The 144,179-nt window shown below is 33.4% G+C and overlaps 2 protein-coding genes across 2 annotated transcripts; one reads left to right on the forward strand and one right to left on the reverse strand.

Annotated features, from left to right (window-relative positions):
• Positions 1-410: 410 nt before the first annotated feature.
• LOC126890043 (ribonuclease P protein subunit p30) lies at positions 411-109,249 on the forward strand. Its single transcript, XM_050658874.1, has 6 exons — positions 411-594; positions 656-879; positions 29,782-29,850; positions 73,727-74,001; positions 103,431-103,510; positions 108,972-109,249. The coding sequence occupies exons 1-6, from the start codon at positions 501-503 to the stop codon at positions 109,127-109,129; spliced, it is 900 nt and encodes a 299-aa protein (XP_050514831.1). The 5' UTR covers positions 411-500; the 3' UTR covers positions 109,130-109,249.
• On the reverse strand, positions 22,924-24,467 carry LOC126890044 (uncharacterized). The gene is made up of 2 exons (XM_050658875.1): positions 24,175-24,467; positions 22,924-24,083 (listed from the first exon to the last, which is right to left on the reverse strand). The coding sequence occupies exons 1-2, from the start codon at positions 24,389-24,391 to the stop codon at positions 23,491-23,493; spliced, it is 810 nt and encodes a 269-aa protein (XP_050514832.1). The 5' UTR covers positions 24,392-24,467; the 3' UTR covers positions 22,924-23,490.
• Positions 109,250-144,179: the final 34,930 nt, after the last annotated feature.

A 144,179-nucleotide genomic window follows, 5' to 3' on the forward strand; every position in this document is an offset into this window, starting at 1 on the left:
TTCTAGTTTTATAATTTTTTCGAAAGTGATTTTTGCACTAGGGGATGATGCGGTAGTTTTTCGAGATTGGTAAACGTACCAATCAAGAGCAATTAATTTGCAATAAAATATGTCGCCAAGATGGGCCATGCACCCCTTTTCCTTGCCGAGATTCCGAGATATACCTTGGGTGCTGCTAACTTTACAGACATTCATTTTTCTTTTGGTTGTATGTATATGTATTTAGCTTTTTGTGTGTTTTTAGTCGAGTAGCTATAAATAACCACTCCACTTCTTATAACTTATGGTGTGATTATTGTATACGATTTAAATTATTTCTTAAAACACCGTCATGTGGACATATAACTACTATCATAATGCTACTTTACGTGACATGCGCATGCGCGCCGAAGAAGCACGTTTACAAAAGTTGACAACTTGAATTGAGGTTAGGTACATATGTTTACTTGTGAATTCAAATATTATACATTTTAATTTAAGGTGTAAATTTAAATTTAATTATGATAAAAACTTCAGGATTTTATGATTTATGTATAGAAGAATCCTTTTTCTCCAAAGGTGATGTAGAAAAATCGATCAAATCACTATATGACTGTAAGTATGTTTTAATATAACAATATTGCTTCTGTAGATATTAATTAGGGTCCTTTTGCAGATGGTTATAGAACTATAGCAATAAATCAAACAATTGAAGATGGAAATCTTGAACCTAAAAAGAAAAAGAAAAAAGGGGAAGCGAGGGAAGTGCAAGAACCAGTACCTATGCCTTATGATTTGTTACCAATTAAAACTGTAATTAAGAATCTGAATCTGGTTAATTTTCAAATATTTAACCGCTTGACAATAGTGTTTGTCAATCAAGATGGGTTACATAAAGTCGTAAGTATGGTATCTTATTTAATATAAGTCATTTCTTCTTCTTCATGCAACTAGGATTATTACTGTTTCTCTGCCTCTTATTCTGTTTCAGTTGTTGTTGATTGTACATTGTCTTTCCACCTTTTCGGCGGCCTTCCAACGGGTCTTCTGCTATTGGGACCGTGCAAGTTCAGAAAAGCGACACCTATTTCTACGCTCTGAACTTTTATTCGAACTTTTTATTATATTGGCCAATCATATGGTCCTGGTTACTGGATAATTGTCAAGGCCATAGTCCAAAAAAAAAAATAATAAGAAAAAATAAGTTCAAACGTAAACAATTATATGTAGTAAATAAAATTAGTTATTAAAATTATTAAAATGCAGTATTGCAAGCAAAATACAATTAATTAAATTTACCTTTATACATATAATAATTGCATATCATATCAATATTGTGAAGCAATATATAATTTTTCTTCTTAAATGACAATAGGTATGAAATGTATGTCAATTTGACAATTTCAGTTGACAATATGAATTATTTAAGAAAGTTGCAATATTTCTCCGCTATTCGCGCACGATCGTTTCACGTATCCCTTCCAAGTACTTGCACACCACGAATACGGCTTGTTGTTTTTACAGATGTTCGCTAATCTATCTGGTCATCCCATTTGGTTTACATGTTTGTTCCAGTTTTATTTTGTTTTTATCCACCTGTTAATATTTTGAATTTTGCATTGTTCGTGTAAGTCATTTAAGTCATTAGTTTGCATAATATAAGTCATTTAAAATAAAAAAAGGTGAATAAGGCACAATGTGCATTATGGGAGTGAAGGCAACAAATATAGAATGGTTATAGAAAGATTCATTCCTGTAATTTTTTAGCATCGCATTTGTGTCTGACATGATATTGCTCTGTCGAACTCAAGTGCCTAACAACCTCACCATCTCAAGCACAACATTCCTCGTCACTGTTTCTAAAATATGGAAGAATGGAGCAACTTTAGATATTTTCTTATTTAAATGCCACGTGGTTGTGTGCATAGAATACTTAGCCTTAATTTTTTGCATTCTATAAAATTAGAGATCAAATCTTACTTATGCACCTAATTTTTTGTAGAAAATAATTTTTCGTCATTACCCAGGTTTCACTCACAATCATAGGTTACTACGGGTCTAATCAAAGTTCTGTAGATAGTCATTTTGGTTCTCTTGTCTAATAATTTCGATGTCATCAATCTTTTGTTAGCATAGTATGTATGATTTCCACTGGAAGTACATGCATTAATTTCACTGTTTACGGAATACTTCTGATTGATTTCTGTGCAAAGATATGTGAAGGCATCCGCACATTCAATAGTATAGTTGTCTATTGTTATATTATTTTCATTCTCAGGTGTTATTTTGATGGTCATGTACTTAGTTTTTGTTTCATTTATTTTAAGCCCTATTTAGTTGAATATACTCTGTAGTAAATAAATAGTGTAATTAAGTTAACATTTATTCATATATCAAAAATCAGTTAGAAGGTAATATTCTAGTAAATGTCATAAATTTATACATGAAATTTATTTTAATTTTAATTAAGTAATGTCAGCAGTTTATATTCAATTAAGTATATGTAGTTGAATTAAAGAATGGTAATAATTATTGTTATTACTGGTACCTATTTCTTATTTGTTATTTTAAAAGAACATACTACCCATACACGCCATACAGTGTGAAAACATTCACACAAATTATTCATGATAAGTCACTGTTAAACATTTCAAAAATAATTCAGAAATGGAAATGATTTTAATTGTTATTAAAAAATTATAGATGAAGAGTTTAGGTGAAATAGAATACTTACTTATCTCAAAATTTAGTAAAAAGTTTCATTGAATACTTTTTTGCACAGGACAATTATTCTTTCAAATAATTTCGAAAATATTCTAAAAAGTTTAACTTATATTTATACTTATATGTATTTATATACAATAAAAAAATAAATACTTTTAATATTGAAGATTTCATACCTTTTTAAGTTTTAAAATTATAAATTTAACAATTTAGTATATTTAAAATACAGATTTTATTGTGAAAAAACAGTTTGCAAATCAATGGCATCGAATTTTTATTTGATCTGGATGCAAAAGTTAAATTTCTCTGTTCGTATTCCTTTCCCACTTTCCCCCAAGCCTAATAATAGTTTATGCTGTCGCGCCGATGACCAGGGTTTGAGTTTATGCAGTCGAGTATTTTGAAGTGACTAATAAACGTGACCATTCCTCTCATTTAAACTCTTCTTCTATAACCATTTGGTGAAGGATTCCTGCACCCAAATTTAGAGATATTTAAAAGTTGAATTGTTTAAGTAGAACATATTGTAGAGTTAAATTTGCTAAAAATGATCATGTGCTTAAAACTCGTTTAGATAATTAATCTGTAACGATTGTTAATCTCTAAGTAAAATCACAAATTATAAAAACAATATTTAGTGAAATCCAGGATGCATTGCGACATCTCTGTCATCATCAGCTTTATAAACCAGGAAACGTAAATGGAGTTGCCAACGCTATAGGGAATATTATAAACCACTCAATAACTAATTTAAAACAATTTAGTAGTGGTTTATTAAACTTCTCAAAAACGTTCCATATTTATCCATTGGTATCGTTTTGAAGAACCCTTCAGGATGAGGATGAGAAGAAGATTAGACTCTAATAATGGAAATTCCATAGTGACCTGTCAATCTCTTTCTTCAGTCCTGACCACCGGAGGGAGTGTATTGGTCATGTTGTGTATTGTCCATCTCTAAACATCTCTGTCTCTGGTCATTTCTTTTAACTCATGCATAATATGTCTTTTGCATATTCCTGTAATTTGGTCAATCCAGCTTTTTAAGGATCTTCCTCGTGATCTTTGGCCTTCTACCTTTCCTTGGATAACAAGTCTTTCTATGTTTTCTGTGTTTGCTCTTATCACACGTAAAAAGTGTTTTAATTGTTGGAGATGGACTTTGTTGGAGAGACGTTTACTGACCTTTAACTCATTTGATAATTGAATTATTTGTCCGGTGGTCAGTTTACGGAATTTGTACAGAACATTTCAGTAGCATCTATCTTTCTGCTTGTCTTGGGGTCCAAGATTCATATTTGTATGTCAGTATTAGGAATATTAAGCAGTTGATCAATCTCGTTTTTAGAGTTTGTGAAATGTGAAATATTTTGGCCATCTTTCCTACAGCATTGGTTGCTAGATTCACATCTACTTTTTATTTCTTCCTGTAGTGGCACTGTGTTTGTGATCAATAACCCCAAATATAAATATGAGCTCACAACCTCAAATAGGTCAATCGTGGTTATTTGTGGATGGTTGTTATGTATCTTCTCTCATGATCTTTGTCTTGTGATATGTTTAATTGCAGACCAAATATATTTGACTTTCAAGTCAAATACAAGGGCTGTATCATCTGCAAAACGTAGGTTGCTTATTTTTCAGCCATTTATTGAGACACCCTTTTCCCACCCTTTAAGTGTTCTTCTCATAATATGCTCTCCATATAATATCTGTTAAATAATTGAGAAACATTATACAAAAAATAGACGTTTTTATCTTTACCTTTTCATCTACGATAAAAAACCTACATTTTTTTTACATAGATTTATAGTTAAATATACATTTAACTATAAATCAAATCTGTTTTGAGATGGACGTTGAGAGGCGACTCTAATTTTTTTGCAGAAATTGCTTGGAATTAACCCATATATAATAATAATTGAGTTATCCTCCCACTCAAAAAGGTCCGGAACATTGTTGAAATAATCAAAATGTCAAAAAATGAAGGAAAAAGTCGATTTTTTTCTTCGTTTTTTGATTATAACTTTAAAAGCATTCACTTCCGAGAAAAGTTGCACTTAAATAAAAGTTGCGTAATTAAATTTCCTACAATATAGGATTGGTTAAAATTTTTTTAAATTGTTACCCTTGTTGCAAAATAGCAATAATTGCGAAAAAAACAAGTATTCGCATTTTACATTTTTCAACCATTTATTCCTTCATATTTCACCCAGAAAAACTTTATGATATGATAAAACAATCAAGTATATTCAAATGGGAAATAAGCCACAATTTTACCTAAAAATGATTTTATTAACGTTTCGACGCCCAAGTCGGGTGTCGTTGTCAAAATACAAAATAATACTAAATAAATAAAAATGTTGTTGCTTAGTAAAAAATTCTTCTAATAATTTATTTAATCTGACTCATTTATATCGGCAATTCAGACACGTATTATACATTTTAAAGTAGACCACTTTAAAATGATATTGCCAATATTGATGAGTTGCGTTCCTGGGACGACTTTACTAAAAGATAGTTCATTCGATTACATGAAATCAATCCCAACTCAAGAATATCCGCCACAAAAAATCATAGCATGTGATCTGTCTTTAAAAAGACAACCAAATGCAACGGTGGCACTGAAATTCTCGCGTTAGAGATTCCATAGTAAATCACGAGGGAAAACCAGGAAAAACCTCGTGATACTATCCCGACATCGTAAGTATTTGGGTTTACATTTAGTTTACTCTCAAAACTAATACCAAATTCTGACTTGATATTTTAAATTTTAAATATGTACTAACTCGATATGTTACTGATTTACTAATTGTGGTATTTTCTTTCTATTGACTTCCTCCTTTAATATGGGTAACCACATCCTACTGCATTCTACCGAGGAATTTGCGACACAATTGGTTTCATTTAGCATAATTAGAGCCTCTTCTTTGATTTTTCTCTTTTTACTATCTGCTTCTTTTAGGACTATACTTGAATCTCTCCACTGAACTCTATGTTCATTATCCCATGCGTGTTGACATATTTGAGATCTATCAAATTCTCTATTTTTTATATAAGACTGATGTTCATTTACTCTAACGTCTAATGGTCTTGACGTTTCACCTATATAAAATTGTTCGCATTCACAAGGTATTTTATAAATACAATTCTTTGTTCTTTCTTGTTCACTGTTAGGTTTAGTTTTAGATAGAATAGATCTCAATGTGTTTGTTGTTTTGAATGATGTTGATATGTTGAATTTATTTCCTATTGTTTTAAGTTTCTCGGATAGTCAAGAAATATATTTATCAAGAAAATTTATATAGGTGAAACGTCAAGACCATTAGACGTTAAAGTAAATGAACATCAGTCTTATATAAAAAATAGAGAATTTGATAGATCTCAAATATGTCAACACGCATGGGATAATGAACATAGAGTTCAGTGGAGATATTCAAGTATAGTCCTAAAAGAAGCAGATAGTAAAAAGAGAAAAATCAAAGAAGCGGCTCTAATTATGCTAAATGAAACCAATTGTGTCGCAAATTCCTCGGTAGAATGCAGTAGGATGTGGTTACCCATATTAAAGGAGGAAGTCAATAGAAAGAAAATACCACAATTAGTAAATCAGTAACATATCGAGTTAGTACATATTTAAAATTTAAAATATCAAGTCAGAATTTGGTATTAGTTTTGAGAGTAAACTAAATGTAAACCCAAATACTTACGATGTCGGGATAGTATCACGAGGTTTTTCCTGGTTTTCCCTCGTGATTTACTATGGAATCTCTAACGCGAGAATTTCAGTGCCACCGTTGCATTTGGTTGTCTTTTTAAAGACAGATCACATGCTATGATTTTTTGTGGCGGATATTCTTGAGTTGGGATTGATTTCATGTAATCGAATGAACTATCTTTTAGTAAAGTCGTCCCAGGAACGCAACTCATCAATATTGGCAATATTATTTTAAAGTGGTCTACTTTAAAATGTATAATACGTGTCTGAATTGCCGATATAAATGAGTCAGATTAAATAAATTATTAGAATAATTTTTTACTAAGCAACAACATTTTTATTTATTTAGTATTATTTTGTATTTTGACAACGACACCCGACTTGGGCATCGAAACGTTAATAAAATCATTTTTAGGTAAAATTGTGGCTTATTTCCCATTTGAATATACTTGATTATAAAAATGCCACAAGAAAATAGCTTCAGAACATGATAAAACAATACTGTAAATTTAGTAAAGATCGGTTCAATAGATTTTGCAAAATAAATTTTGCAATCCAGCTTTCGCAAAAAAAATTCATTTTTTCAAAATGTTGCAGGACTGAAAATACAGCAGATAGCAAGTTAAATTTTTTTTACAAATAGAATAATACTATACCTTTCATTTACAATTTGCAAAATTAAAATCGGTTAACTACCACGGCGTCAGGAATTTTTTTAAATAAACATTAATTTTTGGTGCTACGCGCAGGACAGCGGTGTTCCATTCACACAAGTTGATTTCGACTAAAATTTCTTCCAATCATTATCTAATATATTATTTTCTTACTCTATATTTTGTTGTATGTTCATATTTTAATTCCACAAAAATCAAACTAATTTGATTATTGTTTGTGAAAAATTGTTTAAACAATTACATATGTTTAAAAATAATAAACTTTTATTTTCCAAGTTAAAATATATGAACAAAGAAAGTTTTTGCTAAAAAAAGTGTTATTTCAAAGGACGGAGTAAGTGATTTTATTTTGCAATAAACAAATTTATTTATTTATTTATCAATCATTATCAAAGGTCATTGGAATGCCCAATCAGAGCAAACTATCCGCTATCCTGCGCTTAGCACCAAAAATGAATGTTTATTTAAAAAAATTCCTGGCACCGTGATAGTTAACCGATTTTAATTTTGCAAATTACAAATGAAAGGTCCAATATTCTTCTATATGTTAAAAAAAATTTAACTTGCTGTCTGCTTTATTTTCAGTCCTGCAACATTTTGAAAAAATGAACTTTTTTTGCGCAAGCTGGATTGCAAAATTTATTTTGCAAATTCTATTAAAACGATCTTAATGAAATTCACAGTATTGTTTTACTATATCATATAGTTTTTCTGGGTGAAATATGAAGGTCCTAAGTGTAGTATAAATGGTTGAAAAACGTAAAATGCGAATACTTGTTTTTTATGTTTTTTTTTTCGCAATTATTGCTATTTTGCAACAAGGGTGACAATTTTTAAAATTTTTAACTAATGCTATATTGTAGGAAATTTAGTTACGCAACTTTTATGCCAGTGCAACTTTTCTCGGAAATGAATACTTTTAAAGTTATAATCAAAAAAAGAAGAAAAAATCTAATTTTTCCTTAGTTTTTTGACATTTTGATTATTTAAACAATGTTCCGGACCTTTTTGAGTGGGAGGATAACTCAATTATTATTATATGAGTAATTTCCAAGCAATTTCTGCAAAAAAATATGAGTCACCTCTCAACGTCCAAATGTACTAATATTTTTACAGATGCGCCCTGGTCTATAACACCTAAGAGATATTTTAAAATCTATATTGTTATACTCATCGCCTCATTATTTGTAATTAATATTTATTTTTATATGCACTGATAGTTTTTAAATCTTCTCTCGTCTATAATCTTATGCACCTACATCTATTACTTTTCAATCAACCCACTTTCACTTCATAAAAGCCGTGTTTAAGATGAAATTTAGTTTTAAAATTGCGTGCTTAATAACTGCGTGAAATATAAATATTGTGTTTTGTTTTATAAGTATCAAGGTATTTTTATTTTTCCTGGTCATTAGGTATCTCCCATTATACAATATTTTAGTTTGTTTTTTGCAAATATAAACACAGCATGAAAAAACTTGGACCCACGTATAAGACCAGATCTAGAACATTTATCAAAGTGATTATTTTACAAAAATAATCTGGACATTGAAACATACAAGTCATTAAAAACAACAAGCTTAAAATATCTAAGACCAACACTAAGTGTTCAAAAAAACATCAAAATTAAAGACACCAATAATAAGGAAGAAAAAAAGATAGTCAAACTCGAAGACTTCTATAAAACCTTGTACAGCTCGCAAAGCCAGCCGAATGAATCGACAAAGGAGAACGTTAAAAGAAAAAGAATAAACGTGGGATTAGAAGTACTACCAAATATAAAGCGATTCGAAATAGAAAGAGCTTTAAAGGAGCTAAAAAATAATAAAGCTTCAGGACACGACGCGACGGTATAATTGCCGAGCTCTTGAAAACAAGCAAGACCGTAACAATAAATATACTAACAGAGTTATTTAATATATGTCTCCATAATAGCAAGATCCCTAAAGACTGGAATGAGAGCGTAGTAATACTCTTACACAAAAAAGGGCCTACAGAATTACATATATTCGCGGTGTGCAAGTACTTGGAAGGGAATTGAGAAACGATCGTGTGCGAATAGCGGAGAAATATTGCAACTTTCTTAAATAATTCATATTGTCAATTGAAATTGTCAAATTGACGTACATTTCATATCTACTGTCATTGAAAAAGAAAAATTATATGTTGCTCCACAATATTGATATGATATGCAATTATTATATAAAGGTAAATTTAATTAATTGTATTTTGCTTGCAGTACTGCATTTTAATAACTAATTCTATTTACTACATACAATTGTTTACATTTTAATAACATAACCTGAATCTTATTTTTTCTTCTTATTATTTTTTTGGACTATGGCCTTGAGAATTATCCAGTAACCAGGACTAATATAATTGGCCAATATAATTAAAAGTGCGAATAAAGTTGCAGAGCGTAGAAATAGGTGTCGCTTTGCCGAACTTGCACGGTCCCAATAGACCTATATCGTTGCTCGGTCAAATATACAAACTATTTATGAGAATTATTAGCAACCGGTCGACTTACAAAACGGATCATTACCAACCGGTCGAATAGACTGTCTTCCGCAAAGGATCTAGTACATCAGACCATCTGCTGATAATGAGAACATTGATAGAGAAGGCAAATGAATACCAACTACCCGTATTTATTGCATTCGTAAACTATGTCAAGGTATTTGATAGTATCTAGATGTGGACCACAGAACAAGATATTAATTATTGTAAAATAGATTCGAGATATAGGCAACTAATACATAGTATATAATATGAAAATGCAACTATGATAGTTCAACTAAATGAAAATACAAATCCCATCCCCATTAAGAGAGGAGTTAGACACAGAGACGTAATATCGCCAAAGCTTTTCAACCTAGCCCTAGAAGACGCCTTCAAAACTACAAATTGATCATCATATGGCATTGACGTTAATGGCAACAAGTTAAACCCCCTCAGATTCGCTGACGATATTGTGATTATAATATAGGGAGCACATCCGAGGAACTGCAAATTATGATGTAGGAACTCGCAGACAGCTCCCAATACGCCAGCCTAAGAATGAATATGAGAAAAACAAAAACAATGCCAAACACAGATGACCCAAGTCAAGGAATTTATTTAGGCCAAATTTTGAAACTTGACAAAGAGAACCAAAGAGCGGAAATCACTAGAAGAGTAAGACTAGCATGGGCAGGATTTGTAAAACTTAGTCGGATACTTAAGAACCGCAAAACATCCCAATAACGTATGTCCCTAAAGTTTTCGGAAAAAATAAATATGGATTTTTTAGTTGTAAGTTAAGTTTATTTTATTAATAGCCCAATAAATGACCGTTTTGGAGTGTAATTTTCAGGGACAACTCCGAATTGCATGAACATTTGGATTTAGGTTCTACTTACCATCCAGTTCAAAGTTGAATTTGTCCCATTGGTTGCTTTTACTTGACAGGTTGGGAGTCACCCCCTCTCAGGGGGTGAAAAACGCGTGTTTAAAATAAGCCCCGAAATGGATAAATTGTCCGATTATAAGCAACTTAAGTTCTATAAGGTTTTTTACGTAAGTCAATACTTTTCGCGTTATTCGCAATTGAAAATGTTGATTTTTCTACAAAAAAAACTACGTTTTCAGACCGTTTTTCGCAAATAACTCAAAAAGTAAATATTTTATCGAAAAAAATATTCTAAGCAAAAGCATAGCTTATAAAAAAAACAAAAAAAAAATGGTGTATCGGTAAAGTATATCTATAAATTGAGAAAAAGCAAAATTGTAGCTCATGAAATATACGTTCTTATTCGTCTAATTCCAAATCGAATAAGTCAACGCGAAATCACCGAAAATTTAAGCACTTTTCGGAAAAAGCTTTTTAACTTTTTTAAAGTACCTAAAAAAAGATTTATATTTGTTTTTTACAAAAGTTTCTAGCACCAAAAATAAACGAGTTACACTGAAAAAAAAAGTTGGCCCCTTTTTTTGGTAAACAAAATTGTGAAAACCTCCCTCTATTTAGCACCCTAAACAAAATTAATCGTTACCGCTTTACCATTTATTTTAATTGTATGTATATTATTTACAAGAATAAAAAACCGCTAAATGCCGTAAAAATGAGTGGCGCATACAATATTCCAGCTACAAAAGATCTGATATGAATATTACGTGGCGCGAAAATGTATTTTCATTTTGATGCAAAACAAAATTCTAGTTTTATTTTAAAATATTTTTCCATAATATTTGCTCAATTTGAAGTAAACGCGCCACAAAAGAGTAACTTTGATACAGTTTGAATTTTGAAACTCTTTTGTGGCGCGTTTACTTCAAATTTAGCAAATATTATGGAAAAATCTTTTAAAATAAAACTAGAATTTTGTTTTGCATCAAAATGAAAATACATTTTCGCGCCACGTAATATTCATATCAGATCTTTTGTAGCTGGAATATTGTATGCGCCACTAATTTTTACGGCATTTAGCGGTTTTTTATTCTTGTATCGGGAGTTTTTCAAAGTTATTTATAAATTAAATGTATGAAGTTGAATGCAATGTTCCTCTATTACACGTTAAGCTTGTAAATGGTCACCTTTGTTGCATTATCTCCCAAATGATCTAGTGTCCATCGAATGTACACTAGATTTTTTTCTTTTCGAAATAGATTGAAAAAAAATATTGAGATGGCGGGTAAATTAAGTCGGACTGCCCGTTGCCAGATCAAATTTAGCGTCGTAACCACTACAACTACATAAACCATTTCGGGAATAATCGTTACCTAATTGGATTATACTTTTGTAGCTTAATAACTTCTAAACGGCTTAACCGATTTTGATCAGTAAATATGAGTTTGAAACGTATTGATCAGTAGTATCTGATGGATCTAAGGTCAAGTATGATAACTGAAGCTATTACAGGAATTATTGAGCTTGAGAAACCGTTTTTCCCATAGGAAATAGATTTGATCATACTTATGAAGCCTATAACTTAAAAATTCGAATTTTCCCGGATATGAGGTATACACCGTTATATTCGTCTAGAGTCCTTCTACAAACGCTCAGTTATTGGCGCAATTCGTAGGTTGAAATTTTGAGTAATTGTCGAAAAACCAAAATTTTTAAAGTTTAGTTTTTCAGTTTTTCGGCTATACTGAGTCGTGTGTATGTCTGATCCTGACGGATTACACACCATTTAAAAGCTTAACTCAACACCATTGATTTGATGTATTTGCGGTTCTCCTGTCTCTTCTTGATCCGAAGATATATACCCTCCAAAAATATGCCGTTTTGTACCTACCAAGTCCTATAGCTGGCTTATGGGTGGTCAAAAGACACAAACTACACCGGTTCTGAATCGGCCCTGACCCCCTCTTCAAACACAGAAAAACAAATTCAAATCGGTTTAACTTTTCCACACACATACATACATATCCACAAACATTTTCCCTTTTTTAAATAAAAATTGAGTCATACTTCTGAGCTCGGTAACTTTTGAATGGTGTAACCGATTTTCAAAATTAGCCATGCGTTGGAAAGGTAATGATCAGTACTATTAGAAGCCGCAAAGGTCGGGCTTAAATTTTTGAAGTTTTTGGGAGTTTTGGGGACGAGAACGAAAAACAGACCCTAAATAGGAAGGGCCTTAAAATCCACACCCTTGGACCAAAATGGATGGTTGACATATGAATGGGTGAGTCTTTTCCTGAATTTTAAGATGGGAGTTGGCCCAATTTTCAATTCAGTCAGATTTAGAAAATCGAAAATTTCGTGTATTATATAGTGTCGCATGTAGGGGGGTATGGGTGTGCGCCACTGTCGAGAACTGCCGTTCTCTGGTAATATGATCTGTAAGTTTGATTGGCTTGAAGTGCTTATTGTTGAAAAAATTTGGTTTTATAGTAAAGCAAAATTTTCTAAAATTTTTTGAAAAATTTTCTTTTTTCAAAATAACTTAAAAAGTATTAGTGATAAGAAAAATCTTAAAGAGTAAAAAAATATAGGTTTCGTTATTATAAATATGCTAGTTTCATTTTGTTTTTCCGCAAGACAAAAATTGATTAAGATATGGCTGTTCAAAATTTGCATACACTCGTGATTAGTGACCCGTTCAAGCTTTTTTAACTATAACCCTTTCAAAAATAAGCACTTTAAACCGGTGAGACTGACAGATCATATAATAGATAGGTAAGCAAGCAAATTGTTTGTAAAGCGGTAGCGATTAATTTCATTTGAGGAGCTAAACACGGGGAGATTTGCATGATTTTTTTACAAAAAAAAGAGGGCTAACTTTATTTTGAGCGTAACCCGCTTATTTTTATTGCTAGAAAATTTTATGAACAATTCTAATAAAGCTTTTTATAAACACTTTAAAAAAGTTTAAATAGGTTTTTCCCGAAAAGTGCTTAATTTTTCGGTGATTTCACCTTGAAATATTCGATTTGGAATTAGACGCACAAGAACGTATTTTTCATGAGCAACAACTTTGTTTTTACTCGATTGATAGACTTTACTGATACACATTTTTTTCAGTTTTTTATAAGCTACACTTTTGCTAAGGATATTTTTTTCGATCAAGTATTTACTTTTTGAGTTATTTGCGAAAAACCGTCCGAAAACGTAGTTTTTTTGTAGAAAAATAAACATTTTCAATCGAAAATAACTCGAAAAGTATTGACTTACATAAAAAACTCTATAGAACAAAAGTTGCTTAAAATCAGTCAATTTATTCGTTTCCGGTCTTATCTTGAATTTACGTTTGAGGGTAAGTAGAACCTATATCCAAATTTTCATGCAATTTGGAGTTGCCCCTGAAAATTACACGGTATCGCCGTATTTCCCGTTCATTTACTGGGCCTAAATACAGGAAACTAAGTCTACATATTTAAGGTTTAGAATGTATTTTTATAGAACAGAAAGAGGTCCGTGATCTTTTGTGGCACGTAAATTTAGTTTTGCATGTACAATAAGCCTTTGGACTGTTTCTAAATCGATCTCAGGAAATTTTTTCAAATTTTTTCGGCTTAGCTGATCTTTATTTTGGACTCCCAGCCATTATTATACACCATTCGACTCAAAACAGCCCAAAACTCTTCTATAGGCCTCGTCTGAGGCACATTTGGAGAGTTGTCGCCCTTGGGAACAAAATTTATATTTTGAGCAGTTAACCAATCTGTCGTTCTCCTGGCGTAATGGCATGACTCTAGGTCGGGCCAAAATATGATTTCATCATTGTGGTGATGAGTATTTATAAATTTAACAAGCTGTGTTCAACGTAAATGTCAGAATTGAGAGCTTCACCGCGAACACGCCCCACAAACGGCTGTGAAACACCAGCTTTTGAGATGGCACACCATACCAAAATTTTATCGGCGAATTTCACTTTTCCCTTAAACCTAACTTCGTCCGGTGCACCTTGTACATTGCGTGTATAAAATCCGTCATTACCCTTCATTTCGGAATTGGATAAAGTAAAATACTTTGCATCATCCATAATGAGAACTTTACCAGGAAAATGAATACGTCTCAATGCACGGCAACATCTAGGATTTTTTCTAACTGGGCTGGTGTGTACTAAGGAGATTTTTTTCTTTTATACCGTTTTAAATTATTTCTATAAATTGTTCTACTTAACAGTCATTCGTGAAACATTATATTTTCGGCCAACATTTCGCAGACTTTCCTAATTGGTTCTCCATACTCTGAATTAATCTCTGTTCCCGAGCAGGATTTAAGACTCTTGGTTTTCCACTTTTGGGCAAATTAAGGCATGTTACCTATACCATTTTCGCACTCTTTAATTGTCTGGTAAATCGTTGACACGGAAATATTTTGAGCACTAAAAATTCTTACAATATCGCGTTTTGGTACAGTTACGATCACTGAATAGTTTACAGGCTTATGTATCTAGGAGTCAATTTTTTTAAATTTCACCTCGTTTAAACGTACCTTTTACGTCAAAGTGACGTTACCAGTGGTGTATCTAGAATAGGTTGATTAAAATTAAAAAATCAAAATAATATAAAAATATATTTTACAAAATTTAACAAAAATGCCAAGGGCCATTAGTTGTCGAGGCATTAAGCTAAATAAAAAAAAATTAACAAAATGGAAAGTATACAAAGAAGTTTTTTTTGGAGGAGTTTTTGACAAGTATTGACTTTTTGAAATTTTTTTGACTTTAACATTTATCAGATTCGTACGACACTGCAACTTCACAGTATTACAATATAAAAATTAAGGTGTAAACTATTCAGTGATCGTAACTGTACATGTCCAACTAAATGATATATACTTTGACGAATATTAAGTTTGTACGACAGCAAAAAAGATAACTGTCAATTAGTACAGACGTTTGAAAGTAGCTCAGTGTTATATTTCAATTTTAGTTTTGTATAAACTGCCTTTTGAACTTAAAGTGTGATATTAGTGTAAATTATAGTATAAAGTGAAAATAAGAATCAAAAATCACAAGCGGAAGAGGCTGTAAGTAAAAAATTTTGAAAATTAAATTATTTTAAAAACTGACAACATATAATATTTAACAACTGTCAAATAAAAATATTTGGCTAGAGATAGGAGTAAACATTTTGGAACTGTAGAGGTGGGCGTTACTCCTTACGGTATAATAATAAAATAATAGCTGATAAAACTAAAATGGAAGTCAATATTCCGCCAGAACCACCTGACAGGGGAAAAATTCTAAGATGTCAACAAATGAAAATGATAAGGTCATAAAAAATCTGTACACAAATAATGATAACGGACCTTTTTACGTATATATCGAAAATAAAAACGGTAATTTTGGAAAATTGCACCGAATCGGGACAGCCAGAATAATATTAAAGACAGTGCCGGAGGTACAAAATAATATTACATTAATAACAGTAATTGGTAGGAATAAAGTAAAAGTCGAACTTAATTCTTTTGAAAGTGCAAATAAATTAATAATTTCCGAAAAGTTAGCAGCAAAGGAGTATAATGTTTACTTACCAACATTCCTTATACAAAAAAGGGGAGTAATTAAGTTAGTTGATAAAGACCTGGATGAGAAAGAATTAATTAATATAATTCAACCTAGATATGGATGTAAATTTGAGGTAGTTAATGTAAAAAGAATTAACAGAAGAGTTAAGAATTCAGATGGAAATATAGAGTATATCCCTACATCTACCATAATAGTATCTTTTAAGGGTCAAACGATACCTCAGCAGGTAATTATAGAAAAAATGATATATGAAGTCGAAGCATATATCCCCAGCTTAGTTCAGTGTTTGAAATGTTTGAGATTTGGACACGTAAGTTCCCAGTGTAGAGGAAAAGATAGATGCAAATATTGTAGTGAAGAACATGAAAGTAATAATTGTACCGACAAAAAAGATATAAAATGTGCACTTTGTAGCGGTAATCATATGGCAACAGATATGACGGCACGTTGTCCAGAAAGGGAAAAGCAAAAAGATATTAAAAATATAATGAACTCAGAAAAACTATCTTATTATGAAGCCAACGTCAAATACAAAAAAAAAAAACTTTTCTACAGTGGTTAAAAGCAATCCAGCAACTACCTCGAGTTATTATACAATAGCAAAACGGAAGAGGACTGGAAGTATTAGTTCAAATACGAAAGATACGGCAACAATGGAGCAACATAAACAAATATTACGTAATCCCAATGTACAGTCACAACCGGTTTTTTCAAACTACCATAATATACCTGATTATCACAATAATAGTGATAATTTACAAATGGACAGTAAAAATTTTTGTGAAAATATATTAGATTTTATAAAAACTAAATTATATCAATTAAGTTATACTATGGACATAGAAACATTAGCAGCTTTAAAAAATAATATAGAGAAAGTAATAAATAACACTAATGGCTAATATTAATATGTTGCAATGGAACGGTAGGTCTGTTTTAGCAAACAAAGGTACTTTAGAAAGGTATCTTTTTGATCAAAATATTTCTATTTGTTTTTTATCGGAAACTTGGTTTAAAAGAAATATGAATATTCATTTTTCAGGATATAATATATATAGAGAAGACAGACATGATGGATATGGAGGAGTGGTCTTGCTGCTTAAAAGCGGTTTGGCTGTTTCTCCAACTCCATTATATCATAAAATAAATAATGTAATGACTATTAGCATAGCTGTCCGATTACCTTCAGGAAAAACAATAAACTTATACTCAATATATGTTAAACCTGGATTAAGTATTTCACAGAATGATTGGAAAAATTTTTTTGGTAGTTTGAAAAAACCATTTTTGGTAGGTGGTGATTTTAATTGTCATAACGTTGCTTGGGGTTGTAGTACTACGGATCGTTTGGGGAAAAATTTATTAGAGGCCATTGATGAATGCAATTTAATATATTTAAATAATGGTAAACAAACTATTTTGTCTAGACCGGGAAGTATTAATAAGTTGGCAATAGATATTACTATTTCTACAGCCGATGTTGCTCATTTATTTGACTGGGACGTGGATGATACGACATTAGGTTCAAATCATTATGTAATTTTAATGAAGATAAATTTGAATTATAACGTTAATAATATTAATTATACTAGAAAAAAATGGAATATAGAGAATGCAGATTGGACGCTTTTTTCTTCTCTTATGGAACAATATGCTGAAATTAATAAAAATAATAATGACTACCATACCTTTATTGAAGAATTTAAAAAATGTATTAAAATTACTGTTCCAGAGAAGAAAAAATCGTTTCACGCAAAATTTAATAAGAATTGGTGGAATCCAGAGTGCAGTAGAGCAATAAAGCAACAACAATTAGCACTTAAACAGTATAAAAAACAAGGAACAATTGAAAATTACATTAACTACAACAAATGCACAGCTATTACTAAAAAAATAATAAAACAAAGTAAAAGAAAAGCGTGGAGAGAATTTTGTGTCTCTTTAAATAGAAACACAAATATTAAAACCATTTGGAGTCAAATACGAATGTTAAATAATGCCTATAAACCACCCATAAGTTCAGTTATGGAAGGAGATTGGATAATAAATTTTTTTAATAAAATTTGTCAACCGGGTCCTGCTCAAAATATCATATACTCGACTAATGTAGAAGAACATTATTTAGTAAAATCATTTACTATGAATGAATTAGAAGCGAGTATAAAAATAAACAAAAACACAGCTCCAGGACTTGATGATGTTCAATATATCATGATAAGTAAATTGGGAGAAGGGGCTAAGAATATGCTACTGGCAATTTAGAATAAAATATGGAATACCGAATGTTATCCATCAAGTTGGAGAGAGTTTATAGTTTTACCCTTTCTAAAACCATACAAAAATCCAGAATTACAAGAATCATATCGAGGAATCTCGTTAGGATCTTGTATTAGTAAAACATTTGAAAGAATGGTAAAGTGGAGATTGGAGAAATGGTTAGAATCTAATGAAAAGATACCGGCTTCACAATTCGGATTTAGAAGAGGATATTCTACCACAGAAAACATAGGTCATCTAGTAACAGATATTAATCTTAGTTTTACTGAAAATAAGTCTGTTACAGCTTTATTTATGGACATAGAAGGAGCATACGATAATGTCAATCTTAGTATTCTATATAACAAAATGTCACTAATTGGTCTTCCGGAAAGTTTTAATAAAAAAATAATTAAGATGTATTCCAACAGAAAAATATTCCTAAACATCAACAATAACCTGTTAGGACCTCAAATTGCTAGATATGGATTACCACAAGGAGGCATATTAAGTCCAGTATTGTACCTTATGTATTGTACCTACACATGATTTAGAAAAAACAGCAAAATTTTCAAAAATTATACAATTTGCAGACGATGTGGTAATTTATCAAGATCAAACTGAAATTAATCAAGGAATCAAAAATATCAATGATAACTACATAACAATTAGTAACTGGGCATTTAAAAATGGACTTACATTATCTAAAGATAAAACTCAAGCCTGTCTATTTACTAGACAAAGGAAAAATGTCCCAGTAGAAATAAAATTAAATAATATAAATTTTCCGGTACAAAAATCTGTAAAACACCTCGGTGTCATTTTGGATCAAAAACTTCTATGGAAAGAACAAATAGAAAATATAATTAGGAAAACAGAAAAAGGAGTAAATATCTTACGAGCAGTTTCACATTCCACATGGGGAGCAGATCCCAATCTCTCTCTTTTGGTCTATAGAGCTTATATAAGAGCAATAATAGATTATGGATCAGTATTTTATGCGGACGCAGCCAACTGTTATCTACAAAAAATTGAAGTCGTTGTGAACAAATGTTTAAGACTGTGTTTAGGCGCTCTAAAGTCTACTCCAATAAATAATTTATTTATAGAGTGTTCTGAAATGCCTATGACAATAAGAAGATGCAAACTAGGCAGTCAATTTTTAATTAAATTACTTCATAAAGAATCCAATATAATTGAAAAAATTCATCGATTGTCAATACAAGATTTAATGAATAAATACTGGCAAAAAAAGAAATCACCTTGTATTGCAGAATGCTATAGACAATTGGCTAAGTACAAGGAAAATATTCACACTACATCAATAAACCTAAGCTATACCTATAAATTCGAAGAAACGATGAAAATAGATATAAATTTCCTTCGAGATTATTCGAAATATCCAAATCAAATAAGAAATCTAATGTTTGAAACAGATGTAAAAGAATTAGTACCCAATTCATATCAAATTTATACAGACGCATCCAAAAACAAGGAAGGAACAGCCTGTGCAATATATGATCCACAAGTTAAGTATAAAAAAATGGTAAAATTAAATATAAACACAAACATATATTCGGCGGAGTTAATAGGTATACTAGAAGCCTTGAAGTATTGTCAACATATTGTCACAAATTCAGAAATTGTTATAATAAGTGACAGTAAAAGCGCTTTGTCAAAAATAAAGCACCTGAAGATAACTTCCAAAGTAAATTATATTATTTTGGAAATAATCAAAAATATTAACAAATTAAATACAGATTTAAAAAAAATACGGTTAATGTGGGTCAAAGGACACAGCGGAATTATGGGTAATGAACTGGTGGATTCCTTAGCTAAGCAGGCTCTAAAAGAAGGGATATATATTGACTACAAATGTACACCTGAAGAAATTAAAAATATTAGCACTAATATATATATAAAACAATCTGGAGCAAAGAATTTGGGGAAATTAAAAAAGGTATGTACTATAAAGAAATCCAATGTACAATACCATCAAGACCATGGTTTGCAATGACAACTCTTCCAAAATACGCAGTGAGACAAATATGCCGGTTAAGATTTAACCATGCATTGATTCCAACATATCTACATAAAATTCATTTAAGAGACAATCCATATTGTCAATGTGGAGAAATAGGTGATGCTGAACATATGATTTTAAATTGCCCTCTAATACAAATAAAAATAAATATGCTTATAAGTAAATTATACAGTTGTAAAAATATAACACACCTAATAAATTTAACATATATATTATCACAAATTAATAATACAGAATTAATGCAATTATTTATAGAACATATTAAAAATATAAAAATCAAATTATAAACTAACTAACGTAAAGACCGAAATTAAAATCTATTACAATATATAAGTAAAACTGTGTTTTTGCCTGATGTGGTATTTCCACTGATCAGTGGTCATTCCTTATAAAGTATGTAGAATAAGTAGGATAGAAAATGTTGAGTAGATAAGTATAGGAAAATATTATTGTAAAATAAATGAGCAAAATTGGTGAATCGGCGAATGAGCTTTGAAGGGCCCGTAGTCATACAACTCCAAAGAAAAAAAAAAAAAAATAAGTTTGTACGACATCTTTACGAACCGTATTTGTCAAAACTGACATTGTTTACACAGTTTAAGTTGTTTACTAACTTTGGCTTCCAATGGTAACTTAATCAAATACTTCCTACCAATAATACTATTGAATATAAAATTTTCCGAAAATGTTAGGGACATATGTTACTTGAGGAGCAAAGTATTCAATCAGTGCATCCTTCCTATCATGATATATGGATGTCAAATCTGGACCCTAACAAGGCAAATATGAATAAACTAGCCACAATAGAAAGAGAAATGGAAAGAGCAATGTTAGGTATACGTCTGTCAGATTAAAAGGGAAACGACTGGTTAAGATCAAAAACAAAAGTTGAGGATATAACAACAAAAATAGCCAAACTCAAATGGAGCTTCGCAGGCCACACTGCTAGACAAAAATACCAACGTTGGAATACCACAGTACAACATTAGACACCTGATGAAAGTAAACGACCAAGAGGAAGACCACAGATGAGATGGGTTGATAGTTGATATAAAAAGAATAGCCGTAACAAATTGGAGCTATGTTGCTCAGGATATACCTATGGAAGGAGAACTACAGTTTGATCAAATTTTCATTCATAAATGTTTAAATTAATGGATTTTGTCCTTTATTGAATTTTTTTCTTTGTCTTACTTAGCGCTTTATTCAAATCTACTATTCAATTTTTGTTATTTTTATTTCTTTCCAATTTAACCTTAACTTTTGTCTATTATAGTAGGCAGTGCCGGTTTAACACAGTCTGCCGCCCGGTGCTGATACGGATGCCGCGCCCAGGGTCAAAAATATGTCTTAACTTTATTTCAATTCAACAAAACATATTTTGAATACAAGTTTATTAAAATAAAAAAAAATTACAACTTTTTTTGGTTTCAAACTTAAATGAAAACTAACAATATACAAGGAAAAAATTAAGGGCGAATTTCACAAAGTAAAATAAAAATTTACTTAATAACATTCAAACAGGTAACATCAGGAGGTAAGCAAATACCTTTACTATTGAAAAGCTTGTTTTCTTGATTTTACTGAAGCGAAGTTTTCGATGATCAGTTATATTTAATTCATTTAGCAGGTCCTCGTTAATGGATAAGACTGCTAAGGAGTTCAAATTTTCTTGGGAAATTGCATTTCTTAAGTAGGTCTTTACCCTTTTTAGTGTCGAAAGAGAGCGTTCGCCACTTGCATTTGCGACCATTATGGAGAAAAAAATACGCAGGCACATATTAACGTTTGGAAATGAAGATATTAATTTATTTTCGTATAAAGCCTGTACCAATTCTAAAGGAGTGTCTATTTTTAATTGGGGAAGAGACGTTAACAAATTATTTAAATGAACACATTCTTGGGGAAAATACTCGTCCAAATCCTCCTTGTAGTTTTGTTGTAATTCAGTTGCCGATCTGAAAATATCTTCATCTTCCGTAGCTTTTAGTTTAAACAAAAATTCAAATGCTCTTGAACAAGATTTATAACTATCAGATCGGCGAATAATCTCCGACTTAAGATTGTCTATTATACAAACATAACATTGTGTTCGCATTTTTTCTTTTTGGCTTAAGCTTGCCTCCGAGTTCATTTCTCCTAATTGCAATTTTTTTTGATAATCCTCTTCTCAGCATAATTTTCGTTCCCTGTTAACAACATTCCTAAGGCCTCGTAGTGATCAAAACGATCACGTAAGAAATCAAAGTAATCTGCTAAAGATGATAACACATGAGCGGTTGTGCTTAAATCCATATTTTCCTTTTGTACTGATTTATTCACTTCATTAACCCTTTGCAAAACGTCAAGCCAAAATGATAAAATTATTCCGTTTTCCAACAAATCAAGTTTTTCCGATAGAGAAGCTCCTTCAACTCTTACTATGTTTTTCTCATTTATATCCGTTAATATTCCAATCAAACATGTTTTAATCAAACCGTAATTGCTTTTTAACGTTTTTACGGCATTAAAACGAGAAGACCAACGGGTTGTATTCACTCTCTTAGGAAACAGTGTCTTCCCCGACTCAGCCGAATCCTTTATTGTACGAGACAATAACTCCCACCTATGTGTAGACACGGAGAAAAAATTGTAGATAGCTTGTACCAACATAAAAAAAGATGTTGCTTCCAAACAACAATCTGCTGCATTTTGGACAACCAAATTTAAAGAGTGAGCAGCACACGGCACAAAGAGAGCTAAATAATTGTAAGCTTTAATACGCGCTTGCAAACCAGAATACTTTCCACTCATATTACTGGCATTGTCGTAAGACTGGCCTCTACAGTTCTTAATATCTAATTTCAAAGACTCTAACATCCCAATAACTGTTACCTCAAGTTGTTGTGAGCTATCCCCAGTGTTTTTATAAAATCCCACGAATCTTTCCACGGGATTCCCTTTATTGTCACAATATCTCAAAATCACTGTAAGTTGGTCATGGTGTGTTATGTCAGGTGTTGAATCTACACTTATAGAATAGTATTTGTTTGCCTTAATTTGTCTAACAATTTCATCAATGACTCGATTGGATAAAATATTCAGTAATTCGTTACATATATCTTTTGATAGATATGACGTTTTGCCCTTACCTCAATTTGCTCGTTTATTAATATGATCTTTCAAAAATGGATCGTATTCTGACAATAGTTCCAGTAAACCTAAGTAGTTTCCATTCCGTTTTTCGCCAATTCTTTCATGAGTACCTCTAAATGCCAATTCCCTGGTAGCCAGAAACTTTATTACACTTATGATTCTTTCTAGTACTTTCACCCAATATTCTTTCGCAGTGCTAATTTCCTTTTCAAGTTCTACATTAACTCTTCCTTGCTTTAATAAGCGAGTCATATACATTTTCAGATTATCTATATGATCATTGGATCTTTCATGTTCGTCTAATCTTTCCTTACTTTTATTCCATAATGAAAATCCTGTTTTAAATTGGTTCTTTTTATTTCCAAATAATACACAATAAAGACAACATATATTGCCAGTGCTCTCGGAGTAAATTGCCCAATCTTGCTTACCGGCATACCTGTGTTGTTCCCCGAAATTTCTTTTTGACATTAAAAAGTCCATATCTGTAAGATTCTGTTTGACCCATTTTTCTAGAATCATTTCTGCATAATTATGGGAATCTTGCCAAAGTGCCGGATCTTTAAAATTAAGTAAATCCTGTTTTGGATCTGAAAAGAAATAAAAAAAAATTATTTGTCATTGTCCTGTTTTATTTACCATTTGTAAAGGCACCGTTATCTTTTTGCATTTTAGCCTTACCCGAGTTACTGGTGGTTGCTTTTTCATATTCTAATACTTTTGAAACAGGTGATACTAAATGCTCTGGCTCTGGCACTAATTCTGAAGTCTCCAAAATAAGTTCATGTGGTTGAATATGAATATATTTATCACTAGTAGCACTAGAACTACTACCGGGTTGGGAAATATTTGTAGTGTCGTCTTCTTGATTTCCATCAGGTGTAAAAAATTCTGTCATTTTGGGTATACCTTTCAAAATTTTATTTTATCTTTCTTGCTTTTCTTGTTTCCTTTTACGCCAGAAAGATCCAGGTTTTTTCCGCCCTTCCATATTTTCCTATTGAATATTGATTATATTAATGTTTAATTTACAAATTATAATTACCTATACAGTTTCAAATGTAAGTCAAACATCTTACCTTAGTTTAGTTGTACGTTTGTAGGTATTTCTATTTCTACTCGTATTTATACAACTGCCTGGTCTGTATTAATAGAATAGAACAAATTTTACTATATAATCAATTCTACCGACCTACGCCTTATTATTTTCTGGTTCAAGTGTTCAAGTAGTAAGCAGTTTCTGTTTTATTATTTCGGCGCGGCGCGCCGGCCGGCGCCCGTCAGGCCGTGTGCCAACCCAAACGTGTATTTTGCGGTGTTCGCACATTATTCTTAAACGCTGTAGAATGATATAATTTTAGGGCGCGCGGCATGTTTGTACGTTATCTTACATTTAGATAACATAAACTGAACACAGTGCATAAACCATATAGGTACGTCGACGTTAATAATTGTTAAGTTTTCAAGTTAATGATAAAACAGAAAAATTTTTATTATTATATCATGTTGATTTGTATGCAAATTTTATTTTACCATAATCATATAATTTCGGAACAGCACGCGCTTCGCGCGTACCGCCCTAGAACCTTCAACCGCCCGGTGCTACAGCACCCAAAAGACCCCTGGTTAAACCGGCGCTGATAGTAGGGGAGATTCGGATGCTAAATTTGCAGTTAATAAATAGTCATAAGGACCTATTGGGTTGTGAAGCTTAGGTCCTAAAACTAAAAAAAGTTAAGTTTTTCATTTTGGTGAGGATTTTCCATTTTTCATTTAATTTTCCATTTCCAAAAATAGTTTTTTCCGATTATAGCGCCATCTACCCATAATCCGAAAAAATATCTCGAATATAGGTTTCTTCTTTTACGTAATCTTAAATCTGTAATAAGAAATAGGGGTTCCTGCAGATTCCCCTAATTGCATTGCACTAATTGCATAGGGGAGTGCAATTAGAACGAAAACATGCATTGTTTCGGAAAAATTCAAACAAGCTTATATTTTTCTAAAACTTTTTTGTTAGTTTATATACATGTTAAAGTAAAAAGTTCTACTAGCAGATTTGGCCGCTAATTGTTTATTAATTGTTTAAACAATAACAATTGCTTTGTATAAATAGTTTTAAAAATATCGTTTAATTCATCATTTTACTTTGATCAAATATGTTTCTATTTTGTTTTTGATTATGCTGAATCCGAATATGGCATTGCAATTTGAAAATTCTTATACAGAAGCTCTTATACAGTCTGTCCGCGTAGCTAGGAACCACATGGAAAACTTTTTTATTATCAATTTTACGAAAAAAAGTTATTCTTAATAAAATGCTCTGGATAGTCAAAAATCTAAAACTCAACTGTCAGATATCAAATTTCATAAATTTTATATGAGTTATGTCAAAAATATGAATTTCGTTAAAGAGTAAAGTACCTTTATATTCCAGAATATCAAAAAATGCTATTATGAGAAGCTGTTTGAAATTAGAAACTATGTCTAAATATACAATTACATCATTCTAATCGAAAAAAAAATTTCAATTTTTTCTCAAATTACGGATACTCATCATCATTTTATTACAATTATGATAACTATTTTATTATCACTTTTACGAAAAAAAGTTATTCTTCATAAAATGCTCTCCCTGGTCTAAAATCTAAGATACAACCATCAGATATCAAACTTTTTTAATTTTATACGAGGTATGTAAAAAATATGAATTGTTCGTAAGAGTTAAGTGTCTTTATTATTCACAATATTTTAATTAGAAGGATGTAATTGAACACTAAAACATAAAATTTTTTAATTCCAAACAACTTTTCTTAATAACAATTTTCGATATTGTAAAATGTAAAGGTACTTTACTCTTGATTGAAATTCATATTTTTTGACATACCTCGTTAGTCCAGAAAGCCACTGCGCATCCGCTAGGAAAAATATTCTTATTCGGATTTTTTGCACAATCTTACTCAAAAAGGATTCCTTTTATCAAATTCGCATGTTGCCAGGACCAAAAGGTGGTCAAAAATTTTTTAAATGTATTTTTTTTTCCTAAAATTATTTTTTTTGCATGGAAAAAAGTTTTTTTAGGTTTCTTGGATCATTCCAAACAGAAAAGGTCTTTAGTGACTTTTCTCTAAAAATGATAGTTTTTGACATATAAACGATTAAAAAAATTGAAAAATTGCGAAATCGGTCATTTTTAACCCTCAAAAACTATGTGAAAAACTGAAAATTTCAATGTTGCCAAGGTAGGTAGATATTCTTTAAACATGATTGATGAAATCCTGAAGAGTTTTTTGCAATACAATATTCAAAACTCCTTTGTTTTTTAATTGCTAATCAAGCGTGCGCGACACTATTTTCCACCGACAGTATGGTGCAAATGAAAGGAATAAATTCGTTATTTCATAAACCGGCGACTTTAAGGAAAAATCCCGAAACAGGTCGATTTTTATTTTTAATTTATGATATTGTGACATATATGGTATACTAGTGACGTCATCCATCTGGGCGTGATGACGTAATCGATGATTTTTTTAAATGAGAATAGGGGTCGTGTGCTAGCTCATTTGAAAAGTTCTTCAAATCTCTATTCAGTAATATAAACATTTACATAATTATTTATACAGGGTGTCCAAAAAATTTTTATTAAATTAAATTATTTGACAAAAAAAGAAGTAGAAGGACACCCTGTAAAAATAATTATGTAAATGTTTACATTACTGAATAAAGAATTGAAGAACCTTTCAAATGAGCTACCACACGACCCCTATTCTCATTTAAAAAAATCATCGATTACGTCATCACGCCCAGACGGATGACGTCACTAGTATACCATATATGCCACAATATCATAACTTAAAAATAAAAATCGACCTGTTTCGGGATTTTTCCTTAAAGTCGCCCGTTTACGAAATAACGAATTTATTCCTTTCATTTGCACCATACTGTCGGTGGAAAATAGTGTCGCGCACGCTTGATTAGCAATTAAAAAACAAAGAAGTTTTGAATATTGTATTGCAAAAAACTCTTCGGGATTTCATCAATCGATGTTTAAAGAATATCTACCTACCTTGGCAACATAAAATTTTAAGTTTTTCACATAGTTTTTGAGGGTTAAAAATGGCCGATTTCGCAATTTTTCAATATTTAATCGCTGATATGTCAAAAACTATCATTTTTAGAGAAAAGTCACTAAAGACCTTTTCTGTTTGGAATGATCCAAAAAACCTAAAAAAACTTTTTTTCATGCAAAAAAAATAATTTTAGGAAAAAAACAAAAAAAAAACGTTTAAAAAATTTTTGACCTTTTGGTCCTGGCAACATGCAAATTTGTTAAAAGGAGTCCTTTTTGAGTAAGATTGTGCAAAAAATCCGAATTAGAATATTTTTCCTAGCGGATGCGCAGTGGCTTTCTGGACTACGTATAACAATAATTAAATTTGATATTTGATGATTGCATTTTAGATTATATACGATGCAGAGTATTTTATAAGGAATAACTTTTTTTCGTAGAACTGATAATACAAAAGTTATCAATATGTTCCAAGTTACGTAGACATACTGTATAACAGCTAAAAAAATTTTTTTTCCTGAACATTTATTATTGTTGAAGCTTATTATTAAATGTATTTTAGGTAAGTTTTACAGAAAAAAGTTTTGATCACTTTGTATAAACATTTTTTTAGCTGGTAATTTTCGGTTTTTGTATTACATTTTTGTTATCTTTCTTAATTTTCTTAAAACGAAATAGTTTATTTCATTTCTAAAGTAAAATAATTTAGTGCATTTTAAAGATTACATTCTAAGCTTTAAAAAAGCACTTATAAAACTGTAAGAGATCTGTTCAAACTTGAGTCATACCGTCTTAAAGTGGTGGTAATTCTATAAAACTACGAAGATTTCAAAAATTACATTTTTTGAGACTTCATATCATTTGAATTAAATTTTTGAGATTTTTTTTGAATAAAACATCATTTAGTAAGGAGCTTGAAAGGTAAGTTGTGCAAAATTGAAAGTTTGATAAGAAAAATTGTATTAGTTACACATTTTTAAATCATTTTTAAACAAAATTCATGTAAGGCTCACTTTCCGCCCACACCGTACTTATGCCCATACATTTTATTTCTTTCTATTATAACCATAAGATAGCTTAATTATTCTTCTTTCATGGTCAATTTGTAAAATTTCAATTATTCCATTACTTAAAGAACTACATTAAAATAATTCAACGGTGCACTTCGCCGTACGTTAGTTTACAGTGCGCCAATGTTTGTGAGAAGGGTGACTTTAGCGTTATTATAAATAAAAAATTATAGAAGATACAGATTTAATTTTAGAAAATTCTTTATATAAGGTTTTTTTTGTAAAATTTTCTGAATTTATCAATGGTCAAGTCAGTTTTTTCTAAAATTTGTATTTTCGGAGTTATTTAAAAAAAACATCTAATTTCGTAGTTCATTTGTTTAATAAAAAATGAAGCACCCACTTTGCGCAAAAAGTAGAACTTTTTGATATGTTGTTTATTAAACATTTCGTAATGAAATTACAAAAAGTTCTATCTTGTTTGATTTTTTTGGAAGTGAAAATCTATATGCGCTCCCCTAATATTTCTATTCAATTCTATCTATAGCGCGCGAAATCCCCTCTTGGGCTCCCCTACCATGAGTCTTAACGAACAAAATAATTTCATCATTTAAAAAAATATTTATTATATATTTTAAATATCATAATATTTTTAAAGAGGAAATAACAAAAAATATTTACAAATGTATAAACATTTTCAATTGCTTTGCAACCTGAAAATGCAGCAGCATTATACTCTAGTTAAATCGGAGAGTAAGGAAGAGTCTATACCGGTTTTTTGCCCCATCGTCAGTAGTCCCATATCCTCTTCTCTCCGATTCAACCAGGTACCTCATCTGTGCCTTCCCAGATTGCAAAGAAAGAAATGTCAGGGATATCGTAGCGACATCTGTATAAACGTATACACATTTTTAATTCATTTACTCTTTTGTGGAGTACTTAGGAAACCTTCTCGTTGGAACTTTACCACGCTGAGCAGATGGGACGTGAATTATTTAAAATTCCCTCATCTTAATGTTCGTCTCGGCACCCGTATGGCTTATAATTTTTGAAAGTCGCGGAGGTAGTAACCAGAGAGTTTCCATCTGTTGTCAATCTAGTGGTATGAGAACGATATTTATTGTCGTTTTCTGTACTACTGGATTAAGAACTTAGTTTGAAAAGATTTACATTTAATGTAAAATTTTCAAATATTTTCTCACTTTACAGACTAAATCACCTAACTTCAGGAAGTACCAGATTGTTGCAGCGGCCCCAACAACAAATCAAGCTCTCTCGGTAAGTATCAAAAAGCCTTAAATGTCTTAAATAGTTTGCTTTAAGTTCGTGAATTCAGAATTATTTTTCAACTGTTGTAACTACATACTGCAAATTCATACGTGAATGCAAGTAGTGTATGAAAACACTTGTTTTGCGCTGTCCCGGCGCTGAAGATAAGGTTCCCGCCTGAAGAACTAGTGTAGGCGCCCTTCGGTTTTGTTTTTATTTAGTATTTTGTATAACACCAGCAGAAAAAGCTCATTTTGGCGCCCCCCAGCCAAAACAAGGGCACCCGCCTGAAGTGCATCCATTGCAGGCCCGTTATCGCCGGTCTTGGTTTTACGTATCCAACGTCTCGAAGAATGGTCTCCAAATGGTTTTGAGGCCATTCCAAGGAATGGTCTCGAAAATTTATGAGTGGAAGACAGACGAAGAATGACAAGCCGCGACCAGAGACATTGAGTAATGTATCAACAAAGAATGAGTTGATCAGAGAAAAACGTCGACATTTTATCAGGGCAATTTCAGAATACATACAGGGTGTCCCCGAAAATAGTGCGTTCCTTTAAGGCATGGATATAATACACAATTTTCTAAGTTAACCGTTTCCAAGAAAAAAATTACATTGTTCTCCATATAAGTAAATTTTTATTTTTATAAATTTGAATGACATGGCAACGTAGCCTAGAAGAACTTGCTGTGACTGTGGAAATTTAACCTAATAACCCCTTGTTTATTTACTTTGAGGTGTGATTTTTGGGGTTGTTGATATCGTAGGTACCTACCTGCAAAATAATGGATGTGGGTTTGGTTGATATTTACATTATTTTTCCTACCGGATGCAACTGACCTACAAACCTACTTTTTTAATCTTTAGATTTTTTAGTTTCGCGTTGTTGCCAGACTTCAATTTGCATATCAAAATGTATTTTCGTTTTTTGGCCAAACGGATCAATTTAGAAAAAAATGTTATAAGACTTTTTTGCTCTACATTGTGCCTTCTACCTATACCTTTAAGGAACGCACTATTTTCGGGGACACCCTGTATATTGTGAGTTTAGAATCCGACCATAGTATCGTATATAAACTGGGTTACATACAAACTGAGGTATCGCAAAGATTCTGCGCAATAGGTTCCTCGCCTTTGGTCGGATGACCAACAAAGTTTTCGTATGGGTTTATCTTTGCAACATCTCATGAAATGCAGACAAAATGATAATAACTTTCTTTGGTCAATAATTGCTGATGACTAATCTTGGTATCATTATTATCTTATATTATCTTGCCATCAAGCAATAAGACGAAAATGTCCAGATAAGCACTCACATGTTGTCATTCTTCTTCACGACAATGCTCGGCCTTATGTTGCCAAAATAGTGAATGAAAATTTACAACGAAAGAGGTAGAGAAATTAGAGCATCAACCCTATGTTTCCGATTTATCGCTTCGTGATTTTCACATCTTAGAACCACCGACAATGGGACTAAAAGGTAGAATTCTTTAAGCAGAGTATACATCGGTTGGTGAAAAACAATGGGATATGTGTCTTCATTTCATTTTAGTGGTATTATTTATAGATATATTTACCAATTTTTTTTTTGAGCCAAATATTCAATTGAACAACAGACAGCAGCATCTCTGCTCCTAATATATTGTCATTTGCTACCTCATAACATTTTGAGGTCAACGAAGATTATTTGTTATTTAATGTATAAATAATTTGTACGTACATTGTGTATTTTCTACAAATCATCATCATCATCATCAATCCACCCTTTGCATCCACTGCTGGATTAGACCTCCCCTATTTTCGTCCACTGTCTTCTGTCCTCATCATGAGCCTCTCTCAATCCACTGCTGGACATAGGCCTCCCCTGTTTGTCTCCAAAGTGTTCTAATCTTGTGCTTGCTGTACCCAGTTTTTGTTGTCCTTCGTAAGTCATCTTGCCATCATGTTGGTGGTCTTCCTCTGCTACGTTTATCGGCTCTTGGTCTCCATTCAACTAGTTCTCCATCTTCCGTCCTTCATTCTGGCAGCGTGTCCAGCCCATTTCCATTTTAAGTTACAGCTTCTTTCAATGACGTATATGACTTTGGTCTTAGCTCGTAGATCTTCGTTTCTAATCTTGTCTCGCAGATCCTATCATTGATCGCTCCATTCTTCTCTGCGCTACTCTTAGCTTTTGTGCGTTTTTCTTTGTGAGCGATAATGTTTCTGCACCATAGGTCATCACCGGTAGCACGCAATGGTCGAAAACTTTTTTCTTCATATTAGTTGGAATATCACTCTTAAAAACGTTCCTAAGAGCTCTGTATACTGCCCATCCTTGTATTATTCTTCTGGATACTTCAGTTGTTTGATTGTCCTTACCTATCTTAATTTCGTGACCTAGATATATATTTGTCTACCAGTTCTATTTGTTCATTTTGTATTTCAAGGTGTTTACTTGGTACTAAGTTCGTCATATGTTTTGTTTTTGTTATATTCATTTTTAAGCCTATTTTATGACAGGCTGTACTAAGTTTTTCCAACATTTTCTTTGTTTGTCCCAAATCGTCTGCAATCAGGACTATATCGTCTGCGTAGCTTAGTTGGTGTAGCATCTCTCCGTCCACATTTATTCCTTTGTCACCCCATTCGAGGGTTTTGATCGCTTTTTCTAGAGCCGATATGAAAAGTTTAGGTGATAAAGTATCACCTTGTCGGATACCTCTTTGGATTTTTATTTGGTTGCTGTTAGCGTGTAGTTGTATCAAGCTTGTCGCATTTTATATATATTACATATTAGCCTCGAATATCGGCTATCAATGCGGCTCTCGTTTAGTGCTTCTATAACACTGTCGAGTTCTACTGAGTCGAATGCTTTGTGGAAATCTACAAATGATAAAACTAAGAGCGTGTTATATTCTATGGATTTTTCGATGAGTTGTTTTATTGTTTGGAGATGATCGTTGGTTCCAAAGTTTGCTCTGAATCCAGCTTGTTCTCTACTTTGATATAGGTCTAATTTATTGTCTAATCTTGTGGTAATTACTCTCGTGAAAAGTTTATAAAGATGGTTTAACAGATTGATTGGTCGGTAATTTTCCAGATAAGTTTTTTCTCCTTTTTTGTGCAGAAGAATTGTTTTGGCTCTATTCCATTCAGATGGTATGGATTTCTTTGTCAAACATAGATTAAAGAGATCTTTTATTTTTCTCATTAGAGGTTCACCGCCATTCTTCACAGCCTCGATCACTATTCCATCGTCACCTGGTGATTTATTGGATTTCATTTTATTCATCGCTTGTCTAATTTCACTGAGAGATATTTCTGGCATGAGTTCAGAGCCTCGATTTGATATTGTTTTGTTTATTGCATCATTTAGCTGTGTTTGGTTCATCCGTCTGCTTTTATAAAGTTCTCCATAGAAGTCTTCTACTATTGTTAAAAGCTCCTCTCTATTTGATGTTATGTCGCCCTTTTTGGTTTTTAATTTAATGATCTGGCTTTTCCATTATTTAGTTTTCTTCGCAGACTTTTTAGGCCTTTATTATTTTCTATGGTTTGTTCGATTTTTAGTGTATTGTACTTTCTTAAGTCTTTTCTTATTGCTTTCTTGACTTCTCTGTTTATCTTTCTCTTTTGCTCTCCATTTGGATCATTCTTTCTGTAATAAGATTTCTTTGTTTCATTAAATTCCTGGTGTCAGTACTAAGTTTTTCTTCGTTCTTATTTCTTGGACAGTGTTTTCTCATGCTTTCTCCAATGGCTTGCGTAATATGTTGGTTTAGTGCATCTATGTTTTCGTTGAGAGTTATGTCTGTGTTGTTTCTCAGTTTGGTTTCGATGTCGTTTTGATATTCTTTAATATCCCTAGGTTGGGTCCATATTGGTATTGGTTTCGTATTTACTAATTTGAGTCTCTTGTTTTGTGCTTATTTTACCTTCTGCTCTTACCATTCTATGGTCACTACCAGTGTTGAATGCATTTAGGACCGTTACGTCTTGGATGATTTCTTTTTTGTTTGTAATTATAAGTCAATTTCGTTTTTTGTTTTATTATCTCGGCTTGCCCAGGTCCATCTTCTATGTGGTTTCTTATAGAAAAAGCTATTCATTTGGACTAGATTATTCTGAAGGAGAAAACCAACTAAGGTCTCTCCTCTTTCACTCCTTCCATTCAGTCCAAATTTTCCAAGTGATGTTTCTTCTGGACATGCTTTGATTCCTATTTTCGCATTGAAATCACCACATATTATCACGTATTGTGTGGGTACGTCGTTTAGGGCCATTGAGATATCGTCGTAGAATTCTTTGACTTCTTCATCTGAATGGGTGGTTGTTGGCGCATAGACTTGAATTATTTTAATGCTGTATCTTTTATTGAGTTGTAATGTTAAGTAGGCAACTCTGTTCGATATTCCCTTAATAGATGTAATTTTATCGCTATGCTTTCTATGTATAAAAAACCCAATGCCTCTCTCTGATGTTTCTTCATTACCCATACTGTAGAAAAGATGCCCTGTACTTCGGGTCTTCAGACTTTCTCCTTTCCTTCTCACTTCCACTTCGCTGACTCCTATTATGTCCCATTTGATATTTGACATTTCACTCTTCATCTCTGTAAGTCTTTCTTCTGACAACAGACTTCTCGCATTGTAGGTAGCAATATGCATCAATATGTGTTTTTTGGATTTTGTCGTTTCCGAATTTTTGCCTCCCCCTGAATCCTTAAGGCAGACCTTATGAGGTGTGGGACTTACCATTACTGATCTACCCACCTGGGGTTCACTATTCACGATTCGTTTGAAAGTCGCCATGACGGGGGTAACTTTGGCAGTTAAAACACCACGCTTGCCTTGCGGGTTGGTGAGTTTCTAAATCAGCCGCCCACTCTGGGTCAGACGCTGTTTGCAGCCGCCCATTCTGGATCAGACGCTGCAGGTTTGGTTTGGTTCTATAGTAACCCTAAAATCGAGGGTTGCCACTTCCGCCATCCGTACCGTACCGAAGCTCCGTTTTTCCGCCGTGGCTGCCGTTGTGGACTTCATCCGTAACCCTGGACAAGGGACCCTAAACAGGTACTAGTTTCCCGGGTCAGGAAACCCCTGGAATCTGCGGAGGGCAGGGATTGATTCAATTTCCCTGATAGGACTATCTTCAAGAGTTTAAAGAGTTCCTACCCGCTACCGCACTGTCCTAGGCGTTTTGAATTTAATTTGTGATCATTCAATTTATATCGTCCGTCCATTGCCTGGGTGGTCTTCCTCTACTTCTTTTATCGGCTCTTGGTCTCCACTCGAGCAACCTTTTTGTCATCTCCCATACATTATTATTCAATTATGATTTAACATACAGGTCCAGCGATTTTTAAAGGGATCATAGCCAATACATGTATTTCGGCTCTAGGCGGCTGGCCAACAAAATATTTTCAAATAATTATTATATTATACAAGTCCAATACTTCAGTCGACTGCTGGATTCTGAAGTAAGCTACGCAAATGCAAAAGCCCGCCTACATTTACCATTTCAGTCTGTTTTAAATCAGCCGAACGAGTCTAGAGGTGGGCTAAATTACAATACAGTGATATTTTATTCATTGTGATTTTTTCTGTAACTGAATCGGTCGTTGTAAAAACAATACATGTTATAATGTGTAAACTTTTAAGGAAACGTAAAAATATTTTCATTAATAGTTGGATATTTTATATAAGTATTATGGGTTATAAATGAATCTTTCTGAAAGGCAAAAAAAGTATAAATGTTTATGTATATATTTATATGTAAATTTAATGGCGTTGAAAAGCGTCGTCATTTTACCCAAAATATGGTATTAGATTGTTTTCGCAATGACCGATTCAATTGTGATTTAACAGAGCAACGAAATATGCGTATGTTAAACTCCTAATAAAAAGTGTTACCACTATGGACCAACGTAAAATTCTACACGTGTTATTATTTTGTTAAGGTCACTATTACAAAATTGTGTTTGCTATTAGAACGCATACCATGCCATTAGTGCCAAACAAAAATAGAAAAATTTAGTAGTTTATGGAACGTTTTTATATAAGTGGATGATAATTATGCATCATGCAATATTTGTAAGATAAAGCTGTCTTATAAAACTTAGAGAACTTAGAAAACAAAATTTTAATGCATTATTGTTTCCTATAATGCACAAAATGTTAAAGGTGGTACACAAAATGATGTGGAAATGAAACATTTTGGATGCTTTGCACACACAATAAATAAACTTTATTGTTAACGATGGCTTACAGGATGAGGAAATCAGCCACAATTTAACTTAAAAAAATGATTTTATTGACGTTTCGACTTCTACCTCAGATGTTGTTATCAAAAGTGATACAAGAAAATCATTAAAAATTTACCCAAAATAAAAATACCATTAGCCACTTTAAAAAGAGTTCTACAAGCAACAGCAAAACTTTTAGATTTTCAAAAAATCCAAGAAACGGGAATCCTCTCAAATTACTGCAAGATGTTTCCACATGTTGTAATTCGACATTTTATGTGTTGGAAAGATCTATTCAGCTAGAAGAAATTGTTAAGGCTATTATAAGCATAACAAATATGTACGTAAACACTAGTTCAACAATGTATGAGTGGAATTTTATTAAACTGTTGATAAACTGTCGATTTCAACTTTTCTTGACAAAATAAGGTTTCGACTAATTCCTTTTAAGGATCCAACAAATGCGGAAATAGCACAGACAATAGAATCGCTCTTATTGCAGAAAAACTTGGAATGGAACAAAAAGATAAAGGATTTACGACTCAAATTTTATTAGAACATGAAAAAACATCTGCAGATCCGGATGATATTATGGGATCGCAGGATCAGCCACGAGGCACTACGACAAGCAGGGCAATAATAGAAATACAAAGATTTAGGGAATGCGATCGGTTGCCGCGAAATGAAGATTCGTTAAAATGGCGGAGAGAAAATAAATATATTTTTCCTTATTATGCACAAGTAGCTCAAGAACGCCTTAGTGTCATTGGAACATCAGTGCCTTGCGGACGGTTATTTCCAAAACTAGTCTAATTATTTCTGATTGAAGAACTCGAGTTAATTATAAAAAGCTGAAATCTTAATTTAAAAATAACAAATAGTAACTAATCAGTATTTGTAGCAAATATTGGTATTTAAAGTTTACTTTTTATTTCCATTTTAAGAGGGTAGGCGCAAAATTTCGCGACAATGCTTTTTAAATGCATTTATTTCTTTCGAATTATAAGAAAACTAGTAAGTATTTTTGAAAAATTTAAACGCAGAATAAAAAATTACATAATTACCGAGTGCTGAAAGTCCCTGAAAACTTCTATAATGTGTATTTTAATAAATTACAGCGGTAAAAGAAGAGGACATTGAGTGTGATTTTTAATTTCAAATATCTCATTCAAATGACACTTTGTTTATTCTAATGGACTTTCGGCCCTCGATAATAATGTAATCTTTCATTCCGCATTTATATTTTTCAAAAATACTTATTATTTTCTTAAAATTCGAAAAAAATGAATGCATTGAGAAAGTATTGGCCCGAAATTTGGCGCCTATGCTCTTGTTAGATTTTCTAATAACAATTAAGACGATGAAAAAAACATGAAATTATTTATTAATGCAATATTATTTTCATTACAAAAACTACTTTTTGAATACAATTGTTTCTCATTCTAACAGACCTAATTTTATAATCATGACCTAGACAAAATAATAACACCTGTTGAATGTTTTTGAACATTTTTAATTAGGAGTTTTAAATACAACTATCTTGTTGCTCTGTTAAATCACAATCACAGATAAAAATTACGATCGGTTACATGATTGCAAATACTTCTAGCCCACCTCTAGGTCAGAATCAGGTATTAGGACCGGTTCCTATTTAAGGGTCCAGATCGCGATCGCGCCAAGGAATAGAACCGAACGGACGTGACTACATGCAGAAGGCGATTGCAGATCCTTCTAGCTTTTTGTGCATACGCGGTACGAATAGATTATTTTATTTTTATAAGTTTATGGATACGTACCTATTTAAAACATATTTTTTCACCTAAAATATTGTCTGAAGCTATTTCTTTGTAGCGTTTATGTAATTTATTATTATTATAAATACGAAATAAGCCACAATTTAACTTAAAAAAATATTTTATTAACTTTTATTTTGAACGTCGTTGTCAAAATACAAAATATTAATAAATTAAACAAAAATGTTGTTGCTTAGTAAAAAAAATCTTCTAATAATTGCCGATATGAATGAGTTAGAATAAATTATATTATTAGAAGAAATTTTTTTACTAAGCAACAACATTTTTGTTTAATTTATTAATATTGTGTATTTTGACAACGACGTCCGAAGTGGAGATCGAAACGTTAACAAAATCAGTTTTTAAGTTAAATTGTGCCTTATTTCCCATTTAGAATAATAAATTACACAAACGCCACAAAAAATAGCTTTAGAACAATATACATAATATTATGTATAATGCCAATCATCATTATCCATAAATAGATACACACGAAATATTTAGCACTATAAATAGTAAAATAAATATTTTAGGTTAAATTATATGTTTTAAATACATATCCAAAAACTTATAAAAATAATAACCCATTCGTACCTCGTATCTGCAATCGCCTTGTCTGTGCATGTAGGTAGTGGGTTCGGTTCGGTTATATTCCTTGGCGCGGTGCGGACCCTTAAGTCCGATTATCTACTTTCGGCTCATTCGGCTGGGCTCGCTATTTTAGTAAACTCCTAAAAAGAGAGATAGAAGTAGGAGGTTCTAGTTCAAAGATATTTTCTACATGCCAATGTTAATGTTGCTATGATTTCTGGTTTTAATGTCTGGAACTTTTATATTGGTCCACTATCTCAAATGCAGTTCAAACACTGTGTCTTAATATCTATGTCTATGTTCCATATTTCTTTAATTTATACTGTATATAGGCTGTTCCATTAAAAAACAACATCATTTGTATACTCAATAATTTAGCCGTAAACAAACAAAACCAGAGCTTTGGTGCACCACGTATATATTGAGTCATTTTATTCCCACATTTTTCTTTAGAAAGCTCATACATATTATTATGAATAGTATGCCCAGAATTTACTTCACTATGAAAGTAACTTGTAGTTCCAATTCATTGAGTAAGTAATATAGGATTAAGTATAATGTAACTGAGTGAGTTCATTTTAGTGCAGTCAATGAGTGTATTTGACTCCGAATTCTGTCCTAATGCATCAATGTATTTGATATTTTCACAATAAGTAGGGAAGCTCAAGAAACAAAGCCTACCCTATGTAAAAATACGCTTTTATCTTGTGGGTGGTTCTCACCACTACACGGGGGTGAAAAAATTTCTGACTAAATGTCAAAATAACCACGGGAGTAGTTAGAGAACCTAATTCTAAGCAGAAACGGTTCCATGTATTTTTTTTTGAAAACTCAATACTTTTTGAGTTATTCTTGGTTGAAAATTTGCCATTTTCATTGAAAAATGACACCTTTTCGGACGGTTTTGTGCGAATAGCTTAAAAATTATGCATCTAACGAAACTGTAACAAACATTTTTGTAGCTTACACAAAAACAAAAAGATTTGTTTTTTCATAAATCTTTTAGTTACAATACAAAGAGAGATATCGTAGGTGAAAGGAGATTTTTATTTTCCACATGCTTGAATCGGTGTATTCAACTTAAATTGTCAGAAAATTGGTCGATTTTACGGATATAATCCGACAATACTTTTTGTAGTGCTGGAAAAGACTTTTAAAATTAGCACTGTTAAATGTCGATTACATTCAAACTAAGTGAGATATGGTGCAAAATAGACTAATGACATATATTTTAAGAAAAAATGAGCAGTATATTTATCCTCGCATCCATCAGAATTTTAATACATCGTTTCCCTTCTACAATACCTTTTATTTTATAGTCCACGTGGTGATACCGCTCCCGTCTGGAAAAATTTCTGATCCGGTTTCTTTGTTTATTCCTATTAAAAAATGTCCCCTTAAACAAATCTGAAGGATGCCGGGCGGAATTTTTGGGCAGAAATTGTCTAAACAATTTTTTAAACAAATACAAAAGATCACGTTTTTTTGCTTGTTCTAAACAAGAAAGGTATCTTGTAAATTTTCTCAAAAATTGACAGTTTTCGAGTTATAGGCGATTTAAAATCTGAAAAATGCGAAAATACGCATTTTCGAGGCTTAAAAAGTCATATTTAAATTAGTATTTTTGAGATTTCCAGATACTTAAATGGAAGTTTAAACATTCAGCTTCAATATTCTGAAGAGTGATCGCGTCTAACATTAATTTAAATCGTTGTTTTTTAATTGTTGAATATGCATGTCCATCCGATTTTTTTGCCGGTGCGGCGCGCTGTATTTCGAAAATCTCCTATTTTCCTCCGAAAGATTTTTTATATATTCTTTGGGACATTCTGAATAAAATAAGCTTCTTGACATTTTTCTCAAAAGTTAATGGTTTTAAAGTTATAAGTGATTTAAAATCCGAAAATGCGTTTTTTTGTCATTTTTCGGAGTTTAAATCGCTTATAACTTTAAAACTATTAACTTTTGAGAAAAATGTCAAGAAACTTATTTTATTTAGAATATCCCAAAGAATCTAGAAAAACTATTTTTCGGAGGAAAATATGAGATTTTTTAAATAGAGCGCGCCGCACAGCTAAAAAAATTGGATAAACATGCATATTTATATATAGTCTTTTGACTCCCTTTTACTTTTCAGTGTCGGGACTGACACGTCCTTTCACGTGTGCACAAATGTTGACCATTGTTTCTTGTTGTATGCTAATGTGCTTGCTTCTGCTATAGTTTTCCCCTTCCTTTGGATGATTTTAGCGACTACTGTATCTTCTCTAGGTCTTCCTCTACTTCTTTTCTTTTGTATCCTGGCTTCCCATATTTTCTTCACCGGTATGTTGTCTTTCATTCTTTTCATGTGTCCCCACCAACTTAGTTGTTTTTCTTCAATATACTCAAGTACAGATTTCGTCTTAAGGTGTGTGCGTATATCTGTGTTTCTTATTCTGTCTCTCATTGTCACTCCTCTAACTCTTCGTAAATACTTCATTTCTAGGGCCTGTATCTTGCTTTTTAGTTTTCTAGTTATTATCCATGATTCACAGCCGTATGTAAGCACTGGTCTATATATGGTGTTGAATACAGTTAGTTTGGTTTTTCTTGTGATTCCTTTTTTTTGTTTAAGAAGCTATTTTTTATTGCATGAAATAGTTTTGAGGTTTTACTTATCCTGTCTTCAACATCCTCTCATGCATATTTAGCAATTAAAAAACAACGGTATAAATTAAAGTTAGAGGCGATCACTCTTCAGAATCTTGAAGCTGAATATTTAAGCTTCAAATTAAGTATCTGGCAACCTCAAAAATACTAATTTAAATGTGAGTTTTTAAACCTCGAAAATGCGTATTTTCGCATTTTTCAGATTTTAAATCGCTTATAACTCGAAAACTATCAATTTTTGAGAAAAACTACAAGATACCTTTCTTGTTTAGAATGACCCAAAAACCCTAAAAATATATATTCCCGAGCAAGAACGCATGATCTTTTGTATTTGTTTAAAAAAAATTGTTTAAACAATTTCTGCCCAAAAATTCCGCTCGGCACCCTTCAGATTTGTTTAAAGGGGACATTTTTGAATAGGAAACCACAAAGAAACCGAATCAGAAATTTTTTGAGACGGGAGCGGTCTCACCACATGGACTATTAATGTTATTTATATGCTCAAAAAATTGGAATGGATTAAAATGCATGGTTTTTGAAAATAGAGCTCATTTTGAAATTTTCTTAAAATCTGCCTTTTTCTCTGTGTAACTGGAAAATGATAAGAGATACGAAAACATTATTCAGCACAAAAATAATATAGCGTTCTTTGGCAAACATTTTAATTGTTTTTTCATTACTGTAGCATACAAACTGTCAGAGATATCACTGCACTACTTTAAGTTATGTTGTTAGCGCGTGTATCACCTTTCTTGTACCCCTTAACCTTTTACCTTTTAAAAACTAAAGATTTTGTATTAATGTGATTAGTGTGGTTTTATACTTTACAGTCCTTCAAATTTCCTTTAAAAAATTATTATTGAATGGATACGTTACCTTTAAAATGAACAGAGTTAGTGTAAAAAAACCAAATACACTTTTTTTTCAATTTTGGAGTATGTATATACGAATTTTATACCGAGTACTCACTTCATCTGTTTCTGTTGCTGGAAACGTTCCGGGGAGAAGATCAAGAGGACGATCACCAACTACATGGTCCGACCAAATAAAGAATTCAGCTGGAAACTCATTCTGCGAAGCTCTTAGAGCAGCTGAAGATAGAGACCAATGGATAAACATTGTTAGGAATAAGACTAAGTTTTCACTCTAATGGCATATAAAACAACATAATGCTATTCTACATCCCACCAGAATGAAAACAATGGGAACCTTCTCTGGTTACACCTCCGAGGCTTCTACAATTTGCAAGCCATACGGATGCTGAGACTAAGGAAGATGAGGGAATTCTACAATTTACAATTCACGTCCCATCTGCTCAGCGCGGTAAAGTTCCAACGAGATGGGACGTGAATTGTAAATTGTAGAATTCCCTCATCTTCCTTAGTCTCAGCATCCGTATGGCTTGCAAATTGTAGAAGCCTCGGAGGTGTAACCAGAGAAGGTTCCCATTGTTTTCATTCTGGTGGGATGTAGAATAGCATTATGTTGTTTTATATGCCATTAGAGTGAAAACTTAGTCTTTTTTGCTAGCAATTGCCGCTAGGGCATCTATGCCATTTCGTTCGTTGCAATCCGGGACTGCACGCTGGGGTTTGTTTTGGTTGGATCGGGAAGAGCAGCATATGTGCCTCCTGATGAGAGACTAATAAGTTTCGAAACCGGTAGAGGTGCTTGCAGCACTCTCTGATTGGACTAGAATATGGTTCGGCTGTATTTTCATTTTGCAACGAAATTGAAAATGGTTATTCATTTTTGATTGTTAGGAATATTGGAAGAAATCACGATCCTCAGTAATGGCGAAACGACAAGAGACAGAGAGACTCATTTCATAGCAATGACTAGTCACTTTACTAATACTTTTATCGTTAAGAATGAAGAGTATATAATTCATTCTGAACGATAAAATCATTGGTTTTCGAGACATTTGTAATTAAAAATTAAGCGGCACAATACATTAACCAAAATAACTGTGCCGTTACATGTTTAACTTCAAATATCTCCAAAACTAATGACTTTATCGTTACGAGTGAAGAGTATATTATTTACTTCGAGAGTATTGGAGAATCTAAAATTTGCGCTAAAATGGCAATTCCGCCAGTGGTGTAGAATTTGGGAAGTGTCAACCTTTCGCTGTCCCCTGTCGTACGTCTCTGGTAGTGGTATTTATCATAACTTAGGAGGGTGTATCTACAGTACATAATACAACATGTATACAATGCATGTGAAAGGTACGGACTGCAAATGAATCTCAAGAAAACGAAATCAATGATATTCTCAAAAAAACCACAAAATGTAGATAACCTGATCATCAATAATACAACGATCGAAAGAGTAACAACATATAAATATTTAGGAACGTGGCTAACCGAAGATGGAGATCAAATAAAAGAAATCAGATCTAGAATAGAAATGGCAAGAAACACGTTCATAAAATTGAAGAACTTACTTTGCAACCGTAACCTTAATCTAGAGATCCGCACAAGAATGCTACGTTGTTACGTTTTTTCTACTTTATTATACGGCATGGAAGCGTGGACAATAAAGCAGTCTGAAATCAAAAAATTAAACTCCTTTGAGATGTGGTGTTACAGGAGAATCCACAGAATATCGTGGACTGAAAAAGTAACTAATATAGAGGTGTTACAAAGAATGAAGAAAGAATGTGAAGTCATACAAACTATTAAAATTAGAAAGATTCAATATCTGGGTCATATAATGAGGGGCGAGAAGTACGTATTATTTAGATTAATTATGCAAGGGAAGATACAAGGGAAGAGAAACCCAGGACGACGCAAAATATCCTGGCTAAGAAATTTGAGAGAGTGGTTCGGTTGCAGCTCATTAGAATTGTTCAGAAGTGCGGCTAATAAAGTTAAAATAGCGATGATGATTTCCAACCTCCGATAGGGGAAGGAACCTGAAGAAGAAGTAGGGTGTATATAAAGAAGAAATAATACACGCATTAAAAACAATGAAGAACGGAAAAAGCCCTGGACCTGACATGCTTCCTATCGAATTAAAAAAATTATAGATGAGCAGCACATTGATATTCTAGTGATACTCTTGAACCAAATTTATAGCTCAGCCGTATTATCCAAAGAATGGTTAACGTCGATCTTTGTTTGTCTCCCCAAAAAGAAAAATGCAAGTGAATGCGCCGATTACCTCACCATTAGCTTGATGTCCCATGTGCTAAAATTGCTACTGAAAGTCGTCCATAACCAATTATATCATAAACTGGACATAGACATTAAATGATACACACTTTGGGTATGGCAAAGGCCTAAGAACGCGTGAAGCTCTTTTCTCTCCTAATATCGTAACACAAAGGTGCCTAGACGTCAATCAAGATGTATATGTTTGTTTTATTGACTACAATAAAGCTTTCGACAAAGTACGACATGACCAATTAATGAATGTCCTGAAATTAAAGAAGGTAGACTTCAATGATCTCTGGAGATCATCTAATGTATACTATAAGCAGCGAGCAAAAGTACGTGTTAACGAACAGCTGTCAAATGAGATTGAAATTAGACGTGGGTTGAGGCAGGGATGCGTATTGTCGCCAGTTCTTTTTATTGCCTAGTCGGAAGAGATCGTAAAATGCTCTTGAGGGTGAAACGGCTGGAATAAAGATGAACGGAGTTCCCATTAACAACATTAGATAAGCGGATGACACTGTCATCTTAGCCGAAAATATTGAAGATCTTCAGAGGCTGGTGAACAGAATAGCGTTATATAGTTAATAATACGATCTAACAATGAACATCAAGAAGACAAAATTTATGAGAATATCTAAAACGCAAAGAAATAACGAGAATCTCCTCATAAACGGAACCAATGTCGAACGAGTAGACCAATATGCATATCTTGGAACAATGATCAACTCCACAAATGATTACTTCCAGGAGATTAAAATTAGAATAGAAAAGGGTAGAGCGAATTTTAACAAAATGAGAAAAGTGCTCTGCACAAGTGATCTGAAGTTAGAGCTAAGAGTAAGGTTGGCTAGGTTCTACGTTTTCTGGAATTTGTTTTACGGAATGGAAGCTTGGATCTTGAATGCGGCATCAATGAAAAAACTGAAATCATTCTAGTTGTGGGTGTAACGAAGAATTATGAAAAATCATGGACAGAACACGTAACAAACAAAGAGGTTCTGAAAAAGATGAATAAAGAAATGGAAGTCTTAAATACAATCAAAACCAGAAATTGGAATATCTCGGACATATTACACGTGGAGAGATTTACAACTTGCTCCAACTCATTATGCAGGGAAAGATTCAAGGAAAAATAAGCATAGGGAGACGCAGAATATCGTGGCTGCGCAACCTGAGAGAGTGGTACGTACATCAAATAAACATTTCAGAGCAGCCGTCTCACAAAGTCCGAATAGCTATGATAATTGCCAACCTCCGTCGCGGAGATGGCACTTGCAGAAGAAGAAGTAGGGTGTACAATACCTACACTTTCTGCCAAGTATGATAACGATATTATGTCAAATAGTTTTAAAGTACTGGGTACAAATAGTTTTTAAATGTTTAAATAAAAACCCTCTAACTCAGTAAGGAGTCACATTTTATATATGGGCCATTCCACGAACATACGCCTGTTTTGGACTACTTCGACAACGAATATTTTACTGTGCAACATAAGAAGTACGAAAGTAAATGGCGCTAATAGGGGAGTGCAATTAGAACGAAAACATGCATTGTTTCGGAAAAATTTAAACAAGCTTGTATTTTTCTAAAACTTTTTTTGTTAGTTTATATACCTGTTTAAGTAAAAAGTTTTACTCGCAGATTTGGCCGCTAATTGTTTATTAATTGTTTAAACAATAACAATTGTTTTGTATAAATAATTTTAAAAATATCGCTAAATTCATTATTTTACTTTGATCAAATATGTTTCTATTTTGTTTTTGATTATGCTGAATCCGAATATGGCATTGCAATTTGAAAATTCTTATACAGTGTGTCTGCGAGCTAGGAACTAGACGGAAAACTTTTCTATTATCAATTTTACGAAAAAAAGTTATTCTTCATAAAATGCTCTGGATAGTCAAAAATCTAAAACTTAACCATCAGATATCAAATTTTATCAATTTTATACGAGTTATGTCAAAAATATGAATTACGTTAAAGAGTAAAGAACCTTTATATTCCAGAATATCAAAAAATGATATTATGAAAAGTTTTTTGAAATTAAAAACTATGTTTAAATATACAATCATTCTAATTCTAAATACTCATCATCATTTTCTTACAATTATGATAACTAATTTTTTATCACTTTTACGAAAAAAAGTTATTCTTCATAAAATGCTCTCCCTGGTCTAAAATCTAAGATACAACCATGAGATATTAAACTTTTTTAATTTTATACGAGGTATGTAAAAAATATGAATTTTTCTTAAGAGTTAAGTGTCTTTATTATTCACAATATTTTAATTAGAAGGATGTAATTGAACACTAAAACAAATTTTTTAATTCCAAACAACTTTTCTTAATACCACTTTTCGATATTGTGAAATGTAAAGGTACTTTACTCTTGAGTGAAATTCATATTTTTTGACATACCTCGTATAAAATTAAATAAATTTGATATTTGATGATTGCATCTTAGATAATATACGATGCAGAGTATTTTATAAAGAATAACTTTTTTTCGTAAAACTGATAATAAAAAAGTTATCAATAGGTTCCAAGTTACGCAGACATGTATACGAGCTAAAAAAAATTTTTTTTACTGAACATTTATTATTGTTGAAGCTTATTATTAAATGTATTTTAGGTAAGTTTTACAGAAAACAGTTTTGATCACTCTGTATAAACATTTTTTAGCTGGTAATTTTCGGTTTTTGCATTACATTTATGTTATCTTTCTTAATTTTCTCAAAAAGAAATAGTTTATTTCTTTTCTAAAGTAAAATAATTCAGTGCATTTCAAAGATTACATCCTAAGCTTTAAAAAAGTACTTATAAAACTGTAATAGATCTGTTCAAACTTGAGTAATACCGTCTTAAAGTGGTGGTAATTCTATAAAACTACGAAGATTTCAGAAATTACATTTTTTGAGACGTGATATCATTTGAATTAAATTTTTGAGATTTTTTTTGAATAAAACATCATTTAGTAAGATGCCTGAAAAGTAAGTTGTGCAAAATTGAAAGTTTTATAAGAAAAATTGTATTAGTTACACATTTTTAAATCATTTTTAAACAAAATTCATGTAAGGCTCACTTTCCGCCCACAACGTACTTATGACCATACATTTTATTTCTTTCTATTATAACCATAAAATAGCTTAATTATTCTTCTTTCATGTTCAATTTGTAAAATTTTATTTGATCGATTAGTTAAAGAATTACATTAAAATAACTCAACCATGCACTTCGCCGTACGCTAGTTTACAGTGCGCCAATGTTTGTGAGAAGGGCGACTTTAGCGTTATAAATAAAAAATTATAGAAGATATAGATTTAATTTTAGAAAATTCTTTATATAAGGTTTTTTGTAAAATTTTCTGAATTTTTCAATGGTCGTCAGTTTTTTTCTAAAATTTATATTTTAGAGTTATTTAAAAAAAACATCTAATTTTGTAGTTAATTTGTTTAATACAAAATGAAGCACCCACTTCTCGAGTAGAACTTTTTGATATGTTGTTTATTAAACATTTCTTAATGAGATTACAAAAAGTTCTATCTTGTTTTATTTTTTCCGAAGTGAAAATATACATGCACTCCCCTATAATAATTATTCCAATAAACAACAATGTAATTTGCAATTTACTTTCGTTCTTCTTATTTTGCACAGTAAAATATTCGTTGTCGAAGTAATCCAAAACATGCGTATGTTCGTGGAATAGGGTATAAGTGATTTAGGTTAAATCTTAATATTTTGAATAGAACCTGCAACTTAGAAATTGGACATTCTTAATCAACCACCCTGTATATTTTCAAGATATAACGTTAACCAGCTTTTATAATAAATGCCACATACGAGTATCGGCCTTAGAAGAAGATCTAGGGTAATTGATTGTCAACAATTAATAGAAAGAAATAAAGCTTAAAGAATAAAAAAATAAGAACTGCTTAATGTTAATGAGAAATGATTAATTGCAAAATGAACCATTACGAAATATTACTAAAGTAAATGTGTTAATTATAATTTGTTGTTACTAAATCGAATTATGTACACTAGAGATTCAATTGTTCCCGTTAATTGTCGATAATTGTTTCTACAGTGTGATTCATAAACAGTAGTACAGATTTTATATCTAAATATATATTGTTATTCTTCTTCAAGTGCCTCACCATTTAAGGATATTGGCGATCATCATGTTGTATTTTACTCTGTCTGCAGCGGTTCTGAAGAGTTCTATTGTTGTTTTTCCACTCCACTGCTTTAAAATTTTCAACAAGGACGTGCTTTATCTCCCCGGTCCTCTTTTTCCTTCCACTTTCCCTTGTATAACCAATCGCATCAACTAATATTTTTCAATTGTAAAGACTGATATGGTTTTGTACACACTTATGAATGACCACACTTAGGCCCGGCGCAAATTGAACCTAAGCGAGACACAACCTACGCCGGCGAACTGCGCAGACGGTTTTGCGCATCCCACTATCAGTGCATTCGTTCGCAGGTCTCGCTTGGGAACGTTTGTCATCGGCGTACAGTTTTCTTGGGCCGTGGGACGCGTGACTCACCGCCAGATGTTTATTTTTACTTGTTTTTGATTGCGAGGTGGACGTATCTGAAATGAATACGGATGGTACCAAAGTACAATTTATTATGATAAATAAAAATATTAGCATAGTCAACACCCCGAGTGAAAACTGCGTTGTCTTTGTCATTAAATTCTGATAACTTTTGGTAGACTAAATAAGCGGCGATACGAAATTAATAATCAAAGTTATGCCTTTACAAAAACACATTATTATAAAATATTCATGTTACTTAAAAACCGTGATCGATAAAAATATCGTATTATCCTCAAATTCAACTTGTCGGCATATTTCATTTTTGTTTATTACATATTACATTTTTGTTTATGATTATGATTATGATTATGAATTATGACCTGCAGTAATTGTAAATGATTGTGATCCGAGCAGTAAATTGAGGAATATGAGCTAAGGCCGAGCAGTAGGGGAAAGATTATTTGAAATATGTAGGTATTATGTGCAGAAATAAAATACTCAGTGTAAGATATCTTTTATGTACCCGCTTATGATCAAATTCGATGTTTTCGAAAGTCATACCGCTACGACTACTAGGGACGTGTAAGATATTTTTAAAACGTTACTAGTTATAAGTACGGAAATACCGATTTTAAGTTGCCTACTCAATTCAGTACAAGGATACGATACATCAGTATTTTTTAATCAGTATTTGTACTCAGTACCACTGAGAACCGGCATCAAAATTAACCGTTACATTCCCGCACAGATTTTGCCCGTCTCTATTCGCCACGTCGATGGCCAACGGTTGGGGGGAGAGATTAAATATCCAGCAAACGACGGCACTGTTGCCAGATTTACTTTTTTTCTTTTAGCGGGAATTTTAAAATTTGTCTAATGCGACTTTGGTTTCAAAACAGAGTTCTGTATTCTCGAATCTTAATATAACCTTACTTTTACAAGTGATTAGGATTATTTACAGTCCCTGCTCAATTTATTAGATTAGACTCACTAGTCCTGTCGCCAGGGGGGGTACAACGGCCTTCTTAATTCAGATGGACTTACCCAAGTTTTTTTTATGTATTTTGACCCGTAGAACACGAATTTTTTGGGTAACAGTTGATCCGGATGTCGATAAGATTGTTATAAACAAAGAAGTTGAGGAATTACATAACAGCGATTTCTCGCAAAACAAAACATTTTTTGTATTTTTTGGGTCATTCTAACCAAAAAATGTTCCTACAAGTTTTTTCGTAGGATGCATAGTTTTCGAGATAAACGCGGTTGAACTTTCAAAAAATGGAAAAATTGCAATTTTTGAACCCGAATAACGTTTGAATCAAAAATAAAATAGCAATTCTGCTTACCGCTTTTAAAAGTTTAAGTCAAATTATATCTGTTTTGAATATTTGCATTGCTAAAAATTTATTTTTTGATTGTTAAAAAAAGCTATAAACACATACTGTTTCCCGTGCCTAATACATGCGTTTTAATGCATGCTACTTAGAAATAGCCCCGCTTGCACTTTTACCTCCTCTACGTACTCGTTCGATTTTAAATGAGAAATCATTGAAACGTCACTCAAGCACTAGGTGTTTATAGCTTTGTTTTAACAATAAAATAATACATTTTTGGCAATACAAATAATTAAAACCGATATAATTTGACTTGAACTTTCAAATGCGGTAAGCAGAATTGCTATTTTATTTTTCAATCAAAAGTTTTTCGGGTTCAAAAATTCCAATTTTTCGATTTTTTGAAAGTTCAACCGCGTATATCTCGAAAACTATGCATCCTACGAAAAAATTTGTAGGAACATTTTTCGGTTAAAATGGACCAAAAAATACAAAAAAATGTTTTGTTTTGCGAGAAATCGCTGTTATGTGATTCCTCAACTTCTTGGTTTATAACAATCTTATCGACATCCGGATCAACTGTTACCCAAAAAATTCGTGTTCTACAGGTCAAAATACATAAAAAAAACTTGGGTAAGTCCATCTGAGTACAGGAGGCCGTTGTACCCCCCCTGGCAACAGGACTACACCCCAGAAATATCAGTTTTTTTAATTTGAAACACCTTAAAAGTATGTTCAAAGTCATAGAGAACTGGTGAATGGGTTAAATAACAATTACTTAATAATTGTGCTACATAATTAAGTTAAAAATAGTGAAACTTTTGATTGAATTATGAAAAATTGACAAATGGCAATAGAATGGGGTAAAGGTGTGCAATGACTCGACTTTTTTCAACTTTAGTTTTTTAGCTAAATTAGTGATTGGTGATCAATTTTCGTAAAATTTGCAGTGGTGAGTGTTAATATTGCTCTATTTTAATGTTAGTTTTTAAGTTGTTTAATTTATTTTAAAATTTTAATAGAAATATGTTAATTTCTAAAAGATCAATATCTTGGATTGGAATTTTTTCATATGGGTGATTGTAAAGATCTTTCTGTTAAGCAAATCTCTTCTGTAACTGCTCTATTAGACAATATCACATGTTGTCAAAGAGAAATAGCAAAAAATGTGGTGTATCTTAATCATCAATTAGAAGGTTGAGTCAAAAACCTAAAGAGAAACATCCTGTTACATCGATTTGGAGGGGTTGGTATGGCAGAAAGATTTCAGTCACTCCCATAGGGCAACGAATTTTAAAGAATTCAGTTGTAAAATACAGAAGAGTCACCCATAGCGATATAAGGAATAAATTGGAAGAAGCTGAGTGTTCAGTATCGGAGTCCACTGTACGCCGAAATCTGTACAGTATGGGATTCAAACATCAGAGGCCAGTTAAGGAACCAACTAAACAGTCGACTATCACCATAAATGCTCAAAAAACGATTAGTTTTGCCAATTTGCAAAAAACTCTCTAAGTCATATAATATTTATGCAAACTGGCCTAAACTAAGCGTTTCTTGAACATCTGTGGTGATGGTTTTGGTTCCTTAACTAGCCTATGCCATTTTAATCCGATACTGTACTAATTTCGGCGTACAGTGGACTCCGATACTGAACACTCAGCTTCTTCCAATTTATTCCTTACATCGCTATGGATGACTCTTCTGTATTTTACAATTGAATTCTTTAAAATTCATTGCCCTCTGGAGGTGACTGAAATCTTTCTGGCATATCGACCATTTCAAATTGATGTAAGAGGTTGTTTTTCTTTAGGTTTTTGACCCAACCTTTGAACTGACGAGTAAGATCCATCACATTTTTTTGCTATTTCTCTTTGACAACATGGGATATTTTCTAATAGAGCAGTAACAGAAGAGATTTGCTCAAAAGAAAAATCTTTACAATCACCCATATGAAAAAATTTCAATCGAAGATATTCATCTTTTAGAAATTAACATATTTCTATTAATATCTTAAAATAAATTAAACGAATTAAAACTAACATTAAAATAGAGCAATATTAATACTCACCACTGCGAATTTTACAAAAAATTGATCACCAGTCACTAATTTAACTAAAAAACTAAAGTTGAAAAAAGTCGAGTCATTGCACACTTTTACCCCATTCTATTGCCATCTGTCAATTTTTCACAATTCAATCAAAAGTTTCACAATTTTTAACTTAATTATGTAGCACAATTATTAAGTAATTGTTATTTAACCCATTCAGCAATTCTGTATGACTTTGAACATACTTTTAAGGTGCTTCAAATTAAAAAACTGATATTTCTAGGGTGAGTCTAATAAATTGAGCAGGGACTGTATATGTAAATATTGAAACAAGTATTGTACTGTGTCATTTAAAACTCATGTTGCAGTCTTTTGAAAAAAAAATGAAGCTCAAAGGAAATATACTTGTTTACAGTACAAATGATTTTTTTAATGGCAATAGAGATTTAGGATTTCAAAAGTGGATAATATATTGGATAGTATAGATGGGCACTTTTTATTGTATGTAGTATTAAGTGGTTACATAATTATTTAGACTATTAATAAAATCATCATCTTTTTTTTTGTATGTACTATTAAAAAAATAGTAACTAGTAATTTATATTAGTTTTAATATGTATTAAAATAGTATTAATTCTCATCATGTGCCTGGCTAAATAGCTAAGCGCTAAAGCCACAAAATAAAAAAAAATTGAAAAAAACATTCTTAGTGGCGTAGCACCTTTACTTTACCTGGGGGCGAGGCGAGTTATTAAATTCTATTTTCTTATTGCAGTCATTTTGTGACGTCGTAAGAAGTTATATAAATGACGTCTTTCGGCTGTGAAATTTTAACCATAGAAGGACATCTTTATGAGGTGTATTTACGTCATATTCAATTGGCGACAGGATATTGCTGGGTGTACACAACTAAACAACACATTTTTGATTAAACGGTTTATTTAATTAAATCAAAACTTAAATGGATACAAATTAAATAAGATAATAACAAATATGATTTGCTACCTACAAATGTGTTAGTGCTAAAAAATACATAAAACATGACATTACATACGTAACACATTAACCGCCCAATTGAAAATTTTTGTTTTGATCTTCAGTCTCTATAATATATATTATGGATACATAAGGTAATATACGAGATATTTTAGTATAACTCCCCTTCAGTAACAAGCTTTAACACGTTCGGTGGCCATGACGCATGAGTAGTGTATCGAAGGGTTTACCAAAGGTACTGATGATGCATAAGTTGTGTCAGTAGTACTGTGTAACTAAATATATGATTTAAGTATGTGGTACCAGCCAAGTGGTGCTTGTTCGAGATGGGTACCGAACGTGTTAATCTGGTCATGCATAGAGAGCTATACTATAATATATTGTTATATCTCATATCACTCGCTATAGTAATGAGTGAGCCTGCATATACGGAACTATACTATATATTATGGTTCTGTGTATACAGACTCACTCACTACTATTATAGTGAACGATATGAGATGTAATATATGTATATAACATATATATATATATATATATATATATATATATATATATATATATATATATATATATATATATATATATATATATATATATATATATTATGTACAGCTCTCCATGCGTGCCAAGTTTTAAGCTTAACTGATAACAACTGATGGATACTCTTATCCAAAATTTGATGAAAATTTTCAATGGACATATTGGTATTAATTCCACAACCCTTCCCATAACAATAGACTCATTGTTGGATGTTATTGCAGTAGTTCTACTGGAAATACTTATTAAAATTGTATGTATCTGCAGAATTTAGAATTCTACCCAAAAAGCTATTTATACTCTCTAAAACATCATTAATACATCTTGTATCTGAAATGAAAACACTCGACTGTACCGGGTGTCCCAATAAGAATGGCGCTCGGCCATATCTCAGGAACCGTTTGTAGTACAGCTTTGGGAAAAAAAAATTATAACAAAAGTTGTCTCTAGAAAAGCCTGGAAATTATTTTCATAATTGTAAGTCCACCGCTAGAGGGCGTAATTGAATATCAAAAATTAAAAAATCAAAATTTTACAAAATTTGCCTAATGAAAGGGCACTGGAAATACGATTATCGTATTCTTCATAAAATTCTGCGCATATTTTATTTCACAAGTTTAAGTCTACCTGTGCAAATAAGAGGTGGGGGTGAGTGGGAACCTTGTTATGAAAAAATCGCTGTAAGTCCGGTTCTGCTTAATCGATTTTTGCAAACTTGGTCTTGTTGAAAACAGCTCTTTTTCGTCAATATAATAGTTATAATTTGGAAACAGCCTATTACGTAATATGCCGGCTAGGAGGCGCTATTTATTTTCTTTTTAGAAATCTAGTTTTCTTTAGAGAATATTAAATACAAGTATGTATTTTTTTCCTGTATTACAAAATTAGACCAAATTAGCAACAGAATACTGAAAACCGCATGTCTATACCTTTTTTCTATCTCGAGATATCTTAAGAAACGTGTAAATTTTAAACATAACTGTTGCTGTCATATAAGTGGAAATATATAGAAGCAAGTAGTGTGCTATGGAAAAAACAAAGAAACATTTTCCAGATGTCACCGTATATAATAAATCAAAACAAATTATGAAAAACTGTACTACTGGGGTGACGTCTTTGGGGATATTTCATTGCATATATTCTAGCCGCAACAGTTGCATTTATTGTGCATTAAAAGAATGTGGCTATCATGTCAAATGCTTCTTAGTTTGTAAAAATCATCTTGAGTTTCACTCTGTATAAATTTTATATAAAATTTAATAGAAACAAGCCGCAACAAACCATCAATGAACAAATTTTTATGTTTTACTGATTTGACACATAATTTGACACATGATGACTTTTTGAAGTTAATACTTCTAATAGTTCTATTTTTTTCCATAGCACACTACTTGTTTCCACTTTGACTTCCTTAACTTAGTTTACCGGTGACAATAACAGTTATGTATTTATCTTAGTTGGGAATAGGATAATTGATATTAAAATATAATGAAATAAAAATTAAAAATTTCTGTAGAAAATCTGACGTTTTTACATTTTCTACGATTCATCGAGAGAAAAGCAAATGCGCGGAGGCAACAATTCATAAAAATTTACATATTAACGCTATTTTTTTGGTATTATTTTAAGTATTAAAATTAGTGTAATATTTATTTCGTTAAAATCATAATAATAGAAGTATAACTTCTTACTCGCGTACAAAGTACACACACTCTTTTTTGTTATATTTTATAGTGTTATTTGTCTTATTGTTGTTTTGATTCATTATATACGGTGACATCTGGACAATGTTCCTTTGTTTTTTCCATAGCACACTACGTGCTTCTATATATTTCCACTTATATGACAGCAACAGTTATGTTTAAAATTTACACGTTTCTTAAGATATCTCGAGATAGAAAAAAGGTATCGACATGCGGTTTTCAGTATTCTGTTGCTAATTTGGTCTAATTTTGTAATACAGGAAAAAAATACATACTTGTATTTAATATTTTCCAAAGAAAACTAGATTTCTAAAAAAAATAAATAGCGCCTTCTAGCCGGCATATTACGTAATATGCTGTTTCCAAATTATAACTATTACATTGACGAAAAAGAGCTGTTTTCACAAGACCAAGTTTGTAAAAATCGATTAAGCAGAACCGGACGTACAGCGCTTTGTTCATAACAAGGTTCCCACTCACCCCCACCTCTTATTGGCATAGGTAGACTTAAACTTGTGAAATAAAATATGCACAGAATTGTATGAAGAATACGATGATTGGATTTCCAGTGCCCTTTGCATTAGGCAAATTTTGTAAAATTTCGATTTTTTAATTTTTGATATTCAATTACGCCCTCTAGCGGTGGACTTAAAAGTATGAAAATAATTTCCAGGCTTTTCTCGGGGCAACTTTTGTTATAAAATTTTTTTCCCAAAGCTGTAGTATAAACGGTTCCTGAGATATGGCCGAGAGCCATTCTTATTGGGACACCCGGTACATATAATACCAACACACACATGTATGTTTTAAAAAAAAGTTGGTAAATAAAAGTAGGTATCTTTTCCATTTGAAAATAAGAAAGCAGTACCAAATCCATTACCAAATTCATCTTTTACTAATACTGTCGTAAGTTCAAAGTTATAGGAATTGAGCCCATGAGTTCCATAGATTGCGATAAAGGATTTACCAAACTTAATTAACATTTCCTTTTGGCACAGCATTCATGAAAATAAGACAAAAATCATAAATGTTAAATTCAGGATGAATATCCATTAGTATGCCCTGTTGTTTGTAAAATAATATTGGACCTGACGTCATCTGTAAGCATTCAACCCAAAAATGAACACTGGTTGTGTCATCTTTGTACCTATATCCATCTTTCAAGTCAATGCCATAAGAGTGTTTAATGTTTGTGATATGTTTTCTTGTAAGTAAATCAATTCTTTTTAATTCACCAGTCACCTCCTATGCTATCCTGAACAGTCTGAAGTGCACTAAAAAAGTAAAATATAGGTATATTAGGAGAATCAAACACACTATGTTAAATTTAAAATCAAGATTCAGTAGAAATAAACAAACCAAGACACGTTAAATGTTACTAGGATCACTCATAATTTACCATGTATATACATTGTAAATCCCAAATCATGATTTTCAAAGTTTATACATCGTAAATTATGATTCGGGAGTGCTCCTAGTAGCATTTAACGTGTCTTGGTTTGTTTATTTCTACTACTTCTTGACTGAAAATGTAGTAGGTATAGTTTAATATTGTAAACTGTAGTAAATATTCATGATTAATATTTCAAAAGTGGTTTAGTGGTAACATTTTTGTTTTAAATTATATTATGTATATGCAAATATTTTACTTACATTTTTGAAGAAACTCTCAAAATAAATTTTGAAGAGATATTTATCTGACTTTGGTATATGTAAGTGCTCTATATATCATCCTCATGCCCATAATGTGTTTTAAAATATGTTACTGCACAACAATCAGTTTCAATATTTTTAGATACTATTATTTGACTAGTACACCAAATAAACATTTTGCAGGATTCTTGGGATTTTAAAGCTTTTTCTCTATCTTGTTTTGTAGAATAATTTTTTGAGGATCGCATACATTCATAATAAGATGTTTGCTGTGCCATCCACACACTCCAGTAAAATCTACAAAAACAACATAACAGGCGATTACATGGGCAGTTATACCAAAGAATACAGCACCCGACTATTGGGTGCTGTATTCTTTGGTTATACTACTTATAGCTTACTTTGTATCTACTCTATTATCTAATATTACTCTATTAGTATCTAAATAAATTAATAATAATGTGGAAGTTACACCTACCTACCTAAAAGTTTTTGAATTGCAATTTTATCCACGAATTTTATCAACTGGAAAAGACTGCAACATAATGAGTTTTAAATTATCACACAGTACAATATTATTTGTTTCAATATTTACATATAAATAAAATAATAATCCTAATCACTTGTAAAAGTAAGGTTAAGATTTTTGAGTTGAGAAAACAGAAGTGTCAAATTTAAAACCAAACTGGCATTAGACTATAAAATTTTAAAATTCCCGCTACAAGGAATCTGGCAACAGTGCCGTCGTTTGCTGGATATTTAAGGCGCGTTCCAAGTGACATGAAAACCGTCCTTCGTACTGCCCTCGTCATGCGCATTATAAAAAATGCGTTCGAAGCGAACATGAACGATGATTCGTATCGTACATTGTGTTGTTCCAAGCGATCCATGTACCGTTTCGAAATCGGTAACTGAACGGTCCTTTTGATACATGCCTTCAAGCAGAAACTATTTGTACTGACTTGCGCAGTTAGGATTGTTTTTATTTTTACTGGTCACTGCTATGAGATCAGCTGATGATTCAATAATAGAATAATCCACAATCCACGCTATTAGTACCTGTGAATCTTGATTTTCGTTTAAATAATTATTAATTCTTTTTTTTTTTCAAATTAATCTTAAAAATATGGATAATTTTTTATTTTTTTTTCATAGAAGACAGCGATTTTATGTCAGATATCGATTCTGAGGAAGATTTTGAAGTCAAAGTGATGTTTAATGAACATGTTAAAAATGATAATTTCTAACCATCTAGCAAACTATTAGTGGTACTGTGGTACTCGTACTGAAAATGGCTCAGGTGCAACTCGAACTTTAAATGGTACACAAATACGTTCCAAGAGGGTTACGTACCGGTAATCGGTTCGGGATCGAAAGAAAACCGTTCAAGGGCGATTCTGCGCATTAAAACAGTCCAATCGATTTCCTGACTGTTCAAGGGATCGTACAAATGTGTCGTCTTGGAACGAACCTAATATGCGGCACGCTAGAAAAATAAATGCACGGGTCACCCGTCTCGCCGGCGCAGGTTGTGTCTCGCTTAGGTTCAATTTGCGCCGAGCCTTATGAAATACCACTGAATGACAGGGAGAGAAGGGTACTTTTGAAGTGTGGAAAATATTTAATTCCTAGCTGAGCGCTTTCGGCTTATAATTCAGAGCTATGGTCAATAATTTCAAAATACCCCTATGACATAGGCGTAACCAGGATGATCCTAAGGGGGGGTTACAACTACTGGAAAGGGGGGTTACAACTACTGGAAAGGGGGGTTACAACTACTGGAAGGTCTCTGAGGGGTATGGTGTAAAGCGTATAGAGCTCAAAGTCCATCCCAATGGGGGGTTATAACCCCCAAAACCCCCCTGGTTACGCCTATGCCCTATGAAGAGAAAGGGATCCCATGTAAGACTTAAAAACTTTTTCTTATGCAGTTTTTTATTGATTGAAAAAACTTTGTTCGACGTTTGGAAAAAAATATTGTTGTAGGTTGTGAAATTGTGGTTGATACATTGAAAACATCTAATACAGGCACAAAGGACTCTCACAAAAAACACGTTACAAAAATTTGATCACGGTAAGGTCAAAAAAACCTTACCATCTGGTGAATGTGGTGGCGGAGTATCTGACCGAAAGAAGAATTATTGTGGAGAAGGGTATGATGGTCGACATGACGACCGGGGTTCCCCAGGGATCTGCCTTGGGCCCGACGCTATGAAACCTGCTATATACGTTCTGAACCTCCCCGTTATGAACCTGCAGTTCATAACGGGGTTATGAACTGTGAATATGGAGAGGAGCTTAATATCGAGTTCTGAACACGAGGGGGGAGGGTCGTGAAGAAATAAATGACACTTCAACATTCAATTAAACAGTTGCTAACCTGACCTGAGTTTAAGTTGCCATGAAGTGAACCTGCTTAAATTTTAACATCCTATAAAATTAGTAGCAATAATGTAATCTAATGTCAATTTAATAACATTTAGTGACTTTAAATATGTATACCTTTGTAGCAGCACTGAAGATGCAATATTTATTTCGAAAACGTTCTGTGACTTAGCCCGAAAAGGTTTTTTTTAAATAAATATATCTTTTACAAAGCATTTTTTACAAGATCTTCACTATTTTCTTTAATGTATGACTATGTATAGTAATTTTTTAATCTGTGTAGATAGTATGATCAATTTATCCAAAAAAAAAACGCATAACCCGGATATTCAAAGTGAAAGTTTTCCTTCAACACCAAATTGCTCTATATGGTCCACATATTGTTCAGTAAAAAGTTACACCATTTTGATCGTCGGATTTGAGAGGGGTGGGGAGAAGCCGGTAATTTAGTAGTTTTTTACGTCTTTCAAAACAATGTTTTATATAAAAACGTTCTACATTTAATTATAAACAAAAAAGCATCCGGAGTTACGGAGGGTGAAAAGTGGAGGTTTTCCATATTTTTTATATGCTTTGGGCAAATTATAATATTATTACTGAGGAAACTAATTTTTTTAACAGGATTGTGTTTTCTAAATATAATTGGCCATTTCAGTGGCCGGTGGTATGTAACTGGCAAGTTGGGTATTTAACATAATTTTAAATACCCAATGTAATGTATCAGCCCTAACTATTCTGCTAACACACACATGTGCTCAAGACGTTACAACTTTAAATAAAAGCCGGACTTTTAACGGGCTAGTTTTATTGTTGAATCGAAGTAACATACAAGAGAGCGATACAGGTTACAATTTCCTTGTATACTACTACAGTGAAGTGTGATCGTCACTGATGTCAAAATGGGCAGTGACACCGCGCGAAATACAAATAACTGAAACCTAATATATCACACCCAAAATATTTCTTGCATAATAATGATGGTTATAATGCAATGAGTTTTAAGTAAACTTATTCATCAGTTTCAGTCCTCTTAAAATACAACCGTCAATACAACCGTCTTCTACATCTTCGTCTATGATGGTTGTGTCCCTATTATTAAATCCTAGGACAGTAATTTCTACATATACTTGAACAGTTTAGACCACTCTCTTGATACTCATAGTTATGTACGGATGCATTTGTCTTTGCAAATACACTATGAGGGAAAGTAATTCTTTGGGAGCTGCAGCACGTAATGTTGTAAGTGGTGTCAGGTATTCGTTATTCTTCTTCGACCCCCCTCGAGCGGATTCTTCTTCTCATTCAGCCACTGCTGTACCTGGTGGTAGTTTCTGAACTAATGCTGGCTGGAAGCTCCTGAAGTGGGGGGTAGTGCAGCTAACTTGAGCAAAGAATTTATAGGCTGCTTTGCAATAGCCGTCAAGTATGACTGGTAGCGAAAACAATCTAGATCTTCCATGTTCCTGGCATCAAACATCGCAAAAAGGAAATGCTTTCCGGCGTTAGCTACTGCATTGGAGTCACCTTTTGGCCGTTGAAGACTAGAAGTTTTCTATGATGAGCGTCGTTAGCTTGCGCCTTCGTATACGGTGTAATTTTCTTCTTCTTGTAGATAGCTGATACCGTGTCACATCCTGTAAAGGCGTATATTGCAAGGAGTACATCCTTGCAATAGTGTAGACTTTTCCGGCTGAATTCACAAGAGCAACACAGTCTTTCTTAGCTTCATTAATAACTATTAAAACTATTAATAAGTCAGCGTCACCCGATGATTGATGAACTGTGCAATCACATCTTTCCAAGTGCACCAGAGGTGTAACCAGGATGATCCTAAGGGGGGGGGGGGTTACAACTACTTGATGGTCCCTTGGGGGTATGGAGTAGTAATGGTGTTAAGCGTATAGAGCTCAAAGTATATCCAAATGGGGGGGTTATAACCCCCAAAACCCCCCTAGTTACGCCTATGAAGTGCACTGTAACAAATGAAATAAAAATAAAGTCCAATTTGTTGTTAGCGTTAGCTAAAAATTCACTTTGGTTTATATTTCAATGGATTGAGTATTCAACTTTTATCTTTTCTTTTGTATTTTCTTGCTGGTATCCATCAAATACAATAGTCGCTGTTCCGTAATGAGTAATTACATTGTCTCAATCAAGGAGGTGACCTCAATCAATGATGTGTGACATTTTCGCGGAATCTAGAGTACATGATGACTCTTTGACATGAAGATTTGCTTCCTTTTCTCATCCAGCCAGCCATTTATATTAAAATATTTCTTTAAGTCTCTCATCATTCCCTACTGTACACACCATCAGATGTAATAGAGTGTTTGGGTTTAAACATACCGTGGTGTTATTGTCATTGACCTAGTTATAGAGGCTAGCTGTGGACGGCGACCACAGCTTGTTTGACAGCAGCGCTGTTCTTCTTATCTTATCTTATCTTATCTTATCTTATCCTCTATTGGACAACAATATTATTGTACAATATGGATATTTAATAAAATCCATTAGTTATTTCTGTTCAGTTTTATTTTACAGAACAATCTAAAAATTACAATAATGTCTACTTGTATGCAAAATTACTAACTATTTAGTGATTATTAACTATTTAGTAATTATTTTTTGTCAATTTTACTAAAATTGGCAAAATTGCCGACTAAAATATCTAGGAAGTTGCGTCTGAGTTTAGCGAACAGACTATACACTGTACACTCTTCTTAGCTTTGGAACCGTTCGTTTTAGAAGGATTACGCATAGGACCTTTTTCGTTTCAAATATAATGTAGAATATTTTTGTATAGACCATTGTTCACGCTAAACCGCTTAGGTTTAGAAATATTGACGAACGTAAAAACTACTGATTTACCGACTTCTACCCCCCCACAAACCCGACGCTCAAAATGGTATAACTTTTTACTGAACAATATTTAGACCATATAATATACAACAATTTGGTGTTGGAGGATAACTTTCACTTTGGATGTCTGGGTTTGGGTCAGGCGCGGATCCAAGGGGGGGTCAATGGGGTCAATTGCCCCCTCCTTGAGACTTCGCCTGGTGTCGCCTTTTTTTAAGAAAGAGATAATTACTATTGAAAATAAATAGTGAGTTTTGTGTCCTGTTGACAACTGAATAACGGAATGAAACATTAAACAGAATTCCTTCTCCAAAGTACGTGTTCTCGGTCTTACTGTATGGTGTCGAGTCTTGGACTGTAAATAAAATCGATCTGCTTAGCTAAATCGCCTTGAGGCTTTCGAAATGTGGTCTATAGAAGATTTTAAAAGTATCTTGGGTGAAGAAGATTCGAAACTGCACAATAATAGAACGTCTCAGCAAGACTACTAAGATTATAAAAAGCATCAAGAAGAGAAAAGTGAAGTATTTTGGACATACAGTGTGTCCACGGATGGGGTGCCCAAGAGGAAAAACTTTTTTATTTTCAGTTTTAGCGAAAAATGTCATTCTTGATAAAAAGTTTTGCTTGTTCTAAAACCCCCTAGAATGAAATAAAATTCAAGTTTTTCAAATCCTGCCTAATTTTATAGCTAATTTTATGTAAATCTCTATAAATTTTTGCACCAAGTTCGAAATTGTAACAATAATAACTTGGGAGAATAACCCTTTAGAAGCTTCTTTTAATTATGAAGCCAGACTTTGTCGTTCTCCTTGAAACATCCAATTATTTAATAATTAAATAATTATTAATCTAATAATTTTATTAATGAAATTTATCACAAGATAAATTCTTTATTGAACGCTTAACATTGTCGAAAAAAATGACAATTCGCAAATTATTTATCGGAGTTGACAGAGTTACTAAGCTACATTGTGCCTCGGCAACACTAGATTATTGTTACGATTTCGAACTTAATTTTACTGCAAAAATTTATAGGGATTTACATAAAATTGACTACAAAATTAAGCAGGATTTGATAAACTTGAATTTTATTTCGTTTTATGGGGTTTTAGAACAAGCAAAACTTTTTATCAAGATTGACATTTTTCGCTAAAATTGAAAATAAAAAAGTTTTTCCTCTTGGGCACCCCAGGCGTGGATACACTGTATAATGAGAAGTTTTAAATATAGGTTGCTACAAAATATTATGCACGTAAAAATAAAACGCAAACGCAGTCCAGGACGAAAAAGCACTTCGTGGTTGATTTAGGGTGGCAGTGAATAAAATTAAGATAGCTGTGATAGTAACCAACGTTCTGAAAGGATATGGTACATGAAGAAAAATAAACTAACAGCCCATACCGAAAAAGAATCCTGCGTCCGCGAGTGATGAGAAAATTTTTATTTCATTGCCCCCTCCTTGCAAGGTTGCTGGATCCGCCGTTGGTTTGGGTCTAGTTATACCATACTAAGAGTAGAAATTGTAAACTAGAGTAATGCGTAGCATTTATTTTCATAAATGCTCAATAATATTTTATCATCAGTTATTCAACCATTCAATTTGCTGTAAAACCATACCAATAATCCTCTTAAGAATTACCCTGCATATAATAGGTAAATACTGTCGCTGAAATACTGTCAGTAAGCATTAAAAGCGCATTATACCGTTGATGTAACGCAGCAAAAATTAGTTATATAACATTTAAAATAACAATGGTTATCTAATATTTTTATAAAGATCGTAAGAAAAGAAATTTAATTTGAGGTTGAGAGTGTGTCAGTGAAATATCCTAGTTATTATACAGGGTGATTCATTAAGAATGTCCAATATCTGAGTTGTAGATTCTAGAGCTCAAAATATTAAGATTTAACCCAAATCACTTAGGTAAATAAAATGTGCCTCGTTACTGAGTTACAGGGTGTTTTATTTAAAAAGTTAATAAATATTTTTACCCAGTACTTTAAAACTATTTGACATATCCTTGTCATACTTTACAGAAAGTGTAGTTACCGTACACCCTACTAAATTGTGGTAAACAAACGTTTCTGGCTACTACCAGAGGCGTACGACAGGGGACAGTGAATGGTTTACCCTTCCCAAATTCTACGCCACTGGCCAAATTGCCATTTTAGCACAATTTTTAAATTCTCCAATACTTTCTATACTCTATGTCAATAATATACTCTTCATTCGTAACGATAAAGTCATTAGTTTTCGAGATATTTGAAGTTAAACATGTAACGACACAGATATTTTGATTAATGTATTGTGCCACTTAATTTTAAACTTCAAAACTCATCATGATGTTGCGAGTAACATCAAAATGATACAAAGTTTTCAGAACAAAGTACTAAGAGACATTGTAAATGCTCCCTGGTACATAAGAAGTAACGACCTACACAGAGACCTAGGTGTGGAAATCGAAATGGTGGCAGATGTTATAAAATATTCGCAAAGACGCGTGAAAACAGACTTCATAAAGAGAAGACTCAAGAGAACTAAACCCTTCGAGTTAGTATAAATAGTAAATGTTAGTGTAGAGTCATGTGCGTGTTAAGTGATATTAAACCTATCTGGCTAAAAAAAATTGAGGAATACCATTGGGGAGAACTCAACAAACATTAGTTTTAAGATTGCAAAATAAAGAAAATTTGCTCGTTAGTCTAATACAGTGGACTTTCTCTATAACGAACACGGATATTACGAGGTTTCGCTTATAACGAGGTACATTAGATGGTCCATGAAATTCCTATTAAACTATAACCCTCTATAACAAGGTATATTTGGTTATAACGAGGAAAAATAAATCAAAGAATGCATGTCTTTAAATGTTTTTAGCGCAGTAATGGCTATAAATAAATTCAACTGCCTGTACATATAAATGCCCAACATCTGTGTTATTATCAAAGCCAGTGCTGTATTAAACTCGGCCGCCTATAATAAACTTCTGCCTGTTTATCGACTATATTGTAGGAAATCTATAATTTATGATGGCGAAGTCTCATTGTTCACTGTTCAGGTTGACCATCGATACCTAATAAACTACGTACGAGGCATCAAAACATTTCAATATTATTGTTGTCTGATATAAACGAGATCCGCTTATAACGAGGTAATTAGTCCGCCATTTCAGTTCTCGTTATAGAGGGAGTCTACTGTATTTTGTGACTAGTTGTAAATAACCAAGGCACTGTATCGGTGTTGTTTAAAAAAAACTGGCCGAATTGCTGTTTTAGCACAATATTTAGATTCCTTAAATACTTTCTAGGTAAATAATATACTCTTTATTCGTAACGATAAAGTCATTAGGGTTCGAGATATTTGAAGTTGAAAATAAAATGGCACAGCTATTTTGATTAATGTATTGCGCTCTTTCTGGCAACTACCAGAGGCGTACGTCAGGGAAAAGATAATGGTTTACCCTTCTCATATTCTACGCCACTGGCGGAATTACTATTTTATTGCTATTTTTCGATTCTCCAGTACTTTCTATGTAACTAATATACTCTTCATTCGTACCGATAAAATCATTAGTTTTCGAAATATTTGAAGTTCAAAATGAAATAAATACATTAATCAAAATAGCTGTGCCGTTTCATTTTCAACTTCAAATAACTCGAAAACTAATGACTTTAACGTTACGAATGAAGAGTGTATTATTTACATACAAAGTATTGGAAAATCGAAATATTGCGCTAAAATAGCAATTCCACCAGTGGCGTAGAATTTGGGAAAGGTAAACCATTCACTGTCCCCTGTCGTACGCCTTTGGTAGTAGCCAGAAACGTTTATTTATCATAATTTAGTAAGATGTACAGTACCTAAATTTTCTGTCAAGTATGACAAGGATATGTCAAATAGTTTTAAAGCATTGGGTAAAAGTAGCTATTAAATTTTTAAATAAAACACCCTGTAACTCAGTAACGAGCCACATTTTATTTAAGTGATTTGGGTTAAATCTTAATCTTTTGATGTCTAGAATCTATAACTCAGAGATTGGACATTCTTAATGAATCATGAGGGGTAACTTTGAAATGTTAAATAGGAACCCACATTTTTTTATTGCAGATTCGGATTGCGTACGCAAAAATAAGCAACTTTTATTCGAGACATTTTTTCGAATTGTGGATAGATGGCGCTATAATTGGAAAAAAACCAAAAATCACATGTTTAATATTTTTTAAAAACCTATAAAATAACACTTAACATTTTTCCCGACTCCATCCCATGGAGGTGGGGTGGAGGTAACTTTCAAATCTTAAATAGGAACCTCCATTTTTATTGGAGATTTGATACCTCATAAAAAAGTAAATAATATTTATTCGGGACATTTTTTAGATTTGTTAATAGGTATTTTTTCAATTACAGCGCCATCTATCAACAATTCTAAAAAATGTCAACGTGGAATGAAGTAAACACTTCTGTTGTATGTAGGTATATGAATTTATTAAAATTCTTAAAATTTTTCCACAAGGGAGTGGAAGTACAAAACGTTTTCGGTCAAACTGACCATCATCAGTGTAAACGTCCAGTGTACAAGTAATTGTAACTGGCCACTTCAATAGGTGTAAAAACCTCTAAATTACACTTCATTCCACGTTGTTATATCGAAGGTAAACAGCCAACTACAGGGTTTACCCTTTTTAAAGTTCTAAAAAATGTCTCGAATAAATATCCCGTATTTTTTCATGAGGAATCCGAATCTGTAAAAAAACAGGGGGTTCCTGTTTAAGATTTTAAAATTTTAAAGTTACCCATTCGATAGCTTTTTGAAAAATATTGAACACTTATTTTTCAGCTTTCGATCGGATGTTCATTTCGCGAAATATTCGACTATCCCGCTACTTTTAGTCCCTGTATATACAGGGTAGCCGGACGAAAATGAAACAGAGACACCATCAAGAACTACGACTACATTTTTGAAAAACACAGCAACAGGTTAATTTTTAAGTAAAGAGTGACACATTTTCCCGTATTTTCGATTATTGCAGTTTCTCGTTTTTTATCATCGATTCACACTTAGCCAGGGGCCAGGGTGATAATCACCCCAACATTTTTTATGGCAATGGGGGTCAAATAAGGTTTCATTTTAAAAGTCTTGAAATTCTTTGTGTCTTTAAATATTTAAATTCGGTCCAATAGTTTATTTTATGTATTTAAAAAGTCTATTAAACTTTAAATCGTATTTACTTGCTTAATTAGTTGATTTAGTACTCCAATGGTTTAGATTTTAATTTCTTTCTCCGCACAACTTTTGTTTCTTTGTCATATTTGTCACACTACATGATATTAGAGCATCCTCTTATAAACATCAGTTGTAAGCATTGATTTGAAGGTATTCGAAAATGTATTACCATAGTTTATTCCATTCCATTACCATAGATATCTATTCGTAGTATTTTATGAACAATTATTATGACAATTCGACAGCTCAGCAATGTAATGAACGATGTGAAGATAAACACAACAGTAGGTAGTATTATGTAACAGTAGTAGTATGTTTTGGAGTCATTAAAAAAAATTCAGGAAGCTGGGAATGTAGGTTATAAAAAACGAGACATTGAAGGGCCTGTAGTTAATAAACCTCGTAAAATTGCAGTAATAGGACAGTTTGACCTATATTCCATGTTAAGTACGAGGCAAATAGCAGCTGTATCTGGAATCAACCGAACTAGTGTCAAGCCATTTTGAAGAAGAACAAATTCTATCCATATAAAATGCACTTAGTACAGGAAGTTAATGGGGATGATTATAACCGCCGTTTACATTTTTTATGTGCAGTGACCGATCCACAGTTTCGCTTGAATATTTTTTTCTCAGATGAATGCACTTTTTTATACAGTGAGCACGTAAAGGTTGGAATAAATTCATTTTTTCATGAATAGGCGATGATGAAAAAAAATCGCGAAACAGGTTGATTTTTATTTTTAAATTTTGATTTTTTTGCATATACAGGGTGTCCCAAAAGTAGTGGAACGGTCGAATATTTCGCGAACTAAACATCGGATCGAAAAACTGAAAAATACGTGTTCAATTATTTTCAAAAATCTATCCTATGACACCAAACACCAACCCCCACTACACCCCCTGGAGGTGGGGTGGAGGGTAACTTTAAAATCTCAAATGAAAACCCCTAGTTTTTCTTACAGATTTGGATTCGTTGCGTAAAAGTAAGCAACTTTTATTCAAGACATTTTTTCGAACTGTGGATAGATGACGCTATAATTGAGAAAAACGATTTATCCTGATACCATAGGTAAATTATAGAAACGGTCTAATATCTCGAGAAATACACTTCCAAATGAGAAACCAAAAAAAAAGGTTTTTAATACTTTTCGAAAACCTATCGAATAACACTAAACATGACCCTCCAACCCACCCCCTGGAAGTGGGGTGGGGGGTAACTTTAAAATCTTAAATAGCAACCCCCACTTTTTATTACAGATTCGGATTCGTCATGAAAAATTAAGCAACATTTATTCGAAACATTTTTTAGAATTGTTGATAGATGGCGCTTTAATTGGAAAAATACGATTTATTAGCGCCATCTATCAGCAATTTTAAAAAATGTTTCGAATAAATGTTGCTTAATTTTTCATGACGAATTCGAATCTGCAATAAAAAGTGGGGGTTGCTATTTAAGATTTTAAATTTACCCCCCACCCCCTCTCCAGGGGTGGGTTGGAGGGTCATTTTTGGTGTTTATCGATAGGTTTTCGAAAAATATTAAAAACCTGTTTTTTGGTTTCTCATTTGGAAGTGTATTTCTCGAGATATTAGACCGTTTCTATAATTTACCTATGGTATCAGGATAAATTGTTTTTCCCAATTATAGCGCCATCTATCCACAGTTCGAAAAAATGTCTTGAATAAAAGTTGCTTACTTTTACGTAACGAATCCAAATCTGCAAGAAAAACTAGGAGTTTCCATTTGAGATTTTAAAGTAACCCCCCACCCCACCTCCAGGGGGTGTAGTGGGGGTTGGTGTTTGGTGTCATTGGATAGATTTTTGAAAATTATTGAAAACGTATTTTTCAGTTTTTCTATCCGATGTTTAGTTCGCGAAATATTCGACCGTTCCACTACTTTTGGGACACCCTATATATATCATACTAGTGACGTCATCCATCTGGGCGTAATGACGTAATCGATGATTTTTTTTAATGAGAATAGGGGTAGAGTGGTAGCTCATTTAAAGGGTTATTCAATTCTTTATTGAGTAATATAAACATTAACATAATTATTTACACAGGAAGTCCAAAAAATTTTTTTTTAATTAAATTATTTAATTGACACAAAAAGAAGAATGTATGTAATTTATTTAATGAAAAATACATTTTACTGCTGCCAAAGAATAGGAAAAAGTGTTGATTTGACAAATAAATATTGGTTTTTGCTTAAATTAAAAAATGCTTAAATATTAAAGCAGCCACCCACCTGCCTCTTGACAGTTTGGACACTTAATTTAAGCGAAAAATAATGATAATTTTTGAAATAAACATTTTTTGCTGTTTTCAGAGAGCAGTAAAATGTATTTTGAATAAAAATAAATTACATACATTCTTCTTTTTTCGTCAATTACTTTAATTCAAAAAACCAACTTAAAACAATTCAACTTAATGAAAATAATAAAATACTATTTTACGAAAAGGATGTCAAAAAGAGATGGAGAAAGTACTTTGACAGCTTATTAAATGAAGAATTTGACAGATAGCCTGTGGAGCCAACGGAGACAGTAGCAGCAATGGTCACCAAAATAACAAACGAGGAAGTGGCTCAAGAGCTTCAAAAAATAAAGAAAGGAAAAGCGGTAGGACCAGATGATATTCCTGGGGAAGTATGGAAAGCATTGGGAGAGGCAGGAATAAGGTGGCTAGCAGGTTTATTTAATAGAATTATGGAAGTTGGACAAATGCCAGACGAATGGAGAAGCAGTATACTAGTACCTGTCTACAAAAACAAGGGAGATATACAGCAGTGTACAAACTACAGGGCTATAAAACTGCTTAGCCACACCATGAAAATATGGGAGAGAGTAATTGATAGACGGCTACGTGAAGAGACCGACATATCCGAGAATCAATTTGGCTTTATGCAGGGCAGATCAACAACAGACGCAATTTTCATTATAAGGCAGTTGATAGAAAAATACAGGAGTAAAGAAATAAACGCTCATATGGTATTCATTGATCTTGAGAAAGCATATGATAGAGTTCCTCGAGAGATTCTGTGGTGGGCACTCAACAGGAAAGGAGTCCCTGGTGCATATGTAAAGATTGTGAGGGATATGTATGAGGGAGTAACGACTAGTGTTAGGGCAGGTGTGGGAGAGACTGATAAATGTCATGTGAAAGTAGGATTGCCCAAGGCTCGGTGCTTAGTCCGTATTTATTCTCATTAGTTTTGGACCAGATAACAGCGAAACTACAGGGTAACATTCCATGGTGCTTAATTTATGCTGATGATGTCGTGTTAGTATCAAATAGTGAAAGAGACTTAGAACAAAAACTGGAACAGTGGACACAAGCTCTGGAGGAAAAAGGTTTAAAACTTAGTAGGACAAAGACAGAGTATTTGGAATGTTCATTTAAAGATGGAGTTACTACAAATAAAGTGGTATCTTTGGATGGTGAACTGATTGTAAAAAGCAATAGTTTTAAGTATCTGGGATCGGTATTACAGAGTAATGGAGAAATAGATGGACATGCATGCAGTAGAATTAGGGCTGGATGGATGAAGTGGAAGGAAGCGAGTGGTGTGTTGTGTGACAGAAAAGTTCCAATGAAGCTGAAAGGAAAATTCTATAAAACAGCCATAAGACCGGCTATGATGTACGAAACTGAATGTTGGGCAGTGAAAAAGAAAGTGGAACAACGAATGCATGTGGCGGAGATGAGAATGCTTAGATGGATGAGTGGAGTGACAAGAAAGGATAAAATTAAAAATGAGTATATTAGGGGAAGTCTAGGTGTGGCACCAATTGATGCCAAAATGAGAGAGCATAGGTTGAGATGGTTTGGCCATGTTCAACGTCGAGACGTTAATCATCCAATACGAAGAGTAGCTGCATGCAGATTCCTGGAAGGAGTAGGAGAGGAAGACCAAAGAAGACGTGGGGGGAGACGATTAGGCAGGACATGTTGGTAAAGGGGATTAATATTGATATGACCCAGGATAGAATTGTGTGGAGAAATGCAATTAGGGAAGCCGACCCCGCATTGGGATAACGCAAAGATAATGATGATGATTTTAATTCAAAAAACCTTCAAAAAATACTTTAATTTTTTGGACACACTCTATAAATAATTGTGTTAATCTTTATATTACTAAATAGAGAATTGAATTACCTTTCAAATGAGCTATAACACGACCCCTATTCTTATTTAAAAAAAATCCTCGATGACGTCATCATGCCCAGATTAATGACTTAACGACTATGATATAAATGCCAAAAAGTCGTAATTTAAAAATAAAAATCGACCTGTTTCGGGATTTTTTTACAAAATCGCCAATTCATTTTTTCGAGAATGGACGATTTTGGAGATAAATGCCGAAACAGGTCGATTTTTATTTTTAAATTACGACTTTTTGGCATATACATTATACTAGTGACGTCATCCATTTGGGCGTGATGACGTCATCGATGATTTTTTTTAAATGGGAATAGGGGTCGTGTGATAGCTCATTTGAAAGTTAATTTAATTCTCTATTTAGCAATATATTCATATACATAATTATTTATACAGGGTATCCAAAAAAAAAAATTTTAATTAATTTTATTGATATAAAAAGAAGAATCCATGTAATTTATTTAGTCCAAAATACATTTTAGTGTTCTCAGAAAAGAGAAAAAAAATGTTTATTTGAAAAATAATCATTGCTTTTCGCTTAAATTAAATGTTCAAACTGCCAAAAGGAAGGTGGGTGGCGGCTTTAATATTGAATTTAAGCAAAAAACAATATTTATTCGTCAAATACACATTATTTCCTGTTTTATGATAGCAGTAAAATGTATTTTGAGTTAAATAAATTACACACATTCTTCTTCTTATGTCAATAAATTTAATTCAAATTTTTTTTGGACATCCTGTATAAATAATTATGTTAATGTTTATATTACTGAATAGAGAATTAAATTACCTTTCAAATGAGCTATCACACAACCCTTATTCTCATTTAAAAAAATTATAGATGACGTCATCACGTCCAAATGGGTGACGTCACTAGTATGATACATATGCCAAAAAGTCGCAATTTAAAAATAAAAATTGACTTGTTTCGGGATTTTTTCCAAAACCGTCCATTTTCGAGAAAATGAATTTATTCCAACCTTTACGTGCTCATTGTATAAGTAAATATGTATAACTGCAAATCATCACAATTGCCGTTATTTACATACACAACAATCGCAAAAATTAAATGTATGCTGCTCTGCTATTTTTGGTGATCGACTGGTGGGATCATTTTTTTACCTGACACTTTGACTGGCGAAAATTAAATATTAATATGTATTGGCAAAATGTGATGAAGATCCTTTGATTTTTCAAAGCAACAGGTCGTGCTCCTCCTCATTATCATTTACTTGTTCGTCAATATTTGTTCACCACAATTTTCAACGGCATTGGTTTGGGAGTAGAGGCAGCATTTACTGGCGTCCTCGGTCACAAGATTTGTCTTCACAAGAATGAAGAATGAATAATGTACTCTTCAGTCTTAACAATAAAATCATTAGTTTTCAAGATATTTGAAGTTTAAAATTAAGCGGCACAATACATTAATCAAAATATCTGTGTCGTTTAACTTCAAATATCTCAAAATTTAATGACTTTATCGTTACGAGTGAAGAGTATGTTATTCACATAAACAGTATTGGAGAATCGAAAAACCGAAAATAGAATTTGGAAGGGTCAACTATTCACTGTACCTTGTTGTACGCCAGAAACGCCCCCTGTCGTACGCCTGGTAATAGCCAGAAACATTTATTTAACATCATTTCATAGGGTGTATGGTACCTACATTTTTTGCCAAGTATGAAAAAGATACTCCGAATAGTTTTAAAATACTGAGCAAAAATAGTGTTTAAATTTTTAAATAAAACACCCCGTAATTCAGTCCCCGCCACCAAGTGATTTGTGTTAAATCTTAATATTTTGAGGTCTAGAATCTACAACGTAGGGATTGGACATTTTTAATGAAACACCCTGTATATGCATAAGAACAAAACTCAAAAAAATAGTGTTAATAGTATTTTTTCTTCAGATTAAAACAAAACGTAATATGATCAAATTGATAAAATATGTATTCACTCGACTTTTTATATTTCTTTTAAATATACTATTAATTGTTTTTCTAGTACACCTGCAATAATTTCGATGCGGACATCTTCACCTTCAATCCAGAGAACAAGTTTGGCCTTCGTTTGAATAGAAAACTCTACAACCAACTCTTACAGAGGGGATATCACTTCGAATTACTGTACAGCCCCGCCATAGAGGACACGACGAAACGAAAAAACTTAATACACGCATCACATCTGTACCACGCATTTGGTAAATCCAGGAATATTATATTTTCAAGTGGAGCACATGATCCTGTTATAATCAGAGGTCCATATGATGTTATTAATTTGTATCCTTTTATATTTTGCTTAATCTTATTTTGTTATATTAGTTTTAGTTATAAATTACTTCATTATTATCATTACCCAAAATCTCAAGTATTCAGTTCCTGGAGTACTTGAGGAATTGTAGTGCTCTAACGTTCTCATACCTTACTTACTTCAGACTTACAAAACAAATACGATAACTTCAATCTCCATAAGAAAGTTAAATAATTAGCTGGGGTAACAAAACAGAAAACCTCAAGCATAGGTACTATTGGACAAACAAGGAAACATTTTTATGGAGAAAGAACAGAAATTAAGAAAATGGAAAGCATAATATACAGAGATAGTCTGTAATTTGGAATTAATTCAATATCACAAATACTAATTGTTTTTTTGAAAAATGCTCAGACCCGTCGATTAGTATTTCAAATTGTTCTTTTTGACATACAATAATAATGTATACAGGGTGTCCCAATTTAGAGATATGACGTCATCGTTGATTTTCTTAAATGGCAACACTGTAATTTTGATAGCTATTTTGATAGGGTGTGTAAAGTTATACACAACTGCGAGATATGCAATTTTTATTCTCTACCATTTACAAGATTTACAAGAAAATAACAAAGTTATATCTGTAATTTGGAATAAATTCAATAATTAAAATACTAATTGTTTTTTTGAAAAGTGCTCAGACCCGTCGATTAGTATTTCAAATTGTCATAAAATAATAATGTATACAGGGTGTCCCAATTTAGAGATATGACGTCATCGTTGATTTTCTTAAATGGCAACACTGTCATTTTGACAGCTATTTTGATAGCGTGTGTAAAGTTATACACAACTGCAAAATTTCAAATTATTATTATTTCCTACCTCATAACGTTGCCCATTGACAATTTGACAATAATTGAGGGCAACATTATGAGTATTTGCTTAATTGAAATAATTAAATTCAATTATTATTTGATTACCAGTTTTTCATAACTTTGTTATTTCTTATTATCTTGTAAATGGTAGGAAATCAAAACTTGAAATTTTGTAGTTGTGTATAACTTTACACACGCTATCAAAATGACACTGTTGCCATTTAAGAAAATCAACGATTACGTCATATCTCTAAATTGGGACACCTTGTATACATTGTTATTGTATGTCAAAAATGACAATTTGAAATACTAATCGACGGGTCTGAGCATTTTTCAAAAAAACAATTAGTATTTTAATTATTGAATTTATTCCAAATTACATACATAACTTTGTTATTTTATATTATCTTGTAAATGGCAGAGAATAAAAATTTGATATTTTGCAGTTGTGTATAACTTTACACACCCTATCAAAACAGCTATCAAAATGACAGTGTTGCCATTTAAGAAAATCAACGATGACGTCATATCTCTAAATTGGGACACCCTGTATACATTATTATGGTATGTCAAAAAGGACAAGTTGAAATACTAATTGACGGGTCTGAGCATTTTTCAAAAAAACCATTCGTATTTGAGATATTGAATTTATTCCAAATTACAGACTCTCTCTGTATAGAGTTATTCCATGACCACATAGACAAGGCGGAAACGGCGGGTTCGTTGGGAAAAATATTCCCATGAGATATTTTTGCATAATCACATTCGTGAGACATCCCAGAATAAGGTTCAAGAAGTCGCCCACGAGAAAAGTGGGCCAATTTTTTTTAACAATTTCTTTTTAATCAATTTGCAAAAATCGATATTTTTGGCCAGGACTAATTTTTTTTAGGTTTTTTGGACCATTCTGGACAAAAAAGGTCTCTTATAATTTTTCTCTAAAGTTGATCTTTTTCGACTTATAAGCAAGTTAAAATTTGAAAAACGCGAAAATGGCCATTTTTAAGACTTAATAACTCGGTCAAAAATTATTATTTTGAAAGTCAGAAAGTGACTAAATCAAAGTCTAAAGTCGCCGTTACATGATCCTGAAGAAATCTGTGTCATTAATTTACTACTAAGCTGTTATTTTTAATTAATAACAATGAGTGGTTGTATCGTATTGACGCTGCTGTAAATGTGAGTGCGAGTAAGATGCACAATTGGACTGCTGGAATAGCTTCTCTCTCGCACTCAGCATTTACAGCCCCTCACACGTGCATGGCGCTTATTATTATTACTTAAAAATAACACCTTAGTAATAAAATAATGACAAAAATTTCTTCAGGATCTTGTAGGGGGGGCTTTAAACTTTGATTTAGTCATATATTGACTTTCATAATAATAACTTTTAACCGAGTTATTAAGCCTTGAAAATCTCCATTTTTCGTTTTTTTCAATTTTAAATTGCTTATAAGTCGAAAACGATCAACTTTAGAGAAAAATTATAAGAGACCTTTTTTGTCCAGAATGGTCCAAAAAATTAAAGATAAAATTGTTCGGGCCAAAAATATTGATTCTTGCAATTTGATTAAAAAAAATTGTTAAAAAAAAATTGGCCCACTTTTCACTTGGGCAACTTCTTGAACCTTATTCTGGGATGTCTTACGAATGTAAATATGCAAAAAAATCTCATGGGAATATTTTTCCCTTCGAACCCGCCGTTTTCGCCTTGTCTAACAGACAGGAAAATATATATGAAGATAATCAGAGTAAAGCCGAGGGGCCCGAAATGACAAAGTCAGAAGTTATGCATGCAGTAAAGTCCATGCAAAATAATAAAGCTGCTGATCCAGATGAAATACCAAGTAAATTGTTAAAACTGGTCACTGAAAAAAATAAAGATCTTTTAGTCCAACTATTTAACACAATCTATTCCACAGGAATCATTCCATGTGAAATGCTGACATCAACATTTATTTGTTTACTAAAGAAAGTAAATGCTAAAGAATGTAGTGATTACCGAACGATCAGTCTAATGCCACATACCTTAAAAAATGTGCTAAAAATCATCCACAATAGAATACAAACTAAGCTGGAGATGGAATATTAGTGATTCCCAGTTTGGATTTCGGAATGGAGTGTTTCGGAATGTTAACCGAGATCTTTATTTATGATTTATAGACTACAGCAAAGCATTCGATAAGGTAAAACATGACCGACTTATAGAAGTGCTCAAAAACATGAATCTGGATATGAGGGATGTAACATTGATATGCCAACTCTTCTGCATGCATCTTTGTTGTATATCATTAAGTGCACCTATTCTGATGTATATACGAGATCTACAATCTAACTTTGAATTCAAACGACTAATGGCCGGTTTCACCAACGACAAATTACCAGAGAACGGCAGTTCTCGCCAGTGGCGCACACCTACACCCCCTACACGCACCACTATTTATATACACGAAATTTTCGATTTTCTAAATCTGACTGAATTGAAAATTGGGCCAACTCCCATCTTAAAGTTCAGGAAAATACCCACCCATTCATATGTCAACCATCCATTTTGGTCCAAGGGTATGGATTTTACGGCCCTTCCTATTTAGGGCGTGTTTTTCTCGTCCCTAAAACTCCCAAAAACTTCGAAAATTTAAGACATACCTTTACGGCTTCTAATAGTGCTGATCATTACCTTTCCAACGCATGTCTAATTTTGAAAATCGGTTATACCATTCAAAAGTTATCGAGCTCAGAAGTATGACTCAATTTCTATTTAAAAAAGGGAAAATGTTTGTCGATATGTATGTATGTATGTATGTGGAAAAGTTAAACCGATCTGAATTTTTTTTCTGTGTTTGAAGAGGGGGTCAGGGCCGATTCAGAACCGGTATAGTTTGTGACTTTTGACCACCCATAAGCCAGCTATAGGACTTAGTAGGTACAAAACGGCATATTTTTTGGGGGTATATATCTTCGGTTCAAGAAGAGATAGGAGAACCGCAAGTACACCAAATCAATAGTGTTGAGTTAATCTTTCAAATGGTATCTAAGCCGTCAGGATCAGACATACACACGGCTCAGTATAGCCGAAAAACTGAAAAACTATACTTTGAAAATTTTGGTTTTTCGACAATTACTCAAAATTTTAACCTACGAATTGCGCCAATAACTGAGCGTATGTAGAAGGACTCTAGATGAATCTAACGGTGTATACCTCATATCCGAAAAAATTCGAATTTTTAAGTTATAGGCTTTATAAGTATGATCAAATCTATTTCCTATGGGGAAAACGGTTTTTTAGGCTCAATAATTCCTGTAATAGCTTCAGTTATCATACTTGACCTTAGATGCATCAAATACCACTTGTAAATACGTTTGAAACTCATGTTTATTGATCAAAATCGGTTAAGCCGTTTAGAAGTTATTAAGCTACAAAAGTATAATCCAATTAACGATTATTCCCGAAATGGTTTATGTAGTTGTAGTGGTTACGACGATAAATGTGATCTGGTAACGGGCAATCCAAGTTCATTTACCGGCCATCCTAAAATTTTTTTTCAATCTATTTCGAATAGAAAAAAAATTTAGTGTACATTCGATAGACACTAGATCATTTGGGAGATAATGCGACAAAGGCGACCATTTATAAAGTTGAACGTGTAATCGAGAAACATTGCATTCAACTTCATACATTTAATTTATAACTAAGTTTGAAAAACTCCTGATACAAGAATAAAAAACCGCTAAACGCCGTAAAAATGAGTGGCGCATACAATATTCCAGCTACAAAAGATCTGATATGAATATTACGTGGCGCGAAAATGTATTTTCATTTTGATGCAAAACAAAATTCTAGTTTTATTTTAAAATATTTTTCCATAATATTTGCTAAATTTGAAGTAAACGCGCCACAAAAGAGTTTCAAAAGTCAAACTGTATCAAAGTTATTCTTTTGTGGCGCGTTTTACTTCAAATTTAGCAAATATTATGGAAAAATCTTTTAAAATAAAACTAGAATTTTGTTTTGCGTCAAAATGAAAATACATTTTCGCGTCACGTAATATTCATATCAGATCTTTTGTAGTTATACTATTGTATGAGCCACTCATTTTTACGGCATTTAGCGGTTTTTATCTTGTAGTGGGTAGTTTATTCTATGAATAAAGTTATTCGACCAATAAACTGACATTTGTCCATTTTACTAACGTCAGATAAGAATTATTTTACTTATTTATCAAATAAATACTTACCCTTCGAATAAATTGGCAAGTCAATCTCGCTGTAAATAGTTAATATAAGAAAGTAAATTCACCAGTTTAACTTTAAATTATTAAAATTATATTAAAACAAAATATAAATATAAACGTCTAATTAATTTTATTTATTGATTTATTTGTTGTTGGTGAAACCGGACCTAAGTGTTGAGAAGCTGTACCAATAGATATTATTACGAATTAATGATTTGACAGAGCCTTCGAAGCCGCGACCTAGGCAATACTTTTTGATTTGTTGATCTGTACCTTTCACAAGTATCACGTGACTTCATTCGAGTAGGAATGAATTCCAAACACATGTTGTATCTAATTCTTAATTCATCGACTTCGTGTTGCATTATTTTTAGTGTTTAACAATGTAACTAAAAGGTTTTCACACCTTTCAATGTATCTGTTTTAACTACTGTACACTGGACGTTTCACCTTGCGGATGGTCATTTTTAAGCGAAAACGTTTTGTGGTAATCCGTAATTAGACAAGGGCATTTAGCACTAAAAACACCCGAATAAATAAATTTTTAAATACAGCACTTAGACACTTACAGTTTTTTGCATATGTTCAGGATGACGTCAGGAAAAAAGTCTACTATTCAAAAATTGGTGGAAATGCATAATTGCACTGTAAAGTGCACAAAATGCATCCAGAATTGCATAAATATAAAAATAAAGTCAAAATTAGTATTCTAAGGAACAAAATTTATTATTTGGGGGATTTTTGGGGTCACTGAATACGATTACGACATCAGAACTGATCCCCGGATCACCTGGTGCCCAAGGTCACGGCAAGAGACGTCGTCTTCTGAGTTTCGATGGTTTTCGGCATTAAATTGATGCAAACGGATCACTCACGGGTTTTAGGGGTCGCTAAATACGAATACGATATCAGAATAATTGACCTCTGAAGTACATGGTGCCCAGGGTCGCTACTAAGGCACGTCTTCTTCTGGAGTTTTGAGGATTTCGGCACTAAATTAATGTAACTGGACTACTTGGGGGGCTTTTGAGGTGGTTAAACACGAAGATGCCATCAAGACAGACCTTAGGATCACCTGGTGCCCAAGACCACCGTAAGGGACGTCATCTTCTGGAGTTTCGAGTGCTTTCGGTATCAAATTGATGCAAACGGATTACTCATAGGTTCTTGGGGTTGACGAATGCGAATACGCCATCAGATCTCACCCTCGGAGCACCTGGTTCCTAAGGCAGGTCATCTTCTGAAGTTCCGAGGATTTTCGGCGTTCAATAGGGATGTTCACAAAAAATTAAAAAGTCATTTCAAACATGTAAAACGATTAAGAAACACCCTAGGAATAATTGTCCAAAATTTCAACAAAATTGAAAAAGCCTTTCTATAAAAAATCTTTATTAGAAATCTAACATTATTTTAAATTTCAAGAACGCTTCTCTATTGGCCTGACGTCACTAGTTGCATACCCCAAGCGCGCGCCATTCTCATAGTGTTACTGTTTACCTGTTTGCCGTTTCAGGTCATTTTATTTTGTTCTCTTCTTGTTTTATCAGGGTTAAAGTGGAGTTTTATAGTGAATTTGTTTAGTTTAAAGTGGATAGACTGCTTGTAAGGACATATTTTGGGTTTTACAAAAATAAACAAATAAAATGGAGAAGAAGGTTTTCAGAAAGCCGATTCGTATAAACTACCGACTGTAGTGTAGATGTAACAATGGTGTATGATTTATTGGCATCTTGTAAAAAAATAAATCTACCACAGCTTTACTGAGTGTATATTCCATATAATTTTCCATGTGTTCTTTAAGCTAAAAAAATAAATGCTTAATACTCCACAAAAAAAAATAGAGAAAGTTGTATGCATGCATTGTACGCATGCATATTGTATACATACATTGGCTGGTTATTACTTTACCTTGGTTAGGTGTATTAAAAATATTTTTATTCTTCTTCATGTGCCTTGTCCGTTGTGGACGTTGGCTATCATCATGGCAATTTTAATTTCATTTGAGGCGTTTCTGAATAACTCGATCGATTTTTGTCCAAATCATTGGCGTAAGTTTTTAAGTCATGAGTGTCTTTTCTTCCGGGTCCGCGTTTGCTCTCTATTTTACCTTGCGTTATCAGTTGGAGTATACGATATTTATCATGCCTCATGATATGACCGAAATATTTAAGATTTCGTTTCTTAATTGTAAAAGAGATTTCTTTTTGTTTTCCCATTCGACGCAATACCTGTACGTTGGTGTGGGTCGCCCAGGATATTTTGAGGATACGTGGGTACACCCACATCTCGAATGCCTCTAGCTTTTTCATTAATGTTTCCATTATTGTCCAGGCCTCTGCGCCATATAGCAAGACCGGAAATAATAACATTTTAGCAGCCGCATTTTTAGTGGGAGAGATATTATGTCGCAATGGGTGAAAATATTTCTCATGCATGTTGTTAAATGTTGCTATGTCCTTTTCAACTCTAGATCTTATTTCGGTTGTTTCGTATTTCGAGTTGACAACTGTTCCAAGATAAAAAATATTTTTGAACTTGGGTATTATACATTTTCATTTCAACCAATCTTTTCACTAAATTATTAATGATTTTAATATAATATAAAGTCATACCTACATCCACATGTAGTTATTTCAAGGTTTACTTTTACTGTATGTATTATTAGAATCCCGTTTTTAGGAATATCCCAGTTTAAGGAATATAAATTTGAGGTCCCGAAACTTTTTCGTTTACTCTTTAAGGGGGTAGGTGCAAAATCTTGGTCCAATGCTATTTAAATTCATTCATTTTTTTCGAATCCTGAGAAAACTAATAATAAGTATTTTTGAAAAATGTAAATGCAGAAAGAACAATTACATTATTACCAAGGGCCGAAAGTCTCTGGAAAACTTCTATAATGTTTATTTTATTAAGTTAGTTCTTTAAGTCAGCTATTTTAAGTTCTAGCTGCAACAAACCATTTCTTTTTCTGTTTTAAATTGGCTGGAACGGTAATAAAAATCTTGTCAGAACTGTTTTTTGATGTATTTACACACCCAGGAACAAAACACCACTTATTTGGCTTTATTTTTAATAATTAAATACGTAAAAAACTGCGCACATTCAAATACACTGAGTAAATAAGTATACAAAACTAGTCGTCGATCAAAGACGTTACGACTGCTGACGTCACAGACCGTAGCCTCGCTGCAGGGTACCGTTTTTCTAGCCTCCAAGAAAATCAACATTATAAACTCATTTATCTTAAAAAATATACATTTTTAAACAGTTTTATGATTGTTACGTTTTTATATACCTTGTAATCTATTGAATTTAACTATATTTAAAAATTAGTGAACATCCCTATTGATGCAAACGGATCACTTACTAATCGGATTTTGGCTTTGTTGAACACGATTGCGTCATCAAAACAGACATCAGAGCACCTGGTAGCTAGGGCACGTCATCTTTTGGAGTTTAGAGGGTTTTTCGTTACTTAATTGATGCAAATGGATTACTCATGGGTTTTTGGGGCTTCTGAACATAAATACGCGATCAGAACAGACACCGGAGCACCTGGTGCTTAAGGCACGTTATCCTCTGTAGTTTCGATAGTTTTCGGTACTAAATTAGTTCAAACGGGTTACTCTTGAGTTTTGGTGTTGCTGAAAACATGAATATGCCATCAGACCCAACGCACGCAGCATCTGGTGCTTAAGGCAGGTCATCTTCTGGAGTTTCGAGTGTTTTCGGTACTAAATTGATGAAAACGGATTATTCATGGGTTTCTGAGTTTCCTGAACACAAAAATGCGATCAGAAAAGACACCGAAGCACATGGTGCTTAAAGCACATTTTCTTTTGGAGTTTCGAGAGTTTTCGGTACTAAATTGATGAAAAATGGATTATTTTTTAGTTTTGGGGTTGTTGAACACGAATATGGGTTACATGAGGAATTCTGGAGTATCTAGTGATTACGGCAATCACTAATAATGTCAACGCATAATAAAACTCATATAAAAAAATTAAATAGATCAACATAGTAGAGTTCGTATTCCGTAGACCCAAAAACCCATGAGCAATTCGTTTACATCAATTTAGTACCAAAATTTTTCTAAACTCCATAAAATGATATACCTTAGGCCCCAGGTGCTCCGGTGTTTGTTCTGACGGCGTATTTGTCTTCAGAAACTCCAAAAACTCATGAGTAATCCGTTTGAATATATTTAATGCCAAAAACCCTCGAAACTCCAGAGGATAACGTGCCTTAAGCCCGGGTACTTTGGTGTCTCTTCTGATGGCATATTTGTGTTTAGCAACCCCAAAAACCCGTGAGTGATCTGTTTGCATCAATTGAGTACCTAAAACTTTCGAAACTCCAGAAGATGACGTGCCTTACGCAGCAAGTCCTCCGGTGTTTGATCTGATTAGGTATTCGTGTTCAGTATCCCCAAAAACCTATAAGTAATTTGTTCCGAAAATATATGATCTGCATCAATATAGTACCGAAAACCTCGCCTAGCGGATGCCCCTTGCAGTGACCCTGGGCACCAGGTTCTACGATGGTCTATTTTGATGGTTTGTTTGTGTTGACCGACCTCAAAAACCCCCCAGTAATTTATTTTCATCAATTGATTGCCGAAATTCCTTAAAACTTAAGAAGATGATGTCTCTTGTAGTGACCTTGGGCACCAGGAACACAGGGGGTCGGTTGTGATGGCATATTCGTGTTTAGTGACCTCAAAAACCCTCCAGTAATCCATTTACATCAATAAATGCCGAAAGCACTCGAAACCCCAGAAGATGACGTGTCATAGTAGCGACCCTAGGCACCAGGTATTCCTAAGTTCAATTATGATGGCATATTCGTGTTTAGCGACCCCAAAAACCCGTAAGTAATCCGTTTGCATTAATTTAATATCGAAATCTCTCGAAACTCCAGAAGACGACATCCCTTGCAGTGACCTTGGGCTCCAGGTGCACAGTGGGTCGGTTCTGATGGCATATTCGTGTTTAGCGACCTCAAAAACAATACAGTAATCCATTTACATCAATTAAATGCCGAGAACCCTCGAAACCTCAGAAGATGACGTACCTTAGTAGCGACCCTGGGCACCAGGTACTCCGGAGGTCAATTCTGATATCATAGTCGTGCTTACCGACCCCAAAAAACCCGTGAGAAATTCGATTACATCAAAAGATTACGTACCTTAGTAGCGATCATGGGCACCAGGTACTCCGGAATTCAATGCTGATGGCATATTCGTGTTTAGGGACCCCAGAAACCCGTAAGTAATCCGCTTGCATCAATTTAATACCGAAAGCCCTCGAAAGTCCAGAAGATGACGTCCCTTGCAGTGACCTTGGGCACCAGGTGTTCCAGAGGTCTGTTCTGATGGCATATTCGTTTTTAACCACCTCAAAAACCCCCCGAATAGTCCAGTTGCATCAATTTAGTACTGAAATCCCTCGAAACTCCAGAAGATTACGTGCCTTAGTAGCGACCCTGGGCACCAGGTACTCCGGAGGTCAATTCTGATGGCATATTAATACTCAGTGACCCCTAAAATCCGTGAGTAATCCGTTTGCATCGATTTAATGCCGAAAACCATCGAAACTCCAGAAGATGACGTCTGTTGCACTGACCTTGGGCACCAGGTGATCCGGGGGTCAGTTTTGATTGCGTAATCGTATTCAGTGACCCCTAAAACCTCCTAAATAATAAATTTTGTTCCTTAGTATACTGATTTTGACTATATTTTTATATTTATGCAATTTTTGATGCATTTCATGCACTTTACAGTGCAATTATGCATTTCCACCCATTTTTGAATAGTAGACTTTTTTCCTGACGTCATCTTGAACATAATGAAAAAAACTGCAAGTCTCTATGTGCTCTATTTAAAAATTTATTTACTTTGCGCTAAATGCCCTCGTCTAAATACATTGGGATAATTTATAAATTTTAATAAATTTATATACCAACATACAACAGAAGTCTTTTTCATTATTACGTTGTTTTAACGACGATATGCAGCAATATCGTGATTAAAATTTTGTGTAATACAATTCCATTGCATGATGTTAAATTTATTTAAAACAGAAAATTATGTAACCTTTTTTGTATTCTCCAATACAGAAGTAATTTTATGATTGATGATTCTGTTATCTAGATATTTCAAATAGTCCGTTACCTGACTATTGCAAAACCTCTAAATTTTAAAAAACCACTTGGATTGACATGAAATTTGGCATACACATAGGTAACATGTTAAAGAAGAAAAGTGATACTGGGCCGATGCGGGCTTTTGCTCTAGGGACGGGTTTTACCCCTTCTCGGGGTGAAACGTTACGTTCAAAATATGTCCGGAAATAAATAAACCTACTAATTCTAAGCAACTATTGTTCTATAGGATTTTTTCACTAAATTAACACTTTTTGAAGTATTTGCGAGTAAATATATTCATTTTTCAACAAAAAAAAACGTTTGTAGACTGTTTTTTGCAAATAACTCAAAAGTACGCATTTTATCGAAAAAAAAAACGTTCTTAGCAAAAATATAGCCAATAAAAAAGTGAAAAACATGGTGTATGTATGAGATCCCTAGACCCAGTAAAAGAAAAGTTGTAACTAATGAAAAATAGGTTCATGCTCCCCATATTCCAAATCAAATATTTCATCGTGAAATAATAAAAAAATTAAGCACTTTTGGGGAAAACACTTTAATTCAAAAAAAGCTTAATCTTCTTTTAAAAAAAAAGTTTCAGGCATTAAAAGTAAGGAAGTTACGCTCAAAATAAAGTTGGTCCCTTTTTTTGACAATAAGCCGTTAAAATCACCCCCTAATTAGCATCCCAAATGAAATTAATCGTTACCACTCCACAGGTTGCTTTACTCGTGTATGTATTGTTTATATATGATATGTAAGTTTAATCGGTTCAAAATGCTTATTTTTGAAGGGGCTGTAATTGAAAGAGCTTGAACTAGTCACTAATCACGAGTGTATTCAAATTTTGAACAGCCATATCTTAATCAATATTTGTCTTACAGAAAAACAAAAAATTTAAAAACGATTCAAATTTATTAAAAAAAACTAAACCTACATTTTTTTACTGTTTGTGATTTTTGGTACCACTCATCAATTTTAAGATATTTTGAAAAATTTTTAATTAAACATTAAAAAAATTTTACAGATCATATAAATAAAACATAAGTAAAGTAACTTGTGAAGCGGTAATTTAAGTTGCTAACCAGGGAGGGGATGATCCTCCTGATTTTTTTTTGCCAAAACAAAAGTGACCAACTTTATTTTGTGCGTAACTTGATTACTTTTGATGCTAGAAACTTTTTTAAAAAACAAAAATAAAGATTTACTAAAAACACTTTACAAAAGTTGTAATGAGTCTTTCCCAAAAAGGGCATCATTTTTTGGTTATTTCACGTTGAAATATTCGCTTTGAAATTTGACGAATATTAACTTATTTTTCATTAGCTACAACTTTGCTTCTATTGGGTCTAGAGAGTTCGTACATACACCATTTTCTTACTTATTTATAAGCTATGGTTTTGCTAAGAATGTTTTTTTTGTTGAAAATGTTGAGAATGTTACTTTTTGAGTTAGTTGCAAAAAATCGTCTAAAAACGTGATTTTTTTGTTGAAAAATGAACATATTTACTCGCAAATAATTCGAAAAGTATTAACTTAGTGAAAAAATACTGTAGTACAAAAGTTGTTTAGAATTAGTCAGTTTATCCATTTCTGGACTTATTAGGAACGTATATTTTTTCACCCCCGAGAAGGGGTGATACTTACCCCTAGAGCAAAAGCACACATCGGCACAATATCACTTTTCTTCTTTGACGTGTTACCTATGTGTATGCCAAATTTCATGTGAATCCAAGCAGTTCTTTAAAATTTTGATCAAAAACCGTCGTTCAATGTACATACTAAAATGCAGAGAACTAAAAAATGCTTATCCACACTTTGACAGTTATTTGACAATTGAGTTCATAACTTAATTATTGGAATTATTGTTAAATTTTATAATTAAGTTTTAGTTAAAAAACAAGTGATTTTGATAATTCCTCCATGAACTTGTTATAAATGGTTAATCTGTAATTTATTTGATTCTTTATAATGTAAAACACTGCAGTGGACAAATTCAGCAATCATAAGTATAAAGAAGAAAAAATAAAGACCAAAATATGACATATTTTTATCTGTGAGTGTATTTCAACAGGAATGGGTCAGGAACAGAGAGCAGGGATGTCAAATGTGATGTGTATCGCAGTTGACGATGTGTATCGCAGGTGTCGGAAAACGATCTCGATAGGGCTGCATACTGTCACCACTATCATTTAACATATACTCTGAAAGCATCTTTAGAGGAGCCTTGGATGAATCAGAAAATGGTATTGCAGTAGGTGGTTAACTCATAAACAATATATATTAGATATGCTGACGGTACTGTATTGCTGACAGATAGATCGAAACATCGTAAAGAACAGAAAATTGGTTTACTGTAGCCACATTATGCAAAATAATAACTAGCGACTTATAAGAGTTGACTAACATCGACTAATAATAGTTGAGTGCAAGAGAGGCCTTGGACGCAGACGTGTATCCTGGCTGGCCAATATTAGGAAATAGACTAGTCTAACTTCATCTCATATATTTCGAGCTGCTGTGAACAGAGATGGGCCAATGTGGTCGCTAACATCACTAGAAGATAGGCACCCTTAGAAGAAGTGAGTGTATGTATGTATGTATTTACATTTCTTCGTATTTTTCTTTTGGGATTGTAAATACCCAAGAAGTTTTTCAGTTAGCAACTTATGTCCCCAATTATTATTTATCAATACGTGAAAATATTTACTTATAGCATTGTTTATACAGTACGTAAATCGTACAGCTGGACATAGGGAATATACATTGAGAGAATTGTGGCAACTGTGCTAACCTGTGTTCAGTGGCGTAGCTAGCGTGGGTGACACCCGGGGCGGTAATCGATGGTGTCACCCCAAATCCTAAAAATAAATATTGTTAAAATCAACGAAAATTCGATAAACACGTATGTTTTGAATAATGAAAAAATTAAGAATTATAGTTAACGAAACTGCAGCAAATAGTATATCATCACAGGCGTGGATCCAAGTGGGGGTCAATGGGGTCAATTGCCTTCTCCTTTAGACTTCGCCTGGAGTCGCCTTGTTTTTTAAGAAAGGGATAATTACGATTGAAAATAAATAGTGAGTTTTGTGTCCTGTTGAGAACTGAATAACGGAATGAACAAAACAGAATTCCTTCTCCAAAGTACGTGTTCTCGGTCTTACTGTATGGTGTCGAGTCTTGGACTGTGAATAAAATCGATCTACTTACCTAAATCGCCTAGAGGCTTTCGAAATGTGGTTCTATAGAAGAAATTTAAAAGTATCTTGGGTGAAGAAGATTCGAAACTCCACAATACTAGAACGTCTCAGCCAGACTACTGAGTGTTGTTCTGAAGCTAATTTCTTGTGGCATTTTTATAAGCAAGTATATTCAAATGGGAAATAAGCCACAATTTTACCTAAAAATGATTTTATTAACGTTTCGACGCCCAAGTCGGGTGTCGTTGTCAAAATACAAAATAATACTAAGTAAACAAAAATGTTGTTGCTTAGTAAAAAATTCTTCTAATAATTTATTTAATCTGACTCATTTATATCGGCAATTCAGACACGTATTATACATTTTAAAGTAGACGACTTTAAAATGATATTGCCAATATTGATGAGTTGCGTTCCTGGGACGACTTTACTAAAAGATAGTTCATTCGATTACATGAAATCAATCCCAACTCAAGAATATCCGCCACAAAAAATCATAGCATGTGATCTGTCTTTAAAAAGACAACCAAATGCAACGGTGGCACTGAAATTCTCGCGTTAGAGATTCCATAGTAAATCACGAGGGAAAACCAGGAAAAACCTCGTGATACTATCCCGACATCGTAAGTATTTGGGTTTATATTTAGTCTACTGTCAAAACTAATACCAAATTCTGACTTGATATTTTAAATTTTAAATAATACTTAAATACTAAATATGTACTAACTCGATATGTTACTGATTTACTAATTGTGGTATTTTCTTTCTATTGACTTCCTCCTTTAATATGGGTAACCACATCCTACTGCATTCTACCGAGAAATTTGCGACACAATTGGTTTCATTTAGCATAATTAGAGCCGCTTCTTTGATTTTTCTCTTTTTACTATCTGCTTCTTTTAGGACTATACTTGAATCTCTCCACTGAACTCTATGTTCATTATCCCATGCGTGTTGACATATTTGAGATCTATCAAATTCTCTATTTTTTATATAAGACTGATATTCATTTACTCTAACGTCTAATGGTCTTGACGTTTCACCTATATAAAATTGTTCGCATTCACAAGGTATTTTATAAATACAATTCTTTGTTCTTTCTTGTTCACTGTTAGGTTTAGTTTTAGATAGAATAGATCTCAATGTGTTTGTTGTTTTGAATGTTGTTGATATGTTGAATTTATTTCCTATTGTTTTAAGTTTCTCGGATAGTCCTTTTACATATGGTATTGATATTGAATAATGAATATATGGGATAATGAACATAGAGTTCAGTGGAGAGATTCAAGTATAGTCCTAAAAGAAGCAGATAGTAAAAAGAGATTAATCAAAGAAGCGGCTCTAATTATGCTAAATGAAACCAATTGTGTCGCAAATTCCTCGGTAGAATGCAGTAGGATGTGGTTACCCATATTAAAGGAGGAAGTCAATAGAAAGAAAATACCACAATTAGTAAATCAGTAACATATCGAGTTAGTACATATTTAGTATTATTTCTTCTTCTTCTTTCTCGAAACTCCTTATGCCCCTCAGGGGCGTCGGAGTAGTATTATTTAAAATTTAAAATATCAAGTCAGAATTTGGTATTAGTTTTGAGAGTAAACTAAATATAAACCCAAATACTTACGATGTCGGGATAGTATCACGAGGTTTTTCCTGGTTTTCCCTCGTGATTTAGTATGGAATCTCTAACGCGAGAATTTCAGTGCCACCGTTGCATTTGGTTGTCTTTTTAAAGACAGATCACATGCTATGATTTTTTGTGGCGGATATTCTTGAGTTGGGATTGATTTCATGTAATCGAATGAACTATCTTTTAGTAAAGTCGTCCCAGGAACGCAACTCATCAATATTGGCAATATCATTTTAAAGTCGTCTACTTTAAAATGTATAATACGTGTCTGAATTGCCGATATAAATGAGTCAGATTAAATAAATTATTAGAAGAATTTTTTACTAAGCAACAACATTTTTGTTTACTTAGTATTATTTTGTATTTTGACAACGACACCCGACTTGGGCGTCGAAACGTTAATAAAATCATTTTTAGGTAAAATTGTGGCTTATTTCCCATTTGAATATACAGACTACTGAGATTATAGAAGACATCAAGAAGAGAAAAGTGGAGTATTTTGGACATGTAATGAGAAGTTTCAAATGTAGGTTGCTACAAAATATTATGCAAGTGAAAATAAAAGGCAAACGCAGTCCAGGACGAAAAAGCACTTCGTGGTTGATTTAGGGTGGCAGTGAATAAAATTAAGATAGCTATGATAGTAACCAACGTTCTGAAAAGACATGGTACATAAAGAAAAATAAAGTAACAGCCCATACCGAAAAAGAATCCTGCGTAGGCGAGTGACGAGAAAATTTTTATTTCATTGCCCCCTCCTTGCAAGGTTTCTGGATCAGCCGTTGTATCATCATCATCATCGTCTAACCGCTATCGTCCGCTGCTGAGCATAGGTCTCTTTTAAGTTTCTCCATGTCTCCCTATCTTGAGCTACCACTATCTAGTTCCCGGTAGTTCTATATGACAGTTTATTTACTTTTTTGGTTTACACTATGTGAATGATTTAAAAAAAATGTTAGTTTTACTAGCAACAAACTTTGAAATCACATTTTCTGTATTTATGTTTTGTGTTGCTTCATGTTCGATAGTTAATCATCATCATCATCATCCAGCCTCAAAAGTCCACTGCTGAACATAGGCCTCCTCCCCTCGTTTCCAACCCCACTTTTTTTTAGCTCTTTTAAGTCGTCAGTCCATCTTGTAGGCGGTCGACCGACACTTATCTTGTCTTCTCTTGGCCTCCATTCCAGTAACCTCTTCGTCCATCGCCCATCTGTCGTTCTGGCTATGTGTCCTAGCTATCCTTTCGATGACGTCAGTCACCTTTGTTCTTCTGATTTCTTTGTCTTTGATTTTGTCTCGCAGAGTTATTCCTAACATTGACCGCACCATTCTCCTAACATCGACCGTTCCGTTTGATAGTTAATAAACCGAGATTATTTAGCCTTGTTGACGTCATTGTTTCTCGCAAGTAATTCTTGATTGATTTTAGCTTCCCAAAACTTCTCTCACATGAAGCAACCGATACAAAAATGATCATAAACAATTTTAAGGCGACCATTAAGTTTGGGAGAGATTCCATAAAATCCCATTCCACAATGAATTTTAAAAAGTCTACAGCAAACCATTTAGATGCTATAATATTGGCCGCTTGTAAAAGTCTTCTGAGCCTTGGTATTTCTAGCAGGAGGTCTTGTTCTGATACCTCTTCATGGTAAAAGTCACGTTGAAACAGCTAATTTCAACTGTTCACTGTTCGTGGAAAAGCAAAGTGTGTGTCTGCACAGCCTCGAACAATGAAGGCATATGAATGGACTGATCTAGTTTAGAGTTTAACATTGAATGTCAAAACATTCCAACATAATATTATCTTTTTGAAGTTCGGCTCGAAGTGTAAGTCCTATATCAGTAGCTAACTCACCATCCATTCGTTTTCTACGTCGAATTAGTTTTGGGTGGAAATGTCGTCGCCCTCATATTTTGTCGTGGCAAAATCTATGTATTACTTTATTTATAATATGATTACGTTTTTCTTCAATATAAAGACGAAGTGCCCCAATTTTGGTCGCTGATTGATCAATGCCTTTAGTTATACAAAGCGGGTAAAAGGTTATGTGCAGCACCTCTGGTGTATAAATTTTTTTGTTGATGAGATAATTTGTCAAGTGAAGCAACAACACTATAAAAATGTTCTGCGAATACTTTAACTACAGCCAGCATAGTTCGCAGTGACCGAGAACTCCAACGCGTTGTGGAAAGTCGCTTAACAGATGCTTTACTGGGTTTAATAAGCACTTCCTAGCAGCTAATGGAAACAGATAAAAAAAACTTAAAAATTGCTTCTACACTTCTGAAAAATGTTGCACAAGATGTGTTTTGTGCAAAAGAGTGCTGGCCACATAAATTAATTAAATGATCAATAGATCCGAGGACAAAGGCCTTTTTGATTTTTGCTTTAATAATAGCTTGTGTTCCTCCATGTATGCCGCTCATAGCAGCTGCATTATCGTATCCCTGTGAACGGCACTTCATAATATTTCTACACCATCAATTTCAAGCTTCTTGAGAATTTCGTTACTTAAATCAACTTAGATTAACTGCTTTTTTCCTTTTAACGGAAAAAATACAAGAAATGCCTCTTTGACCTCGACTTCTCTCGGTTACCTCACAGTTTAAAGAGGAACAGTAAAATTTCTTCTATGTAGGCACTTTGATCTCAAGAAGTACTACCGGCAGGGTACGCAATTGGTAATTCACCAGTGGTGGATGCGGGTTTTCCCTGTTAACCTGTACGTTTCTACGCGACCATCAATGCGAGAGTGGTGCTCTAGCGACTGGGAACCTTACGCGGTCGCCATGCGCATTTTTTACTTCTTTACTTCTTTTTACGATTTTTCTTCCAATTTTTCGCATAGAAGTTCTACTGTCCCTCTTTATACTGTGGTTTCGTGTATTCACAAAATAATATCGAACTTTAGATTGATACGTGAGTAAAGTCACACATTAACGATTTATTCTTTTGTGATAGGGTCTCTAGGGTATCACCCCTGAAGGGGTGACAACCGGGGCGGAGCGCCTCACCCTAGCTACGCCACTGCCTGTTAGTTAGTTTCTGTTTGAGTACGAATTTTTGGTGCAATAGGGCTTTTCATTCACAGTCATTTGTTTCGAGCTTCTGTCATATGTCACATAATATTAATATATCTACGTCATACGTTATTGGTATATAACAATGATACAAACCAAAGACGTATGATGTAGATATATTAATGTTATGTCACACAGGACAGAAGCTCGAAATAAATGACAATCGATGAAAAGCCCTATAGAGCTGTTAGAATGAATAGAATGAGTGAGTGTTGAAGCAAGGCTGTCCATAAATTGATCAAAAATAAAGTTTATGATTAATGAGTTAATAATTTAACTTGACTTTTTAAAATACTGTCTATTACTTTAAAAACCAATTTCGAAACTAAACATATTTCCCATTCCCTTGTGCCAAAAATATTTAGCTACTATATTGTCATAGTTTGACGTTTATTTATGTCAGCCGAAATGAGTTATCAATTTTGAAGTTAATGCCTCTTAATGCTAACAACCAAATTGTCATCGAGAGAGCTCAGTTGACAAAATGGTCTTAATATAATACAATGTATGTATTTATGTATCTAAATATATACAATGTATGTTCCCTATGTCCAGCTGAACGATTTACGTACTGTATAGTAATAGTTGGTCAGCCCAATAGGTAAATTTTTTTGATTCTAATTTAGACAGTCACCTGATGTCACCACCATTCCTGTCAGGGTCACAACGTTACGCGTAACTAAGATACACCCAAAATACATAGACGCCAAGTTGGATACGATCCTATTCATAACACCTAAAGTCGTATACATATTAAGAAAAATAATTATAGTAAATAATATATTTAGAAATTGAATTAATTATGCCATGCTACTATACATTATACATATAATAGCATGAGATCAGTAATTCAATTTCTAAATAAAATAAAAATGTATACCATTTTTATTCAGTTGCAATGCGAAGGCAAAACAATCTTACTTCTCAATTAGAATACGGAGCCCAGTCCAGCCCTCTGAATCGCAATTTTCGTATCGCGAGAGAGCGTATGCCTGTTACTCCATACTCCAACCGATCAGCACCGAGAGCTTCTCCCACACATTGCAACCGAAGTGAAGGTATTAGGTGACTAGGGTCATCTGGCAATTGAAAGATGAAGTAGTTTTCAATCCTAATAGCAACATTAATAATATTGAAAATATTAAAAATATTACTAAGAGATTTTTAAATTGAAAACATTATTGGTACATTTTCCTGGTGACACCTCCAAGGCTTCTACAATTTGCAAGCCAAATGATGCTGCAGTGAAGACTAAGGAAAGGAATTCTACACTATGCAATTCACATCCCCGTCTGCAGCGTGGTAAAGTTCCAACGGAAAATGCACCTAGTTACTCTACGGAGTAATACGACTATAAAATAAAAATGTATACCATTTTTATTCAGTTGAAATGCGAAGGCAAAACAATCTTACTTTTCAATTAGAATACGGAGCCCAGTCCAGCCCTCTGAATCGCGATTTTCGACTCTTATTGGAGTCTCATCGGAGAGAGCGTAGGCCTGTTACTCCATACTCCAACCGATCAGCACCGAGAGCTTCTCCCACACATTGCAACCGAAGTGAAGGTATTAGGTGACTAGTGTCATCTGGCAATTGAAAGATGAAGTAGTTTTCAATCCTAATAGCAACATTAATAATATTGAAAATATTAAAAATATTACTAAAAGATTTTTAAATTGAAAACATTATTGTTTTCAATTTTTGTTCAATAATGTTTTCAATTTAAAAATCTTTTAGTAATATTTTTAATATTTTCAATATTATTAATGTTGCTATTGGGATTGAAAACTACTTCATCTTTCAATTGCTAGATGACCATAGTCACCTAATATGTACCTTCACTTCGGTTGCAATGTGTGGGAGAAGCTCTTGGTGCTGATCGGTTAGAGTATGGAGTAACAGGCATACGCTCTCTCGCGATACGAAAATCGCGATTCAGAGGGCTGGACTGGGCTCCGTATTCTAATTGAAAAGATAGATTGTTTTGCCTTCGCATTGCAACTGAATAAAAATGGTATACATTTTTATTTTATTTAGAAATTGAATTAATGATCTCATGCTATTATATGTATAATGTATAGTAGCATGGCATAATTAATTCAATTTCTAAATATATTCTTCCCTATAATTATTTTTCTTAATATGCATGCGACTTTGGGTATTATGAATAGGATCGTATCCAACTTGGTGTCTATGCATTTTGGATGTATCTTAGTTACACGAGACGTTGCGACCGTGACAGGAATGGTGGTGACATCAGGTGACTGTCTAAATTAGAATCAAAGAAATTTACCTATTGGGCTGACCAACTATTACTATACAGTACGTAAATCGTTCAGCTGGACATAGGGAACATACATTGTATATATTTAGATGCATAAATGCATACATTGTATTATATTGACATCATTGCGGCAACTGAGCTCTCTCGATGACAATTTGGTTGTTAGCATTAAGAGGCATTAACCTCAAAATTGATAACTCATTTCGGCTGACATAAATAAACGTCAAAATATGACAATGTAGTAGCTAAATATTTTTGGCCCAAGCCCAAGGGAATGGGAAATATGTTTAGTTTCGAAATTTATTTTTAAAGTAATAGATAGTATTTTTAAAAGTAAAGTTAAATTATTAGCTCATTAACCATACACTTTATTTTTGATCGATTTATGAACAGCCTTGCTTTAACACTCACTCATTATTTTCATTCTAACAGCTCTATAGGGCTTTTCATCGATTGTCATTTGTTTCGAGCTTCTGTCATGTGTGACATAACATTAATATATCTACGTCATACGTCATTAATATTATGTGACATATGACAGAAGCTCGAAACAAATGACTGTGAATGAAAAGCTCTATTGACTATTGCACCAAAAACTCGTACTCAAACAGAAGCTAACTAACACAGGCAGTGGCGTAGCTAGGATGGGGCGGTCCGCCTAGAGACCCTATCTATCACAAAAGAATAAATCGTTAATTTGTGACTTTACTCACGTATCAATCTAAAGTTCGATATTATTTTGTGAACACACGAAACCACAGTATAAAGAGGGACAGTAGAACTTCTATGCGAAAAATTGGAAGTAAAATCGTAAAAAGAAGTAAAGAAGTAAAAAAGGCGCATGGCGACCGCGTAAGGTTCCCAGTCGCTAGAGCACCACTCTCGCATTGATGGTCGCGTAGAAACGTACAGGTTAACAGGGAAAACCTGCATCCACCACTGGTGAATTCCCAATTGCGTACCCTGCCGGTAGTACTTCTTAAGATCAAAGTGCCTACATAGAAGAAATTTTACTGTTCCTCTTTAAACTGTGAGGTAACCGAGAGAAGTCGAGGTCAAAGAGTCATTTCTTGGATTTTTTTCCGTTAAAAGGAAAAAAGCAGTTAATCTAAGGTGATTTCAGTAACGAAATTCTCAAAAAGCTTGAAATTGATGGTGTAGAAATATTATGAAGTGCCGTTCACAGGGATACGATAATGCAGCTGTTATGAGCGGCATACATGGAGGAACACAAGCTATTATTAAAGCAAAAATCAAAAAGGCCTTTGTCCTCGGATCTATTGATCATTTAATTAATTTATGTGGCCAGCACTCTTTTGCACAAAACACATCTTGTGTAACATTTTTCAGAATTGTAGAAGCAATTTTTAAGTTTTTTTGTCTGTTTCCATTAGCTGCTAGGAATTGCTTATTGAACCCAGTAAAGCATCTGTTAAGCGACCTTTCACAACGCGTTGGAGTTCTCAGTCACTGCGCACTATGCTGGCTGTAGTTAAAGTATTCGCACAGAACATTTTTATAGTGTTGTTGCTTCACTTGACAGATTATCTCATCAACAAGAAAATTTATACACCAGAGGTGCTGCACATAACCTTTTACCCGCTTTGTATAATTAAAGGCATTGATCAATCAAAGACCAAAATAGAGGCACTTCGTCTTTATATTGAAGAAAAACGTAATCATATTATAAATAAAGTAATACATAGATTTTGCCACGACAAAATATGAGGGCGACGACATTTCCACCTAAAAACTAATTCGACGTAGAAAACGAATGGATGGTGAATTAGCTACCGATATAGGACTTACATTTCGAGCCGAACTTCAAAAAGATAATATTATGTTAGAATGTTTTGACATTCAATGTTAAACTCTAAACTAGATCAGTCCATTCATATGCCTTCATTGTTCGAGGCTGTGCAGACACACACTTTGCTTTTCCACGAACAGTGAACAGTTGAAATTAGCTGTTTAAACATTTTGTGACTTTTACCATGAAGAGGTATCAGAAGACTTTTACAAGCGGAATTGTTTTCAATTTTTGTTCAATAATGTTTTCAATTTAAAAATCTTTTAGTAATATTTTTAATATTTTCAATATTATTAATGTTGCTATTAGGATTGAAAACTACTTCATCTTTCAATTGCCAGATGACGCTAGTCACCTAATACCTTCACTTCGGTTGCAATGTGTGGGAGAAGCTCTCGGTGCTGATCGGTTGGAGTATGGAGTAACAGGCCTACGCTCTCTCCGATGAGACTCCAATAAGAGTCGAAAATCGCGATTCAGAGGGCTGGACTGGACTCCGTATTCTAATTGAAAAGTCAGATTGTTTTGCCTTCGCATTGCAACTGAATAAAAATGGTATACATTTTTATTTTATAGTCGTATTACTCCGTAGAGTAACTAGGTGCATTTTCCGTTGGAACTTTACTACGCTGCAGACGGGGATGTGAATTGCATAGTGTAGAATTCCTTTCTTTAGTCTTCACTGCAGCATCCTTTGGCTTGCAAATTGTAGAAGCCTTGGAGGTGTCACCAGGAAAATGTACCAATAATGTTTTCAATTTAAAAATCTTTTAGTAATATTTTCAATATTATTAATGTTTCTATTAGGATTGAAAACTACTTCATCTTTCAATTTCTAAATATATTTTTCCATATATTTATTTTTCTTAGGCTCAAAACAGACGGACCACGCTGCAGCGTTACACTGTGGATCAACAAAATATGCATAGGCTTTCCTGACGAGAACAAAAGAGTTCGAAATGGTCCATAGAAAGATGGTAATGATCTCTGAATCGAAATTAAATATAATGCCTTGTATCTACCCACGGTTTTACTCACGTATCGAGTACTAGGAAGCAGATTTGTTGATCTTTACCTCGGTGAATTGATATGTTGTGGAGTGCAACTATGTAGACTCCCCATGTCTCTACATTCATCACCCTTTTCCTTTTTGTTCTTGCAATTTTTAGAAGGATGGGGAATAGGTATAAGAGAGAATCTGCTTCCGAACCAAGAAATCCAAAGATTTTATTATTTTTAAACATTTATTTGTTTAAAGATGGAGTCTTTTGGGTTTCGACAGTTTGCAACAAAATAAGTTTTCGATGATTTACCGTGTGTAAAGTGGTACGTTAACCCTTAGCATTGAACAGAACGTCTACGAAATAAAATATAATATAGTTTATGTTAGTGTACATACGATTAGCAATGACCGCTAATGAACTCATGTCTGTTGTGATTTAGTAATGTATTTATACACCAACAAGAAGAGCCGACGTTTCATTCAGGTCGATCGTTAGTCACGCGATGAAGAAACAATACGCTAGGTCGTGATATGTTATTGTTTACATTAGACCGTTGTTATGTTTAAATCGAACACTGTTGAAGTTAAAATATAATATAGTGAGAATGAAGGTATTTTATTATACATCCAATTAATCCAGGACTAAAAGCGCTGTATCTCAGCCACCAGACGTATTACCAACTCACGTCCACTCTACATAAGAATCCACGGTAAATCATCGAAAACTTCTTTTGTGGATCCACAGCGTAGCGCTGCAGCGTGGCCCGTCTGTTTTTGCCCTTAATATGTACCTATGCGAGTTGGGGTGTTATGAATAGGGTCGTATCCTTGGTGTCTATGCATTTTGGATGTATCGTAGTTACGCCTGACGTTGCGACCCTGACAGAAATGGTGGTGACATCTGGTGACTGTCTCAATTAGAATCAAACAAATTTATCTATTGGGTTGCCCAACTATTACTATATAAACAATGTAAAAGATAAAAAGATAGTAAAACAAAAAAGATAGTGTATGTCACTTCAAGCACCCAAACTGAAGACCCTCAACATTTCCAAACCTGTCCAGAAAGAAAGTCAAAAGTTTCAGAAGATAAGTGTCATTTTATTGTTATCAGTAACTTAACTGCGGCATACACCCCTATACAAATAGTACACTACATTAAAGAGAGGCTAGGTATCAAGGATTATATTAGATGTTACGCTCTCCCTAAAGACGCCAACACAGCAACTGGTTCCTCATTCAAAATAGGCATAAAATCCAAACCATCTATCGACTTATTATTTAATAAGGAAATTTGGCCACCTGGTGTCAACATTAAATGGTCTATAGAATCACCATACTCTGAACCAAAGACTTCATCTGAAGAAAATATGAATCCGAAGTACATCAGAAGCCAGGTTAGCTTGGAAAACCCAATTACCATTCTAAGCAACAACAAAAATGAAGTTGAAGACACCAATATATTTACAGACAAGCAGGCCATCACAATTTGCAAATCTCAAGAGCCTTTCCGTTCCCATATCAATTTTGTTAAGAAAGATACTTTGGAACCATCCATAAATTTTTATCCTTTAACACCACCAAGAGTTAGACTAACTAATAACTCGGAACAGTCGATATCTTCTTGCAAGATTAAGGGAACCTGACATCTTAAAGGCAATTAAACTACATCTTGCTTTTCTTCACGATCAGCCTGCTTCTGTATTTTACGACGGATATACCAACACCAGCGTGAAACTCTTTTTGGCTTCCGAAGGACTACCTACTAAGACTGAAGAACTACGAAAAGTTCTTCTAGAATTTAACCATGCCTATGGAATTGGTCCAGCTGAAGTGGAAGCTGATCTTGCCGCTTATAGGTCCTATCTCACTTCGGAAAGAATTATACACCTACAAAAGTCAAGGGAATGTCACCGAAGTTATTATTCCACTGGCTCTCCAAAGCGAAATTTTTAAACAACACGACGTGTTCTGAGGGACTAGAAACCTCAAATTATTTTAGTGATGACAACTTTGGCATGGTTCTGATTAATATTCGTTCTATAAGAAATAAAACTGATGAATTGTTTTTGTTTCTGGAGGAATTAGGATTTCCTCCGATAGTTGCGGTTACAGAGCACTGGCTTGAAGTTAACGAGCCTTTTTTTGTAGAAAAATATACCACAATTGCCAGGTATGATCGTCCAAGTTCGGCTCATGGAGGCACCCTGATTCTCTCTAGAAATAATGATTTTTCTCTGGTAACAAAATATGACTTTTTGTTAAGTGAATCCTTCTTTGAGTTTTCCTTAGTTTATAATAAAAATCTTAATCTTTACATTATTTGCATTTATAGATAACCTGATTCTACCGTGGAACTATTTTTTCAGAACCTGCTAAATTTGTTAGATGACCTGCCTCATAAAAGCAGAAAAATTCTATGCGGTGATTTTAACATTAATTATGCTGCTGCTAGTGCTACCCAAGTGTCCCTGGCAAACATATTTGAATCGTATGGTCTCTCAATGCACGTTGATTCTCCTACAAGGATTACAAAAACTACATCTACCATAATCGATTATATTGTCTCAGATTTTTCACCTGTTGATGTCTGCTCTACAGTTATTAATGCGGGACTATCTGATCATGAAGCAGTGTATACGAAGTTTAACATCTTCAGCAAACCCTCCTCAAAAACCCGACGTTTAGGTAGGATTTTTTCCGCCCAGAATTTTCGTAAATTCCAAAATTTATGCTTAACTTCTGAGTGACAATTTCCTTCTATAGACGTGGACTATAATTTCAGTGTTTTTCTAGATAAGCTTCTCCACATCTTCAATAAGGTATTTCCTTTAATTCCTATTAAGCCAAAACATCGGAAACCTTGGGTTACGAAAGGTATTCGCATATCAGCTAAGAATATGCGTTCACTACTATACATCAAGAAATTTACTACCAATGTTGCTGTCACTGAATATATCATGAAGTACAGGACAACATATCCAAAACTTGTCAGGTCAGCTAAAAAAGCCTATTATCAAAATCGTCTGGGAAGCTCTAAAAGTGTTGCAAAAGAAACTTGGTCTATAATAAACGATCTTCGAAATAAAACTCACACAGCTCAATCATTTTCCCTTCCAAATCCTGAAAGTCTAAACGACTACTTCGTTAATGTGAGTAAAAATATAACATCAACAATTTTGCCGCAACAAGATCCCATTTCCTATCTTCCTAATTCAAGACAGGTCTCGAATTCATTCTTTTTACGACCAGTCGATAACTCTGAACTTATCCAAACAATCAATTGTATCAAAAGTAAATCATCCTGTAGTACTGATGGACTATCTATAAAAATTTTCTCTAATCTCACAGAAAATGTGTTGGAAATCCTCCTCTCACTAATTAATGATTCCTTCGAAAAAGGTAAATTTCCAGAGTGCCTAAAGACAGCCATTATTATTCCTCTTCATAAGGGTGGCGAAAAATCTGATGCCTGCAACTATAGACCTATTGCCTTACTACCGGTACTCTCCAAAATTATTGAGAGACTCATTAAAACTCGACTTATGTCCTTTATCGTTGATAACAACATTTTATCACAAAATCAGTTCGGCTTTTTAACAAATAAATGTACCACTGATGCCATGTTTTCTGTACTACATGAGGTTTACCAAGCACTAAACAATAATCTTTATACTGCCACTGTTTTCTGCGACTATGCCAAAGCTTTTGATTGTGTAAATCACGACATCTTGATTACAAAACTAAATTTCTATGGAATTCGAGGTATTTCTTTGAATTGGTTCCAATCCTACTTGAATAATCGGAAACAACTAGTTAGAGCAAATGATACTGACTCTAGTCTCAAAAACATCGTATGTGGAGTACCACAAGGTTCAGTATTGGGTCCTATACTGTTCCTTATCTTTATAAATGACATCACTAATTTAAAAATCAATGGGAAAATTTTTCTTTTTGCTGATGATACCAGTATCACTTGGAGCAACTCAACTATTGCATCTCTTCATGAAACTATAACTTCGGATCTACTGACGATAAAGACCTGGTCTGACTCTAATTTACTCTCTTTTAACGTAAATAAAACAGTAGCATTATCCTATAAAGGAGCTCTTCAACCTTTGCCACTTCATAACAGCCAGATCAGTACCGTTGATTCTGTAAAATTTCTTGGTATTTTTTTAGACAGCAACCTTAAATGGTCCCTTCATATCGATTCGTTAAGTAAGAAACTCGCCTCAGCTTGCTATGCAATACGATCTGTCTCAAGGGAACTCAATTTAGCATCTTCTAAAATAACATATTTTTCGTTGTTCGAGTCTCATCTTCGATATGGTCTTCCTTTTTGGGGTTCTAGTACAGCTGCTCAATTTGATGTCATTTTTAGATTGCAAAAAAGAGCAATAAGATATTTGTTTGGCCTCAGAAGATCTACACATTGCAGAAGTTACTTCAGAGATCACGAAATTTTAACACTTCCATCTTTATATATTCTAGAAACGGTTTGTTTAATTCGTAAACACCTTCATGTCTTTCCATCAAGGCCCAATCATCTTTACTCCACCAGAAATTCAATCTTTGATATTTATTTACCGATTCCATCCACTGAGTTAGTAAAGAAATCTATATTATATTCCGCAAAGAAACTGTACAATCATCTTCCGTTACAACTTAAATCTGCAACATATTTCCCTAAGTTCCGTAAAATGACAAAAGCCTATCTATCCAAAAGACCATATTATTCAATAGAAGAATTTCTTAATGAATAACTAAGAAAATTGGGTTCCATGCGCAGTAGCATAAACTTGTCAGTTCCTTATGTTGTACCTATTTTATTTTATTTGTTGTATGTTCAATTTGCAATTTATATATATTTTGCAATAAATTGTTTTTGTCTTGGCTTTTATATCTTATACTGTACATTATTGACGATTTATCTAATTTTAGTAAATTGTAGTTGTTATTTGTTATTTATATTATGTTTTTCTTTTGACTGTATGTAAGCTTTGTCCATAAAATTGTAAAAATTTTCAGTGACAATAAAGCATATTTCTATTCTATTCTATTCTAATGCTTATAGCTTTCAAGCTTTCTCTTAAACAACAAAAAGATGAGTCATGTCCTTTTTTTATTTTAAAAATTCGTAATCTATAAATTTATTTCATGAATTTTTCTTAACTTTTTGTATTACAGTGGATTTTTATTTGGTTTGAGCCAAATACAATGCAAAACGGCAGTGTCCTATTGTCCTCATAAGGTTGTCATTAATTCTGGTAAGTGCTATCAATCATCATTCTTCAGTCGCTAAATCAAGAAGTTTGTTGCATAAATAAATACAGTAATTCTTTAAACAAGTAAACAAACTGTAAAGAAATCAAAACATACAGTACTTAGGAATTTAATATTCACATTGGCGCGCATACGGGTAATATGACCCGTATGCGCGCCAATGGAGAATCGAAAATTCTTTATTGCATGTCAAAAAAATGCGCAATAACTACCTCTTAAGGTGATCGGTACATAATTCGCAAATAGTTTACGGCTATTCCTACTTTTTCTGTCTTTACACGGCAAATTATGTGTAGTAAAATTCTCACTGCTATGGATATGTAAACTTTACCTGACAATGTCATCATTAACTTTAAAGATGGCTTTTGAATGTTCTTGGATAACTGTTAATTGTATAATTAATTGCCTTAATTAATAATTAAGTTAATTAATGTGATAATTTTTTCACTAACTATGTATTCAGTGATTATAATAATTTATCTACTGTACAACAAAATCTAATAATCAATCGAGAAAAGAGGAAAAGTGATAAAGTGATTTTTTAATAATATATTGTTTCTATGAAACGCTTACAATTTTGAACATCTTTAACAACAAAATACTTGGATCACTGAATATATCCTGGTGTATTCTCCGCTTTGGATCTTCCATAAATAATAAACAATAAATAACTTTTTATTAAGTTCACGTCTTAAATCAATTATTTATCAAATACACTATAATATTATTTAATCAACAACTCAAAATATTCCCGATGCCATGTCAAATATTTAAAATTGTCACTGTCTGACTGACAATATGGTGACAATATTCTATTCGACTGAGTGCGTTGTATGACAAAGATAGATTTGGAAAATATTACCACGGACATTGTCTTCATTTCTTTGGAATCCTGAAAAAACCAATAAATATTTTTGAAAAATTTAAACGCAGAATGAAAGACTAAATTATTACCGAGGGCCGAAAGTCCCTTAGAATATATAAAAAGTTTATTTTGAATGAGATATTTGACAATAAAAATCACACGAAATTTTCTCTTAGTTTTTAACCCTTGTAACTTAATAAAATAAACATTATAGAAGTTCTCAGGGACTTTCGGCCCTCGCTAATAACATAATCTTTCATTCTGCGTTTAAATTTTTCAAAAATACTTATTAGTTTTCTTAGGATTCGAAAAAAAATGAATCCCATTTGAATAGCATTGGAGCAGAAACTACGTGCCCATCCCCTTAACACCTACCAAATAAATAAATTAATAAAAATAAGAAAAAATTTGATTTAAAAAAATTAAATTAATAAAAACGGGATAACTCACAAACGACTATATGTACACTTATTTTGACAACATATTCGTTATCAGCGTGCAAAAATACGTCTAAAAACATATCTTGGTTAACTTTCGATCGTAACAATTTTTCACTTACGGTAAATTTTTTGTGCTGACTTTTTTTTATCATTTTAGATGTAGTTGTAAAGCATGCAAAAGTTATTAAAAATAAATGTGAAAATGAAAGACCGTTTATGTTTCCTTTCGATTCAGAGGGAATCTCCAAACAGCTGATTCTGCCTTTCGACGTCCTCAGTGGAGCTGCGTGCATATTGGTAATTCATAATGTCGTGGACCTGACGTAATCATTTAGTGACGTCGATCTACGAACGAAACAATGATATCAGGCATTGCTAAAAACATGTAGTTCTCTTCAGTGCTTTATCGTAGCGAGACAGAGACGAACTAGTTTTTGCGTTAGTAAAATAGCTTTAACATTCTTATTTTTTTTTGTGATTATTAATTGATAACTTTGTATTTTACTTATTTCGTCTTAAAACATAATACCAGCAGAAGTGGTTCTAATTTATTTAAAATTTAAACAATAATTGTTTTTAAACAAATTGTATAAATCAATTTCATCTGCCCGGACAAATTTTTTTTCGGCTTTTTGGATCATTCTGAATAAAAAAGGTTTACTGTAATTTTTCTCTAAAGTTGATCGTTTTCAACTTATGAACAATTTAAAACTGAAAAAAAAAACGAAAAATGATGATTTTTAAGGCCCAAAAACACACAATTATTTTTAAATTCACCAAACCTTGTTTTATGAATTTCTGATACTTTAGTTTCGGCTTATTTGATTTTAAAACATTGTTTTTAGTTGTTTGAGGCCCTTATCACAACCTAAAAAATGGATTTATACAAAACTGTTTAATAAATTAGGACCACTTTTTGTATGGGCGACCTCTTGAACATTTTTCTGTGGTATTTTATGAAAGTGATTATGCAAAAAATCTCATGGGAATATTTTTCCCAAGGAATTCGAGGTTTTCGTCTCGTATAAACATATTTTGCTGAATTTAAAACCAAAATCCTATTTCTTTTATATCATACATTGATTTATTTATTTATTTGTCCTTTAGATTTTTTCAGTTCTTAAAAAGTTTATTTATAAGCCAAATTAGTGCAATGTAAATATTTTACATTTTTACACAGCAATTTTTATCGGCAGTGAAGACGTAAATTTTTATTACATCTTTCAATGTGAGATAAAATAAAAATGCGATGACTAATTGGAATCTTTAAGATTAGAGAAACATAATATGTCATGTTTATTGGAAATACTCGACATCATTAGCACGTGCAAATCCTACCCTGTCGCCTAATTTCCTATGAAATTAAAATGGTGCATGTTTTTAGGGTCCATTTATTTTTTCGGGAATGCGTGTTTACGAGGTTCACGAGGTTTTGAAGCATCACTACCTCTGAATCAAAACGAAACCAAACTGTCTATTTAAGTAGAATTTCAAAAATAGTTTGAAATCCACTTTTCTGACACTGTAGCGACATCTCTTAAAAAAAGAGAAAAGTCCCAGTTACAAAATTCGTTATTAAAATAGTAATAAATAATTGTTTTTGTTTAAATCTGAAACTTTTCTTATTGGGACCCCTTTCTGGTAGCATCCTTAATCTCTGACTTTTACAATTTATAAGACAAGAGACGACGAATAAACAAAGCGAAAAGGACTCTACAATATGCAGTCACATTCCTCTTTCATTCGTCTAGGAAAAAGGGAGGAAAGAAAGTTCCTAATACTCAAAATCTGAGTAAAGATAAAAGTGAAAATGGCGGTTTATGTTTCCTTTCGATTCAGAGCCGATACACAATCTCCAGACAACTGTTTCTGTCTTACGACGTTCTCAGTGAAGCTGCGTGCACACCTCTGAATCAAAACGAAACCAAACTGTCTATTTCAGTGGAATTTCAAAAATAGTTCAAAATCCACTTTTAGGAGTATTAGGACGCTGTTGCGACATCTCCCAAAGAAAGTAGTCTTTTTCGCTTTCTTTATTCGTCGTCTCTTGTCTTATAAATTATAAAAGTCAGAGATTAAGCATGTTACCAGAAAGGGGTTCCAATAAGAAAAGTTTCAGATCGAAATAATTAATTATTATTATTTAGACCAGGGGTCACCAATTAGCGGACCGCGGTCCGAATCCGGACCGTGAGCTAGTTTTGTACGGACCGTCAATAAATTCAGAATATACCTAGTGTTTGGCAATTTTGAAAATGTTTGGCCATGAAATTGTGTACTATGTTTGGCTCAACTTATGTGTGCGAAACCGCTTTATCAAGAATGAACTTTATTAAAAATCGGTAGAGATCTCACTTAACAGATGAATATCTCAACTCACTAATGAGACTCAGTTGCACTAAACTCACTCCAAACTTCAGACAGGTTGTACATAAAAAAATGTTATTTTTCTGTCTGAAAATTTAATTTTGTAAAGAGTTTTCCCCCTTATTGTTATACTTACTAATCATTAATTTTGAAATTAAGTAAGCTGTAATATAAAATTGTCATGTGCATTTTTTATATTCATTTCCTCTCTACTATATGTTAAGTAGGAGCGTCACTATGCACATTTCAGATGTGCATTTAATTAAAATAATTTTCAGATTTAATAAGTTTGCAACAAACACCTTGCATTGAAACTAATGTAGAAAAGATAACATGTTAATTAGCATGTTGTACTATGATTATTTATTTTAAATTCCTCAGTTTCATTTCTACAAAATTGAAGATGTCTGAAAACTTCATTAGCATTCAAAATATAAATTACTAATTTTTAAAATATTCTCAGTAACAATTTACAATACTGATGTTTTCAAAATATACTGATAATAACATCAAAACAATACACAATGAATTTATATTTTATTTATTGTACCAGGAAAACTTACAGAAAAGTATACAGTAACCAAAAAACAATCAGCTATTATTAGTTTTCCTTTCCATAATAGTCCATGCGTGATCTTAAACAAATCAGAAGGGTGCCGGGTGAAACAATTTTTTAAGCAAATTCAAAATTACTTTTTTGCCTCGAAAATGTATTTTTAGGTTTCTTGGGTAATTATAAACAATAAAGGCCTCTTGTCATATTTCTGAAAAGTTGATAGTTTTCGAGTTATAAGCCATTTAAAATCTGAAAAATGCAAAAATATGCATTTGCGATGCGTGAAAACTCATAAGTTTGAATAAAATGACAGATATTTTTTATTTAAGATGACCAAAAAATGCTAAAAACATTTTTTCGCGGACAAAAAAGGTGATGTTTTAAATTTGTTAAAAAAAATATTAAACAATTTCTGCCCAAAAATTTCGCCCGGCACCCTTCTGATTTGTTTATAGGGGATATTTTTTAACAAGAATCCACAAAGAAACTGAATCAGAACAGTCAGACACAGGCAGCATAAATCCGAACCCCGGAAGTGTCATAGGTTTTCGAAACGGACCCTCAGGAAAACTAATTGGTGACCCCTGATTTAGACAATGAATTTTGTATCTGGGACTTTTCTCTTTTTTTTAAGAGATGTCGCTACAGCGTCCTAAAAGTGGAATTTAAACTATTTTTGAAATTCCACTTAAATAGACAGTTTGGTTTCGTTTTGATTCAGACGTATAAACGCAGCTCCACTGAGGACGTCATAAGACAGAAACAGCTGTCTGGAGATTGTGTATCGCCTCTGAATCAAAAGGAAACAAACTGTCTTTCATTTTCAGTTTTATCTTTACTCGGATTTTGAGTATTTGGAACTTTCTTTCGGGCCTTTTTCCTAGACGAATGAAAGCGGTATGTGACTGCATATTGTAGAGTCCTTTTCGCTTTCTTTAGTCGTCATATTTTGTCTTATAAATTGTAAAAGTCAGAGATTAAGGATGTTACCAGAAAGAATTTCCAATAAGAAAAGTTTCAGATTTAAATAATTATTTATTATTATTTTAATATTGAATTTTGTATCTGGGACTTTTCTCTTTTCTCTATTAAAAATAATTGTAAATTTTCATTATTTAAAGAGTTCTTATTGGATCGAAATCAGTTAAGTCCAAACTTTGCTTGCAAAATAAAAATTCGCACAGAAAAATTGTTATAATATAGCCCCTTTGTTTTAGTTGGTAGACGACACGGTAAAGCTATCATGTTCGTAGAAAACATCCCTCGCGAACAAGAAAATACAATAGAAACTGCAGAGATTAATGTTACGGTGGACATCGACGATGATGATGATATGGAGACTGATCAACCCAAACAGAAGAAGACAAAAGTGTGATTAATTTTCAGTTATGTTATACTTTTAAAGCACTATTTTGTTATATATTAAATGAGTCATTTTATCTAACAATAATTACCACAATTGCAGAATAAATAGATTCTTTTTTAAAACAAAAAATGGCCATTACTGCTTGATTCCTTAACATAATATATTTAATTAGAAGGCTACAAAAGAAAATAGTGAATTCTAGAAACGAATTATATTATATATACAGGCTATACACTCCGTGCGGAGTTGGAGCCACTCTTATTGAGCTCATTGACTCATTTATTGTGGTGAGTCACTCCACATTCTTTCTTCTCTCAAGTTAACTAGTCTAATCTAGGGTTCCTCTTTGCGTCCTCTGTTATTTTCCTCCATATATCCCGGTCCTGTATTTTCTGTCTCCATCTTGGCACTTCCAATCTTTTTATGTCCTCCAATACCTGGTCTTCCCACCTGCTTTTTGGTCTTCCTTTCGCCCTTGTTATATTTGGGTTCCACATTGTAACTTTTCTTACATCTTTTTCTTCTCCCATTCTTCTTAAGTGTCCATACCACCGTAGTCGCTGGGTTTTTATAGCTTTCACTATGTCCTCACCTCCTAGTATGTCTCTTATTTCTAAATTCAAGAGCCTTTCATAATCTCCGTGCACTGTTTTCTTTGGTCCATAAATTCTTCTTACCATTGTTCTTTCAAATATTTTTAACATTTCTTCTTCCCTCTTTGTTAAGCTCATGGTTTCTGCCCCATATATCACCACTGTTCGAATTGCTGTTCTGTATACTCGGATTTTCGTAACCCTGCTGATTTTTTTTTCAGTATGATTAATTTTCAGTTATGTTATACTTTTAAAGCACTATTTTGTTATATATTAAATGAGTCATTTTATCTAACAATAATTACCACAATTGCAGAATAAACAGATTCTTTTTTAAAACAAAAAATGGCCATTACTGCTTGATTCCTTAGCATAATTTATTTAATTAGAAGGCTACAAAAGGAAATAGTGAATTCTAGAAACGAATTACAAACAATAAAAATTAGGAGTGAACTTGAACAAAATTGTCTAATATCAGGTATGTATTATGTCCTAAAACATTAATAATCGTTCGCATACGATTTGGAAGGGAAAGGAACAAATTTTGAATAAAAACTTGAGGAATACGTTCATATTCTTCACGAAGTATGTTTTGAAGTTCTGCCAGAATTTCTGACTGGCCTGGTCGACTTCTAATCCTACCATGAAGTTCATCCCAAAGATGTTCGATAATATGCAGATCAGGGCTGCAGGCTGGTCATTCTACAGTATCCTACTTCCCCCAAGTAATTTGTCACGATTCTGGCAGTATGCGGCCGTGCATTATCATGCATAAAGACGAACTTGTCCCCATAAATAGACCAAATGGAACTACTGCTTCTGCTAAAACATCCTCGATATACCAGTGAGCATTAAGGGGCCATTGATGAAAATAAGTTTAGTTCGAGCTTTAAATGAGATTCCAGCCCAAACCTTGATACCACCGCCAAACTTTCTTCTCTGGGACATAAAAGCTTGGGCATATCTTTCATTTCTCGGTCTCCAAACCCTATCTCGGTCATCGCCAGACTTCAAACAGAACCGCAATTCATCAGTAAAGCGAATTCGGCTCCAATTCTGTATATCCCAGTGTTGATGTTGTCGAGCAAAAATTAATCAATTCCTACAGTGTCTGGGTTGTAATTCGGGAACAGTAGCCGACCTTCTATACATTAATCAAAATCATTCTATCTATAGTCCTGTCGCCAGGGGGGGTACAACGGCCTCCTGTATTCAGATGGACTTACCCAATGTATTACTTTTTTTATGTATTTTGACCTGTAGAACACGAATTTTTTGGGTAACAGTTGATCCGGATGTCGATAAGATTGTTATAAACCAAGAAGTTGAGGAATCACATAACAGCGATTTCTCGCAAAACAAAACATTTTTTTGTATTTTTTGGGCCATTCTAACCAAAAAATGTTCCTACAAATTTTTTCTTAGGATGCATAGTTTTCGAGATAAACGCGGTTGAACTTTCAAAAAATCGAAAAATTGCAATTTTTGAACCCGAATAACTTTTGATTAAAAAATAAAATAGCAATTCTGCTTACCGCATTTGAAAGTTGAAGTCAAATTATATCGGTTTTAATTATTTGTATTGCTAAAAATGTATTTTATTTTATTGTTAAAAAAATCTATAAACACCTAGTGTTTGAGTGATGTTTTTAATGATTTCTCATTTAAAATCGAACGAGTAGGTAGAAGAGGTAAAAGTGCAAGCGAGGCTATTTCTACGTAGCATGCATTAAAACGCATGTATTAGGCATGGGAAACACCATGTGTTTATAGCTTTTTTTAACAATCAAAAAATAAATTTTTAGCAATGCAAATATTCAAAACAGATATAATTTTACTCAAACTTTGAAAGGCGGTAAGCAGAATTGCTATTTAATTTCTTATTCAAAGGTTATTCGGGTTCAAAAATTGCAATTTTTCGATTTTTTGTAAGTTCAACCGCGTTTATCTCGAAAACTATCCATCCTACGAAAAAACCTGTAGGAACATTTTTTGGTTAGAATGATCCAAAAAATACAAAAAAATGTTTTGTTTTGCGAGAAATCACTGTTATGTAATTCCTCAACTTCTTTGTTTATAACAATCTTATCGACATCCGGATCAACTGTTACCCAAAAAATTCGTGTTCTACGGGCCAAAATACATAAAAAAAACTTGGGTAAGTCCATCTGAATTAAGAAGGCCGTTGTACCCCCCCTGGCGACAGGACTACTAATACATTAATCAAAATAATTGCGTCGTTTCATTTTTAACTTCAAAGATCTCGAAAACTAATGACTTTATCATTACGAATAAAGAGTATATTATTTTCATAGAATGTATTGGAGAATCCAAAAATTTAATTAAATAGCAATTCCGTCAGGGGCGTAGAATTTGGAAAGGGTCAACCATTCACTTTCACTCGTCGTACGCCTCTGGTAATAGCCAGAAACGTTTGTTTAACATAATTAAGTAGTTTGTATAGCACCTATACTTCCTGCCAAGTATGAAAAAGATACGTCGAATGGTTTTAAAATGCCGAGCAAAAATAGTTTTTAAATTTTTAGACAAAACACCCTGTAACTCAGTAAGGAACCACATTTTATTTAAGTGTTTTAGGTTAAATCTTCGTATTTTGTGCTAAGGTTTCTCCAGTTACTATATGGACAATTATTAATGAAACACCCTGTATTTAGTTTTACCATCAAACCATGTGTCGCACGAAAGTTAAAATAAGTGTATATTACGTTGTAATATAATATGTATATTACGGTATACCGCAAGCTTACCACTCGCGTCACGATTATTTTATGACACCAAATACAAATTTAGTATTTGGTGACAAATTTTTATATCAAGCGATGAGACGTATTCACTTCAAAAAGAATATCAACTTTCGTTGAATATAACCGGAGGTATTGCGACTTTTATAAATGTGTAGTTGTGAATTAAGTTTCTGATAATAAAATCAAGAGGGAATAGTATGATAGAATTGATTCAAAAAATGACATAACCCAGACATCCAAAGTGAAAGTTATCCTCCAACACCAAATTGTTCTATATGGTCCATAAATGTTCAGAAAGAAGTCACACCTTTTTGAGCGTCGGGTTTGGGGGGGAGAGGGTGGAGAAGTCGGTAAATTCGCAGTTTTTTAAGTTTTTCGTCAATATTTCTAAAACTATGAGGTTTAGCAAGAACAACCTTCTATAAAAAAATGTTCTACATTAAATTTGAAATAAAAAAGGCTCTATACATAATCCTTCTAAAACGAACGGTTCCAAAGTTACGGAGGTATAGTGGAGTCAATGAAGGTTTTCACCTCCGATTTCGTTGAACCTCCATCGATTTTCATGAAAATTGGTAAGTATGTAGAGGATACCTCAAGAATCAAAGGTGACATGGTGCCAACTTGCGCTTTTACCCGGGGGGGGGGGATGCCACCACTTCTCGGGGGTGGAAATTATTTTATTAAAAATAATACCACTAATCGATAGAGGGACAAATTATAAGTAAAATTTGTTATATAAAGTTATTACAATAAATCAATAGTTTTTGAGTTATTAAAGATCAAATGTTTTGATTTTTCCTGAAAAAAATCCATGTTTTAAAGCAGTTTTTCATAAATAACTCAAAAACCATAAGTTTCTTTAAAAAAGTTGTCATTACCAAAATCGAAGATAATATAAAAATAAATAAGCTCCTTATTCGAAAAATCCTTTATTACATATAAAAAGTGAGTTATATGCAATTGAATGTATATTTTTTTTCCGCGAGTACTCAAATCTTAGTATTCAAGCTTAAATAACAGGAAAACGATGCACTTTGTTAAATATGCATACTAAACATTTTAATAAAGTACTTAAAGGTAACTATCAAAAAGCTATATAAGAAGTCGATAGCATTAAAATTAAGCAAGTTGTGATGGAAATAAGAGGACCCTTTCAGATTTTTTAGGGAAGAATGAAAAATGAAACATACGTCATTTCCACAAAAATTAAAATTTATAGTAACCCATTTAAAACTTTATTTATTTTAACATGAGTAATAACTTCAACAGTTTTGACCGGTTTAGAATGCATATTTTTGAAAAAAAAAATACGATTAAAAAAAATTAGAATTTTTCAAATTTTCGTGAATTTCATTTTCTTTTGATAATAACTCCAAAAATACTCGATATACTTAAAAAATAGTAGAAAATAAAATTTTAGTTTTAACTTTATTTAAGCTTTTTCTTTTTTTAATATTTTTTTACGACAAAAAATAACCGAGATAGAAACATTCAAACCTAAATTTTACTGCGAGAATCATGTAACTGGGGCCATTTCACCTTGTATTAAAAAAAAATAAAGGATTTAGAAACCTATGTTTAATACAGTGTTATAGACCGTTTACTTAGCTCTGTAATGGTTTTTGGATAAATCTCATATTTCAAAAATTAACTGAGTTATTTTAAGAAAACCAATAACATTTTCTTTGAAAAAATTTTATAACGGAGATTTTGTATGTATACAGGTTGTGGGAAGTCCAATTAGTCGTTTGTTGTAGGAGATACGAAAAAAGTTTATTTAGGTGAGATTGGGGCATAGATAATATCAGAATTTAAATACATTTCCAAATATACAGGGCCACCCATATTGACAGGGTGAAACAAAATTTTCTTTTGTTTAATGGATTTTGTATGTATATTTTTTTTGGAATGTATATTTTTACATTTTTGGATTCTCCTCTATGTTTTATTTCTTAAAATATCAGGTTTTGTGATGTTATATGAAGTAGTTTAAAAGATAATTACGTTTTTTTTTCAAATTTCATAGCAATATTCACCCCCTGTACAATTGTAGTGATTTGACATCAGAAAATCAATTTATGTTCAAGTGATTTTTAATATAGTCTATTATTGTTAAAAATTATTAATATAGTAAAACGTTTAATTTTAGCTAATACAGGGTTGGTCGAAACTGAATGAGTGTTTTCTCAAAGTTTGAAATTATTAGTTTTCTCAAACGGAGCAGCCTGTAATGCCTGTAATGAGCATTATAATGAAATGCTATTGTGTGGCACTTTATTATTTCCCACCCTGCCAGTGAGAACTGAATTTATTTTTGAAATCCCTAATTTTATGTCTTTAATTATTTTAAATATTGTAAACGATTAAAAAACAATCAAATTAAATTGAAATGAATAACCAGTGTATATCTTCCACATTTACTTCATATTTAACGTAGCCTGTACCATAACATTGCACAGATCATTATCCCTGTATAGCAACGATAAACCATGAATGTGAATTCATACTTGAGAAATGTCCTATATCCAGTCTCACAAAAAAAGGGATTCTTCAAACATAATATATATGCAGACAAAATCAGCCAAAGTGATTTGCGATATCTAATTAAAGGCCGTACCAAGTTGGTTTTGTTGAATATAGCATGAAAGCACGACGGTACTTTAGTGATAAGCGTATTTTTCGTGGTAGCTATAGTATGTTGTTTTATATTATGTATTACCTATATTAAATTAGTTTTAGTATGTTTCGTTTATCTAAAAAAATGTAAAACAAACAAAAATTCTGTTTTTCCTTGTAGTTGTTTTTTTGTATGGATATTGTTTTATATTGTAGTAAATTGAATTTAGTTTTAGTATGTTCCGTTTGTTTGTAGAATTATATTTAATTAGATTTGCTTTAATTACTAAAATAAATAAATTTTCAATTATATTTTATGTATTTGTGGAAAAGGAAACCTAGCATTAGCGGCCACATTTCTATAACGGCCAATTGTTTTCTATTTTTAGTGGCCGTTATTGGCAGGTTTTACTATACCAATCATATTTTAATAAATTATGAAATATTATTTAAATAAAAAATTTATAAACTTGATAAAAGAAAGTTTGCTTAGAATTTACTCCTCTATCTAATTATGGGGTTATTTTTAATAAAATAGTGTTCACCCATGAGAAGGGGTAACATCCACCCCCAGGATAAAAGCGCAAGTTGGTACCACATCATTTTTGTTTCTTGAGGTATCCTCTAACTACTTACCAATTTTCATGAAAATTGATGGAGGTTCAACGAAATCAGGGGTGAAAACCTTCAGTGACTGCCTTTTTGGAAATATAAAAGAATAATTTTTTTCGTGATTGTCGATTTGCTAATTTTCTGATATTTAGTTGCTATAAGGATTGAAAAATTAATAAAAATTATAAATCATGCACATAAATGTAAAAAAATATTTATTTTACTTAATTAAACGAGATTGCTTGGGCCAGAATGCTGAAATCTGCATTTTTATCATTAAAAAAAAGGTGGATTTCACCCCTAAAATTCAGAAAACGCGACTTGGTGCCATATCACTTTTGTTTTTTGAGGTATCCTCTAACTAATCAACAATTTTCATGAAAATCGATGAAGGTTCAAAGAAATCGTGGGTGAAAACATTCAGTGACTACACTTTCAGAAATATAGAAGAATAAGGTTTTCGTGATTTTCGACTTGTTAATTTTCGGATTTTTAGTTACTATAAGGTTTGAAAAATTAAAAAAAAATGTAATTCATGCACATAATTATAAAACAAATATTTATTTTTCTTAATTAAAGATTACTTGCGCCATAATGCGGAAATCTGCATTTTTTACAATTTAAAAAGTAGGGGTGTATTGCACCCCTAAAATGCAAAAGCGCAAGTTGATGCTATATAACTTTTATTGCTTGAGGTATCCTCTAACTATTTACCGATTTTCATGAAAATCGATGAAGGTTCAATGAAATAGGAAGTGAAAACTTACAGTGACTGCACTTTCAGAAATCTAAAAAATAATTTTTAAAAAAGGGGTGTATTTCACCCCTAAAATGCAAAAAGCGCAAGTTGGCACTATGTCACCTTTGTTCCTTGAAGTATCCTTTAACCACTCACCAATTTTTATGAAAATCGATGGAGGTTCAACGAAATCTGAGGTAATAACTCATATCCACCTTCATTGACTCCACTAGTAGTATAGTATAATTATTCCAAAAAAAGGCCTAACCCAGACATCCAAAGTAAAAGTTTTCCACCAACACCAAATTGTTCTATATGGTCCACATATTGTTCAGTAAAAACTTACACCATTTTAAGCGTCCGGTTTGGGGGGGAGATGGGGGAGAAGTCGGTAAATTAGTAGTTTCTTTACGTTTTTCGTCAATCTTTCTAAAACTATGTTTAAGTGTAAACAATGTTCTATACAAAAACGTTCTACATAAAATTTAAAACAAAAATGGTCCTATCCATAATTGTTATAAAATCAACGGTTCGCATAGTTACGGAGGGTGAAATGTGGAGGTTTTCGATACTTTTTATATTTTTTGGTCAATTGATGATGATTTTGGGTGGCGAGGTTGACGTTTCTTCAAGGATTTATCACTAACATACCATCGGCCACTAAAATAACAAATCCTGTTAAAGAAAATTTCTTTTAATCAGTAAAAATATTATAAATTGACCAAAAAATATAAAAAGTATCTAAAACCTCCACTTTTCACCATCCGTAACTCTGGAACCGTTGATTTTATAATAATTATCTATAGGACCTTTTTTGTTTTAAATTTGATGAAGAACATTTTTGTATACAACATTTTTTACGCTAAAGCATATTTTTAGAAATATTGACGAAAAACATAAAAAAACTACTAATTTACCGACTTCTCCCCCATCTCCCCCCCCCCAACCGGACGCTCAAAATGGTGTAACTTTTTACTGAACAATATGTGGACCATATTGAATAATTTGGTGTTGGAGGAAAACTTTTACTTTGGATGTCTGGGTTAGGCTTTTTTTTTGGACCGATTATACTATACTACCTCCGTAACTTTGGAACCGTTCATTTTAGCAGTATTATGCATAGAGCCTTTTTTATTTCAAATTTAATGTAGAACATTTTTGTATAGAAGGTTGTTTATGCTAAACCGCATAGTTTTAGAAATATTGACGAAAAACTTAAAAAACTACGAATTTACCGATTTCTCCCCCCTCCTCCCCCCTAACGCGACGCTCAAAATGGTGTGACTTTTTTCTGAACATTATGTGGACCATATAGAACAATTTGGTGTCACTTTGGATGTCTGGGTTTAGATCTAGTTATACCATACTAGAAAGAATCGCTTTACTTTTAAACCCTTCACTTTTGGCGCATCATGGACGGCTTATTTTTACAAGAATCGTTTTGAATTTTTAAATGTATAGACATGATCTTTCAGTCGTTCAAATATTGCTTTTTAAATTTTTTAATGTTTATAAACAAAGCCCTGGTGAATTTTTGAAAAAAAGTGGCTAACTCGAGTTTTAAGGGTCGTAGGGCATTATATTTTTGTTTCAGTTTGTATAAGAATACCAACATGTCGAATAAAAAAAAATAACTTACTACATTTTAATACGTCTGAGTTATTGTAATTGTTTATAAGCTTAAAATACCACTACTTTTTCAAAATAATTTTACATTTATTAAGTATAAATTTTTTAATCAAAAACTGATTTAATTTGATAAAATGTGCCTTTTTCTTTAATTTGATGTCTTCAGAATTTATGTAGACCTAATAGTTTACGCATAATAATATATTATAATATAATAATTATATAATAATTCCTGTATGTGCTTCATGCAGGTCTTAAAGAACACGTTGACGAAGATTTCTTGGAATTCAAATTCTGTTGTTATAGAAAATCAACCATCTTCTAAGTGAGTACTCATGTGCTGCATTGGAACTTATTTTCCCAGTTTTTATTTCTCTTTTAAATGTTTGGCGCACTCAAAATCTTTTTGAATTTCTGATTTAATGGCATCCCTTGTAACCGCTAAGGTGTTGATTAAAGTAAGCATCGTCGATATCTATCTCTTCGTAATTTTGTTGGTTCTCTAAACAACATCTTGAAAAGTAATCTAGATTTGCACGATCGTTTGTAGATCTGGTTTTAATGTTGTACTTAAACCTACCAGACAAAAAGTTGGAGTAATTGACTAAAAACGTAAAGCTAATGTAACTGGTAATTCTGGATGGAAAATTCTTGAAAGAGGTATGTTATCCACAATTATTGTAATTTCCCTTCCGTAACAACAATAGGTATTGAAAAGAATTTTTAGTCCCCATATTAAGGCACCCTTGGCAAGAGATCTTGACGCAAAGATCACTGGTCTGTCGCTGCCTTCAAGCCCAGTTGGTGAAGCATCAGTGGTCAATGTAACGTAATTGACAGGTTGACGTCAAACGGTATGAAAAATTTGCACTTATAATTTCTTTAATTGTTGAAAACTTTCTTCACTATCTTTATTCCACTCAAATTTTTCATCATTTTGTAATAATTTATGTACAGTCCGACCAGATTCACTTTGTATTTGAGATTTGAATACGCGCTATTATTGAGATTCGGTTTTTCTACATTTTCTGAATTTTATTTTGGTACCGCGCAGGTATTTTTCTTGGCGAGATGTTACCAAAATAAAATTCAGAAAATTTGGAAAAACCGAACGTTAACAACAGTGCGCATACAAATCTCAAATACAAAGTGAATCTGGTCGGACTGTACAGGATTTAATTTTGAAGCAAGGTTTGAAATGAATTGATCATAATAGTTTACAAGACCAAAAAACGTACGTAGTTCAGTGGTATTGGAAGTTTTTGGACTTTTAATAATTGCTTCGATTTTTTCTTGCATTGGATGTAATCCATTTTTATCAATGGTATAGCTTCTTCTTCTTCCTGCTTCCTTAATAGGCTCGCGCCTGTTCCATCTTCGGATGCCTCCTCATCAGATATTCAGGTTGTCACTCCACCTCTTCCTATACTCCTTCGGCCGTTTGGTGATCTATCTCGTGCTATCTTTACGAGTCTTCCTTCTCCCATTCTGCTTATATAGCTATACCATTCTTTTTTCTCTTCAGTGTCGTCATTTATATCCTCTATATTACAGCTTTGCGTGAAGGCTTTGCTACGTTGTCTATCCCATAATGTTTTTTCTGTGATATCTCTGACTATTTTCATTTCACACGTTTCCATCAGTCTTTTTGTCCTTGTGGTGTCAGGTCTTGTTTCCGCAGTGTAGGTCATAATTGGCCTAACTACTGTCCTATACATCTTGGCCTTTGTTTCTGTCCGTAGATGTGTTATGGTGGTACTCCACCCTCAGGAACGTCCTATGTTAGTTGGGGTAGTTACCCCCTATGATAGGGGTTGATGAGGTAGACACTATTTGCTGAATACTTATTTATTTACCAACTCTAAATACCACAGTAACTAGTTGGTGCGCTTGAGGTCTAACTGTCTAATAATGTATCTGACTTACGAATGATAAAATTGATAAAAGAATGAAATAGAATGATCCGCGATGCTTTGCTGTAACTATAAATAAACTAGAAAAGTGTTGATGTTTTTAATGCTGACTCGGCTCAACCGTGAATTAAGAATAATATTGAATAGCTGACAAAGCGTTATTGGAACTAGTGCACTTGTGTTGAGCAATCGGTGTCAAGACATTTAAAAATTAAATGAATATGTCTTGCTCTTATTTTGGATGTTGATAATCCTGTATAGTGTGTTGCGCCAGATAGTGTGTTTAAGACATCCTGCTATTCTGTTGGCTTTGTTTACTTGTTGGGCAACTTCCGCTTCTGTGTCGCCATAACTGTGCATTAGCACTCCCAGGTAGCTGACACTTCTTTCGTGCTGGATTATTTTGCTGTCCACTTCCAGCTTGCCCCTTATTGGATCTTTAGAGATTACCATACTTTTTGTTTTATTTGGTCATGTTACCATGTTGAACTTTCTTGCTGTTATATTAAATTGATATAAAAGTCTCTGAAGGTCATTTTCACTCTCTGCAATAAGTATGGTATCATCTGCATAGCGTACTATAGAGATAATTTCTTCATCCATTTCACCGTAATTTCTTCATCCATTTCACCGTAATTTCTTCACCGTATTTCAGCAGTTCGTTTGGAATCTTGTCCGGTCCTGGAGATTTACGATTTTTCAGTTTTTTTAACGCATTAGTAATTTCCTCCGTTGTGACGATTACATTTTCGGTTGTTATTTCTGGAGTTTCTGTTAAGCTCTGGTCTTCGCTTGTCTTATACAATTGAGTGAGATAAGCGATCCAGGTATCGACATCTATTTTGTTGGTTTCTGTTAATTCGCTTATTTCTTTTCTCTGCGTTCTAATAAATCTCCATATTTGCCGTTGCAGTCCGTAGTAGTCGGCTTGCATTCTTGATGAGAACACCCGCCAGTATTCGTCTTTGGTCTTCTTTACTAATGCTTTAGTCTCGTTTCTTATTCTATTGTAGTTATTGTAAGCTTCTGGTGTTTGTTGTGATCTGTACTTTAAGTGAGCTTCTCGTTTTTCTTTACACTTTGTTTTGATTTCTTGTCGGAACCAGGGCGTTTTGTTAGGTTTCTTGAGGTTTATGTTTACTGTTCTGGTTCCCAACGCTTCACATGCTGCCGAATTCAGATTATCTTCTAGTTTTTTCCATGCTGTTTCTATGTTATTTTCCTCCAAGATTTTATTTGCTTCTATTTTGGAAGTTAGTCTTTTCTGATATAGATATCTGATTGATGGTTGCCACATGCTTTCGAGGTTTATTCTTTGTGTTTTCTCAACTGTTTGCATCTTTTTGTTCTCCATCTGACTTCCATTCGTATTTTGCAGATAAGCAGACTATGGTCACTTCCCACATTCGCTGAGTTCGAGGTTACCACATCTAATATTTGGGAAGGATGTATGTTCTTATTTGTTGTTATGTAGTCTATAGTTGAGTTCTGACCCCTCGTATTGTAAAATGTGTATTTATGTTGTGTCTTGTGAGGGAAGTAGGTGTTATTGATGCGCAATTCGTTGTATGTGCAGAAATTGATCATTGACTCCCCATTATCATTTAACACGTCTTCATTATATCTCTGCTTAATGCCTGGTATGATGTTCTTCCCAATTTGGGCATTAAAATCTCCCATCAACAAGAGACTGTCATTTATTGGGATGTTGTCTAGGGTTTCTTGCAGTTTCTCATAGAATGCTTCTTTTTCCGCCTTTGGCTTACAGTCTTTTGGAATATATACACATACTATATGTAATTCTTTCTGTTCCGTTGTTAGTTTTAAGTGTAATATTCTTTCTGAGACGTAATGACAATCCTCAATGTTGGTTTTGAATTTTTGATGGATGAGTATTCTCACTCCTACTTAGCTCTTTCTTCTCTATTCACACCACTATATATTAGAGCAGCGATACTCGACCTTTTTTTTCCCTGGGCCACATAGCAGCTATTGCCACAGCTTGCGGGCCGCAATCTATGTGAAGTAATATACAGTATGGTGCAAATGAAAGGAATAAATTCGTTATTTTATGTGCGACTTTAAGGAAAAATTCTGAAACATAGATTTTTAGTTTTAAATTAAGATTTTTTGGCATATGTATCATACTAGTGACGTCCTCCATCTGGGTGAGATGACTTAATCGATGATTTTTTTAAATTAAAATAGGGGTCGTGTGCTAGCTCATTGAAAGGTTATTCAAAGGATGCCCAAAAAATTTTTGTTTTGAATTAAATTAATTGACACAAAAAGAAGAATGTTTGTCATTTATTTAACTTAAAATATAGCTTATTATTGTCAGAAAACAGAAAAAAATGTTTATTTCACAAATAAACATTACTTTTAGCTTAAATTTATTGTTCAAACTTACTACTTATTCCCAAATTTTGGTGCACTATCTCAATCACGAACGTCGCAAAAAACCCCTTATATTTTAGGGATTTTACTTAGGTACGTCATGACCTACTTATTCCCAAATTTTGGTGCACTCTCTCGATCATCAGCGTCACAAAAAAAATAATAAAAACGGCGAATTTGACCCCTTATAACTGGTCTCATCCCCAACTCTGGTTTCCGGCTCTGGGGATTTTACTTAGTAATGTCATGATCTACTTATTCCCAAATTTTGGTGCACTATCTCAATCACGAACGTCGCAAAAAACCCCTTATATTTTTTATATTCACCCCTACCCCCACCCCTTTGTCGGCCACGCAGCGTTGAGCCCCTAGGGATTTTACTTAGGTACGTCATGACCTACTTATTCCCAAATTTTGGTGCACTCTCTCGATCATCAGCGTCACAAAAAAAAATAATAAAAACGGCGAATTTGACCCCTTATAACTGGTCTCATCCCCAACTCTGGTTTCCGGCTCTGGGGATTTTACTTAGTAATGTCATGATCTACTTATTCCCAAATTTTGGTGCACTATCTCAATCACGAACGTCGCAAAAAACCCCTTATATTTTTTTATATTCACCCCTGCCCCCCCCTTTTTCGGCCACGCAGCGTTCCACTCCTGGATATTTTACTTAGTTACGTCATGACCTACTTATTTCCAAATTTTGGCGCGCTATCTCGATCATGAGCGTCACAAAAAAAATAATAAAAAACGGAATTTGACCCCTTCCTTCCCCACTCTGGTTTCCGGCTCTGGGGATTTTAATTATTTATGTCATGGTCTACTTATTCCCAAATTTTGGTGCACTATCTCAATCACGAACGTCGCAAAACACCCCTTATATTTTTTATATTCACCCCTACCACCCACCCCTTCGTCGGCCACGCAGCGTTGAGCCCCTAGGGATTTTACTTAGGTACGTCATGACCTACTTATTCCCAAATTTTGGCGCGCTATCTCGATCATGAGCGTCATAAAAAAAAATAATAAATTCCGCGACTTTGACCCCTTATAACTACCCTCGGCCCCAACTCTGGTTTCCGGCTGTTGGTGAAAGTCATGTACACAACTAATTCAACATATCCCCGTATGGTTTTTCCATATTACTTATCACGCACAAAATCCGCTCCCAGCTCTTAGACTATATTACTATATAGAGAATTTCAAATGAGCTAGCACACGACTCCTATTCTTATTCAAAAAAGATCGATTACGTAATCACGCCCAGATGGATGACGATAGTATGATATTATATATTATGTAAAAAAAAATAATGTGTGTGTACTTTGTACGCACGTAAGAAGTTATACTTCTATTATATGATTTCTTAAAAATAAATATACTTTAAACAGTTTGTTTTAATTTTTTTTAACACCAAACTAATTTTGTGCTTACCGCTTTCAAAAAAATAAAAAAAAAGTATAGGATTGCACTGGATTCGAACTCAAGACCTCTCGATCTCTGGCCGAATGCTATACCAAATACGCTACGAGAACTGTGTCTGTATTGGTTCGGACGTACAAAAAAAATTGTACCTAATGACAATTCACGATAACTAACAGACAAGGTGAATAAATATACAATAAAATGTTTTAATTATACTCATCTTACTCCTGAGGAAGACAAATCCAAAGACACAAAAATTATAATAAATATATTTACTAAAAACACTAATATATTCTTTTCACACCTTTTCTTGCACTGATATATTTATACATAACTAGAAACATTTAGCAACTAAACGACATACTGTCTGTGTGCGCATGCGCGCAGTTTTATAAAATTTTACTCTCAATCGCGCCTAAAGAAGTATAACTTCAAAAATCATAATTTAAAAATAAAAATCGACCTGATTCAGGATTTAAAGTCGCCCACTTACGAAATAACAAAGTCGTCCAGGTGCGAATCAGTGTCAGGATAGGTAAACATTTTTTTGCATATTTCATTTCTGAATATGAGGATTCGCACAGGTATGATGAAGCGAACAACGTGAGGAACAAGTAAGCGTAAATTTTAAGAGTTTTATAGTTATCCGGTACTTATTTCCAGAATTCTTCATATTGATTTGCGTCTATTTGTTCTTTAAAAATTGCCTCCAGATTTGTATCATTTTTAAATTTAATTAGTTCATGTAACAACTTTGCGCTATTAAATCCCAACGGCCGCAAGTTGTATAGTAGCGGCTACATCTAAGTGTCAGGGATTTTCCATTAATAGAAGACATGTCCTAATGTTTCACAAATTACTAAATCTTTCATGAAATTCATTGCTCAAGAAAACTAGAAAATTAGAAATAAGTAGCATAGTTTTTTGGAAATACATCAATTCCCTCTTGTTGAGCTTTCACCAATGTCGGAAAGTTATGCAGATATTTTATATTATTTTCCTCGATGTATATCTTTAGCTTGTCCACGATAGCAAAATACTTTATTTGTCAACTACGAAAATAATTTTATGTTTACCTTTTAATGTGTAAATGACGATTAAGTTCGACAAGTTTTTCTGTTCTGTCGCAAATAAATGCTAAAATCCACCACCAACTCTCTTAGTTGAGTTCAAAACAATTTGATCATTTACGGGGCCTTTTATTTAGCCCTCGGGCCGCATAAAAAACGTAAAAGGGGCCGCAGGTTGAGTATCGCTGTATTAAGAGTGTAATCACTGTATTGTTTCTGTCCCTTTCCCTTCTTCTTTGTCTCCTGAAGTGCACATATGTCGATCTTTCCGTGTCTTAATTCTTCAACGATCTCTTGTTCTCTATTGTTCAGTGACTATACAGTGCTAGTCAAAAGTCCGTACCCCCCCTCGTAACTTTTGAACGGTTATACTTATAATAGTGAAATTTGGAGGAAGGAAATGAACTGACGTATGCTTCTTAACTAGTCATGACAGGTGACGTAAAAGTGACAGATGACTTTACAGCGCCACTGTGACAGATAATTTTAAATGGTAACCTATGGTAAGCGATACCTCGTTTGATAGGTATTGAAAATACCCATTCAGCTATACTAATTTTGTTTGAGTTTAAACTCATTTGTATGAATAAATGAAATAATATAAAATTGTAGTTTCGCATTTAATTAATAAAAATTCAAACCTCCGCCTATGGTTACTTGTCAAAAAGGTTGACGTTGACGTAAAAACTACTAGAGAGCTGAAAAATGTCAACTTTTTTGACAATATAACCGTGGGCGGACATTTGAATTTTTAATAATTAAATGCGAAACTACAAAGTTATATTTATTTCATTTATTCACCAAAATCAAAATCAAATTAAACCCAAAAAAATTAGTATGACTGAATAGGTATTATCAATACCTTTCAAATGAGGTGTCACTTGCCATAAGGTCCCATTTAAAATTATCTGTCACAGTGGCGCTGTAAAGTCATCTGTCACTATTACGTCACCTGTCATGACTAGTTAAGAAGCGTACGTCCGTTTATTTCCTCCCTCCAAATTTCACTATTATATGTATAACCGTTCAAAAGATACGAGGGGGGGTACGGACTTTTGACTAGCACTGTATATTCCATGTTGCAACAATGGTATAGCCAAGGTAAGAAATTGAGGTCTTGAAAAATTGACACTTCTCCTTATTGAGATGAAGGCCACTGTTCCGTAGTCGATTAAAAACAATTTGAAGTCGTTAAATTAATTCATCTGTAGACTGTTCATTCATTTATTGTTCAGGCATCTGTAACTGTTCCATGACGACTTTCCGTCGAAAGTTGGAACTTTAACGCGAGCAGAACTTACACTCCCTTCAACTATCGCCCGTGGCTCCAATTTGTATTTGGGCTCATCGTCTTTTATCTCTGGTAGTGTAGGTTCCATTACTCTGTCTACTTTCTCCGTGTCTTCTTTTTTCTTTTCCATCTCTTTGATAATTTCTTTAAACGCTGAGACTTGGTTTTTTATATCTTGTCGTTGAAATAAATCCGAAGTAACCTTTGACATTTCTGATAAGATGTTAGCAGAGACTTTGCTTTCCAAGGATGTAATCTCGTTAGTCACCTTGTTTTCAAGGGATGTAATTTCATCTGTGACTTTGCTTTCTAGGGATGCAATATCACCTGAAACTTTGGAAATCTCATCAGAAACTTTATTTTCTAATGATGTAATGCCACCAGAAACTTTGTTTTCTAGTGATGTAATGTCTTTTGAAATTGACGAAATAAAAACAGCATGCTTGTCCTCAAACACATAGGTTTCTGGATCATGACCCTCTTCTTGCAGAGCGTTCTTCAGACGTTCGACTAGATCAGCCTTTTTTCTAGCAGAGTCAAATTCACGGTCTTCTAACTCTTTTCTTAACTCCGTAACGCGCAAGTCACTAATTTTCGGCTTATATTGGGAAGACATGATCATACACTTTATTTAATGCGAATTTATATGGGTATTTATATGATTTATCCCGCTTCTGCACATCAATGTTACACGGATTGACTTTTGCTGATTATTATTTTCTAGGCACTAATATTTATTTTGAAATGACTTGCATTTGTTTTTAAACAATAACTATTATTTATTTAAATAAAGAGAGACTTACTTCTTATTATTTTATTTACAACAGTTACAATAAACACTTAATATTATTAAGACACTTACAATACTAAAAACAAATATCTAAGGACTCACACGTAATAATTTATTTATAACAATTTATTTGACCGCGTACAAGAATCGTAAAAACTGCCTAACTCATTCACAATCGTTGCCTTAAATACTAAAATACAATGTTCTCGATTATTCATGAAACAAACAACCTCTTTCTACGGGTTAAGAATTATTTGCATAATAAAGGTAAATCGAATTTTCCAGATTAAAAATATTTACAAAACAACGTTAACAGAACTTACGTAGATCTAGTGTCAAAATACAAAAAATACAATCAATATTTTTTGTATTTTGACGACACCCGATTTGGGCATCGAAACATTAATAAAATCATTTTTTTAGTAAAATTGTGGCTTGTTTCCCATCAAAACTAGTTAATTGCAAAAATGCCACAAGAAAATAGCTTCAGAACAGCATTTTATTTTTGATTGTGCTGAATCCGAATCTGACTTACAACTTGAAAATTAAAAAAAAATAGCTCTTATACAGTATGTCTGCCTAACATTGAACCATATGGGAAATTTTCTTATTATATATCGATTTTACGAAAACAAAGTTATTATTCATAAAATGATTTGTATGGTCTAAAATCTAAGATGCAATCATCGGATATCAATGTCTATCCATTTTATACGACGTAGAAAAAATATGAATTTCGCTCAAGAGTAAAGTATATTATATAATTTGAAGATACAATTTGAATATTCCAAAAGAAGTAAAACAAAGCGGAAGAAAGGATGTGTGTTACGATAAGGAACGTTCAATATCAGGTCGTTTAATACCAAAGATCAGAAACATAAAATATGGAAGAGCTAAAAGATAAACGCATATACAGGGTGAGGCAGATAAAGGGCCTATTAGAAATATCTCGAAAACTAAAGGTGAGAGAATCATGAAAATTGGAATACAGGGGTTTTGAGGTATGAACTATTTAATGAAAATATTTTGGTCTCTTTACTACTTCCGGTTATACCGGAAGTTGATTGTAACTTCGTTTTTTTAAATAGGACACCCTGTATATTTTTACATTTTTGGATTCTGCTCGATGTCTTTTTTCTTAAAATATACGGTTTTGTAATATTATACAGGGTAGTTTAAAAGATAATTACGGTTTTTTATAAATTTTGTAGCAAACTTCACACCCTGAAGAATTGTACTGATTTGATATCAAAAACTCCATTTATGTTCAAGTGATTTTTAATATAGTCTATTATTATTAAACAGTGATACAGGTAAACGTGTTTGGAAATAGCTGCGTGATTTCACTCAATTTTTGGGCTGTCACAAGCAAATTTCAAATTCAGTGGTGTCTAGTGAAAACAGGTGGCCGCAGTGCATAGAAAGAGACAAAAAATTAAGGATTCGTAATTATATTACTGTAAGTAGACTTACAATATCATTATGCTTAACCTATACAGTTAAAATCCAAATTAGCGTAAAAACTGGAACTGATAGTTTGGTCTTTTGAAATATAGAGGTGGGACCTAACGTTCCAAAATAATAGGGAATTAATAAAAATTTATTTTTTAATTTAAAACGGTAAATTTCAACAACACTGAGAGGGGTCACGTCTCTGAAGGTTCGACCTGGACGGTGCACTTAGCGCGGTGTATGTATAACGCACAATTCAAAAAGAACTGGTATTGATAGGTGGATATAAGGGTTTCGTCTCTGAGCGGACGAAGCAGAATATACTTTCTACGCTAGTTTCGATAAACGACTTATTACTGGGGGGAAGCGGAGCAAAAATAAAAAATGTCCGACGAACTGAAGGACGAGGGCAAGAGAATGCGAAAAGGAGATGAAGAGGGGGAGAAAGGGGTCGTGAAGAAAAGTAGACAGATGGATACAACTACAAGAAAAGGAAGCGGAGTCGAAAGAGAAGATGAGATGATGGAAATACTAAAACAATTGGCCTCCCAAGTAGCAATTTGTCGATGCGACAACGTTGTCTACCGCGTGGCAACGTTTTGTTACAACGTTGTTATTGCCTAGAAGACGACCCAATTCTGCACTAATTTGGTGGACGATTTTTAAGTTGTCTTGACGTTGCCTAGGCAACCTTAAGCGTTGCATAAGACAACTGAAGCGACTATAAAAAGTGCCTGCGTGCAATGGTTGCTCAAAGAGTCGGACTGGTTACGTTTTTTTACCTATATAAAAAGTAAACTATTTTGACATCACATCAGGTATTTAAATTTATATAAATACATAAATAAGGACTTAAACAAAATTACTTGATGTGAAATTTATAAACGCATCTCAGATTACCGTCAAATATGGATATTCCACCTTTAAAAAACACACGCGCTCATTTTTTATCACCTTTTTAACAAAAAATATGTAAATTTAAAAAATATAATTTTAATATAAAAGCCAGAATTTATGTTAAAGATGTTTTGTATAAATTTAATGTATTGATGGTGCTTTTAAAGGTATTAGAAAATGCCTGCATTTTTTATATTTTGTGTTTTTATTTTCTTTATATCCCAAAAAAACCAAAATGGTGCATTAAACAACATTACTAATATTACTGAAAATACCACCATAGACGGATGAGACAACCGAGAAGTCCAATCGCCGACCAAACACAGCCTGGACCGACTATCCCAACCCCTTTAGAACGCACCCTCTTATTGGGTGACAGAGGTCATGTGACCAGTGCAATGAAGTGCATCATTCTCCTTAACAGCGTTGCCACATTTAGTAGATATCTACTGTTTTGGTATAATTTTGATATTATTTAGAAAAATTCTAGTAGGCAATGTTTTTTATTAGATGTTTGGTATTTTTCAATATTTTGTTATCACTAAAATAAAATTTGCTTTTTAATAGTATTCACCCCATTTCTAAATTAATTTTGAGACATTTTGTTACAATTTCCCAATGTAATTACCGAAAATAAGATTCAGGACGTAGATGATGATAATAGATGGACAGAGAAATGACATTAGTAAATACTAGATCTAAATAAGGAAATCTTCATATAATTGGTTTGGAGAATTTTCAAAATGATTGTAACGCTCGGTTTCATAATCAGTTTTTTAAATTTTTAAGTAAGTTGGTACCTACCTTTATCACAATTCATATATGGGTAAATGTCAACTTTAAAGTGAACTTTACTTAATGTTTACTTTAAGTTGATTATGAAACCGGGCAATTTTGACAGGTAACCGTTTACACAGATTTTACGGTATTTACAGGGCCTAAAAAGAATCTACTGATTTCTATTGATTTTTTGAAAGCAAAACTACTATCCGCTGCAAGATAATTCGGATGGAATTCAGACAAAATATGTACAAAAAGTACATATTTTGTCGGAGTTTCAGCCAAATTATCTTGCAACGGATATAGTACTGAAAGAGTAAGAACTGGCCTGGCAACCCTGTCTAGCAAAGCTGATACAAAGATTTAAGCTTATTAAATCTACTGATAAAACAATGGACAATGGAGAAACCAGCTAATAAAAAACAAATAAACAGGTTGTTAAATAAATAGAAAATTTCCAGCAAAATAAAATATAAAATAATAAGAAAAAAGTAAGGTTATAAAGTAAATTCTTTTTGTGCTCCTGAAGTTGCCGTAAACGTGTCGCACATCTATAGAACTATACGTAAAGGCCCTGGGGTCGTGAGAGACAACTACCTAGTCGGCCAGAAAACACATGGGCGTAAATTAGTTTAGCATTATAACGTTTTTAAGTAGTTGCGATTGTTGAAAAAACTTAACTGTGATATGTAGTTGTAACATCGTAATGTCAGTCGGGTTAGGGGTCGTTGGCCGAAACAACTGAAAGTCCACTGTGGCAACGTTATATACAGTGCATTTGTTTGTACTGACAACCAATGCGTCGAAAAATTGCTACTTGGGCTTGGATGTGAAGGATATTAAAAGTGAGCAAAGAATTTACGCAGAAGAGCTAAAAGAGTTAAGAGCTGAAAATCAAAAGCTGAGGGAAGAAAATGAAGCTATTAGGAAGGAAAGTGAGCAGACAAAGAAGCAAATACGAGAATTAAGTACTAGACTAGATTACCTAGAGAAAGAGAAGAAAAAGGATAACGTGATTGTAACCGGCTTGGATATAGATGCTGAGGAGCCAGATATGCTGAAATTGGCTATGGGAAAAAAGATAGAAGAAACTTTACATATACAAGTAGGAATTAAATCAGCTCTTAAGATAGGAGAGAGAACATGCCTGCTGCAGCTAGAAAACCAAGAGGAAAAGGAGAAGCTAATGAGAAACAAAAGAAAATTAAAAGATTATAAAGAAGAAAGAATTTTCATAAACGATGATTTGACAATAACTGAGAAAAGAATGCAAGAGGAAATAAAGGAAAAAGCACAAGAGGCCAGAAGGGAAGGTAGAACAGTAAAAAGGGGGTTTCGGAAGATCACAATAGATGGCAGAGTATGGAGATGGAACCGCACAAAAGGAAAGCTGGACCCACCAGCAAACTAGAGCTGAGCAGCCGGGATGGATCAAAGGATAATGTAACTATGGCAATGAATGAGGACACGAAAGGATTATTAATAGGGGAAGCAAAAGTAAGAAAAAATAAAGGTCATTTAAGCACACTCCGGATAGGTTCCTGGAACATGAGTACTTATGAAGCAGGCGCCCTAAAACATATAGTGTCAGTGATGAAGCAGTACAAACTGGATATCCTGGTAATGCAAGAAACAAAACAAAAGGGAACTGGGGTAACAATGATAGACAACTACAGCTTTTTCAGTAGTGGTGGCGAAGACCGGATGTTGGGAACTGGTTTTATAGTTAGTGACCGGCTGCAAAGTGCGATAGTGGAGTTCGAGCCCATATCTGAACGGATTTGTAGGTTGAGACTAAGAGGTAAGACCAGAAAACTAAGTCTAATAAATGTGCATGCTCCCTCAGAGAATAAAGACCAAAATGTTAAACAGGATTTCTATGGTAATATTGAAATTATATATAATCAAATTCCAAAATATGATATTAAAATTGTAATAGGTGATTTGAATGCCAAAGTGGGGAATGAAGAGATGTATCGAAAAACTACTGGAGGTAAAAGTAAACATGACGAAAGTAACGAGAATGGGAAGATGCTGGTAGGCTTTGCGCAAGAGAACAACTTGAGAATTATGAGTACTTACTTCGACCACAAGAAAATCCACAAAGAAACATGGATCGCTCCAGACCGCAGAACACGCAACCAAATCGACCACGTCCTAGTGGAGAGTAAGCACGCGAAATTAATAACAGATATTAGAACTTACCGAGGAGCAGACGCAGATTCCGATCACATACTAATGATTACGAAATTAAGAGAAACTATCCCAAAGGTCAGAGAACAGAGAATAATAAATAAAAAATATGACGTTGCCAAACTAAAGAAAAAAGAAACCGCCGAAAACTTCCAGACAGACGTGACAGCAAAACTACTTCAGAGCGAAGAGCAAGGTGACATTGAAATGGAGTGGGGAATAATAGAAGACGCAATGAAGGAAGCAGCTCAAAAGCGGTTGGGTCAAGTTAAAAAGGGGAGCGACAAAGAATGGTTTGAAACCGATTGCAAGAAAAGTCTTAACACACGGAATGAGGCAAGACTAAAATATATGGATAAACCAAGTGAAGAAAACAGGAATGAATATGAAGCGGCGAGAAGAAACGCGAAAAAAGTGTGTAGGAGTAAGAAAAGGGAGCATATGGATAAAAAGCTTCAAGAGATTGAAGAGCATTATATTAATAAAAATGTAAGAAACTTCTACCAGGAGGCGAAAAGGAGCAGTGACCAATGTGTAAGAAAACAGAACTACTACAAGAGCAAGGAAGGGCACCTAATAGGAGATAAGCAGGGGAAGCTAAGTAGATGGGAGGAGCATTTTAGAGAGCTACTTAATGAAGAACCTGATGGGAGTGATGAGGAGCAAGAGGAAATGGTAGAGGAAGTCAGAGGCCCGGCGGAAACAGTAGAGACTCCAACCGTGGAAGAAATAAGAGAAATCATACATAGTATGAAAAACAACAAAAGTGCAGGCAGCAATGGTATTACTGCAGAATTAATCAAGCATGGGGGAGAAGCACTTATAACGCGAATATGTAGCCTGTTGACGAAAATCTGGGAGCGAGAGGAAATGCCGGAAGTATGGAGAGAGGCCATAGTATGTCCCATTCATAAGAAGGGAGATAGAGCAGTGTGTGAAAACTATAGGGGTATCACTCTCCTAGACGTAACATATAAGGTACTCGCCAGAGTCGTAAGAAGCAGACTGGAAAGGCACTTAAACGAGCAGGTGGGTGAATACCAGGGAGGATTCAAAAAGGGCAGATCCACCATTGATCAAATATTCGTATTGAAAATGATTCAAAACAGTACATACGAGCAACAGTTAAAGTTAAACCTCCTCTTTATAGATTTCAAACAAGCTTACGATTCTGTGATAAGAAGGCGTTTGTACCAGGCCCTAAGAGTACTTGGAATTCCGGAAAAGATGATCAGACTCGTAAACATGACCTTAGTGAAGACCGACAACAGAGTAAGGATAGAAGGAAGCCTATCAGGAAAATTTGAAGTTAAAAGGGGATAAAGCAGGGAGATCCTCTGTCCACGGTACTTTTCAATTTCTTGTTGGAGGCAATATTGAGAGAGAGTGGAATACGAACGAAAGGTATGATCTTTGACAACAGAAACCAGGTTCTAGCCTTTGCGGACGATATAGTGCTAATGGCAAGAACGGAAAGGGAACTGCTGAGGATTTTCAAACTCTTTGAAGTAAAGGCTAAGCAGTATGGACTGAGAATTAATGAGCAAAAAACAAAGTATATGGAAATGGGACAGACCTCAAATGAAGACACACAACTGAAAACTACCACAAACAATGAGAATAAAGAGTATTGCTTCAAAAAGGTGACGGAGTTTGAGTATCTAGGAGTAACGCTAACAAGTAAAGGGGAAGAAAGCCAGGAAATCGAAAAAAGAATCTCGAGAGGAAGAAAGACAGTCGGAGCCCTACACAAACTACTAAGAGCCAAAAACATCTCCAGAGAGGCAAAATTAAGACTTTATCGAACAGTGATCCAGCCCACAGTTCTTTACGGGAGCGAAACATGGGTCATGAACAAAAACCAAGAAAATATGCTGAACATCTGGGAGCGGAGTGTCCTAAGGAAGATATTCGGGGGAGTAAAAAACGATGAAGACATTTGGAGGAGACGAACAAATGCAGAGATCAGAGAGCTGTACCGGAAACCAGAAATAAGCCAGATGGTCAGAACAAAGAGACTAAGTTGGTTAGGTCATCTTGCGAGAATGGCTGACGGAAGGTGGGCAAAGGACTCGCTGCTGAGAGGGGAAGGAAAGAGGAGAAGAGGACGACCCAGGAAAAAGTGGCTAGAAGCATGTAAGGAAGACCTGCAAACAATCGGGATATCAAATTGGAGAACTGCGGCCATGGACAGGAGAAAATGGAGAAAAACCGTGGAGAAATTCCAAGCCATGGGCCTTTAAGGCCTGTTGAGCTATATTATATATATATATTATTATTAAAAATTATTAATATAGCGAAATGTTTAATTTTAGTGTACAGGGTTGGTCGAAACTCGGAATGAGTATTATCTGAGTTTTCTTAAATAGAACACCCTGTATTTTAGTATTGTAATGAAATGATATTTTATAGTACTTTATTATTTCTAAGCATTCCTTATACCTAACTGCTTTAATTTCTAAGGTATTTGTAGTTCTTTAAGTCAAACATTAATTGCAACAAAAATTACGTGAAATTTTATTAGGTTTGCGGTGAAAATATTCAATCATAAATAATTTTTCGAAAATAAACACATATTAATCTCGACTGACCCTTAATTTATTAATACTGATTGATATATCAAAATACCTACGTAGTTAAGATTGTTGGTGTATTTAATATTAATAAAAACATGCAATATTCTATCTAGTTGGCTATGACTTTGACACTAAATATGCTAACATTCTACTATTTTTGAAGTTCCAGTTGCTTTGCTACAATTGCTAATATGAATTTTCTTTAATGAGGAACTGATTCAGATGATTTTTGTTCTAGGAGGGTATAACAAATAAAAATGTGCTACTAGCAATAAGAATTTATCATCAGCAATTCCATGATAGATGACAACCAAAAAGAGAAACTTTTCAAAATTTACTAGAGCGGTTTCAACGAACTGGAAATTTAGATTACGAGAAATCTGATCGAATAAAAACTATTTTAAATGATTAAAATGAATTAAATGTTAGTGTCACTGAGAATCTACATATTAGTAGGAACGTTCTCGTAATCTAAGTGTCTAGTACGTCGAAACTATTCTAGTAAACTTAGACAAGTTTCTCTTCTAAACTTTGAAAAGTTTCTCTTCTTGGTTGTCGTCTATCAGGGAGTTGCAGATGATAAATTTTTATTGCTAGTAGTACATTTTTGTTATACTCTCATAGAATAAAAACTTTACTAATCAGTTCCCCATTACAAAAATTTATATTAGTAATGGTAACAAAGCAACTGAAACTATAAAAAAAAAATATAATGTCTAATGTTTAATCAAGTTTAGTGTCAAAGCCATAGCCAACTGGGTAGAATATGGTTTGTTTTTATTAATATTTTATGCACCAACAATCTTAACAACGTAGGCATTTTGGTATCTTATCCAATATAAATAAATTAAGGATCATTCTAAATTAACATGTACTTATTTTCAAAAAATTATTTATGATTGAATATTTTCACGGCAAACTTAGTATAATTTCACGTAATTTTTGTTGCCATTATTGTTTGGCTTAAAGAACTACGAATACCTTACAAATTAAAGCAGTTAGGTATAGGGAATGCTTAAGAAATAAAAAAGTACTATAAAATAACATTTCACTACAATACTAAAATACAGAAATTTCCATTTAAGAAAACTCAGATAATACTCATTCCGAGTTTCGACCAACCCTGTATACTAAAATGAAATATTTCGCTATAATAATAATTTTTAATAATAATAGAGATTCAGAGTGGGTACTTCAACGAGGTAACATCGCTTAGTGTTTTGCTAGTATTTATAGTGTTTTTGTGAAATTAACAAATTACAAGTAAGACCAGACTTTATCGTACATATTGATAAGCCTAATTGCATGTTGTTTTTTGAATCGAACAGTTAATTAGCAAATTGGTGAATTATTCAAAAACTTGGCCTGCTTCCAGTGGCGTAGGCCTACCAAATATGTATTTTCGGAAGAGAAAATATATAAAACCTAACTAATACCAACAAATAATTAAACTGTTCGTCTACTTTTGACTACAAGGGTAGCGACAACCAAATTAGTCTCCTTACAGTTCAAACTTCAAGATGTCACAAAATATTCAACAAACTTCTACACCAACTTCCTCATATGCAAACGCAACGAAAAAAATTCCGAGATCAACCTTCCCGAAGCGAGAATAAGCCATAGTATTACATGCCGATGAAAGTCTAAAATTGTTCGATTATGTCAAGGCAGTAGGTGACGCTATTGGTCCCAAACAAATCTTATTTGCATCTAGGATATCTAATAACAGAATATGTATCTATTTATCAAACTCAGAACTCGTAGACAAACTTTTAAAGTCTCATCCTATGTTAACAGTAGGAAACTCTATCATGAATGTCCGCAGACTAGTCTCTCCCACAAAAAGGATAATAATATCCAATTTATCTCCATGTATCCCACACAACCTTGCAGAAAATGCCATAAAAGATCTTGGGCTCCAACTGGCCTCCCCCGTCTCATTTCTAAGAGCAGGCATCCCCGGTGATGAATACTCGCACATCATGAGCTTTAGAAGGCAAGTCTATGTTTATACCTCTGATGACAATTTCAATCTGCAAACTTCATTAGTCATCACATTCGAAGGAATTGAAAACAGAATATTTTTGTCCTCAGACAAAATGGAATGCTTCATATGCAAGATGTCAGGGCACATTGCCTCAAACTGCCCCAATCCTCCACCCAATCATATAACACCCCAGACTCAGTCGTACATACCAACCCACGCAACAGATCCCACACCACTACAATCTCCTATAGAACCCGAAATACCACCACATATCCCCACTTCAGAACTAAACAATGCTACACCCTCAAAAACGCCTGCATACAAACGTGGCCACTCTGAAGTCGAAAGTACTAGTGAGCAGACCGATATTCCCGATAACACATCCGTCACAAATCTGTCCGAGGATAACATCATGCCTCCCCCTAGTAATGATATAAAAAACCAAAAAAGAAACCCAGAACAAGTTCAGCCTCAGATCGTTACCTTTGTGATTTAACAAAAGACTCTATCAAAGAAGCCTTTAAGAAAACCTCAGAATCACTTGTTATTCCCCCAGAAAACTTGATAGCCTTTATTGAAAACACTTTTGGATGTAGTAACCCCTACGATGAAGCTCTTAAGTTTACAGAAAATGTTCCAGGGCTAATTGCTAACATTCAAGCATTGCACCCAGCTTGTCAGGAGAGGTCTACGAAAAGTAGGTTAACCCGTCTAACCAAAAAACTGAGAAAGGCCTTGAACACTGATCCAGAAGACCCCGAAAATTTGCCCAACCCAAAGCTTTCCTCCGATCATACCGAAGACAACTATAATTCTGATAGTTCAGAATCATCCCAATCCTCTCAAATCAGCTCTTATTAATACTAACATTATGTTAAGACTAATTCAATGGAATTGTGATGGGTTTTATCCCAGACTAGAATACTTACAAAAACTTATATCGGACTGTTCGCCCAATTTTATTTGTCTCCAAGAAACCAATTTCACCAAAGCTCACAACCCTTATCTAAAACACTACACCAGTTACAACTTTTTAAGACCAACACACCTACGAGCAAGTGGAGGCTCATCTATTTTTGTTTCTAACGATATCTTTCATCAAGGGTTTGACCTACACACAAGCTTAGAGGCGATTGCAATAACCGCATGGTGTCCCAACAAAATAACAATTTGTTCTATATATATTCCTCCAAACTATAACCTATTCAGTACAGAACTAAAAGATCTCATAAAACAACTCCCAAACCCCTTCATCTTAGTTGGAGACTTCAACGCCCACAGCACAACATGGGGCTCCCAGCGCACTTTTGGGAGAGGAAAACTTATAGAAGATATCATAAGTAACTCCAACATCAACCTCTTGAATACAGGGAGCTCTACATATTTCCACATCCAGTCTGGAACATCTTCCTCCATAGACCTAAGTTTTTGCGATCCTGGAACTGCTCCTTTGCTTCAGTGGAAAACACTAGATAGCTTATACGATAGCAATCACTACCCCATCCTTATCTCAAGTCATATCACAGAAACTGCAGAAGTCAAAACCAAATGGAAAATTACCGGTGCAAATTGGAGTTTATTCAGCGATACTGTTGAGGACCTTTCAAACCAAGAAATTTTCAGGGAAAATATCGACGATGCCGTAGAGCAATTTAAAAATTGTATCCTAACTGCAGCTGACCAGTGCATAGGCAAATACACTATTAATTCCTCAAGAAAGACTGTCCCGTGGTGGAACGACTCCTGCAAACTAGCAACAAAAGAATACAAGAAGGCTCTTAATAGATATCGCAAAACCCGTAGCACTGAAGATCTTATTTATTTTAAGAAAATGCGTGCAAGATCCAAACGAGTTCTGAAGGAAAGCAAAAAAGAATCATGGAAAAAATTTGTAAACAGCATAACTTCAGATACCCCTCCCGCCCAAATGTGGACCAAAATCAAACAAATGAGAGGACTAAACACATATCGAAAAATACCCGCAATAACAGACGGAGATAACATCATTACAAATGATAACCAAATAACAGAAACTCTAGCCAAATACTTTCAAAACAAAACTAAGTCTGAACTCTCCGTTCCGTACCCCACAAACCACTCGCCACCTATCCCTATCCAAACCAATCCAATAAACCTTGCCTTCACAGAAGAAGAGCTAAATTTGGCAATATCATCAATGAAAAACTCTTCTGCAGGTCCTGATGAGATCCCATCTATTTTTCTCAAACATCTACATACACCCTCTCGAAGCTGCTTGCGCTCTTCAATAAGATATGGTTCAGCCAAAATTTTCCGAGTCTCTGGCGGCAGTCGCTTACCATACCGATAAGAAAAAATGACTCATCCTCTAACGCTCCTAACGCCTACAGACCAATTTCACTAACATGCACAATGTGCAAACTACTAGAAAAGATGGTAAATAAACGTTTGCTTTGGTTTCTTGAAGAACACAATCTGATAGATGTAGCGCAATCAGGATTCAGACCCAATCGAAGTACGATGGATAACCTGGTACTACTACAATCAGAAATAACCGAAGCTATGGCAAACAAGAAGGACGTCATCGCAGTTGCCTTAGATATAGAATGTGCCTTCGATACAATAAACAGAGCTGCTATCATCAAAAAGCTTGAGAAACTCAATTTAACGGGTAACATTCTCTCCTTTATAAACAATTTCTTACAAGAGAGATCATTCAAAGTGGTTGCAAATGGGAAAACATCTTCAACTTATATCTCACAAAATGGAGTTCCTCAAGGCTCAGTTCTGAGCCCCACACTTTTCCTTCTTAGCATTAACGATATAGGCTCTCTCGTTCTCCCTCCCGTAAAATACTCTATATACACTGATGACCTCGTTCTTTACTGCCAAGGTAAAGTTATAAGAAGCATATCCTCTTTACTGCAAAATACTCTTAACAACTTTTTAAACTGGTCTGCCAAAATTGGAGTCAAATTTTCATCTAGAAAATCCAAAGTCATACACTTCACTAGAAGACATCACACTCACCCTCCTATACTTCACCTAAATGGATCTCCTCTTCAAGTGGTTGATAAACACAAATTATTAGGAGTAATATTCGATAAAAGACTTACATGGAGAGATCAGATACAGAAAACAAGAACAAACTGCCTCAATAGAATCAATATCTTAAAAACTTTGGCTCACCATCAATGGGGTGCAGAAGAGGAAGTCCTCTTAAGAATTTACAGAACCTTGATCCGCTCTAGGTTGGATTACGGAAGCATTCTCTACATATCAACGTCCGACACTCAGCTTAAAAGCCTGAATACAGTTCACAACACTTCCTTACGCATTAGCCTTGGAGCATTTAAATCAAGCCCTTCTGAAAGTCTCTATATCGAATCTTCAGAACCTCCACTTTTTATAAGACGTCAACGCTTACTACTATCTTACTTCTCTAGAGTATCTGCTAATCCGAAAAATCCAGTCATTCAACTAATTAATACCCCCCACCCTGTTCCAGATAATACTCAACCTCGATCACATTCTTTCTCACAAATTTTAAAAACTATGCTAAAAGATACAGATCTAACACTCACAACTCCTGTCACTACGTCCAGTATTCCTCCGTGGACCAAAAAGCTACCTACTGTCGTTACCAGCTTAAATCGATACAAAAAAGAAGAAACACCCAGAACTCTCTTGGTACAGAAATTTCAAGAACTTATACATACACAGTACTATGACAAGATTCTTTACACAGATGCCTCCAAAGAAGAACATGCCGTCGGTTGTGCCGTTACCACCTCAAATACAACAGTAGCATCATATAGACTTTCTCCCAGATGCAGTATACACACAGCTGAACTGTACGGAATACTTAAGGCATTAGAGTTGCCAACCACTAACGAGAAATCATTAGCGATATGTTCCGATTCTCTCGCTGCGATTGGTTCTATCAAAAATATATACTCCTTACATCCCATTGTACAGAGCATCCACAACATCTGCCAACAACAGTCAAAAAATGGTATTTCAGTAACCATCATCTGGATACCATCCCATGTTGGTATCAATGGAAATGAGAGCGCTGATCAAGCAGCAAAACAGGCCTGCTCTCTTGAAAATCTAGAAAACATGCAACTTCACCAAGATCTAAAGGCTAAAATCAAGAACAATGTATTAAGCACCTGGCAAACACACTGGAGCATGCAAAATACAAAACTACGCACAATCCAACGAACTGTTACCTCCATCACCATGCCCCAAATGAGCAGAAAAGACAGTGCTATTATCAGAAGGCTCAGAATAGGTCACACTCGTCTTACACATGGATATCTGATGTCCTCTGAAAATCGTCCTCGTTGTGAACATTGTGATGAGCCATTAACAGTCCAGCACATATTACTGGAATGTGGCCAGTATAGAGTTCAAAGAGTCCACTACAACTTTCAAAACAATTTAAGTGACCTACTCGGTTCTACAAACATGTACAGTGCCATAATTTGTTTCCTAAAAGATTGTCACCTTTACTATTTAGTGTAATTGTAATATTAAGTTGTAACTTGTGCAAAAACAAACTGTAATTATTGTAAGTAAATAATATTGTAAACTTTTGTACCAGTGTCAATGGCCATTAGTTGCCGAGACACTTTAATTTAAATAAAAAAAAAAATAATAATAATAATAGACTATATTAAAAATCACTTGAACATAAATGGATTTTTTGATATCAAATCATTACAATTCTACAGGGTGTGAAGTTTACTACAAAATTTATAAAAAAACCGTAATTATCTTTTAAACTACCCTGTATAATATTACAAAACCTCATATTTTAAGAAAGAAGACATCGATCAAAATCCAAAAATGTAAAAATATACAGGGTGTCCCATTTAAAAAAACGAAGTTACACTCAACTTCCGGTATAACCGGAAGTAGCAAAGAGACCAGAATATTTTCATTAAATAGTTCGTACCTCAAAACCCCTGTATTCCAATTTTCATGATTCTCTTACCTTTAGTTCTCGAGATATTTCTAATAGGCCCTTTATCTGCCTCACCCTATATAATACACTCACCGGCACAAAATTCCGCCACTAAAAATTTTTGATTAAGTTTGACATTTCATAATTTTATTATTTATACTCCGATTTTCAAGATTCTTGCATCAGTTTGGTCTGGATCCAGCGTATGAAAAAAAAGTTGAATAATAACAAGCTGAAAATTTGTTAATAGCCTAAGGGTGTCTAGTCGGATAAACTTTGATGTATGGGAACACTGGAACAGGGGACGTTTTAATTGTGGAACAGGTTAAAAATTTGGAACGGCCAGACCACGAAAACGGCACATTTATTTTGTCCGACAGAACAGACTTAAACTCTCCGAACAGAGATTAAACTCTCATGCAAAAATCAGGCTGCTATTTATCACCTGTCATAATTCCTGCCATTTGACATATTCCACATGTTCCACTCATTAAAACGCCCATTTGGTGATAAATAGCAGTTTGATTTTTGCATGAGAGTTTAATTCCTGTTCGGAGAGTTTAAGTCTGTTCTGTCGGACAAAATAAATGTGCCGTTTTCTTGGTCTGACCGTTCCAAATTTTTAACCTGTTCCACAATTAAAACGTCCCCTGTTCCAGTGTTCCCATACATCAAAGTTTATCCGACTAGACACCCTTAGGCTATTAACAAATTTTCAACTTGTTATTAATCAACTTTTTTTTCATACGCGGGATCCAGACCCATAGGTACATGTATTATTGATATCGTTTGTTATTATTCCGGTAACAAAATTTTTTTTCTCAAATGGCATTATCCGGGGTAAATGAAAGCGTTGTATTTTCTCCTAACTTTAAAAAATTCTGTGGAAATATTGAAGAAATGATTTTGTTTCATACGCCTTTCGTATTATCTTGGAGACATTTCGAAGATTTTGTTTTTTGAATAATCCGAATATCTCTTTTCTTGTAAAATCTGTAAATAAAAACACTGCTTTGAAGGTTTATTTAATTAAAAATATCAAACGCACTAAAATTGACAACACAAAACAAAATTAACAACAAAACAAAACAATTCAATAGCGGGTATGTCCACCTCTCGTAGCAACGACTGGTCGCAATATGTTTGGCATCGAATAAATAAGATGTGTTATTCTCGCCTTATGAATAGCCCACTATTCCTCTACCAGGGCCATAACTGTACCACATTTTTATAGGCCTAGGATGACGGCGAATAGCTATTTTCAATTCATCCCATAAATGCTCGATAGGATTAAGATCTGGACTGCATGCGGGCCATTCTAATCTTATCAATCCAACCTCTATTTAAAATATTTTTTATGTTTATGAGTAAACCAGTGTTTTATTTATAAAAAATTGTGCAGCTCCTACAAGAAAAGAGATATTCGGACAATTCCAAAAACCGAATCTTAGTGATGCCTCGGGGATAATACGTAAGGACTATGAAATAAAATTAACTCTTCAATTTTTCCACGAATTTTTTTAAAGTTAGGACAAAATATAACGCTTCCATTCAGCTCCGCATCTGAGCAAAATTTTTTTGTTACCGGAATAGTAACAGACGATGTCAATACAGACATGTATATAAAAACTGATGCATAAATCATGAAAATCGGAGTGCAAATAATAAAGTTATAAATTGTCAAACTTAATAAAAAATTTTTATTGGCGGAATTTTGTGCCGGTGAATGTATAGGGGAAGGACGGGGAAGATGACGCAGCGTCTAAGATGACGCACCTCTGTATTTTATCAAGTACTTCACTAAATTCAGTTTTTATACCCGTGGCGCCCTCCTTTAGAAACTACTATTACTTTAAAACTTCATCGGCCAGCTTTCGTACTGTTTAGTATCTGTGAGGCAGAGTAACGCGATACACGTTGATTTCTTGTTATTTTTGACACTGCGAATATTAATGGTAAGTTGTTTAAAAATGGTTCCATTGGATTTTCTTCATATTCATGGGAGTAGGTGATATTTATTTTCAGTTAGCGAGGATTTATCTGTTAAATATTTGATGATGGATAATTTTGATAACCATTTTTTGTAGGTTATGCTGAACAGGCTAAGTTGACGCAGACTGCGTCATCTTTGCTGTTATAGTGCGTCATCTTTGCCTTTTCAGTTCATTACCTTAAATAACAATGGAGTATAGAATATTTATTATTTAGTGTCTATTTTGCATTTTGAGGCATCTTTTTCTTTTTTAGAAATGGGAAAATATATACGAAAAACACAGAGAGGATCATTTTCTGCAGCAGCTCTTAATGCAGCATTGAATGCAATTTGTAGAGATGGTCGTAAAATTCGGGAAGTGGCAAGGGCATTTTCAATACCAGA

The sequence above is a fragment of the Diabrotica virgifera genome, chromosome 8 (genome assembly GCF_917563875.1).
Source record: "Diabrotica virgifera virgifera chromosome 8, PGI_DIABVI_V3a".
NCBI classification, from domain to species: Eukaryota; Metazoa; Arthropoda; class Insecta; order Coleoptera; family Chrysomelidae; genus Diabrotica; species Diabrotica virgifera.

Coding starts and splice junctions, on each gene's coding strand:
- LOC126890043 (XM_050658874.1), top strand. CDS start 501: ATGATAAAAACTTCAGGATTTTATGATTTATGTATAGAAGAATCCTTT. Junction 595..655: donor GATCAAATCACTATATGACT/GTAAGTATGTTT, acceptor GTCCTTTTGCAG/ATGGTTATAGAACTATAGCA. Junction 74,002..103,430: donor CCATATGATGTTATTAATTT/GTATCCTTTTAT, acceptor TTTGTATTACAG/TGGATTTTTATTTGGTTTGA.
- LOC126890044 (XM_050658875.1), bottom strand. CDS start 24,391: ATGACAGAATTTTTTACACCTGATGGAAATCAAGAAGACGACACTACA. Junction 24,084..24,174: donor AGCAACCACCAGTAACTCGG/GTAAGGCTAAAA, acceptor ATTTCTTTTCAG/ATCCAAAACAGGATTTACTT.